Source organism: Gadus morhua, chromosome 19 (genome assembly GCF_902167405.1).
Source record: "Gadus morhua chromosome 19, gadMor3.0, whole genome shotgun sequence".
Classification (NCBI taxonomy): domain Eukaryota; kingdom Metazoa; phylum Chordata; class Actinopteri; order Gadiformes; family Gadidae; genus Gadus; species Gadus morhua.
Window position 1 is genome coordinate 9,723,030 of NC_044066.1, and position 122,500 is coordinate 9,845,529.

Below are 122,500 nucleotides of genomic sequence, written 5' to 3' on the forward strand. Positions count from 1 at the left end.
CCCAGGACCAGATTAAGGCCTAATCTAATGCAACAAGCTGTACGAGGTGAAAGTAACAGCTTGGGCCCCAACGTGGAAGAACGCGGGAACACGTCATCCTAAAGGCAGAGAGACTTAGCGCAGCTCAGCGAGAACAGAACAGAACGATTACCTGACGCTTTTTTACAGCTTTACAGAGAAAACGGCTACGACCAAACATTTATATTCTCAAATCAGTTTTGTCTTTTGTGGTTCAAGGCTGATGATGGTGTTCTGTTGCAGTTGGTTTCTGTCGATGTATTTTTTTGTAGAAAGTCGGTGTGGTTTGAGAGATGCCATATCGAATAGATAACAAACTTTATTGACGATCAGTTTTGCGTTTCCATAACCAAATTTTAGCTTGCTGATTCCTGGTAACTTTTGTTTTCGAGAGGAGAAGTGGCCCATTCATTGTACGATCATAATCCTACACTGTCATCCGAGTTACTGCAGAGCAGTATGACTGAAATAGGGAGAAAGAGAACAACATTGTCCCATAATCCATTAATGGACCAGGCTTAATCTGTGACAGTTGCTGCTTGCTAAAGTGCAGACGTAAATGCTTTTCGCATTTATGCGCCTTTTTTTGTTGTTGTTGGAATGATTTCTGAGGGAGACATATTTAAAAGTATGTAGAATCGACACTGGCAGGTCAAGATCAAACTTTAAAAGTTCAAGGTGTTGTGAAGTTGCAGTGAACTGGTAAAATTATGAAAAGCATAGGTCTAGTATGGCGCAGTTTCTAAGCACGGTTTGGATCTGGGAGTATTGCCATGGCCTTAGTAAGTCCCCGGCATTTTTTTTATTTTTATGTAATGGCGTCACAGAACACCCATTAAAGCCCTTAAGAATATAATCCCTCGCTACCTATAACCTCACAATACTTCAACTTCCCAGGGTTTCAATATCACTTAAATTCCACAATACGAGACCAAAAAATTAAAACAGAGGCTGAAAATGTGGGATGAATGATTTGCCAACATTTAAAATATAATAGAAATTGGTAATTTGTTTTTTATTGTTTTAATAGACTAGAAATACTGTATATACATTCAGACAAAGCTGCTGTAATCTGATGTAATGCTTTGGACAGCTGTCAGCCCTAAGCATGAGGATAGGTCCATGGACCATCATAGATGTATATAGGTTGATAGTTAGATAGATACTACTGTGATAATCCCTAGTGGGTAAATTCTGGTGTTTCAGCAGAAGGAAGTCCGACAGCCAAAATAGTGATAAGAGACAAAACAATGCCAAAAACCTGAAAACAAAAAAGACGAATAGTAAAAATACAATATAGTAATCCAAGATTAACACGCAAGCAACAAACAAGCATTTGGGAAAATGAGTGTAAATAAAGGGTATACATTCAAAAGTGTGTTAGCCTGTAAAAAAGGTGAATATATATATATATATATATATACATATATTTATATTCACACACAACAGTATAGTAATGTACAAGGCTCCTCTTACACATACCCCAAGCGGTGTCTTAAAAACAACAACAACAAAGAGGGGATATCGTATTACCCTCCAAACTGCATCATATCGCTAAATTGCAAAGTAAGGGTGAGACAGCAAATCCCAAAATACCCCACCACCCCTGCCACACCCCCACCCCTCAAAATGCCCCCCCCTCCCATCACCTCCCTTATCCCCTGACCTCATCCCTGCTTTATGTAAGTGCATAATTTATTTGTCATCGTGGCTGTGGACGAACAGGAGGAGGAGAGGTGAGGAGGAGGTGGGGGTGGGGGAGGAGGAGGAGGTTGGGGAGAGGAGGAGGTGTAGGTGAGGGTGAGGAGGAGGAGCTAAGGGGGATGATGTCAACTGAGTTGCCTCTCTGGTGTCTCCGCTCTCCTGCACGGTGACACCAGAGATTCCCTACCTCCTGCAATCACATAATCAGATAGCTCATCCCCCTCCTCCTCCTCCTCCTCCTCCACCCGCTCCACCTGCTCCACCTGATTAAACTCCTTGTTCAGATCAGGTGTTAAATCGCGGGACATCAGCCAGGATGTGATTTAAGCGACTTACAGCTAGATAAACATGTTTTGGCTGGGCGGCATTAATAGACGACAAATATATTGGTGTGGTCTTCTCCGCACGCTGGCACTGGGTTATTTTACACTGATCAACGGGATCTTATTCTGGAGGCTTTCAAGGTTTTACTGGAACGCTTATTTTTATATACTGTAGAAACATATTATTCACCTCGAAAAGCACCAGTGTGTGTGTGTGTGTGTGTGTGTGTGTGTGTGTGTGTGTGTGTGTGTGTGTGTGTGCATGCCTGTGCGTGTGTGTGTGTGCATTGATGTGCATGTGTGTGTGCATGCCTCTGTGTGTGCATGTGCATGCAGGTGAGTCTGAGCATGCACAGGTGTGTGTGTGGAGTGTGTGTGTGTGTGTGTGTGTGCGTGTGTTGATGTGCCAGTGTGTGTGGGTGCGCGCGCGTGTTTGTGGATATGCATACATGTGTTTGTGTTGATGTGCATGCGTGACTCACGTCAGTGCATGCACACCTACAGTATGTGTGTGTGTGTGTGCGTGTGCGTGTGCGTGTGTGTTTGTGTGTGTGTGTGTGTGTGTGTGTGTGTGTGTGTGTGTGTGTGTGTGTGTGTGTGTGTGTGTGTGTGTGTGTGCGTAGCGCTCAGCTATCTGGGCATCACGTCAGTGCGCCCGGCCGCCGCCGTGGCCGGTGTGGTGAACAGGCAGGCTTAATGGCGGGTGCTGGGTTTACCGCGAGCTCCCTGCAGGGACACCATAAACGTGCCCGGGGTGGCACAGGGGAGAGTATGGCACAGTCAGCACACCACCGCAAACCACGCGACCCGTGCCCACGTCCGTCGCACACACACACACACACACACACACACACACACATGCACCCCGTCCATATGGAGCTGGTTAAAGTAAAAGCTCATTAGCCCGGGCCTGCTTGGAATACCATCGCAGTGTGCGCGTCCATAAAGAAATAGAAAACACAACACAAAAGTTAGAAAGCGGTGTCAACCAGGTTCATTCCCTTCACATCCCTGTGTGTGTGTGTGTGTGTGTGTGTGTGTGTGTGTGTGTGTGTGTGTGTGTGTGTGTGTGTGTGTGTGTGTGTGTGTGTGTGTGTGTGTGTGTGTGTGTGTGTGTGTGTGTGTGTGTGTGTGTGTGTGTGTGTGTGTGTTGCATATTTCAGAAGTATGTTTCTAAGACGTGCAGGAAATAGTGTTTTTTTGGAGGGTGATTAGAAAGAACGATCCGATAATGAGTTCTTGATAAAAAAAAAGTTGTCCATGTTATGTTGGTTGTAATAAAGCTGCCTGTATTCATTAAATTAACTGTTTTTATGCATCCAATTAAACAGGAATATAATGCGTCATCTTTATTGGGTATGTAAATTCACTCGAGTCCACACATCTAAAACCTGCTACTGCCTGTAGAAGCTTCTTTAGCTAAGTCAATTCTAAGTCAAATGCTTCTAATCAAATTTCCCAGATAGGCAGGGGTTATAAAAGAAGACATAAAAAAGGAGCACTTTACATTTGTAATGGGTTATTCCTTTAAACCAGTCACTGTCAAATGTAATTTTCTGGCCCAAAAAACAACAAAAGCTGTCTGACGTCATGTTAATGGCAAAGGATCAAACTCTTAACCAACTCTTATCAAAGCGGTAGCGGTAAGTAGAAGAGTGGATACTATGGTAATAGATGTGGATACATTACAATACGTAGTTTGAGTTTCTTCACTGGTAGAATAACCAGACATGCATAATAGATGAGAGACGGACAGAGTCAAAGTATGACATTGGCCGTTTTAAAAGCATGATACAATTCAAGAGATCCTTTGCTGAAGTTTTAATTACCAAAACAAAAATATGTTTATCTGTGTGTGCGTTTCGTCTCTCCGCTGGGATAAAACAAACAAAATCAGACACAAACAACAAAAACGAACATTCATTTGAAGTAAATGGATGATGTCAAAAGGAACAAGCCATGTGTGCGTGTGTGTGTGTGCGAGTGTGTGTGCGTGTGTGTGTTCGTGTTTTTGCTTTCTGTCTTTATTGTATTCTCATGCATGCCCTTGTTTGACTAAACATTGACATCACAGTGTCGGCATGCTTCACCTCCAGATGAAATGGAAATACCCAAAACAAAGTAGAGTAGGAGCTAGTGTCACACACACACACACACACACACACACACACACACACACACACAGCACTGGGTGGGTGTGTGCATGTCCATGTGTGTTTGGGCGTGCGTTTGTGTGTGTTGCTGTGTGTGTTTGTTCAAATTGAAGGGTTGTGTGTGTTTGCGTGTGTGTGTGTGTGTGTGTGTGTGTGTGTGTGTGTGTGTGTGTGTGTGTGTGTGTGTGTGTGTGTGTGTGTGTGTGTGTGTGTGTGTGTGTGTGTGTGTGTGTGTGTGTGTGTGTGTGTGTTTCTGGAATGCAGTGATTTATTCTGCTGTGTTTCTCCTTGTGCAATTTCCTGAATCCAAAACGTCTAACTTCCATGTTTCCTCAACATGTAAGCCCGGAGAGGGGTTAGAATAGCATGTCTGGCGTATCCCCCCAGATCACGTCAAGCACACGCTGTTCTCTGTTGACGCAAAACTGTTATATTACGAAACATGAAGAGGAAGCGTCTGAACGCGGATCGATAAACTTCAAGTTCAACACTCGGGTTCGATATAAAACGACACAATGTGTCCGAGACCGAATGCAGTCGCTCTGGGCAAGCAGGCGGTCAAGTCTTCAATAGGGTCGGAAGAGCGTGAAACATGAGACAATGCACCTTTTGCACTACACCTCTTCCGTCACCTTGGAAGCCTGTAGAATACTAGCAAAGGCCTTTGTGGTCAAACCAAAGGCTGTGTCACCTGCCAGCTCTGTCCGGCTGATGTTATGGATAGGGCAGCTTGCAGAAATCTGCAGCACAAACTATCTTATGGAGGCTGCCGTATTGATTATTCGCCGTTGAACTGTTCTCGGATCAGGTTCACTCAGGCAAGAAACGCATCTGCGAAATGACTTCTGTTTGTTTCTGCCAAGGTCCACCTTTCAGGAAGGTATCGGGCTGCTTCCAACAAATTACACGCCACGTAAAGTTCATCGGCAGCACGCTCACGCGTTACGCAGACACGATAAGCGCCGCGTTAGCCCAAGATGGAGTATTTCTCGCTCGGCCACATAAACAATGGAACCGAAGCGGGGTAAACAACACAAACACACGCACACACGCACACGCACACACACACAGCTTGGTGGCTAGGTCAATAAACCAAGCACATGGTGCTGCTGCTGGTGTGTGTGTGTGTGTGTGTGTGTGTGTGTGTGTGTGTGTGTGTGTGTGTGTGTGTGTGTGTGTGTGTGTGTGTGTGTGTGTGTGTGTGTGTGTGTGTGTGTGTGTGTGTGTGTGTGAGTAAACAATGCACAGAAGAGTAAACAATGGACACGTGCATTCCCAGTCAACAACGCCGGGCCTACCTTAATACGTCTGGGGCGTATTAAAACAGACACACACACGCACACTCCCACACACACACACACACACACACACACACACACACACACACACACACACACACAATGCACAAGCAGATTATGCAAATTGAGGTGATGGAGGGCAAACGCGGGGACGCTAACAATGGCATTGAGTTGATTGAGCGGGGGTGGGGGGGGGAAACCCAACCCCCCGACCCTACGCCCCCCCCACCCCCCCCCCACCACCACCAGACCCTACGCCCGCCCACAGCCCACCCACACAACCCTCTCCCCCTTCCCCTCCCCTGCGCCCGGGTTCCGAAGGCGTGGTTAGAAAGTGTCCGCTGTCAGTCAGCCCTGTACAGGGGTCAGGCATCGGAGGGATCCGTCTGATCGATAACCCTCTCACTGGGGGGTTGCTGATCAATCAGCTCCTCTTTTCATCTGCGCCCGTAAGATACCATCCGCACCCCCCCGTCCGCAGCCCCCGCCCCCCCCCCCGCCACCCAACCCCATCACAACAAAAGAGAACAAGAAGATAAATAAACATGACATGATGTGTGGGGGGGGAGGTATAGAAGGAGAATGTAAACAGAGTTTCTCGTTCGGACCCCCTTAAAGGACTTTCTAATCAACACGGGGCATTATGTCTTACTCTGTCCTTCTTTCTCTCTAATATATTTCTCTATTTATTCCTTACTTTCTCTCTTACATCTCTCTTTCTTTTTCTCTTATATCTCTTTCTTCCTTACTTTCTCTCATATCATTCTCCTCCTCTCCTACATTTCTCTCTCCTCCTCTCCTATATCTCTCTTTCCTCCTCTCCTATATCTCTCTTTCCTCCTCTCCTATATCTCTCTTTCTTTCTTCCTCTCATACATCTCTCTCTCCGCCTCTACGATATCTCTCACTCTTTCCTCCTCCCCTATATCGCTCTCTTTTGTGTGTGTGTGTGTGTGTGTGTGTGTGTGTGTGTGTGTGTGTGTGTGTGTGTGTGTGGTGTGTGTGTGTGTGTGTGTGTGTGTGTGTGAGTCATCACAGGTGCACCTGCCTTGCCCTGGGGGTCCTGGCTCTGTGTTCTGCTCTCCGTGTCCAGAGCCAGGGGGGCCTTTATAAAGGTCTTTAACGATGGACGTACTGGCGGTGATGGGTTCTTCCTGGTGACGTAGTGACGCCACGGCTAGACCTACCAGATCAATCATCCAGATGCTTTGGAATCGGTGGAGAGCACTCTGGTATTACCGTCAGCCGCCTACACGTAATATGAAAGAATGGGGAGAGGGTGGAGTTACTCGCAGAGGGGAAATGTAAACAATGTTCCAATAGAATTTAAACAGTTTAGTCTATCCTATTATCCGTTTGCGACGGCTCTGTTTAACAAATGAAAACCATCCATTAGCCGTGATTATGGAGAGAAACAATTGAATTGAAAATATGGAGAAGAAAAAAAGGGAAAAAAAAAGTCAGCACGATTGGCCGAATAAAAAAATGCCTAGTTTGTATTTTTGTGTTTGTCTAAGTTGAGCCTCTGCCCGACGATGCCAAGAACGAAGTACATCCACCCCCTTAAGATTAACGATAGCCAGCCTGTAGTTACAAATCACTGAAATGAGATGGGCGGAATCCGGACGGAAAAAGTCACTCAATGGTAAATCATTAAAAACGTACTTACTTTACCGTTCTCTAGATCTAGTGCAGTCCCTCGCTCTGACACATAAGTTGGCTACTCTGGTGGTCTGGATGACTGTCATTATTTACAAACTAACTGCAATACTAGAGTTTGGGGGGGTTGGGGGATGGGTGGGGGGGTCTGGGGAGGGGGGGGGGACACAAACGTCAACTGCCACAATGGAAGGAGAAAAGTAAATTGATTTTAATCATCCTCTAAAGGTTTTTAATCCAATTTACTGGTTTTCCAATTACCAAAACAGGAGCAATAATGTAGTCGCGGATGGCGCTTGGCCTGTCTGAGCACTAAACACTCCCAATCATTACGTCATATGGTTAGCCTGGCGAAGTAGGCCGACGTGTTCTATCCAGGCTAACTTTAACCTGAATAGGGCTCAACGGGTTCATACATGATCGATGGATAATGCGGTGTTTTAAAAAACCCGCAAGACTGAAAATAGAAAGGGGATAGAGGAAATTGGTTACATTTCAAAGTAAAAGCTCATTATATTTGAGTTTTGGGTGACGTCTGAAGGACTTTTCCTTTTTATTTATATTTGTACTTACATACGGTACGGTACGTTACCTCAACAGGTGTAGGCTTACAAATCAATCCATGGATGTAACACTATATAGGAATAGCACAAACAAAGAAGGAGACAAAAGATTCCAAATAATCAAAAATAGTGAAATCAGATAGATGCCTCAAAAATAACATTTCAGATTCACTTTTGTTTTTGGTAAGTATTTCCTACCTAGCCCACAATGGACAAAATATTATCATATTTTGTACAGATTATTCAATTATAAATTAAAGATGTCTAGTCAGTCAGTCAGTCAGTCAGTCAGTCAGTCAGTCAGTCAGTCAGTCAGTCAGTCAGTCAGTCAGTGTGTGTGTGTGTGTGGTCAACCATCAAATGTGGTACACAACATGTAAGTTGTACATATTTGTACTGTGTTCAACCTTGACCTCTTCTCCAATTTTTTTTGTCTTCACTCTCCTCAAAGCAAAAAATAAATCTGCGCACCTCTCACATAATCTCACACTTCATAGTCATCTCATAACTCAAATAGGACATGAAATATTAAAAATCCTTTTGGACAGGCCCCCCCAATTTCCCTCCGTCTTGGCTTCAGAGTCATTTGCTCCCCATGACTATGAATGCTTTGTATCCAAGGAGAGAGTACCTCTGTACTGTGCACATATTGCATGCACACGCACGCACACAAAAACTCATACCACACCACACCTGGACACTTTTTTTTAGCAGCAAACCCTGGATCACACCTGCTCTATAAACTACACCTTATGTGTAACCTGTTACCTATACAAAGTATACAATAAGCAAAACTAAATATAGACATGCGTGTGTGTTTCTTTTTTTGGCATGTGTGTGTGTACCTGTGCACAATGTATGCGTGTAATGTGTGCATGCGCTGCGTTTGTGTGCGTGCACAGTGTGTGTGTGTGTGTGCGCTGTATGTGTGATCAGTGTGTGTGCGCGTACATTCGTGCATGTGCAAGTGAGTGTATGCGTGTGCGTATATAGCATGACCGGGGGGTTCATGTGAGGTCATAGGGGTGGTGTTGGTGGGTGGGAGGGGCTAGGTGGAGCGTTACCGGGGGCGACACCTGATGGCCGCGGGGAACGATGCGTCCTGGCAGTTCTGTACGTCGGTGTCACTCCTGATATCACTCAGCCCCTCCTGGAGACCCGGAGGGGTAACCCACGGCGACCAACGCCGCGACCGCCCCCCGTTCTGCACCTTGGGGGGAAAAGGTGGATTTGTTTTATATAAATGCTTTGTTCCTTCCTTCTGAACCTTCTTCGCTCTTTTGTTCCTCCCTTCCTCCTCTCTTCTGTTCTTCCCTTCTGCCCTTGCTTTCATGTCATGCCTTTTCCCTCGCTCCACTTCCTCCCCTCCCTCCCTCCCTCCCTCCCTCCCTCCCCTCCTGTCTGTTTGTTTGTTTGTTCCTGGTGAGGCTCTGGGGAAAGGTGGTTTGAGGAAAAAGCTTTCATCCTCCCTCCCTCCTTACAGGAGCAGGTAGGGGTTAAGACATCTATTCAGGGATGCCTACAGGTTACACTGCGGACATTTGGGGGATGGAACTCTGTTCCTCTTGGTCGGGAGTCAACCACCCGAACCACTGCACTGATGCTGATGAATCATAATGCACAGTGCAGAAGCCCTAGAAGTCAGCAGTCTCCCCTAACCCTATAAGTACTGTATATAAGGAGACCCAGGTGGGGTCTCGAACCCAAGCGAGGTCTCGACCCAAACGTGGTCTCGAACCCAAACGTGGTCTCGAACCCAAACGGGGTCTCGAACCCAAACGGGGTCCTGAACCCAAGTGGGGTCCGGACCAGAATGTTGGGAACCACTGACGCACGGCGTTCGTCAGGCCAGCTTGTCCCCCAAACAATAACGAATGGGTGGGTGGCAGTCTGCAGTTCTTGGCAGGCCCTCAGGTCCAGCAGTGAGGAACTCATTGTTCACTTTCATCTGACCTATGATGTCATTATCTATAAAGAACATCCTAGTACACACACCCACACACACACCCACACCCACACACACACACACACACACACACACACACACACACGCCCAGCCCAGCCCAGCCCAGGTGAAGTGGTGCTGGCAGACACAGGAGCGCCTCAACAGAGGTGGAGCTGAGACAAAGCTAGAGACTGCCATCTTGTGTTTGTATGATGGTACAGATAGGGGAACCCCCACACAAACACACGCACACACACACACACACACACAAACACAGACCCATGCATGGGAACACACAACCACAACCCTACTCACTCACATACACACACTAACAAACACACATGTACAGACCCCTAACCGCAAACACACACACATCCACGCTAACACACACACACACACACACACATCTGTTTACCCTCCAATTTCTTAAGCATCAGTGATAAGAAAAAAGTAACACCAGGACACACACACACACACACACACACACACACACACACACACACACACACACACATAGAATTCCGGAAAAATTCGAACAGCCAAGGCAACCCCCTACCCCCCTTGAACCCCCCCCCCCCTCTCTCTCTCTCTCTCCCTCTCAAAACACACACACAAAAAAATACGAAAAAAGCTGATCTGCAACTTTTTTCCATAAGCCAGCACGCAACGGAAGCAATTGTGCAATGATTATGTTGTTTTTCCCCCCGTTTTGCCGTTCTAATGACTCCAACTCGGGGCAGGCTGTGAGCTCAATGCAACCTCACCATACCACTCTGCGGTAAGCAGACGTGGAAAACCTCACCTTCAGCTGGGAGAGGAGGGGGGGATAGGGGTGTGTGTGTGTGTGTGTGTGTGTGTGTGTGTGTGTGTGTGTGTGTGTGTGTGTGTGTGTGTGTGTGTGTGTGTGTAAGAGGTGGTGGTGTTTGTGGACTAGGAGGTGAGGGGAGAATAAGAGGGGGAGATGGAGAGAGTGAAAGAAAGAGGGGGAGACAGAGAGAGAGAGAGAGAGAGAGAGAGAGAGAGAGAGAGGATGAAGGGGAGTCCGAGAGGGAGAGAGAGAGAGAGAGAGAGAGAGAGAGAGAGAGAGAGAGAGAGAGGATGAAGGGGAGTCCGAGAGGGAGAGCGAAAAAGGGAAAGGGGAGAGTCAGAGGGGGAGAAAGAGGGGGGAGAGGAAGGCCGACGCATGTGCTGCAAATTACACTTTCGCGGGCAGCCCTTGTGGCGGGGGTAACCAAGGCGACAGCGCGCGGGTGTTTTTGCATGGCTGCAGACCGCCGTGGGGGGGTGGGGGTCCCACTGACCCGGGTACGAGTTGTCAGGGGGAGGGAGAAAGACGGCAAAGCGGAGGGCCAGCCCCACTTTCCTTTCTTTTTTTTCTCTCCCTCTCTCTCTCTCCTAATTCGCCCCACTGGCGGCCTCTGCGGACCCCTCGCACGCACCTCCAACCTGCCTCCCCCCCTCCCTCCCCCTCTCTGTCTGCATATGCGAGTCTTCAATCGCTTCACCCTTATACAAGGCCCCTTCTCCCCATCCATATGTCGGGAGGCCCTTAATCTCACACTCCCCCCCCCCCCCCCCCCTGCCACTGTAGTCGGAGCTCAGCTTCCTTTTCACCCTCTCAGGGGGGGTGTCTGTGTGTGTGTGGGGGGGGGGGGGGGGGGGTCCTTCTTCACATGCCATCACTTATAGAGGACCACATTCTTCATTTTTCTCTCTCAAAGCAACAAGGTAACCCCCTCACTGCCCCCCCTTTCCTCCCCCCCCCCACACACACACACACACACACACACACACACACACACACACACACACACACACACACACACACACACACACACACACACACACACACACACACACACACACACAAAAAAAGGGGGGGGTGGGCTTTTGGGGGTTATATACAGTAGGAAGTCTTTTTTTTTTCTTTTATACTTTCGGCTTTGACTGAAAAAGTGAAAAAAGTGAATGGGTCGGCCTTCTAGAAAAAATAAAAAATAAACACAAGGTTGAGCTCATCGACTGCTCTCAACCCAGGGCCTCCGCGGAACTGCCCTCGCTCTCTGTGCCTCTCTCTCGCTCGCTCTATTGACTGTTATACGCACGTACAGTGTTCCAACCCTCTCTCTCTTCAACCGTATACCAACATAGTGTTCATACCCCACACTGTATAAACATACCGGGGAGAGCCATGTCAGTGATTAGGTATTTATTTGGGTTTGTTTGTTCACACGTCACGTATTACAGTTAATGTATTTCAATAAACATTGAACAGCGCTGCCATGTATGATACAGAAAAGACTAAAACTAAAAAAAAAAGAAAAAAAAACTAAAAGAAAGAAATGCATTGAATTCTCACTTGTGTTTTATAAAAATAGTGTTGCTAGAAAAAAAGTAGAAATTAGGCGTTGTACTAATCAAACTCAAATCGGACTACACGACTATACTGAAAGTATAACAAAAAGACAAGAAAAGAAAAAAAGAATAGGGTACATTGCGTTCTTTGTCAAGCAGGGTATAAAAGGAGAACATTTCTGTCAACGAAAGACATACAACAGATGCAACAGTGAACTCTCCACCTGATTTTCTAATGGACTAGATGCTCTAAAACATGACAGATTTCTATGTCAACCATCTTGTACAGATATTTGAATAAATTAAAAACGAAAAAAAAAATCAAATAACGTTACCCAAGTTTAGTTCTATATATCAAAACTTTTTTTTTAAACGCTAGTGTAGAAAAAAGAGGTATGGTGGTATCGGTGCTCCCTATATTTCTGTAATGACGATGCCCCCTGGTGGCAGAAAAACAGCAGTTCACTTTTATTTACGCTCGAATGGTCGCTCAATCCAGATGACGTCACCCCAAATACACCAACCTACGCGATTCGGAATAAGATCACCTATAGCCATACTCGTATAACCATAGTAATAATCAAAAAATTGCTAAGGCTCTTTTTTCAAGCAAACAATAGTCTCGGTTTATTTGTTAAAGGAACAATCCGGCCTATTATTAATAAACTATTATAATAATTATATACAATACATGTTCATGAGAATTTTTTATAGTCTTTGCATGCATATCTCAGATAGAAAACTCTAATCTCACCAACGAAAATGTCATTATTTAAATAGACTTTAGTGCTTCAAAAGTGGCATTTTGTTATCAAAGCATTCCTACTTGGAAATGGAGAGTTGATTTGGCGCGAAAAACAAAGAAAAAAATGATAGAATATATAAATAGTATGGACACAAATGAATTAGCCTTCAAATCGTTTACTAAACAGTCGTCATGTTAAAAAAAATAGATATCTTAAATTCGTAACTGACCAAAATTAAATGTTTACTGCAAACAACACATTTGAATAGTCATGCCTTTGTTGCTCGAAAATAAATGTGAATTCTTCCACTTTTGATTTTATAATACGAAACCAGTTACACCGACTTAAGCTCCTTACAGTTTAGGTTTCATTCAGTGCATGAACTGAATCCCTGAAAAACATGATCACGATTTGATTTGCGTTTTTGATGCTCTGTGTGTGTGTGTGTGTGTGTGTGTGTGTGTGTGTGTGTGTGTGTGTGTGTGTGTGTGTGTGTGTGTGTGTGTGTGTGTGTGTGTGTGTGTGTGTGTGTGTGTGTGTGTGTGTGTGTGTGTGTGTGTGTGTGTGTGTGTGTGTGTCGAAGCAAAGGTTTCCAATTTATCTTAAAACGGGTGGAAATTTCCACCCATTTGTTTTACAGTTTAATTAGGGATGGTTCTGACAACCAGCATGGTTTCAGTTGTAAAACGGTCAAACTGTATTCAATAGTGTGAGATATTCTCTGATCTCATATTTTATATAACTGAATTCAATGGTGTGAGATATTCTCTGATCTTAAATTCAGACTACACTGTAAAGCAATTTCATTTGAGTATTCTTATTGGAGATGGTTAGCAGTAGTCTGTTTAGATCTGTTATAATATATGCACATTTTAGTTTTTAGTTCATGACCACACCACCAAACCAATCGGTGATTACATAAAGAGAAACCAAAGCCATTTTCTTCATATAGTTGCCTGATTTATACATTTAAAATATTTTTTCCTCAGAATGTCAAAATTCTTGAGTCAATTTATTCGCCGAAATTTGTATAATCAATGCACATTGTTAAAAAAGATTGGCTTGAGGCTTTATCAATATATACAATTAAATAACATTTTTAGATAACGTTTTAAAAGTGGTCTCTGAATCAAACTAAAATGGTTCTGACACTGAAAAAGAACCAGCAGAGGTCACTGTTAGGTCCAAAAATAAAATGTAATCAGTACACAGTCAGTCATGAAAGTACACAACAATTCGCATTTTACAAACAATGCAGTCATGAAATAAGATACCTTCTAGTTTCAAGTGACAACAGACTCTAGGCCCGAATCATTTTTTTCAAGCCCCAGGCAAATATGAATTTAAATAGAATCGTGTATCGTGAAATCATAACGTATACCTCGTCTGTAAAGTGACGTTGTTTAACCTACAAAGGATCTGTTTTGGTGCCGCTGAACGGAGCTAACAACACCCAGGGGTTGGACCTTGCCTTGCGTTCATCCATACCCGCTCATTTGGATGACCTTGAGGTGAAGTCGTCATAGTGTCCCTTTATAGCAGAAAAATAAACGTGCTGCTTGGTGGGGCTTTCCTGAGAACAAACTCCATGCATATGTCTAATGCTAAACAATAACGTCATCCACTACAGCAGGAGCTACACAGGAAATGGCATTTTTGCGTTGATAAAAGTGAATTGTGAAATGCGAATCCAACACAATTATGACTTTAATATACTTTTCTGAATCTGTTAAAATCAAATTTTGGTCTAGGGACAACTATATGAGAAGGAAGACGGATTATTTTTTATAGAAATTCCTTTTACCATCCTATGGAAAAGCATTTTCTCACTGTAAAAAAAGAAGAAACAATACAATTGGACTTCAGCAGTTGTGATACAGGTTGCAAAATAATATCGTACCTATAGTCTAACATCGGCTTGGTCGTGAACATATATATTCAATCAATGCACTGAAGTGTATAGGTCAGTGTAAGGTCACTGTAAACCCTGTATTAAAGGTTGTATCAGCGTCAGCGATGTTGGGTGACGTGGCAGTGAACTTCGTAACACACATGCCCGTGTTTCTCCGTTTGAGAGGATCCATTGGATCACCATAGCGATAACCGCTATGGTGACATAATATAGAGTGAAGGATTCATAGATACTGAGGACAAGTAGGGGGTGCAAACAAAAAAATAACTTTAGTTAAACGACTCCAACCCTTTAATCATCGTACTGTCCGTGTCTCTTCTCACCAGATCTAATATTTAACTCACTGTCCAACTGGATTTGTCCAACCGCTACAATACGCCCGTTAAGTCTTTGAGTTCGTCTCGAGTGTACTTCAGAAGCACTCTGCGTCTATACACGTCTAAACCCTCGTTGCGTCACACACACAAACCTCTACGATTATAAATAGTCTTCGGGGATCTCCAGCGAGGAGGTCGTTGGGGTCACTATCCGATCTACACCTATATATATCCTAGCGGCGCGGCTGCACCTCAAAGCGAGTCGGTCCTACCCCATGTTGGAGCGCAGGAAGATGAGCTTGTTCATCTCCTCGGCCGTCACCTGCTGCCGGCGCTTCATGGCCAGGCTCTGCTCGCACAGCGCCACGCACTCGCTGCGGACCCCCACCGCCGGCACCGCCAGCAGCCAGAGCGCCAGGCGCGCCACCCGGGGGAACCTCTCCCCGGCCCCGCCTCCTCCTCCTGAGGCTCCTCCCCCCGCCGCTGCAGAGCTCCAGTACTGGAAGAGGTCCGGCGTGCCCTGCACCGGGGGCTCCGCCAGGTACTGGTAGAGCTCCTTGCGGACGTGCTCGCCGCCCACCCCGTTCCTCGAGGGGGTGGACGGGGTGGTTGAGGAGAGGGGCAGGGCGTTGGCCCCCGTGGGGACGCCGCCGCCGCCGCCGCAGTCGAGACGGCCGCGCTTCGGCGGGGGCGATCCGTCGCTGTTGTGGTCCTCAGCGCCCGAACCTCCCCCTCCACCGCCGCCGCCGCCACCGCCGCCGCCACCGCCGCCGCCTTCCCGGGGCTCGGAGGCCATCTCGCAGGCCCGGGCGATGATCTCGTCGTGCTGATAGGCCGGCACGGGGCGGAGCTTCAGCTGGGGGTCCAGGATCATGGCAACCTGGTGGGCGCGCTCCACCTGGCATGGGAGGAATACTAAATAATTAATACTTTAAACAATGTGGAGTGGACCGTTGAGCAGGGTCGGCTGTCGGGACACAAATACAATGGTGTGAGTTTCAGGGATTCTGGGGTGTGGTCTAGAGGCTGCAGGAGCACGTCGGCGCAGATCGGAGGCTGCGCTGGAAACCAAGAACCGCAAGGGGCGGAGAACCGCAAGGCGCGGTTCTCCGCCCCTTGCGGTTCTTGGTTTCCAGCCCAGGCTCCGATCTGCGCCGATTTGTTCATCCCTTAAATCACAGTTAGTCTCAAAGGACTTCATAGGACACATTTAAAACACCCCCGAACCCTCGCCCCCCAAAAAAGGAAAAGCTCCACTTTGTTATGAAGGAAGAAACCTTGAGATTTTAATGGCGGAGAATAATGTGGTATCTTTTTATTGTGTTCGATGGTGTGATAAAAAAACTAAACATAAAACATTGTTCTTTTGTCAAACAAAGTGTGAGGTTTGATGATGTCTTTATGTCTGTGATGTCCCGCCATGTTTTTATTGATCCCACCCTAGTTCCAGGGAAGAGCAAAAAAAAATACGGCTATAAAAACCATGGGCTCGTTTATCAAAGCCTAAACTCCTCACGCTTCTCCCTTCAAAGCAAAGCACCGGATTGATGCCTTAAACCCTTTAGAGAAAAGATGGAACAATCCCTCCCAGCAGGAACGCCACTGGGAACAACCGGCTCCTCAAACTCCCACTCCAAGACCCCCCGACGAGAGTGCTAAAAACAACAACTCCAGGAAGCGCTATGTGGCTCCCCCCAGCCGCTAGTGCGCTAATCTCGCAGCGACCCGGGTTCAAGGCCGACCTGCGGTTCAAAGCCGACGTCATCGAGTCTCCTTCAAACCATTTTCCTGTCTCTCCTCACTGTGCTGTCCTTAAAAAGGCACAAAAGCCCATCAAGTACGTTTTAAAGTTCAGACTGGTGTCAGAAACCCATCCCCTCCTGAACAACCAGCTCCTTAGGAAACATCTCATCGACTGAACTTGCGACTTGAGCCTTGTTATTTTCGCTTGTAGTCTAGATGGACGTGCTTTGTGGAGCTGCTCTATTCTCGTTTGGGGATTGAGAAAGCACTTCCAATGTTATGTGTGCGCTGCAACGTTTTGCACTGCCACTAATAAAAATGTTTTTCCTAAATCCTAAAAAATCCTACGGCTGCTCTGCATTGTGTCTAGGTATTTATTTAAGAAAATTGCCGCACAGTTTGTCTAGTTATTCCAATTTTCATTATGTACTTTAATTGTCCTCCGCCTCAACTTGTGAGTCGCACTGGATAAAGGCGACTGCTAAATATGTTTCCAAACAGTTTTTGTAGGTACAGCTCAAGCAGAAAGCTACCCCTTTAATCGGCACCAAACCAAAAATGTTTCCCTTTGAACTACTACTAAACTATTAAAGTTTTAGCATCATCATTAATATTCTAGCGGTCTAAGAGGCATCCAGAATGGAAGGAGCTGTGGTGTACACTATTCGTGGTTCGGGACCAAATCAAACAAAAAAGGAATGAGTACCTTGAAGTTTTCTTTCAGCGCCTCCAGGAAGTAGTGGCAGAGCTTGCTGGCCGTGCCCGCGCCGGGCTCCCCGGCCTTGGCCGTGAACAGCTTCTCCAGCCGCAGGTAGACGGGCAGCACCTGCTGCAGGGTGGGCCTCCGCTGGCTGCTGAGCTCCAGCGCCGCCAGCCGCAGCGGGGCCAGCAGGCAGGCCAGCGTGGCCAGCAGGTGCTTGTTCAGGCCCTGCAGCAGCGGCGCCGTGGCCTTGCTGCGGCCGTACGCCTCGCACACCTGCTCAAAGTGCGTGTGCACCTGGAGGAGCGACTCCGCCGTGCGGTCCCAGCACGGGGGCGTGGCCGCCTGGGCCCCGCCCTCCTCGCCTGACGGCGCCGGCCCGGCAGCGGCGGCGGCGGGCTCCTCGCGCAGCGACAGGCGGGTGGACGAGGCGATCTCGCGGCACGCCGCCAGCAGCTCCGCCAGCTCGTGGAGCCCCCGCGCCTGCAGGCTGTGCTTCCCCAGCACCGCCTGCACCACCGCCCCCAGCGAGCACCCGGCGCAGCGCAGGCACACCCGGCCCCGGCCCCAGCCCCCGCCCCCTCCGACTCCCCCGCCCCCGCCCAAAGGAGAGCCCCCGCCCACGCCGCCGGCGCCCGCCATCCGCGGCTCCGACACGTACACCGTGCGCACGTCCGACATGACGAACTCCGACAGCACGTTCTGGATCCACTGCTGCACCTGCTCGGGCCCCTCCCTCAGCTCCGCCTCGCGCACGCCCAGGACGTAGCGCCGCAGCCGCGCGCCCTCCACCTGGTGGGCCGTCAGCACGTAGCAGGCGTCGGGGCCGCGCGCCTGCGAGTGGCACGTCACGCCGAGGCCCAGCGCGGCGTTGGCGCCCAGCGCGCACGTCACCTTCACCTTCACCTGGTTGTACATGCGCGGCAGCTGCCGCAGCGCCAGCGCGCTCATGCTGCCGCCGAGGGCGTCGCGCGTGGAGTAGGCGCCGTGGCGGGCGCCCGTGTCCACCAGCGTCTGCGCCAGCTTCAGGAAGTCCTTGCCGCTGAGCACCGCCAGGGCGCTCAGGTCCGAGCACATGACGCGCAGCAGCCGCTCCGCCACCTGCTGCCGCTCCTTCTCCGGGAGCCCGTTGTCTGCATTCGCCGCCGTGGTGACCGCGGGGAGGGGGGGGGGGGGGGGGGGGGGGGAGGGGGAGGGAGGGAGGGACAAAGGACGGATCAATACGAAGGTCTAGAGTTGCATGAGGCTGACGGGGTGATTTGTCGTATCGCCGCTCGCTGGGTTAGTGAACCGCATTGTAGATTTTGCAGGGCGTATATATTGCGTAACATAATGCAGTTACTGTTGGTGGTTTTTTTTTATGTGCAAATACTAAACAAAAAGGAGAACGGTCAAAACCAACCGTGACCGGGGAACCGGTGCAATGTTCATAAAACATTCTTTGCTGATTTTATACACATAAGTAAATGTCCCCTTTCTCACACACACACACACACACACACACACACGTCACACACACACACACACACACACACACACACACACACACACACACGTCACACACACACACACACACACACTATAATTACACATGCACATTTCATGCAAAACTCTTGATCGATGTTCATTCATGTTTGAAAAAAATTGCGACTATATCGCCTGTAAAGCCTGAAATAAGTAAAGGAGTTGGCCTTGGAAAACCCTGCGTTATTTTTACACAGAGCAAAATCCAATAACGAGACTGCATTATTTTTCTTTGAAATAATGCAGCCCATTAAAATAATGGTCAATAAGCTCAGTAGAGAGCAACAACAATAGATGCGAAGGGTAATCGAAATGTTGGATTGAAATTTAACTGTGCGTATCGGACCAGTCATTGTGGTGTTAAATTTCTAAAGCAAAAATAAATAAAAAATGCACTAACTGAACAGAATATCTTCTCAAACAATCTCAGCAAATGGCAACCGCAAATAGGCTACAAGGGACAATCAAAACCGGGATTGATTTGTTTGTGTGCTACTGCAGTGTTGTTTTTTGAACGACAATGCAGTCTCCAAAGCTAATTATACATTTATACACTCAACAAAAATAAAAACGCAACATTTTTGTTCTCCCTCTCATTTTCCACGAGTTGAAATAAAAGATACATTACTTTTTCAGTGCACACAAAAGGCCTATTTCTCTCAGATTCCGAGCACAAATTGGTTAAAATCGAAGCACGTGCACGTCGTCCTCACAAGGTTCCTGACCCGACTGCGGTTTATTGACCCAACCGTCTAGCATGGCCAAATACTCTCTTCCGATTGGCTGTTTGATGAACTTCTCCTGTTCCTGTTTGATGAAGCGAAAGGCTGTTAGCTTTTGTGCACTCACATACACACTCACAGATTTTGAGCAATGTGTGCAAAAAATATTGAGAGAAATGGCCTTTTGTGTGCATTGAAGAAGTCTTGGAACTTTCATTTCAACATTTAACATTTTTTAGCTATTTTTGATGAGTGTAGTTCAACGCAAAATTGTGATCTATATTGATAAAAGGTTTGGTTTTTTAATCAACAAAAATAAAGTCATCCTAATTCTGCATCTCTTTTTAATACTCCTCACTGTCTTTTCCTCCCAACAGCTCCCTTCTGGGATTCACAAAATCCATCTCATGTACATCTAACCCCCATCTTCAATGAGCTAGTTAACAGAGCGCTGGAGCCCTTCCATGCTGACTCACGGCTGGGGAGCGAGTGGTTCCTCTGAGCCGCTCCGTGGGCCTGGGCCTGGGCCTGGGGGGCTGGGGTCTGGACCGCAGAGATGGTGGTCTGGGCCGCTCCTTGGCCCCTCCACGGTGGCTCCTGGGGGCCTGAGACTGGGGGCGATTTGGGAGAATCCCCCTTGGTGTGGTTCTCGTTGTCGGCTTTAAACACAGACGGAATAACAACAACAACGTTCACCACAACAGTCAAATCGAAAAAAGAGGGTTTGTGAGTTTGTATGTTAGACGCGTGGCATGGGATTAGAACACAATGCAATGGTTATGAGTGGGTTGAAATTAAATGAAGCAACAAAATATAGCAAAAGGAGATAAGAGGAGATGAGAAAAGCAGCAAGCTAACTTTCCCTACAGAGAGAACATACAGACTACTACCGATACCTTTTTTGTAATTTCAGCGTATAAACTAGCAGTTTGACTTGCACCTTATATTTTGTCCCATTAATATTAGTTCAGGCCGATTATTATTATTAATATTATTTCAGAGCGGCTACATTTTAGTGCCAAAATTAAACAAACCCCCCCCCCCCCCCCCCCCTTCTCCATGCATGATGTGCTTGTTGGCATCATGCAGCCGTGCATCCCAGGTGTGAAGGACTCACCTGCGTGGGACTGCATGTGCTCCAGCAGGTTGTTGTAGAACTGGAACTGGATGCCACAGGCGCCACAAGTGTAGGGTTCTAGGAAATCACAAAAAGGGCCAAAAGAAGTTGGACTCCCTCTCTGGGTAGGCCAGTGAGGTTTTGGCATTCGCAAAAACTCAGGACATTAGCGTGATGTTTATTGTTTTTTTTAACTGCCAATCAAGCCATTGAGCGGATGCTTTTATTCAAAGCAACTTAGAGTGAATTATGGGTCATCGAGGAGCCAGGTAGGGTCGGCTTAGCTCAGGAGGTAGAGCAGTAGAGTAGTTGTCTTGTAACTGAAAGGTTGCCAGTTCGATCCCCAGCTCCTCCTAGCTGAGTGTTGTTCTGATGTGACCCTGAGCAAGACACTTGACCCTAACTGCTCCTGACGAGCTGGCTGTCGCCTTGCATGGTTGACCCAGCCGTCAGTGTGTCAATGTGTGTATTAACCGATGTAAGTCGCTTTGGATAAAAGCGTCTGCTAAATGCCCTAATTGTAATTGTAGGGTCTAGGGCTTGTGAGGGTAACTTGCCATCAAGGATGCCCAAAGGTTTGGTGGGGCGACAACCAGTGGATTGAATCCAGTGGCCTTCGGCTGGGAGTCAAACATCCTAGCCACTAGACTATCCTGCCACTGATTGGTCTATTTATTAAAAAAAAAAAAAGAGACCACTTTTCTCTGAGATTTTCTCTTTGGAAAGTCTAAGCCGGAGGCTTTCACAACATAAAAAAGGGGGAAAAAAAGAGACAAATTTAGCTTTTCTTGGTTGTCCTGCAGATTACCCGATTATTGGAGATACACTCATAGAGCGTCCTAAACCTACTTTACAGAAGCTGCACATTTTGTGAATGAAAGATTACTTAAAAACACTAACACCACTCACTCCGTTTTAAACTGCCCCTGCACTTTCATCTGTACTGATTATCTAGAGTGTAAGTTAGCCACGTTTCATCTTGGATTCCAATAATAAAATACTTGGGCAGGAGGGGAGATCGTTTACACCCATGGTTTAGACCAACGGCCAGTTTGTGATTGTTCTTTTTTAATCAAGCCCGAGTCAGCTATCACCAGATTTCGACACCATTATTTTAGTGGCAGTGACAAAAAGTCCCTGATTTCTATATTGAGACTAAGACGTTCAAAACTATTTTGGGTTCACTGGCAAAAAAGGAAAGCAAAAATGAGAAGTACAAAAAGAAAAGCAAAATGTGAAAGGATTAGAGGAGAAAATGGAGAAGATGCCATGAAGACAGGGAATGACTAGCTAAGTGCTCTTGGTGATGGATGGTGTCGGGACATACTTTGAGTTGTAGAGAACGTGCTAGCCACCAGGGGGCTTGTGGTTCCTGGGGAGGAGAAGAGAGGTGGATGAAACAGCGCCCTCTGTAGGCCACAGGCGGTACAACAGCATGCTCATACATCACAGTCTCTGCACTGACTTCAAGAAGAGGGCTTTCTCTTCTGTTCGTTGATGCCAGAAACGGGTTGGAATAAATAAACGCTGCTTTTCTCAAGGCCATTTGGTACAACATACTTGGTCCTCTTTGAGTGGGCTAGAGATGTTGTGTTTTTTTGTATTGGCAAAACATTGTCTTGGTTTGGGTGTTGGTTAGACTACAGTAACAGCTTTGAGATCAAGGCATATAAACAGGCTGAATTGGCATTTCATTTTTCGTATCATCTTATCAGTATTTGGGACCAATTATTTCTCCTTCACTGGTTACTCTAATTGCAGTAGTAAAAATCTAGAATCCAGACCAAATCATACACATATCTCAACTGATTAACTGATTGTAAGAATCAATTAAGCCCACATTAGAAGCAGGCTTGACTCATGTCTCTTTTCATTCAATTCAGTGTTCTGTGCATAATATTGACAAGAGCCTTTTTGATGATACAGTGCTGCGATGCAGGCACGTGCAGAGGGGGGGCTATGGGTGCCCGAGCCCCTGCCCTTTTCCCTCTGAAGGACCAAAGCGCCCTTTTGAGTGGTCATTTAAATTTTCAATGCTTTGTAAAATGACACATGAACAATAAAACATTAACATGTGAATAAATTATTCGAGAATAAAAATGTCTGAAAGTAATAATCGAGAAGTAAAGTTTGTACTTTGTAGCCTCGTTTACCGGCGCTCAGTGCGCAGCTGCCGCTGGGTGACGTCATAGGCTATCAACGTGACTTTTCACCTTTGCCTGCCTGCGCGATGCGCTTGTTGTTTTAAGAGACGGTACAATGCAGGGTAAGATCACTACAGAGTCAGACACAGACAGTTGTTTCCAAAACCATTAAGTTGATAATGCTAAATAAACTGTAACAGTTATCTCGTTTTGTAGCGTCATTTTGAAGTATAGGCCTATGTTTGCCAGCAAAAGCTTTTCAACAAGCATCGTTTTAACTGACTGTGAAAGTGGGTACCACTCGGTTTATTTTCTATAGCCTACCAGCAAACCTATCTGGGAAACCTTTTGAAATTGCAATGGGAAAGCATACATTGTTATATTGAATCTGTATAGGCTACTCTTTAGTAACTACGTGGCCACATGACATGGCCAGTGGCGGTGGGTCAATAGAGGGCGCCAGGGCGCTGTCACACCATATTTGTACCGGGTGCCAAATTTGTACCGGGCACGTCATCCCGGTAAAGACCCCCCACAGTAACAGACCCCAGTCTATTACTGTGCCAAACCAAAAATTTTGATCACCAGCTGCCACTGGACATGACAAATCCGTTTCATGTCTACTCTGTCTCAGTGTCTCTGACAGTAGTGGTTTTTGCATGTGCCCTTTTTTGAATTTGAGCCCCTGCCCCTCAAAGGGTCGCTGCACGGCCCTGCTGCGATGGCTCATTAACAAAGTAATAACAGCAATGTCTATTATTGGATTGCGCTGCCAGACATGTTTTCTCTATGCGCACATGAAGACAGATTTCTACTTAAACACCAGGATTAAATAGATAAGTGAGTTCATAAAACTTCCCATTGCTTACCACTTGAGTTCTTGGAGCTGTTGGTGTCCACCAGACTTGACTGCATTGTGCTTTCCACTTTACGAATTAACAGAGTGTCTTCGAACACAAACATGACAATAAGAGGAAATGTAAACCAGGAAAAACAAAGTGACTATATCTGTATCGAATTACAATGGTTTTCTAAATCAAACAATCCCTAGCACTACATCCAACATGGTCGTAGTAGTGTTAATGTAATGTACAATGCACATTTTCTAACAGTATCAAAAATATGGGCCACATTTTTCATCTTCATTTCCCTTGCTTTGACCCACTTCAAGGAAGTGTGTGTGCGTCACGCTTTAAATAGTTCCTTTAAAGCAGAGCTCCATAGCAGAAGAGGGAGGGGGGGGGGGGGGGGGGTTGATCAGGTGAAAGATACCTCAGCTAAAGACACCCTTTAAGATACTAAAATATATTCTGTAGTCCATCGCTGTAGGATGCGAACAAGTAGGTGTAGCACACGAGGGAATGCTGAGAGAGTGAACGGTTTATTATGTATTTTTAATTTTAGGTCTTACGCCTTCCAATTTAGAATTTTACTTTCCTTTGACTGTTGCGCTTTTATCGCCATGTAATCTGCTTTTCCTCGCCCTTTGTGTTTAAAAACGCTGCTGCATAAATAAAGAGTTGATTTATTATTATACATCATTATCAGACGTGTGATGTATTTATACCCAACATGAATTGAAATGATTCCAATTCCGGCGCTTGAATAAAAATGTTGCAGCGTATTATTATTATTTTTTTTAAATGGCCATCTTATCTCACCATCTTGCCTAACAACATGCTGCAGTGTGAAAAAAGGAAAGAAATGTAAAAGACAAAAAAAAAAAATACATGGTAGAGAGGAAAGACTAGGCTTACTTTTCTCCTTGCTCGGTTGACCAAATTTGTTCAAGTCAATTTTCCCTCGCTGCTGTGTGCACGGGGACTTCATGTCAAAGGAACGACCTGAAACAACAAACCAAGAGTTCTGTCCCACACTCTACTTGGAAAAGTAGTTCACTGTGACTCAAGTTGTTCATACAGACATCGGCAAAGAGTGCAGGATGGGTACACTAAAAACATATTGAATGTCTGTAAAAGTTTGTGCTATACATCCAGTCATTAGCAGTTTAGTTTAGTCACTAAAATTATATATTGGATCATATATTTTCTTTATTACAATGTTTCATAATCTTTTTATATTTATATTCATTAACATAAGCCAAAGAATGTATGGCACGATAGTATTATGATAGTAGATATGCTGAAACCAGGAAAGAAAATGCATAATTCTGTTTCAGTTTGCTTCCTAATAAAATTAAAACAGTATTTTTTCCGAGGAGCTATTTTTGGTAGCCAGACTTGTACATAACTGCAGCAAGGCCTGAGGTCAAAACATATCTAACATAAACATAATTTTAGGACGCTTTTTTATAATTTGGTTTTCTGAGCATGCTAGGACTCGGGCAGAGGCAAACATGCCCGCACCCATCATGCATCTTGTCGAGTGTGATTATCAGCTGCTTCCAATCACCCTGGACCAAACCCTGAGAAAACTAAAAGAGTCCCTCCTCCTTTTTTGGCAAAAGTCTTTCTTATGAGGATCAGATTCAATCCATCCACTTTTTTTTGTGTGTTTCATTTATGTTCAATGACTATGTATGGAATTATATTGGTGGGATTTCAAGAACTCATGCCCTGACCTGAAAGCCATTGGGCAACACAAGGAATTTGTCTCATTCACAGTTGGATTGTGTACGTCTAACAATATGAAATCCAAAAATAAATTGGTTTTAATTTAACTTATACAAAATATCAAATGTTCTGTACATCTGGAATCATAAATAGAAAAATAAGATATCAAAACACGATGGCAGCATAGTTTTACAGTAACAATGTAATTCCCTGCATGCACTCCTGTATTCAAAGCATTTACTGTGTCGCTGCATTCGCAAAAAAAAAAAATTACAGCCAATTAGAATTCCATAAAAAAAAACAGCCAAACAAATTTCAAACAGCCTGTAAAGCATCTTATAGAAATGACATGAATGGTATTTATCAGGGCTATTCAGTCAAATAGCAGACAGATTTAGAATTTGATGTATTCATATTTAGATACAAGCCACTGAGGAGATGTAGGGGGGGGGAACCTTTGCTAAAGGACGGCTACAGGTTGGACTGTAGATATGGGGGATGGAACCCAATTCCTACCAGCTTGGAGACCACACCCCAAGCCACTAAACCGTCCTTACCCCTAATAAAATGGCATATGGTGCAGTGCTGCACGATGTAATGCTATTTCCTTTTTCATTTGACATGCAACTTTTATTTGATAATACAAGCGCAATTAGAAACTCACCCATCGGTGTGTGAAGAGCAACGTGTTCCTGGTAGGGGTTAAAGTACTTGTACTGCTTGCCGCAAACCTCACACACATAGCTCCCCGTTTCTGAAAGGGAAAATCAGATCAAAAAGCGAGGCAAATCAGTAAGCAACTCATTGCTGATCTAATATTTTCTAATGACGTAATCTTACGTAACATTTGTTTTGGTTTTGACTCATGCTGCCTTTACGACTGCCCATTGGGCATACTGAAAACCTAACTTCCCCTGAAACGAGGGATCCCTCGAGTGTGTACTTTCCCATGGTTCCTTCCCTCTGAGTTTTTACATGCCCTTTAGTTGATTTAGGCTTAAGGGGAGTTGATAATGTGTGAGACTAACTGGGATTAAGGCAACATAAACTATAACTCAAGTCACTCAACTGAATGTTTTGTCAAGTGTAAGAAGCTTCTTTTAAAAAAAATAATAATTTGGATTCATTGGTTTGGAGCCGGAGTCCCAAAAAAAAGTGGATGTTTTAAAGCAGAGAGTGGAGTCAACATAAAAATTGGGGTCACGAATCAAACCAGATCCTGCATTATTTAACACAAATAGTATATTTAAAGTGCCTGTAAGTCGTCGTTTTGGGTTACTTTTTTTTGCAGTTTTTGCAGTTAGCACTCCCACCCACAGGCTTTCCCACACAACTGTATATGCGGCTCTTACATGTCTCCTGCCTCTTTTCCCTGACAGATTTCTTTTTTCGTTTTGTTAGCCACTACTGGGAGGTGGCTTTGTGTGTTACCCCATTGTGAATCAAGACTGAAATCCTGCTACCTGACAGTGAACATGCACAGCTAAACTAGAGTCCTCTCTCCTGATTGGACAAATTGGGAACGGGATACCTATGTCCCTGACCAAGTCCCTGACTCAGTGATGCCTGTCGGAATATAGAGCTACCCAAAGTTTATTTCAACAAATAAACTTTGCTTATGTGTATAGAATAGTATGCATATTTTTGTTTTGGATGGGATCCTGTTCTGCACTATGTATTGCCTGGCGTCACAAAGCTGCATCCTTTGAACACATAAACATCCACATGAGGTCTTACTTGGTCCAATCTTCTGATAGGGTTCGACCGGCTCTCCCTCCTTAATGTCTTCCACCGGTAACCCCACCTGCTCGTACGGATCTGAGAGGCCAGAAAGCACAAATGACAAGATAAACATCTTGTCATTTGTACATGGGTCGTGGAATTGCCACAATATTTGTTATTTTCAATTAATTTCTATAACAATTCTTTATAACGGGTTGCTTTTTTCCCCAACAACAAAAAACAATTTGTTTGTTATTTGTTAATGAAAATAAAATGCATCCCTAGATGCCTTGCATGAATTAGTATTGTATTGATGAACACATACATATATATACACACACACACATATATATATATATATATATATATATATATATATATATATATACACACACACACACACACATATATATATATATATATATATATATATATATATATATATATATATATATACACACACACACACACACACACACACACACACACACACACACACACACACACACACACACACACACACACACATATATATATATTTATATATATATACAGTGTGGTAGTCTATTTTATTGTAGTGGGTATACTGTGATGATTCCCTCCCAGCCTCGTACAAACCCGTCCCACCGGTACGTGTACGTGTGTGGCGCTTATGGGGTGTCGCACCACACTCACCAACGCAGGGGTCTACAACCCGCTGATTTAAGAGTATAACGATTATCAACAATCATGGAAAGCTGAGTAGGTTTATCAGTTTTAATAACAGTATGAACAAATGGAACACAAAAATGAAAAGTTGTCCTTTGTATATCTATAGTAGCAATAGCACATGCTATTTGTCCTTTTTAGCACACAATAGCACATGCTATTTGTCCTTTTTAGGATTTTGTCCTAAAAAGGACAAAATCTACTCAAAATAATTTAATGAACTGTTTACAACCATGGCTAACCAGTGCATGAGAAGGAGATGACGACTAATGTTTCACGCTTTCAATTGCTCTAATTTGAGCTCTTACTGTTGCTATCTAACATACCATACAGTAGGCCTAATTGAATTGTGTAAAAGTGTGAAATTACTGCACCTTAAAAATGACCATGAATTAGCTATACTCTCATTTGCATAGTGATTAACATTATGAATTTCAATTGTGCATACCAACTGTATGTTGGCTGACATTTAGCTAATTTTTTTTCCCTCCACTCTAACCAAGGATGCCTGTTTTTAAATTCCCTAGCCTGACACCCAGTCTGAAAGGCTGGCCATGGGGTTTCTCATCTAAAAGTAACAAGAAGATATAAAGTGGGATTAAAACATTGTCTTCTGTTAACTACTTATTATGTGGTTTACACATTAATATGGGAGTACTGGACACACACACGCGCGCGCACGCACACACACGCGAGAAGGAGGGGCCGCTTCGCGCTTCGTAATAACAGAGACAGGGCAGAACGCGAGCCGAGCGCGCAGGGGGAATTTTATGAATGGTGAATGTAGGAGATAACTTCCCCTGCTTAAAGTATTTTATTGCAGTTATACCCAACCGGTATTTATTTATATTTTTATATATATATATATATATATATATTAGAGCTGTCAGTTAAACGCGTTATTAACGGCGTTAACGCAAACCAAATTTAACGGCGTTACAATTTTTTTTTTTTTTTTTTTTCTTTGGCTCAAAACAAAGAAGCAGTAGCCTGACTGCTATGTTCAAATGACATTTGTTCAAAGCAGTCGTTTAATTGCACTATAGGCTCTTTTTTTGTATCGTCCTGTTTTGATCAGTGTATATGCCAATGTTGTTATCAATAAAAAATCATTTGCACAAGGCAAGCCGATGCACTTCACCATGTTCATAAGAGAATTAAAATGAGAAGAATTATGGGACAAAAAAATCAAGGGATATTTAGCATAGAAAAATAATTTGCGATTAATTAGAGTTAACTATGACATTAATGCGATTAAATATTTTAATCGCAGAGAGAGAGAGAGAGAGAGAGAGAGAGAGAGAGAGAGAGAGAGAGAGAGAGAGAGAGAGAGAGAGAGAGAGAGAGAGAGAGAGAGAGAGAGAGAGAGAGAGAGAGAGAGAGAGAGAGAGAGAGAGAGAGAGAGAGAGAGAGAAATTATGAGCATGGTGTTTACCATCGACCGCGTGCAGGTCCCGATGCTCCTGGAAACAGCTGTAGTACTTGTACTTCTTCCCACAGATGTCACACGAGTACCGGAAGTTATCTAGATAGGGAGACAGGACATTCATTTTTGGTTCGCTTTTGATGGTCAACAAAGATTGCATATTTATTGTCCGGTAGCCGGTAGAAGGAATGAAAAGATAAATAGCACATATTTCACCTTGGATTTAATCCAACGGATAGTATGTGAATATTCATATGGCCATTGTTTAACAAATTATTATACAGTCAATCACAAAAGGAGCAGGGTCTTTCAAAATTATTCCAAGTATTTCAGTTGTACCCATTCATTTCCATTTAAAATTTGGCAGGGAGTGCGACTACATCTAGAATACAAATGTCATCAAAGAAAATTGACCAAAGTGAATCACTTCAAAGAACACGGCAAAAGAAGGCATTTGAAAACAAAACAAAAACCCTTCCATAAAGTGCTGTGATTCTGGTTGATGCTTTGAAGAGGGTAAAGGGGAACAGAGGGAGCTAGCTAATTGCTATCTGCTAATTTGCTAGATTACATTATAGTTTAGCTCTGAATGAGGATCCGCACAAAAGAACAGGCCTGTGAATCATTCCTAAACAAGCTATTGTCGAGGCACGTTCGTAAAAGAGCCACGGAGAAGCCAAATCAATCACTGGCAAATCAAATCATAGCTCTGTTGGCAACATCTGACAGAACTTAGCCCCCTGGTAACACTTTAAATCTGCTGTCATTGTTTAATTAATGCTGCCTTCAGAAACTAAAGTGAACAATCGACCCACAAATAGCAGAAACGATCAATGACAAATTTGATACGTTTCAGACAAAGAATGATATAATAATTATCGTCTATAGTTGAACGTCGTGCTTAGCTCGTGGCCTTTGACTGTCGTGTACGGAAAACAAGATGGACCTACGTATTGACGTGGAGGACGATTCAACTTTTAAAACATCTTTGATTCATACTTGTTTCATACTTCAACTCATAACATAAATAAATATGCACCAAGTCACTTTATTTTTTTAGCTCTGCCATCACTTTTGATACAATTATTTGACATTATGAGGACGTTGAAGGTATAAAAATCTAGCGACAACGCCTCAATCAACCCAGGGATGTTTTTATCCCCCCCTCTCCTTCACAAAAAAATCTATTTAGTGTGGGAAGGTTAAAAAAAAAAAAAGGCAAGGAAATCTAATCTTGAACGAAAAAGTGATGGCAACAGTGGAAACGGTAACACAGTGCACGTTTAATTTATTCCTTGCCACATGTCAAATTCAAAAAATGTGCTCCCTTATACAATCCATATGCGAGTAGTATGAATATTTTAATGACGCTGTGGTATTAACAACGGTGAGCTAAATTCCTCATAGTGCTGTTGAGAAAGATTTCCTGGTCTGTTGGGGATAAGGCTATATTTGGCTCTGGGGACTTGGTGAGATATCAAGGCCTTGTAGACCCTTGCTAAAGAAAATCCAAATTTACACAGAGTAGGTCTTTGTAGAGTCTTCCGAAAATAAAGTCTACGTGATCATCTTCAAATTCAGAAAGTTTGTACCGCTATTTTTTAAGCATAGAATCTGTGCTATACTTCACCTATGCAGTTTCCTTATTTTGAAAGTTTTTTACAGAGTATTTCAAAACAATGTGGGTAAAAATCAAATCTGCCAAAAAACTGTCGTGAACCACTGTTTGCACAACTACCACCATTGCAAAAGTTCAAACCCCGCCCCTTTCTTCCCTTTCATTGTCCTTTTCTTGAAGAAAAGATGAGAGTCCATCAGAATATTAACCAAACACTGTTCTGCTAGTCTATGGTTAGTCTATCGCCCCAGTCCCTAGAGGGGGCTTCCTGTATCGTCCACCAGTACTCCTGGTGGGTGTGGGTTGGGGCAGGTTCAGATGGGCAGGGTCAGGTGAGGTCATATCTCTTTTGACTGAACTGTTTTTGTGTGCCCACAACACATTGTGTGCCCCCCCCCCCCCCCCCCCGAACCCATTGATAGCTTGGCTCCCGGTGTGCAAAGCGTCTGGAGCAAATACGTCTGAACATGTTGACAAATCAAGCAGACATTCAAGTTAATTTAGAAGAAGCCGTAAAAATGGATAGTGTAGAGTCTTGTTCAGAAATACCTTGGATACCTCCGAAAAGTAAAATGTATTGTTTTGGAGAAACCAGCAAGAGTAAGCTATATCATGATAGCATCCAACCAAACAATCCCTCCACTCCTGTCACGCCCCCCTTCAAAGCAACTGCCCAAAAAACACACAACTAGTTCACATCAATATTAATGGTTCGCACCAACTCATTATCTTACTGACACTTAATTTTATGACTGTCACATGTTTTATATTTAGGTTTTTACTTTAATGATGCTATTTCGGCAGATCTATGCAAGGTGTCTTTTCAGTACAGAGAAGAGAGTACACAAAGTGAAATGTAGTCAAGTGATTATCATCATTATTCAGAACGGGCCTTTGTTGCTGCGGACTGCAGACGGCGGCCTGTTAAAGGCAGGTCAGTGACGCCGGTAATTAGCCAGCGGAAGCCGCAACTTGCTTTTCTGCTTCTCCTTTTCTTATTGTTGAAGTGTATGTGGGCGGGCAGAAAAACACATTTAAGACAGAAGAGAATCAAGAAGCAGGGGGGCAGGGAGTGCTATTAGTCAGTCCTAAATAGAACACATGCATTTGTGTCATCACTTGAAGTACAATTAAGACACAGAGCATTGAAAAAAGTCCATCCCGAAAAACAACCGATTTTTATCACCTATCATGCCATATCCTTCAAAGAATTACATAAATACACACATACTAACATACATACATACACACACATATTCTTTGAAGGTTACTGGTTAAAGATAATTCTTGGCTTGTAGTTTCTAATTCAAAGTGCAAAAGCTTTTCTTCGTAACATGTCATTTTCAAAAAAATTAAAGCATGCAGACAACCTCAGAGCATCAGAGTGGTGCTCTGCTCCATGTCCGGGAGGATGTGTTGAATGGGACTAAAACATTCATAGTGAAAAGGGATCGCATTTCGGGACGGAGCCAAAAGCAGCCTAAAGAGAGCTTTATGCTGAGACCAAATTAGATCAACAGTCCAATAAAACCGTATATTTAGGTGTGTCCTAGATGAACACCCAGTGGATTTTTGCACTGGATATAGAATTTCTTTAGTGCAAATGTGAACACAGATGTACACCTTTCAAAAGCATCTATCACAGTCGGAATAAATGTATAAAAAAAGAATGAAAGAAAAAGTCTTGATCGTCAGAATGTCACAATTGCTGTGAATACTAAGTAGTTGTAATATTTATCATACTTAAAGCTTGTGCAGTGAATTTAATGTTTTAGCTATTTGTCAAAATTCTATTTATATCCCGACAGCAATCAGTAAAGCAAATACTCTGACAAAAATAGGACAAAGATCTGTTATCTGTTGCTGTCGGAGGCATTGATCATTTCACTCAGCCTGAATGAAACCTCCCTACCTGGCTACAGATCTTCAAACAGGTGTCCGACAGGTTTCCAAAATGCTGGGCAGACCTATTGCTAAAGCTAGCTAGCTAGTCATGTTTTTTTGGGACTAGTTTTGGAGGGAGGCCAGAAGGGATCTTTTGTTGGTTTAGATACTTTAAAAAAAATAAGGCCTACTCTGGCTGGTTTGTCCAAATGGCCTACCCTAGCTTTGAAGAAAATATGAAATAAACTTGAAGAGCACAGCTTACTTTCAAAATATGACCCATTTCCAAGTAAAGAAATAGCTAATTGTGCCAAGATGAGATTTGATTTGATTGTGCCAAAATCAAACTACTTGCCAGCTGTTCCCATTTCTAAATGCAGGAGGTTATGTTAATTACATTTGGATGGTGAATACTACTTACAATACTAATGTTCTTAAGCTTTACAAGCTAGGAGATAGGGCTTCTCGATTCTAATCTTATTTTGGTCAATATTGAAATCATTATTCAAACGATTATTTTTGAGTTTGAAAACATGATAAATATATTCAGCATGTCTCTCCCAAAAAATACTTTGAAACTGAGAACTTCGAAAATTCAAATCGAAAATTTGATTACCGGTATATTCGTTTTGTTCGCGTTAAGGTGCGGCCACACCAGACGCGTATCTCGCGTACTTCGCGTATAAAATCGCCATTTTTTCCATAGGGAACCATTGGTTTACGCGCGTATTACGCGTTTCACGCGTTTCACGCGTATAAGCAACATTTTACGCGCGTATAGCGCGTATGTGGCGCGTATATTTACGCGCTATACGCGCGTATATCGCGTACATTTCAAGAGTTCAAAAAATTGAACTTTTTACACGAAGTACGCGAGATACGCGTCTGACGATTAGCCGCGTTGCCCAATCAGCGTTGAGCTTGACCCGACGTCACTGGCAGAGAGTAGTGAGCTTGGACAGAAGCATACGGCCGACATCTTTCTTTATTCTGTGTGGAAATAGTAACATAGTTACGCCATTAAAATGCTTTTATGGAAACATTTCTAGCGAGAAATGTGCATTTTACTTTCATAATGTTCGCTCGGTGAATGTGAAGGATGTTTGGTTTGATAGTTATGACGAAGAGGGAACGCTCCGTTCACTTGCATGGACAGAGTCTCTGGTTACTAAGCAACCTCAACGTCTTGGCGGACTATATATCTGCTGATCAACACTACGAATGCTGGAAACACACCAGACACACCATGTGAAGTTATTTAACCCGATTATTGTTATTTATATCCGAGATTATTTAATCTAACCCGATCTAAACTCTATCACCCAAACACGGCGGCGTTTGGGTTTCCTACCTCGGACTCCAGCGCAGCCACGGCCGACAACTTTCTTTATTCTGGGTGGAAATAGTAACATAGTTACGCCATTAAATGCGTTTATGGAAACATTTTTAGCGAGAAATGTGCATTTTACTTTCGTAATGTTCGCTCGGTGAATGTGAAGGATGTTTGGTTTGATAGTTATGACGAAGAGGGAACGCTCCGTTCACTTGCATGGACATGGACTCATCTAGGCGAGTGACGTAGGCGCGTATGGCGCGTATTGCGCGTATGTGACCATTTTTGACACAAAATGGTCAAGCAACATTTTACGCGCGTATCTCGCGTAAAAATTACGCGAGATACGCGTCTGGTGTGGCCGCACCTTTAGACGCTAAAATCGAAATCGTGTTCAAATTCGATTAATCGCCCAGCCCTACTAGGAGATCGTGAAAAGTTTTCATTTTTAGTTAAAAAAAGATGAGACCCATAATTTGTGTGAAACACCACCCCGGTGTTTGTTCACTGTACAGAGGATCTATTGAATACGTTTAAATAAGATGCGTCGTCAATCCAACCAATTAGGAAGCCTCAAAGAAATTAATAGTGTGTATAGCGGGCTCGTTAAAGGTTGTATCAGCGATTCTAGGCCGAAACATCAATGATCTTATTCATCCCCATAAGGAGGCCGTCAATAAAACGCGTCTCTGTAGGCAGACTATGCTCCGAGATCGCACACGAAAACAAATGGTACTACCAACCACTCAAAACCAAAAAAAATAGAACCAATCACCGACAAGGGCTGGGTGTTGTGGGGTTTTGTGCTGCGTTCATGATAGTTTTTGCTTGATACAAACGCGGAAGGGAGGGGCGAGCAGGCTCTGCTTGTTTGGGATCTCGCTTTAAATATCAACAGAAGTGACGTCACCAGACATCGCTGAAACAATCTTTGATAAATAGCGTGGTAGTTATATTGCAGTTTTACAGTTTGATACTCACTGCTGGGAGCTGGCGGTAAGGCCTCTCCAACAACTGTATTTGTTTCTGCAATGAGAAAAAGATACACATGTAAGAAATAATTTAAGTCATTGAAAATGGTCTTGCACATATTTTGGACCAGCAATATTATTACACATAGGAATATTGACAAAATATATCAAAACAATCTGCTAATCCAATTAAAGATCAAAATATGGCTATTGAAAGACAAATGTACTAGGCTATCTGTATTCAGATAAATTGGCTACGGGTCATTTGGCCTAGATCTACCAGGTAATGAATTCCAATGACATTCTGTAAAATAACTATGCAAAAGCATCTACTATCCAGCTAGCGTCAGATCCTTTCGGACAATTGTTTTGGACCATCAAGTGAGTGCATTGGGATTAAATTGTGCCATAGCCTTTTCACAAAGATCGATAGAAAGCAGGTGCTTTACCTCTGTGTGCCCTGACATGGGTCTGAAAACAGTTGTAGTACTTGTACTTCTTTCCACATACCCTACACACATAGGAGCCTAAAGGGGATTGAGAGAGAAATAGGTTACATGGACAACTTCTTATGTAAAGAGCATCTACACAAACAAGCACATTTTCTACACACATATCACAATGCAAACATTTTGATACCAAAATAAATCTGATGAGATGTCATTTCATTTCGATCCACATGTTTGTGGATGAAACCCACAATCATGCCACATTTGCAGTTGCACCATTAAAAAAAGGCATATGAATTCTAAGCGTTTCCAATCCGATAGCAAACATTGATTGGCGGAGGCAGCCATGGAATTTGGCCCCAGGCCGCCATATAGCAAGTTGTTTGTTTAAGATACACAAACTGTCTCCGGACATAAGACTGTATTTCAGGGATTGACTGGCTGTATCAAACAAGGGATTTCATTCTTGGCACAGACTGAAGTATATGACTGACAGGCAGTCTGTGCACATTGGACATAGAGTAGCTAAGTCACGCCCATCTGAACGCCAAAGAGTCAAACGCAGCTACATTTGAAAAGCGTCTATTTTAATTTTAGAGTTTGTCTAATTATAATATAAATTACCACATACAGGAATTTGTTGAAAATATGTTATTGGTACAAGACTGCAAACAGCAACGGGAGTAACGTTGAGGACAGTGTTAGAGCAACTCTGTATTTTCTCATAATTTACTATGTATGACTAGCCTAGTAATTGGTATTATTTTAGGTCACCAACATGTTAACATAAAATACACATACACAGTCAGTCGACAGAAACAAATCACTCCTATTTCCATAGAACTGATTACAATGGCTTTCTAAAAATCAATTCGATCTGAAAACACACCGATGTTGTTCAGATATTATTCGTAGTTTGGTGTTAATATTCAGTCAATGAGCCAGAAGAGTAACGACGGCAAGCTCTGCAAGTGTGCTTGAGTTTTCCTCAGCACCCTGCAATCAGTGGGAGAATTCACCGCCTCTTCAAAGGCAACACTATTTTTCCCCCAGATAAGACTCACATTTCAGGGACATTTGCTTATACTTTTATGTGGCCATCTTGCCTCCAACCTTTTGAAATAAATTGCACACTAGATGACAATAACGGCTGTTTTCTATAAAGATGCACATCCAGTATGAAAAGTAAGTCAGCAAATTAGAGGGTACCTGCCGACCATGATAAGTTGGTCTTGACAACACAAGGCGTGTCCATGCTATGTTTTTAGCTTGATAGGGGCATTCAGCCACGTTTTGAGTCTACACTTCTCATTTTCAGCCAAACTTACAAGTCGCTTTAAATAAAAGCCTCTGCTAAATGACAAAAATATACATTTAAAAATAATAGGTATAGAACCACTATAAACCCTGAATAATCTCAGATGTTCCTAGAAGCACTAAATCTGAATTGGATGACTGTCTGTTGGAACCTGCCCTATGCAACTCTTCTTTTCCAATAAGGCCATGGGTTTTGTTCTTTGAAATTCCAATTATTTTATTATGTCTCAAAGAATAAAAACAACCACCCAAGGCTCAATTCCTCTGTAAATCAAGTTGAACGAATACCAGTTTTGACCTAAAGCAATGGGACCATTGAAAAAGTGATATAGTGCAGGCGTACCTACATTTAATACGAAAAAAGTGCTTTAAAAATCTAAAAAAAATCGATCTATCTGACTTCAACATTTCAAGGCCTCCTCTTTTACAATATTGTCACACGGCAGACCCTTTAATTTATAACAACGATCATGTTGAGAAATGGCATTAAGTTCCAGGATAGGGCTTAGGGGCATCTTGCTCGAGGATGCCTACAGGTTGAATGGACAATGAGGATCGAACCCAGGACCTTTGGGCTCTGAGTCACCGACCCTGCAGCCACTACGTCACCCTGCCCCCTCAGCACTGTTCGACTCTACCTGCCCTGATCAGAAAACGGCAAACAGCAGAGATGTCGGGTAATACACATGTAAATATATTCACACACACCTATGCACGAGTCTGTATTCTTCGTTGGAGGAGGGGTACCATGGGTAAACATACCCTGGGTCTGCGCCGCACGAGCTCCGCCCCTCACATCGTTTCCACCAATCACCACGCAGATCTCCGCTGGGTCGGCGTCGTCCCTTTTGCCGTTGGTGGTGCCCGGTTCCGTCTTCACCGTGACTGGCAGCTGGACCGGCGATTTGGTCGACATGCCGACGGTTGCTGGCGCCGATGTAGCAGTGGTCGGGGTCAAGGTAGAGGCAGGGGTACCTTTGGCCCCGCCCCCAGCCGCCTCTGCCAACCCTGCGCCAGGATTGTCCGCCTTTTGGGCACTCATGGCCGATGGGTCGTCTGGGGTGTTGATACTGTAGATGAGAGAGAGGTAGAAAGAGTGGTAGAGAGTGAAGTATAGAGAGAGAGAGAGGGAGAGATGTTTAGAGGAAGAGAGGCACACAGGGAAAGGGAGGTAGATTAGAATTAGAATGTATGACTGCATCAATCACGACGAAACATTTGAAAAGGGAGAAGTGGGAAAAGTCCATACTACAACTAAAGCCAGTTCTTTACCTATAACAGTCCAAACCTCACAGCTCAAATTTAACAGCTGCAGAGTCTAAGTTGCATCTTTACCATCTTATGTATAGTTTCTAGCTGCATTCTATTCCAGAATTGAACACATTGAGGCAATTATGCTAACCTTTTTCTAAATATAACATCAAGGCCTGGTTTTTCAAATACACATAGTATTTGCCATGGTGGAAAAAGTTACCCCAAAAAAATGAAAGGGTACGCTGAAAACTTAAAAGGGTGACTTTGCAAAGGGAATAAAAAGCAGCGATGGTTACTGTATGCAATTAGCTTTGAAGAGAAGCACGGTGCTGGTTTCATATTTTATAGGTGATCTTTAATGTCAAGAAGACCTACGGTTCCTGCAGGCAGAACAGGCGTTCTAGCACAACGAGTGCTCCAATTTCAAAAACATCTAAAATTACTAAACATCTTTCTACTTTAGCGGCCAGCCATTGAATAGTGCATGCGCTCACAATGGAGTGTGCCAAAATGAATGATGTTGTACAAATAAGGTAAATTGGTCTTCTCTTCAGCACAGAAAACAAAGCACGGCAATATAATGTGGGTGTTGTTTTTCATAGCCTGCTGCATACCTTTCCTCAGAAATTCATTACACAAAAACAAAACAAGGTCCTGGCAGCTATGTGTTGAAAGTAATTTCCTCACATTTAATGCATGGGAATCGTAAAAGGTCCAAATGGGGAGAGAACAAACACCTCTTCAAGTGAGCATTTATCTTGCACCGCCAAAAGCTACCTCACATACCAAAATGCACACCTATATTTTTATAATCTAAAAAATAAACGTTGTGTTAGCAATTTTAAAAACATATTGTTTAATAACATTCCCATACAAATGGAATCAATGGTTGAAAATGTTCACACAATGCCTGGATAATATTTACCCATAAATGTGTTGCTCTGTTTCTGCATGTCGTTATATCTTCAGACACCACAGCAGAGAGAACACTGCTCATCATATCATAATTTAGATTGAACAAAACAGACAATTATTAACAAATGAACAAAAGCATCCATTGTCGACCAGAGATACAAAAAAAAGGCTGTTATGATCAGCCACATCCATCCTACCACCCATCTAGGACAGTGTAATACGAAGGTTGTTTGGCTCCCAGCTTAAAGAAAAAGGTACTTGGTTCGACCCCCAATGCATACACAGTAGGCCTAGCAAGATGTTTACACCTGCGTTGAATGTATGTTGCATTAAATATATAACTGACCGTCAAATTGATCTGAATAATGTATTATGCTGACAACTGCTGGCTTCCAGGCAAAAGGGGAAGTGTTTGGCTGTTCATAGCTAGACGAGTCGATAGGTGGGATAATAATAATAATAATAATCTCTACTTTTGGTCGATGGCAACATATTAGCACATAAATTGATGTGTTATCCGTATAGTTCACCTACTTCAAAGCAGAGTAGCAGAAAGATAAATTAAAACATTTAAAACTAGATGCATTATTGACTTTAAGTCAAGCGAGAACAATAAGTGCCAGACCAATTCCACCAAAAAATATTTTGAGCATTAAGTTAAAGCTTGTGTGATGAACCAAGGAGAAAACCAAAATCTTCTGTTGTCAGCAAATAACCAATCACTTTCTCTTTTAAGCTAATGTGAAAGCTGTTGACAACAGCATTTTAACTCTATTTTACCTCCTAGATTAAACTCTAACCCCAAAAGTACCTTTGGGCATTCATTTTAATCTATCAATGTCCATGTTAATAGGGTTTGCGTTTGCTTACATGATTGCATATTGCTTTGAATTTGTTTCCCTATAGTTACTATTTTCAGCACTTCTTTACAAAGAACTGAGACGGCACAGAAGAATAACAAAGTTAAATCAGATTTTGAATAGGCTGGTTGATAGATTTATTCTGTTATGTCCTTCTATCACAAGTTCAAAACATGGACATTCCACCCCAACAATGACCTGTCCATGCATGACTTTATGAAACGGTTCTCTAACAAGATTCTGGGAAACTGTTGTCTCAAAATCCAATGAAACAGTTTTCTAGTGGTATGTCCCCCCCAGGAGAAATGCTGGAGTCAAGACAGGAAATTAAGTTCAAAGCATCGATCACATCCATTGTCGATATTGCCCTTGCAAAAGAACATTATGGAAATTTGAATTGAAATTAAATGTGTAAACACATGAATAGAAATAGACCCCCCCCCCTCTCAAATCTATAAACATCAAATTAGATTAGGTTAACATATGCAAGTTATTCTTCACAAAAATATGTTTGTGGATCCATGCATAATAACCACAATGTGCAAGAAATTGTACCAAACATACTTGGTACATACTATGTAAACGGTTGGTCACAACAGAGACCATTTCTCCTCTATGCTGTTTTTGTGCTACTTAAAATAATTGCCCTATATATGGACGGTATATTTTTACTCCTCGCCGCAAAGGTACGAAGTGTATTCAATTTTTTCAATATTCTTTGCTAATAATTTGACCCATTCCATTTTACCTCATAATCTTGCTATCCTGGGTTCTCATTGGAGTTTCTAATCAGCCTGTAGGTGAATCAAATCTAAAGCAATAAAGTAACCTGACATGATTCATGTCATATGACACATGTCAAAGACTACCGGTTGTGTCACAGTAAGTTTCTTGGTTGTTTTAGGTTCCTTTGAGTTTCCCTGACTGTTTTGTGAGTGAGGTACGTGTGTGTGTGTGTGTGTGTGAACACTGCATATTCAAAATATCCAGTAAAAATATCAACCTCTCTTTTTAATCAAATGCACATTTCATGTCCTATGCAATAAATGTCTCCCCCAAGATGGTGCGTACGAAACATACAACATTTCACAAAGCAATAATGCAGGGAAATGGATGACTCCCTCAATGAATCTCACACACACACACACACACACACATTAAACATTCTGGAGGGAAAAAAACGATGTCAGCTAGTAAAATTCCATTCGCCTACACGTTGAAACCGCCGCCTTTAAAAAAATAAAAAAAAACTTTTCAATCTATATGTTAATGACATGAATTAAAATTTAATAACAAGAGATATTGAAAAGCAGAGACTTGAATTACACCAAAAAAAAAATCCTCAAAGATCAGGGCCCCTAAAATTAGAAATTCAGGGCAGCTTCCTCCGTCTGCAGCTAAGCCCTTGTAGGCTGGCAGATTAAATTTTTGATGAAAATCAAAATTACACTGCAGAGCTGAGGCAGCCGTAGCATACCAGGCCACTATTGTGATTTATGGATTCATTAAACCCCTGGGAGTTTAACCACCTCCCCCTCCCCTTTTCACTCAGAGAAATAAGATTTGCTTTGCTGAAAAATTTGTATTTTTCTGAAACACAAGCAAGGTGGTTCTGCTCAGCCTTTGAAAAAAAAAAAAAAGGAAAACAAGAAACGCTGTCTGTTTCTCTGTACATAACTACCGCGAGTAAACAGCACTAATTTTTTATAGCTGCAGCAATTGAATGTCCCTCTGCATTATTCATGAGAGCAATAAGGTTGATTTTTAAAAAGGGAACGGTAGGCACAATATGTGCAGAATGCACAGATTTCTTTTTTTATGCATCAGCCTCAAAGCCTGAAAAGCCTTTCCCCTGGAGCATATTTTAAGTGATGCCATTTTCTAACACGCCTTGGAGAATACTAAAAAGTATAAGTCCTAACAACAGTTTATGGTTGTGTTGAAATACGTTGCTTCGTTTACAACAAATTACACACACACACACACACACACACACACACACACACACACACACACACACACACACACACACACACACACACACACACACACACACACACACACACACACACACTAATACTTAGCAGTGAGATAGACGTGGCTTTATGTTAGCCAATGTCTTACATTGACAGCGACGGAATACATTTTCTTTAAACGAAACAACGGCCTACAAGTCAACTTAAAAAGCGAAGGATACCATCCCACTATGTTAATCAACATTTGAGAAGAGATGGCTTCACCGTTTGATTGTTGCTGAGGTCATTGTGGTTTCTTAGATAACCAGTGGGCATGAAGATACCAGGATAAACCTAGCCCTCTATTTTCGAGCTCCTTTTTTTAATTGAAGTCAAATGACTGCAGTGACCTTAGGGATTGCATCTTGGGCTTATTTGCAATGGTATGGCAATAGTTTGTGATTTCAAATTGCTGAATACATGGGAGGTATGAGACAGTCTGACAAACCACTACCAAAATCCTGAAATATGAAGGTGTAATCTCTGAACATAGCACATCAGACATTTGCTTTGGCCAAGACTTATGATCCTCTAAGGAACAAAATATTGGTTGACTTGAATAACCTATAACAACCTGTTTAAAGCAGGCTTAATAGTCGCTATGATGTGCGTGGCCAGTCCACGCAAAGCCATGGAATTTGTAGTGGCCATTTAACAGTAACATCGGTGTTCAGTGTACTATGACACGTGATAAACTGCCGTATGAACCCTGCGCAAGGGGTGGGATGATGATGTCCTTTTTGGTGTTGCTGGCTTGCACAGTTTAAATTAGGGATGAATGTCGGCGTGGCTTAGCATCACTATAAAATAAGAGAAGAGGAAAAAAATTTGCCCCTCATGCATCAAGCCTGGACCTTAGAAAACAGAAGAAGTTGCATGGGACTCCCTAGAGCTAAATCAAAAAGCTTTAATTTAGTAAAATATGAAAACATAATCGCCTAAACACTGTCATCAAAGTTACTCCTGCTGCTTTCTGATCCCTCTTTGAGCCATACTTAACTCTAGTTGACTGGCTACACATCTTGTAACCATGACCTCTTTTAAACAAATTACCTATTTCTTGATGTGGAACATTTAATTTAAATTAGACAAACCCTGCCAGGAACGTTACATGGATATCTAGTTCAAAATCTAAAGATATTATAATTGAGCTCCATTGATTCCAGTCAACTTTGTATATTACTGAAGTCCAGACATGACGGTGAAGTGTGTGTGACTTAGCCTCTCTGTGAGTGTCCTGTTCTGTTATTGCTAGCCCACTAACAGAGCCTTACAAAGGCCTTATAAAGTCAATGCAATATTTTAATTGTAAAGGGAAATTTGTATTAAGGAGCTGACCATTAAGGAGCCAGGTTCATCATAACTTTCCCCTCATGCAAGGTCAGTACACTTTATTATGATAGTCCTGTTTATCTTTACTGGTAGAGTGTGGATACAACCCTGGCAGGGTTAGTGGTTGGATTCCCATTGTGGCCCCTTTTGGATAAGTGGCCATGGAAATTCTTCTGTAATTTGCATAAAAACGACCTCTCCATTATTGATATGCCAGTATTTTATTATGGTCTATAATGTAAGTCAAAATTCAAATTTGGGATAGAACCAACAAAATATGAAAATGTCATTTTCATTCTTCACATTCTAACATTCCCTATACATGGCTTCCTCTCACACTGGCCTATTATCGTAAATTACCTCTTACATAATATTGACTTTGCAATTCCTTATTTATAAAGGAAGGTTGCTTTATGCTTTATAAAGCAGGTGAACTAAACCAACAGGACTCATACACAAGTAACAGAACATGCCAAAAATAGTTGTGGACCTAAAAGCGTTAAAACAGTAAATTGTGTCTTTATTTATAGTAATATGGCCTTCCATTATATATATATATATATATATATATATATATATATATATATATAACAAAGATGTTGAAACATGCAAGGTGATTGTTTTCATTAAATTATAAATATGTGCAAAATAAAGACGTTAACGCATGATTATAATGCCTAACAGCAGATTCTGATGAGAGTGTGATACAGAATTGACTCATCATTGCATTTGAAAACAAACTAAGCTAATTACAATTTCTTAATTTTTTCGAAATGACCACCTACAGGTGGCGCTAGAATCGAACCGAACTATATCGCTAAATATATTTTATTTTAATAAAAAAAAGCATTTGCACATTGTAGGTAATGCAACGTTACGCTCTAACCGCTGACAGTCTATAACAACTATGATGGGATATCAAAGAGAGAAATTGTTAATAAATAGTTTATAAAAAGGAACGTTTCATCAAATTTTCAGGAATTTCACAAAAAATGGCTGCAGGAGGTTTTTGTGTTTGAGATTGTTCCACCCCTTCGCGTCCTTCATGTTACCAGTTACCAAAATACAACCAATATAGGCTGCCCCGTATGATTAACACAAGTACAGCAGGCCTACCAATATATCCCAATTGTTGGAGCCTTTTCGTAAACTTTGTTTGTATAAAAGCGGTCAAAAATCAACAGATTGAGAGTATTTGGGGATGTCTTGTAAACCCAGGACCCTTTCGCGCTACATTTTCATCCTCAGTGCAAACCCGGCCAGACTGCACAATAATAAGAGTGATAACACGACCTAATTTAAAAAGAATAGGATGCTTTGAAAATCCAAAGTGCTCCGACTTACCTCCCGAAACGATGAAGATTAAGCGAGGCAGCTCAGCTGCAATCTCCCCTTTTCGACCAGCGGTGGCTGTTGGCTGCACACAAACGCCTCTTCCAAATTTTAAATTAGTTAGTAGAAAATTCCAAATGTTCAAATTCGAAACAACTTAATTTCCGTCCACACCAGCGCCGTTACATTTTCTACAATAGGTCGTGGCGTATGAGGATTGGTTTCCGCGAGGTTTCCATAGTCCGCGCAAGCCTCATTTTCGGACTACCACGGGTTTCTCTTGCAGTATACCTCCTGTGTGGAAATTTTCGTCCGCCATATACAAGGGCAGATTCCGAAATTGCAGCGCCGGGCAGCTATATTAGACAACGTTAAAAAAAATATATAAATAAATATTCGGAGAACATGGGAAACAAGTGGATGGACAACAATAACGTTACACTGGGAAAAGGAAGGTTGCTACAACGCAAGTAATAATGGTTTAAAATAGCCTATTCGCACACAATAACACTACTACAGAGGAATATATCACAGTCAGAGACTCTTAAACAATATTTGTATTCAAAACGTTATGCAAAATAAATGGCTCTTCGTAACATGAACATCAACCTGTACTTTCCCAATCTCCCAGCTGAAATATACCATAATAGATTGCTTCCAACAGTATTAGATGTATTGGGATAATATTGACGTTATCATATTTTTGCCTCAAATCGTTTAGCAACATCATGTTCATATACTTACCATTGAAGAGAATGCAACTTTATTTGACTTTAGAGTGTAACCAAGGGAATTATTTGACTGGCCATCAAGTATTTGAAATAAAAATACAAAAAAGTACAGTCCAATTGTTCTTTTGGTGATTTGTTTGGTTTTTTTATTCTTTTATTTTCCTTCTCATTTAGTTTTTGTGTGTTTTTGTCACGCTCATTATAGTTTTTACCTGTTGTAGGAATCTTAAATGTAAATTTACCCATTTATGAATATGTAAGTAAGGATAGGGTGAAGAATTAACAAATTCAGTTGCATTAAGCTCATGAGGTTTTCCACGAGAGGGGAGGGGAAAGAAAGTTATTTTGCTGCCTAGTTAGCCTAATTGGGTAACTTTAATAGACAAGTGTTTATATGGATGTCTTCAAAATACGTTTTTGTCCCAAGCTTTATATCTTTTATGATCAGCAGCTCTATATTTGAGAGACATGTTCGACACTAACCACAAAAATCAGGGACCATTTTAGTATTCTGAGGTATGTCGCGATGAGATGGTTGATGATGTGATGCCTCATCAGGCCTACATAGACTGATCCGTTGCTTTACCGGTTTTCCCCCCTCACTTCCGTTTCATCTGTGGTTGCAGCCAGCCATTGGTCCACATCCAGTCCACTGACTCGTGTCAAGCAGAGTTTTATAAGTGGCTCTGGTGTCAAGAGCAACCGGCCCAATCACAGCAAGGGCCACCCTTTTGCCCTATTGCCCTATTGGCCAGCCAACATGGTGGGGGTCTTCCTCCAGGTTATCCTGACTTGTACACACAAAAGAGACTGAAAATCGAGGCTAGGCCCACATGTTGGCATGGTCGTTTTTTATATTATCACGTGTAAGGTGGATAGTAAGAGTTAGAACCCTGTTAGCATGTCCTGGCCACATGCTAGGGTGGCCATTGTATGACCTGACCTCTATAAGGGGGGACATAATAACCAACTGGTTAAGTTGTTGTGTAAGGTCTGTCTTGACTCACTTGATGGCTGGCCTATAACCACAAAAAGGAAGTGAATCGAGTCAAATCAAATGTCATTGAACATAGTTTCAGTAATGAAGAATATTGTCACACGTGATTTGCATTTCATTTAGAATTTAAAGTCTAATTAATATTTTGTAGCCTATGATGATATAGATTGTTGTATTTTATATTATTGTAATCGTCATCTATATTCTGGTGTGACACCCTCACCTTTTCCATTTTAAGTACAATTTATCACATCAATCATCACAAAATAATCGAAGGATTCAATTTACCCCAATATAATAAAGATACGTTTACAAAGTAATATATACCTAACAATATGATAAGATTAAAAATGAACATTAATAATCGGATACAGTCTGGAATTGTGTCTTTTTTCCGGGGCTGGTCTAGCACAGGTTGAATGGTGGGTACCCCTAGTGTACAAAGACACATGTGAGTAATGTATCTTAATACATTATTACGATACGGTTTTGTGAATTGTTAGGCCTTCAGGTAGGCAGAATCACTGATAATGCCCCTGGATAATTTGAGGAAGCAGAAGTAGAAGTAGGATCTATGAAAAATTGCGACGGTCAGTGTTTTGTTTTTCTAGCTTACGGCACGTGCCGCAAGCTAGAAAAAGAAAACTCTGACCGACACAATTTTTTCATTCATCATCATATTCATAACATAACTAAACACGTCATCACTTAAGCACAGCAGGAGTCATTCAGAAATTATATATAATAATGTCATTGTAATATAATGGTCAAAACCAGGTTGTAATTTCTGAAATAAAAATACAAAAAAGTACAGTCCAATTGTTCTTTTGGTGATTTGTTTGGTTTTTTATTATTTTATTTTCCTTCTCACTTAGTTTTTTTGTGTTTTTGTCACGCTCATTATAGTTTTTACCTGTTGTAGGAATCTTAAATGCAAATTTACCCATTTATGAATATGTAAGTAAGGATAGGGTGAAAAATTAACAAATTCAGTTGTATTAAGCTCATGAGGTTTTCCACTAGAGGGGAGGGGAAAGAAAGTTATTTTGCTGCCTAGTTAGCCTAATTGGGTAACTTTAATAGACATGTGTTTATATGGATGTCTTCAAAATACGTTTTTGTCCCAAGCTTTATATCTTTTTTGATCAGCATCTCTACATTTGAGATACATTTTCGACACTAACCAAAAAAACCAGGGACCATTTTAGTATTCTGAGGTATTTCACGATTTACCAGATGCTGACGTTGATGTTATTGTTGATGAAATCTGAGGAAGCAGAAGTAGAAGTAGGATCTATGAAAAATTTCGACAGGGTTTTGTTTGTTAGTTTTGTTTTTCTAGCTTACGGCACACATCATATTCATAACATTACTAAACACGTCAACACTTAAGCACAGCAGGAGTCATTCAGAATTTATATATATATATATATATTAATCTATATCTATATAAATGTTCATATATATATAAATCTCTATATATGTATAGATACATCTATATATAGATAAATAATGAATGACTGCTGCTGTGCTTAGTGTGCTTAAACAATGGCTGTAGTAATGTCAGTAATGTTATGAATTTGATGAGCTAGTAAAATAAAACGTTGCACTCTTTTTCATTCACTAGGGAACTAATTCCTCAGTTGAATCTTCAGCCGTATGGAAACCTGAAACGTGGAGCCGTATGGAAACCTGAAAAAATATATGTTATATTTGATTCAATTTCAGGTAACAAAAAACCTAGAGCATCCCTGAGGATAGCACTTGAAAGTGTAGGAAACGTATTTCCAAAAAGTGCCTGAATGTTCAAACACGGACATAAACTCATATTCTTCAAGCCATATGAGGCTCTGTGTTCTTAAGACATAGCCCCATCTTCATCTAGCAATCGTTTTTAATGAGAACTTTTAGCAGTATAGGGAAGGATAGATGTCTAATTCTACTGTGAAATAAGAAATCTAGCCAGACACATGTATTGCTACCACATACCCAAAGAATTGTAGGAATTGTAAGTGTTCCCCTCACGCCTCGGGACAACAGTGTTCTTGGAGACAGCCATCATTTAGCTGATAAAGGGAAGACCTTTTGGTAGCACCCCCTGAATAGAGCATAGCCATTACCGCACCCAACCTACGTATATGCTATTCATGTAGGTGTGGTGGTAAAGTCCCTGTGGGATGTTTTCAGAGCAGCTACTGTATAGGGCCCCTTATTGGGCCTAGCATGCAGCGATGGCAAGCCAGAGGAGAGTTACGGCCGACACTGCGAAGAAGAAGGTGGCCAGGAGCCAGACTTTATCCGATAGGTCGTGTTGGCCTCTCACGGTGCACCACTTATCTGCAGTGTCATCCCCGAGGTCCCCAGGGCCTTTTTCTTTGTTGAGGAAAGCTACACAGCGGCGTAGAAGGCCAACCTGGGTTGGGCCTTTTCCTCCGGTCTCATGCCCTACCTCCTGAGTTTGTTGATGGAATTACCCGCCAGCTTCCTGGTTTGAGATGGGTGGAGTGGCTCCGCCCTTGGTTTCAGGAAGCACCACCAGGCCGTAGCACAAAAAGCGTGATGTAACCCAGACCCATGAATTCATTGACTCCCTGCTGTGGCCATTTTGGAAGAAAGTTTCAGTGGTCCTACGTAACGGACCTCAAAGGCAAGACAGAAGGATAAGTCCTCTCGTTACACACATCAACACCAGGGGGTAAAACTAGTAGCCATGACAACCCGGTTTTGACCATTAATTCGTGAAATTGGATAGTACTGAAAGTAATTGGTTTTGTTTTCAATGTCAAGTTTCAAGTATCGAGGCATCAAGTTTTGCTGAATGCTCTCACACTATACATTCACAGAATGAGTGCGGTTGTCTGAGGTAAGTTTGGAAGGCAGGAGCCAACAGGAAATTCCACTGCTTGGAAAAGCCTCGACCCATTTGGAAATATGTAATGCACACATTTTTATAGTGCACAAACTGCATTCTACATCTTGCTCTCCTCACCTCTCTTTTCCTTCCCTCTTGCTGCCTCTTCATTTGTATGTTTGAGTGTTTAATGTGTATGTGTTTAATTTGTATGAGACTTATTATTGCTACTTTGTTTGTTTTTCACTTGTCTTTGAGTACAGAGAAAATATATATAGGCCTATATGTAAAATGTTACTATTATTGCAAGTTTTAATGTTGTTATTATTGTATGGCATTAATGGTTAACAAGCAGTACTTGAATCCTTGCCAGGGATTTTTCAATAAAAGACTTTATATCTATGACCATGCTTAAAAGGTCCATCTGGCTTTGGGTGAGCAGGACATGGCATCTACAACCAGTGACGGAAAAAAGCATTTTTAGGACAAAAATCTAATAACAATTTTGAAAATTATTATTCAATTGCACTAATGCTTTTTATTTTTTCCCAATTTGAATCATAAAGAAAATTAAGATGAAAAATTCATTTTCATTTTCCAAAAATGCCCTGCTAGTGAACAATATTCAAATGCAGGGAAAGGAAAGGAAAAATCAAATTGTATTTGCATTTTCAAAAAAATGCCCTAGAAATTTGACAATATTTAAGAAGTAGAAGTGGAAAATGAAAATATTATGACAAATTTTATTTGTCATAATTTGAACGGCATTATCTGAGTCATAAATAAACTAAAAACACAATCTTCCAATTTGCATTTTCAAAACATGTCGATTGAAGTGGTTTCCTCCCACGGGAAAGCTGTTTTTTCAGATAGGTTTTGATGAAAGTCTGACCAGAATTCTGTTAGTCAGTTGATGATGCCACAATACAATGTGTTCCAGTGTTCTGATAGCACACCCCTCTGCCAGTCCGGTTCCCTTGAAGCGGGTCAGGCCGGCCATAATCCGTCGGTTTTACTCCCGCTGGCTCTGTCGGGACAGAAACACCAAATATGATTTGTTGTCATAGGCTAAGAGTTACCCTTCAAATCACAAATGATGTTTACTGACTCTGCTTTGAGTGAAGTCGCCACAGCTGTCCATATATGCACACATGATCTGATCTTTGAATAGGTCTTATTCTATTCTACTCAACTGTGAGTTGTTAGATACTTAATCTGTGTGAATTCGTTATAACAATACAATCTCACATGATCTTCAATCACTCACGTTTTCTTTCATGGGTAAGCCTATGAGGCCTCTAAACGTATTTTAAAACACTAGCCAGGGTCTGTGTATTATCTGTCACTCCCCATGTGGGTCCCTTCCACACTTGGTTGTTGGTGAGAGCAGACCAAGTTCCACCTGTTTGTGACCACTAAGTAGTTTTGATAAACAATGTCCAGTAAATGGGCAAATTAGAATTTGCTAATTCAGTTGGTATATAGGTTCCAGACCGGCATCCCAGTGTAGTGTAGAACCAGGTATCCATGAGTTGATGTAGGTTGTACTTCGCGCACCATTTGTTACATATTTGGCTAACATACTTTGAATATACACATAACTTTGAATACATTTTGCACATTTTCCACACAGGCACACACACACACTCACACACACACACACACACACACACACACACACACACACACACACACACACACACACACACACACACACACACACACACACACACACACACACAGGTGTGTGTGTGTGTGTGTGGTTACATATAGTTACATATAGTGGCATGATGAAAAAACAGAACAAATTGTTTGGTTTATTCTGAATGTTTTTGTAGGGCATTACATTGAAATAGTATAACTATATTATGAACATTGTGCTTGATTTGTTTATGTCTTGAATTTATGTAATTAAAACAATATACAAACATAAACTAAATATTGCATTCATACCTATACGCTATATTACCACTAGATGGCAGAATAAAACAAGTTAACTCAGTGTAGCTCCTCTCTCTCTCTCTCTCTCTCTCTCTCTCTCTCTCTCTCTCTCTCTCTCTCTCTCTCTCTCTCTCTCTCTCTCTCTCTCTCTCTCTCTCTCTCTCTCTCTCTCTCTCTCTCTCTCTCTCTCTCTCTCCCTCTCTCTCTTTCTCTCACTCTCTCTCTCTCTCTCTCTCTCTCTCTCTCTCTCTCTGTCTCTCTCTCTCTCTCTCTCTCTCTCTCTCTCTCTCTCTCTCTCTCTCTCTCTCTCTCTCTCTCTCTCTCTCTCTCTCTCTCTCTCTCCCTCTCCCTCTCCCTCTCTCGCTCTCTCTCTCTCTCTCTGGAAATTTACACAATGCATACGAGTAAATGTAAATACTGATTGGTCAATGGTCAACCATGCAAATAGGAAGATGAGGAATTTGGTTAACGTGTATGCTTTCGTTCGTATGGACTAAGCCTGCATAATAGTACTTTGAATAAGACGAGATAGGCCTTATTCTGTGCAGCAATTGCCTACACGAAATATGAACTCACCGTGGCAGTGTATCATTAGATTATCTCTGATAATGTAAGACAATACAACAGCATCACAACGCTCACAGTTATTATTACTATTTCAACCACTAGGGGTATTTTTAGGGATGACACCGTATTTTATGTGTGTACCTTTCTCCCGCTGCGTGAGAAACCAGAGGGAAATGTACATTATGTTGGCAGTGGGAACAAGAGTTGAAATGGTCCATTGTGAATTTCTAAGGAATAAGACTGAGCGATGTCGTGAGACAAAATAGGGAAACGAATCATTTGTCTGAAATGTGTAATGAAGAAAATGTGAATGTGTGTGTGTGTGTGTGTGTGTGTGTGTGTGTGTGTGTGTGTGTGTGTGTGTGTGTGTGTGTGTGTGTGCGCGTGTTTGTTTGTTTGTTTGTTTGTTTGTTTGTTTGTTTGTGGTGTGTGTGTGTGTGTGTGTGTGTGTGTGTGTGTGTGTGTGTGTGTGTGTGTGTGTGTGTGTGTGTGTGTGTGTGTGTGTGTGTGTGTGTGTGTTCATATTAAACATCAAATGAAACGCTGATGGAATGTTGACCTCTCAACATTAACCCACCCTCCAAAGTACAACCAGAGGGAAATGTACATTATGTTGGCAGTGGGAACAAGAGTTGAAATGGTCCATTGTGAATTTCTAAGGAATAAGACTGAGCGATGTCGTGAGACAAAATAGGGAAACGAATCATTTGTCTGAAATGTGTAATGAAGAAAATGTGAATGTGTGTGTGTGTGTGTGTGTGTGTGTGTGTGTGTGTGTGTGTGTGTGTGTGTGTGTGTGTGTGTGTGTGTGTGTGTGTGTGCGTGCGTGTTTGTTTGTTTGTTTGTTTGTGGTGTGTGTGTGTGTGTGTGTGTGTGTGTGTGTGTGTGTGTGTGTGTGTGTGTGTGTGTGTGTGTGTGTGTGTGTGTTCATATTAAACATCAAATGAAACGCTGATGAAATGTTGACCTCTCAGCATAATCGACTGGTGTAGCACTTCACCCCTGAGTTTTCTTTTTTTTTAAAAGCAATGGAAGACTCCCTCTTACGCATGCGTGTCATGACATTCTAGGATTCCAATGATGACCTCACACTGGGAACATTTATCGTACGGACAATGTCAAACTTTGAATGAAATACAATATTGAGGTACTTACGATTATTACGTACAACTATATTGTGTATAAGCAAATATATGTTCAATAAATGTTTTGGCCTATTGTTATTTGAAATGTGTATCTCTTACATTCTGTTTACTGCTGCTGTGACATCCACAATTTGTGGGATCAATAAAATACGTATGATATTATTGTACATCTCATCTGACCTCTAATTTCTAATGAATGAAATAGCAAGTTGAACATGCCTTGGTGGTTAGCTCCGACTCCAATCAAAAGGCATCTTTGTATTCTACACCTGAATGACTGACTGCCAAGTGTGACATCATCAGGCCTGCTCTCCTGGAAAGAGGCTATCATTGGTCTAATCCTACCGTTTAGGTGCAGGCACTTGATTAGGGGAGAAAGGAGCTGAGCAACGGCAATTTGGGTTGGGAAAGTAGCAATTTAGTTTAAACCCGAATAAACCAACCTGTTCTTTCACATCCATACAAGGTCAACAATGAATGACCGTGTGCTAAGAATAAAAAGAGGACCATTGTTCCAAAGTCTCCATAATGACCCAAACACACCTTTTGTTTATACCGGACCGGCCGAGAGCAGGCTATAGTTAGCCTTAATGCCAATGTCTGTTTTTGGCTGATGCGTTCACATTGTGACTTTCTGAAGTTGTTGTATGTCATTAGGAGTTCATTATTATAAGTGTTATGTAGTGTACCTTTAAATCTGGTAATTGCCTGTTGGAAATAGATTTGGTTGAAAGACTCAGAAGACAATAAAAGAAGATAATGTACTTCTAGACTTCTTTATACACCTCTGTTGTACATTTGTCTGGGACTTTTTGGTAAAAAAAATAAATAACTTTCATTATTCCACACTGACTGGAGGGAACAAACATGTCTGGTGCCTGGGTGACCCCAACATTATATTCTATGCTATTATAATAGATATAAAGACAAAATGCACAAAAATAAATGTCTGGCACCTCCAAAAATAGCACAGAGGAACTTTATTACACAACTTCATCTGTGCAATCGTTTACATTACTCTGCTGTAAAACAAGGCATGTAAAGATCAAAAGAACCATTAAAGCAAGCGCACTAGTTGTTTCTATCTCGTGTATCGTGCACACATATAAAGAGGTCGGGACCGGGGAGTGTGTGTGTGTGTGTGTGTGTGTGTGTGTGTGTGTGTGTGTGTGTGTGTGTGTGTGTGTGTGTGTGTGTGTGTGTGTGTGTGTGTGTGTGGATGTGGCAAAACACACCGGAAGATGTTTATAGGATGGTAAGAGGGGAACGAGATGTTAACTCCAGAGGAACAGAATAAAAAGATGGCACTTTGTCAGAATTGTTGAATTAGGACTACTTGGACTCTCAAACTTGGTATGAAGGTATAATGCATGATCTAGGCCTACTCTTAATAATCAGTATGACGTAATGTTCGATTGTGGGATTTTGCGTGGATGAGTATACGTTTGTCGTACCTCCCGGTATCCAGCAGGTGGAAATAGCAAGCTTTTATTGTCAAAGAGGTGATCTCTTAACATTTCATATAATGGAATTACAATAACTCCAATCCTTGAAACCTCTTGACAACTCTATTCACTACAATGCTAAGATGCAAACTCGTACAAAATAAATTATATTTGTGTCCATGCATACATATTTTATCAAGATAATTTAGAATTTAAAGGGGTTAGTCTCTATTCTGACCCAGAATTGACCTACTCTGCAACTCAAATGGCAGTTCATGCTGGCCTGCTTTTATTCAGGTCAAGAGGAACTCCCCATACAGTTAAGGAACTAATATATTGGAAAGCAAATATATCCGGTAAAAAAATTCAACAATTTGAAATGCACTCCACTGGGAGTAAATGATAGAGATACATGTAAGCTTATGTGTTTTGTTATACGTGCCAGTTTGCCGGTGTGTGTGTATACGTGTGCGGGCGTGTGTGTGTGCATTTCTTGTGAATCTGATTGAGTGTGTGTGTGTTAGTGAGATTGACCTGAGCAGTTAAACGTTTTAATGAATGGTCTAAAAGTGGAAGCTCATTAGTAGACAGTAATAATAGACATGGGGCTTCTCAGGGGCTTGGCAGGGTGTGATTCTGCCGGGTATACACTCATATTTATAGAACCCCTCCACAAAATAGTTCTCTGTAGTCTCTGTATATTTAATCAGCATTCCTAATATGCATTTCACACTATTGGTTTTATTGATATACTATAATTACAAATGTTGTGTTTTACATATAATAAAGTGCGTTTATCCTATTTTTCAAAATATAAGTTAGAAGTATTTCAAAGTATAAAATGTATCCTAGAAAACATGTTAAACAATAACACATTTCTCCTTCCCAGCAAAGTAAGCAAAAAATAATGTTTGAATGAATAAAAAAAACAAATTAATCAGTACTGTATGAAGCATATCAAACTGATATTATAAATGATCCGAGTCATTAATGCATTTAGGAATTTCAGGAATACTCTAGATAAGATTTCATTCACCTGCGTTATTTTCCGATTGACCCTTTTCTTTTGCCAGTTCAAACAAGGGGAGAGCCTGCGACAGATTCCTGCAGCTGGCTGAAAACGCCACTGACCCCTCCACCAATCAGCAACCCCCCTCGGCAAGGGGCATGTTCCGAGAGGGGCATTGTGGTTCCATCTTGGTTCCATCTATCTCAAATCATGTGGGTGGCATCCAGAAAAATGATGTGATGGTGTTCAAAGGGACACGCACGCTTCATACAATATAGGCAGTGCAGGCATAAAGCACTGCATGTAGCATTGACGCTATAGCTGGGTTGAGGAATTCTGCATTCCCCTCACCCAGCTAGCGTTTAGAACCAAGATGGCCGCTATAGGTGAATAAGGCCTGGTAAGCTAGGAAGCAAGTATTCAAAACATCCAGAGCAGTGGTCTTTAATATCTCAAGATTACAGCTGTCTGTTCCTGGCTACAGGTACAATACAAAACTATCATGACACCAACGGTAGTGGTGGCAGATATCAGACTGTGTCTTTAATACAAATTATACGATGAATGAATCAATAAATCATTTTCTTCATACATAGGTCATACGTTATGAAGAAGAAAACGTAACAATTGAGTGGATATGCAAATGACAAAGACATCATCATATATATTTACACCAATCCCGTTCACACATTAAAATTCATACAATCATAACCGAAAAGGGAATAGGCTGAAGCCAATGGCATATTTTTGCCCATCCTACTCAATACATACAATAACCCATTATATCAGCAGTACAGAAGCACGAAAAAACGCCTACGATAGGATTTATTGTTACACCAAAAGCATTATATGTATTTAATTCAAAATTGACTGCACTCTTTCATGCCAAACAAAGCGTAGCTTTAGGTACAGGCCCAGGGTCGAATTCATTTATATATCCGGTACCCAACCATTATTGACTATCTAATTCATAGATATTTAATAGCTATTTAATGCATAGCCAGCCAGCTCATTGGCTTGGCAAATTGAACAGTTATGCATGGGTCTACCGCTTGAACTAAATCCTTCAACTTTATGGGGGGAAGGGACCATTATATAATAATTTTATGAAAATAAATATATACCAGCTCCACACATGATTGTCTCTTCCAGTACTATGCCTCCTTTGTTTGGGCTACCGGTTTCAATTCAGACTGCAAGGTCGAACAAAATCATATTTCAGGGAAATTCCATGGGAAACGGGATTCATCCATGTCTGTGCTGATAGTCTCCGCTGTGACCTTCATTGCCCTGCTCTACTCTACTCCTGACCTTCTGTCAGAGATAGTCCCGTTACGTGCTTCTAGTTGCAAATATCAACAAGCACGTTATGGCTAATGTGATCTTTCTAGCTATCAATCAGTCTTTCTCTCTGTCAATCTGTCCGTCTATCTGTCCACTTATCTGTTTGTCCACCTGTCTGTACATCTAAAATGATGCATAAAAGGTTTTTTCTGGACCAAACTGTAACATGTAACAGTCATCCATGCATCATTCCTCCCAGTGTAAAAAAGCAAAGGCACCAGACCTTATGTATTAAGACCCCAGTTTGGCTTTGTGAGGACCTAAAATGCAGGAACATGGGGATGATGATGACACACATGTTTAAGGCTGACAGAGGGGATTATCTCAATGAATATAACACTGTTACGTGTCAAATGTAAAATGAAATGTTATATCCATATATGCATATCTATATATAGGCATATATTTATATATATATATATATTTAGATTGAGATTTTAATCATCTACTAATATTTGTCTTGTTTCTGTGAGTGCCCTTTGTATCTGATCCCATCGTGCTCTTACGGTTAGAACAATATATTCTCACCTGCTCTTTCTTGCCATCCTCTTGAGTCTGTGTTCCTGTGTTATTTTCAACGCCCTCCTTCTCCTCCTCCTCCTCCTCCTCCTCTCAATTCTCTCCTCGTTTTTCCTTTTCTGCACCTTCTCTTAGTCTCTCTCTGTCTCTCCCTCACTTGCTTTCTCTTTTTATCCATGTCTTCTTTCACTCTCTCTCTTTCCCATTGTCTCCCATTCTCTCTCCCTCTTTCCCCATTTTTGTGTCTCTTCCACTCTCTCATTCTCTCATTCTCTCTTTCCTTCCCTGTGTCTCTCTTCCTCTCTCTCCTTCCCTGTGTCTCTCTTCCACTCCCTCCTCCTCTCTTGTCTCTCTTCATCTCTCTCTTTTTCTGCATCTCTCTTCCTTTCTCTTTCTCTCAGTGTCTCGCTCTCCTTCTTTCACTGCCTCTCTTCCTCTTTCTATCCTTATCTCAGTGTCTCTCTGTCTCCGGGAGGTGAAGAAGTGTGAGACATTGGAGTTAGGTTATGAAACACTGCAGCACATTGATATTCATAGTGCCACCTTACTTTCAAAAGCACCTGAACGCACATGCACACACACACACACACACACACACACACACACACACACACACACACACACACACACACACACATACATGCCCACGTACATACATCTACTTGCACGAGCACACGCACACATGCACGTGCCCACGAACACTACTTGCACCGCCACACGCGCGCACGTGCCCACGCACACACATGTACTTGCACACGCACACACACACAGACAAATTTATATTTATATATAATGAACCATATCCAGGTGCACTCTCGGAAAAACTGAATGTTAAAAGCCAGAAAACACAGAAGAAGGCTGTGTCAGTGCATGACTACAGACATCTTTACAAACAAAGATCTCACAATACAATATTGTCTGGATAGTCTAAATCATATTATTATAGTTAAAATGATAAATACTTTATCATTTTAACGATAATATATTGAAAGGTGCAGTTTGCAGAATTGAGTGGCATTAAGAAGAACAGACTTGGCAGAGATTGTCCAGGAAGCTTAGCACTCTCTCGGACGCGCCATCAACATCAACTACTGGCAAGATGGAGTTCCACACGTCCACACACACTGTGGCATTATATACAGGTGTCATAGAAGTTTAACCCTCTCTTGGATGCAGATTGTAATTAGTTAAACTGATTGGTTTGCAGGCTTAAGCAGGAAAAAAATTACCCTGGTACCTTTGTAGAGTCCCATTCAACTCCATAATTTGTAATTATTGAATCGATCTAGGCAGATAATAACAATCGCGTTCAATGACCTACACTATGACCTATAGCTTCACTAAGTACCTAAATATATTTCATGGACTGATCAAGGAACCTGGGCCACCTGGCTCCAGCCCAGCGGCCCAGGTTGCCCGGGGGGGGGGGTGGTCGACGGAGTGTAGTCCGCTCTCCCCTAGCTCTCCCCTAGCTGGCGCCCGTGAGCGCATATGCGCTGCACCCGCTCAGGAACACACAGGGCTTGGTGTGAGTTGTTGTCGGTTTGTTGTTTTTACGCGTTAAGGGGCTGCGCGTCGCGTCTGGCAGAAAGGAGAACGCACCCTTTACCCGAGCCAGCCAATGGGGCCCCACCGTGGGAGCCTGCCTGCACTTACTCCACGGGACTGCGGTCAAGTGAGCCGCCATTCGTTCATCCGTGGTTATATGGAAAGCCAAGAAGGCCACAATCCGGCCCTAGAATGGCACGGTAAAAGTGCAAAACCGCACGGAAACCGTACGGATTCCGTACGGATTTGGCAAGAATCTTGCACTTTTACCGCGCCATTCTAGGGCCGGATTGTGGCCTTCTTGGCTTTCCATACGGTTAAGCCAGCCGTCACACAAAATCTTCGTGCGCCTTTACCGTTTCTCGTCTCCTTTGCCGTCTCTCGTCTCGAGCTTCTCGCTCACAACCAATCACGTTCTTCTGGTCGCTAGTTCTTAATTGATTTCAGCTGCGTCTCCCCCGCCTCTCCTCATAAGGCGCCCCCACCGTGCCGGATGTTAATCGTTTATTTTGCGTTGGATTGCGTGGGCTGAACAATCCGGACATCGTGGCCACCGACGTGGACCCCGCGAACCACGCAGTGAGTAACGCGGGGTACTTCCTTCATGGGCACTGCACATGTTACACTCTCCCCATCTCCTCCTGTCGTCTGTTCTTGCCCCTCTATTGTACATGTTTTACCGCTGGAGGTTAATGTGGATTTGCTGATGGAAGTGGTAGTTTGTGTTGAGTGGTTTATATATGGGATCGACTGACTAACGCTGCGGACCGCTACAGCACCGACCACCACACTGGGAAGCGTCCTCTGCTCACTGTGGAAGCAGTATGGAAGAACTGCAGCAACTCTGATGGAAACTACAGGACCGCCACGCTGTTGAACACAAACTGTTGTAGGCCTACTACAAACAGAGGCGGTCCCACTCGGTTAAAGTTCTTGTGGTCAATGCGGCAGACCGCTGGACCTGGACGTCACCTTCTGCAGATACTTAACTGCCCTCAGGGAATCCACGGATAACTTGAAACATGTCCGACTCCACATGTCCGAAAAATCCAGGATGGAAACTTGTGGAAGGAAGAAAGAGTTCTGTTTTTGCTCAACCCATAACCCCACTGAGCCCTTCTGTGGAAACCTGTCTGACTGACCCTACTGACTGGGGGCCTGTTGTGTGTTTGGTTGGTCTGGTAGAAGGTTTGCTGCTTGTGATCTGCAAGGTGGTCCTGGGTTAGATGCGGTGTCTGACTTGCACACCACTCTCCCAATTCTATTCTTCTCTTTGCTACTTTTCTACTTTCAATACACTTGCTGCTGCTGCTGTTGACCGCTGGTGGTGCAATGTGGTTTTTATTCGCGTATGTTCTGTGGACTTTGCATTTGTATTTTAATGAACACGTTTACTGCCCGTTAGACCTCGGATTGGCAAACCTAAACTCCTTCACTGGCAAAATGTAGATGCAACTTAAATGCCCAAATTAACACTTCAATATTCGTTTTGCGTATTTCACCAATAGCTTCGGAACTAGACGGACCTCGTATATAATTTGCTCTTCAAAGATGCGGTCAGGCGCCCCTCCGTTATATAACGTTTTCTGCTCGGTACGAAATAGACCGACCAATAGCAACCCTTTAGGCCATCTAATGTGAGGTTAGATATACGCAACATGTAGAGGTGTTTCAACAACAAAGATGGAAGTTAGAACTAAAGACTGTATATGCTCACTAAAAGAACGAACGACTACTACTCAAAGATTTTGAGGAATATGTATTTCTGCATCACCCGTTCCAATGCTATGATTAGTCGAGGCCTATCCAATAGCATCGACCCATTTTATATCGCGCCCTTTAGACGCGCCCCTTGGAAATTGAACAACGCATTTCAACGCAGAGGATCCAGAAGGATTTCACAACGAGTCCATTGGAAGATATCGAGGAACATGAACATCACCAATGAAGGAGAGTAACGTTTCCACTTGCTATAGGAATTTAGTGAAGCACTAAATAGTTAATAATAATAAAATGTGGTCACCATTTATTGACTCGTTGGGTAAGACTTGCTTTACTAATATAACCGCGTTAAAACTATTCATTTACTTTTCTTGTGTAGTTTCCCACTATTCATTAAATGTTTTATAGAAGTACTAATGTGTATAGTTCTATTAATTACATTTTTATAACAATTAATCATTATCCAGGATTTGAACATTTTCTACCCAAGCTCATGCGTCCCAAATAATTTATGAACAGTGGTTTGTTTTTGTTCAGGAGCGGCTTGTACTCCCAGAGGCTTCAACAGAGGGTCTGGAGCTGGGAGCTGCAGGTGGATGGTGGCCAGGAGCCGTTCAGTCCTACAGGAACGACGGGTGAGCCGTGGAACTGCACATCCTATAAACTCCTCCATGGCGTCGTCAAACGGTTCAGAATAAAACTGGAATTCAGCCATCACTGGAGTTTATAGGAAATGATACTTCTCAAGAACGCCCAGTATGGGAGAAGATAAGCTACTGACGTCTGAGTGAGCGAGGAGAAAAAATCTCCAGTGTTGAAATAGATTGTATCTTGTTTCAGTAGAGGTGATGGAGGTGCTCGCCATGAGGTCCGTGGCGGTCGTCTGGAGGTGCTCGTCTGGAGGTCCGTGGCGGTCGTCTGGAGGTGCTCACCTGGAGGTCCATGGCGGTCGTCTGGAGGTGCTCGTCTGGAGGTCCGTGGCGGTCGTCTGGAGGTGCTCGCCGTGGCGGTCGTCTGGAGGTGCTCGTCTGGAGGTCCGTGGCGGTCGTCTGGAGGTGCTCGCCGTGAGGGCCGTGGCGGTCGTCTGGAGGCGCTCGCTGCAGGTGGAGGGAAGGCCGAGAGCCGTGCAGCCCAAGGGATGCAGAACGGTGAGACACGCAGCTGCACAGCTGCACATTTTTTCTAGGCTTGGTGAATTGTTTAGAATTAAACCTTTGACATGCAGCCACAGCAACTCTGAGGTGTTCTGAAAAATGTCAGATGCATTCTCAGCCACTAGGACCAGCTCCAGGATGTAGGCTAGGTGTGTGTGTGGCTGGCTGTTGGGTTAAATAATACCTCACTCAAGACTGCACAGTTTGGCATCAGTGAGATCCGTGGGAGCTAAAGCGGAGGAGGAGTTGATTATCTGCATCATGTACGGGGAGAAATGTGCAGTGTGCAAATGGAACGTGTCATTCGCCTTTCAGAAGGACTGAGGCGGAGGCCAGCCTGGAGGCGGAGGCCAGCCTGGAAGTCCTGGATGCGTCCAACCTGGAAGGGGCAGCATGGAGGGGCCAGGTGGCGGCTCCTCATCCAGTAAAGTTAAACTCTTCTTCAGTGCATCATGAAAGGGGAGAAATGTTCCAGTGTGCAACTGGAACTTGTCTCTCACATTACAGAAGGGCCCAGAGGCGGCCAACCTGGAAGGCCTGGAGACGGCGGAGGTCCTGGAGGCGGAGGCCAACCTGGAGGTCCTGGAGGCGGTGGGCCTGGAGGCGGCGGCGGCAGCGGCCATCCTGGAGGCGGACTACCTGGAGGTCCTGGAGGCGGATTGTGGAGACCATCCTGGAGGGCCTGGAGGTGGCGTCCACATGGTGGCGGCCGGCCTGGAGGCGGTGGCCAACCTGGAGGTCCTGGAGGCGGTGGGCCTGGAGGCGGCGGCGGCAGCGGCCATCCTGGAGGCGGACTACCTGGAGGTCCTGGAGGCGGATTGTGGAGACCATCCTGGAGGTCCTGGAGGTGGCGTCCACATGGTGGTGGCCGGCCTGGAGGCGGTGGCCAACCTGGAAGTCCTGGAGGCGGTGGGCCTGGAGGCGGCGGCAGCGGCCATCCTGGAGGCGGACTACCTGGAGGTCCTGGAGGCGGATTGTGGAGACCATCCTGGAGGGCCCGGCGGCGGCGTCCTGGAGGGCCCGGAGGCGGAGGCTCCTCATCCAGTAAAGCTAAACTCTTCTCCAGTGCATCATGAACGGGGAGGAATGTCCGGGGTGCAAATAGAACGCGTGTCTCATTTCAGAAGAAATGAGGCGACGTTGCGGAGGTCCAGGCGGTTGGCCCGGTGGAGGTCCTGGAGGAGACGGCCTGGAGGTGGAGGACGGCTGGGGGATCCGGCGGTGGAGGTCCGAAGGCAGCTCGTGTTTAGACCAACCAGCTCCTCATCCATGGAAGGTAAGCTCCTTCTCCAGGTCAATCTGATCAACGAGAAAATCAAAGAACGGAGCCATGAACTGGTGGTATCGCCATTTGGGGCCTAAACTCTAATGTTTGACTCAAGTAACTGCAGTGTTTCCCCCAGCACTGTATGGTTAAGGCCGTCTTAACAGTAGGGCCCCACCTTGACTACCAATGTAGAAAAATTATATATAAAAAATAATTATGCAATAACAAAGTGCAAAACTCGTAGGGAAAGAGAACATGCTTTCCTCAAGTACAAAAAATATAGATAAATAATTTGTTGGTAATACTGTATACTGTTCAAAACAATAGTCGTGCCATAAAGCATTTTGAATGCAATTAAAAAGGCGGTTGTATGTATTATTGCGAACTGAAACCCTCACCGAAGACCCCCCCCCACCACCTTGACTAAGACATTGTCTGGGGGAAACACTGAACTGGGTTGTATCACTTAGTAGTGAGTACACTAGGGTAGCTGGGTTATCTCCAAATGGTAACTGAGTGTTTGCTCCAGCAGGATTGAAGGAGTCACTGGGGATGAAGATCACTGCTCAGGGGCTGACGACCCCCCCCCCCCCCCTCCTCATCTTTCTGGAGAAGGTGTATAAATCTACAGCTGATGTGATTAAAGTTCTGCAGTTCAGATCCGCTGATAAATGGTCCCATACCGTATCCACAGCGTCCTCATGGTGCAGGCGGTCAAACCTCCACCTCTTTGAAGAGACCAAGCAGCTTGATGACTGACTGGTTCCTTATACTCAGGACCTCGAGCAGAGGATAGACCTAAGGCCTACAGCGCAGCAGACTAGAGACTCCATGTGGAACCGGTAAGATACTGGATTCAACATCTTGAAGACATTTTCATTTATTCAACAGGCTTAGTTTTGTTTGGCGGGTATGTTGCTTTGCTTCTAGGGGCTTCTTCTGTAACAAACTTTCTAGAGAATAAGATCCGACTTCAGCCAATCAGTGGGATGTCCTTGAACAAGAGCCAATGGCTGAAGGTGCTCAAACGCATTCTTTTGACTCGCTCCTCTACTGTTGCTGTAATCAAGCTGGATCGCTATTTTGCTCCTTCTACTGACAAAATCAAGTCTGCCACCTGGTGGCCGATGAGGGCGTAGCAAATCGGGGCACATTGGAAACATGATAAGAGCCTGTTTTTGATGGTTGGATCGTACACCTAAATGTTTTTACATCAAAATATCACCGAACCCCATGTTGGACAATGCTTGTTTTCATCCTTTCTATGTTTAGCTTTGATTTATCCTTACCTTTTCATGTGACCCATTCCCCTTAGGTTCAATTAAGTTGACCTCTCCTTCAGGCGACTTAAAGGGAGACCAGATGTGCGGCAGCTGGGTGTCATGGTGCAGAGACCCAACGCTGGTAAATATTTACTTCCTCCTTGAACAGACCTAACACGTCAAACGGCAATTATATAATCCCTCCTGATCTTTATAAAGGTCTGAAGACCAGTCTTTTCTGTGAACATCTCCACTGATGAGTGTGCTCTTAATTAAATTAAAGTTAATTAAATGCAGTAACTCCAATGCACCTGGAGGCTCGTATTGACATTTTTTGAAACCTGGTTCTCCAGCACTAGGACTGTTGCGGTAAATAAATGTTTTTTTGCTAATTTAAGTCTATGAAATCAAATGCTGATTGAGACCAGATGGGGCTGTTCCTGCATTTATAGACATTTCATTGCCCTTGAAACTGATTCTACTTTTTGCATCAATTTACTTCACAGTACTGAACTACACCAGTGTGTCCTACTCCCCATAAACCCTGAGGATCCCTGGCTACACCAGCACATTAATCCACACCCAACATTAACACACAGTGCACACTCTATAGAGCTTGTAAGTCCGCCCCTTGCGGCGGGACCTCGTGAGATCGTAAAATATGACTGGGTTTCAATGGAGAGAAAGTAAATATTTTCTCCATTATGTTGCACCACATTTTGGGGGAAGAATGTTTGAATCAATCTTTGTCATTTATTTCTGTACTCCATATCTGTAATCCCAGCTGTTGTATTTTAACACGGTAGCTGGGAACCCTCTTTATAGGGAGCGACTAGAGGGACGAGGCTGGAAGCAAACCTGAGCCTGGATCTTAACCTTCTTTCTAAACCTAATGCCGCAATTTAACCTCAAATAAAGTGAGGCCTAAAGTAACTTGACTCTCTTGCCTAAACTCGCTTGCATAAAACCTGAACTTGCTTGGCTAAACTCGCTTGCCTAATACCTGAACTTGCTTGCCTAAACTCGCTTGCCTAATACCTGAACTCGCTTGCCCAATACCTGAACTTGCTTGCGTAAACTCGCTTGCCTAATACCTAAACTCGCTTGCCTAAACTCGCTTGCCTAAACTCGCTTGCCTAAACTCGCTTGCCTAAACTCGCTTGCCTAATACCTGAACTTGCTTGCCTAAACTCGCTTGCCTAATACCTAAACTCGCTTGCCTAAACTCGCTTGCCTAATACCTGAACTTGCTTGCCTAAACTCGCTTGCCTAATACCTGAACTCGCTTGCCTAATACCTGAACTTGCTTGCGTAAACTCGCTTGCCTAATACCTATTACTCGCTTGCCTAATACCTGAACTCGCTTGCCTAAACTCGCTTGCCTAATACCTGAACTTGCTTGCATAAAACCTAACGTGCTTAGCTTGACTCGCTTGCCTGTACTCGCTTGGCTAAACTCGCTTGCCTAATACCTGTAGTCCCTTGCCTAAAACCTAAACTTGCTTGTCCAAACACGTTACACAAAGTTAACCATCCATAATCTTTAACCCAAACCAGACTTGTCCCTGGGTCGCTCCACTTTAATTAAGAAGTTTCTTCTTTTACCTCATCTGCGTTTTGAGTTTCATTCTTTGAGGGCTTGAAGTGCTTTGGAGGATATTTGAACCTTTGTTCGCCAAATGTTCAGTGTCCTTGAATGTAATGTCTATGGTCTGACGATAATCTGACCTCTTCATGAAGCAGAATGTGTGTGAATGTTGTCCCGTGAGCTCCAGGCTCTCTGTGGGCCTGTCAACGTCTCTTTAGCAAAAGGTTGGAGAGTGAAATTCATTTTTGTGCCATTTTCATGTGTTCCTGAGTATTTCAGACCTGTGGTGTTTCACATGAGACCTTAATGGGAACATTTCTTTTTCTGCCTGCATACGTAATGCCTACATTAGTAGGGTGATCACTGTTGATCCCAATATTGTTCATTAACCACCTCATTCTTGTATGATTTTTTTCGATAAGGATTACAAATCATGTAATTTGAGCATATTTGCAAATGGCTCCAAATATCAGATTGTGTAAACGAATGAAATGTAACCTGCTTGATTTAAAGAAAATAAAACATCCAAATATTATAAACCTGTTTTGTGTTGCTCTCTTACATGTGGAAATAAAACGCAGATAGATATGTTTAGCTCTGATTTGCTGCCTCCTTTTGGTGTGGTGCTGGGATTTGTTTAATATACTATTATCATTGCCAGGATAAGTTAATAACCTAGTATAGCCTACCCGGAAAAGAAGGGATATGATGGCCAGGGCAGGCTGTTTCGGTGTCCTGTTAACATATTGTGAGCGGATTTGTGAACATTCTCGGTGAAGGAAATTCAATTGCAAACGTTAATCAACATGCAGGACCATTCAGCGAACACTTCACATATTTCTCACCAACAGAACGGTCACTCTTTGCGCTTCTTGTGATTTTAAAGTCCTGGCGCCCCCTACTGGAGTTCTTTGATAATTCTTGCCCGCGGTGACCTCAGTCACATTTCTTCCTCGACTCAACTTTCTTGGCCAAGAGATCTGTGACATCTGTGTCTCTTTCTCCTTCTCCCTCTGTCTCTCTCCTTCTCTCTGTGTCTCTCTCCTTCTCTGTGTCTCTCTCCTTCGCCCTCTCTCTGTCTCTCTCCTTCTCTCTGTCTCTCTCTGTCGCCCTCTCTCCGTGTGTCTATCTCTCCTTCTCTCTTAGCCCACCACACACCGGCGCCGCGGTGCGCATTTTACGTGCGTCAATTGCCGCCCCTATAGCACCAATGCCCAGCTTGAGCCATTTCGCAACCAAAATCTGGTTACCGCCGATATGTTACTCATATAGATTACTGTTAGATTTAAACAGCAAAGATGGAGACATGTTAGAAGTCAACATAATTTATTGCACCAATTTAAAATTCCAAAAATACATGCAGAGCCGAAATGTACCGGTCAAACGCCACGTCACAAGGCATATAATAGGCTCCAATCAAATGATTCCATTGCTCTTGTGTGACCATCTTGTGTGACCTTGAATTTGACCATCGTGGTTAAAATGTTCTTGTATTGATCAATGACAGACATAGCCTACTCTAGAAAAGTCATGCGGAGACCAGCGGGTGTCGGAGAATTTCTGCAGGCGTTTTTTGTTGCGATTGTTTACCGTAAAGCACTGTAGGCGCTTTGGTGAGGCTGTGAGATGAAGTTCATTGTTTATTGGACCGTGTCTAGTTACAAAAATTCCTAACGGTGCACAATCGGAAAGTTGAGAGCGTGGTTTCTGCAGTGAACGTAGACTGCTGCGGGAAACTGCTGCGATGCGTTCCTGAACGCCTCACTCGTTCCCACCGTCATCGCACTGCCAAAAATAACTGCGGTCAAGTGAGCCGCTATTCGTTCATCCGCGGTTAAGCCAGCCGTCACACAAAATCTTCGTGCGCCTTTACTCTAAACATCCTTTGGTTGGTATCTCGCAACGTTTTCAAAATAAAACCCTTCACCTATGTGCGTAGATATATAGAACACTAGCTGTCTTACACTGCGGTCAAGCCAGCCGACTCGTCAAGATCGGTGGTCAAGCCAGCCGACTCAGTTTTTTGCCGTACCTGTATATACTAGCCATTACGCTAATAGCGTCTTAGAACTAGTTTCAAATAAAAGCATTCGTCGGGTACATACAAAAAGACAGTCAATAAAAGCAAATACTATCAAAGGAAATGTACGGCCGTTGTGGTATTTACTTTCAAAATAAAAGCCCACCAAACATTCCAATATGAGACATATTACATATGGTTTTGGATACGATTTAAAAGAAAATGCCCTGTTATTCCAGGCTAATTTCACTGCAGGGCGATAGTTCAAGACCCCACAGGGTCACCCAAGAAGTTTCAGGACATTCTGATGCGTAGTTTCAAAATAAAAGCCCACCAAATATGAGACGTATTACAAATGATTTTGGATTCGATTTAAAAGAAAATGCCCTGTTATTCCCGACTCATTCCACTTGAGGGTCATAGTTCACAACCCCATAGTGTCACCCAAGAAGTTTCATTCACTTTCAAATTAAAAGCCCACTAGATTTTGAAATATGAGCCATATTAGACATGATTTTGGATTAAATTTAAAAGGAAACGCCCTGTTATTCTTGAACTATAACCCTGAAGTGAAATGAGCCTGAAATAACAGGGCATTTTCTTTTAAATTGAATCCAAAATCATAGGTAATATGTCTCATATTGGAAACTTTGGTTGGCTTTTATTTTTAAACTCCACATCAGAATGTTCTGAAACCTTTTGCGTGACCCCATGGGGTCGTGAACTATAACCGTGAAGTGAAATGAGCCTGAAATAACAGGGCATTTTCTTTTAAATTGAATCCAAAATCATATGTAATATTTTTATCAAATTGGAGATTTTGGTTGGCTTTTACTTTGAAACTCCACATCAGAATGTTCTGAAACTTCTTGTGTGACCTCATGGGGTCTTGAACTATAACCCTGAAATGAAATGAGCCTGAAATAACAGGGCATTTTCTTTTTAAATTGAATCCAAAATCATATGTAATATATCTCATATTGGAAACTTTGGTTGGCTTTTATTTTGAAACTCCACATCAGAATGTTCTGAAACCTTTTGCGTGACCCCATGGGGTCGTGAACTATAACCCTGAAGTGAAATGAGCCTGAAATAACAGGGCATTTTCTTTTAAATTGAATCCAAAATCATATGTAATATGTCTCATATTGGAAACTTTGGTTGGCTTTTATTTTGAAACTCCACGTCAGAATGTTCTGAAACCTTTTGCGTGACCCCATGGGGTCGTGAACTATGCCCCTGAAGTGAAATGAGCCTGAAATAACAGGGCATTTTCTTTTAAATTGAATCCAAAATCATATGTAATATGTCTCATATTGGAAACTTTGGTTGGCTTTTATTTTGAAACTCCACATCAGAATGTTCTGAAACCTTTTTCGTGACCCCATGGGGTCATGAACTATAACCCTGAAGTGAAATGAGCCTGAAATAACAGGGCATTTTCTTTTAAATTGAATCCAAAATCATATGTAATATGTCTCATATTAGAGATTTTGGTTGGCTTTTACTTTGAAACTCCAGATCAGAATGTTCTGAAACTTCTTGGGTGACCCCAGGGGGTCTTGAACTATAACCCTGAAGTGAAATGAGCCTGAAATAACAGGGCATTTTCTTTTAAATTGAATCCAAAATCATATGTAATATGTCTCATATTGGAAACGTTGGTTGGCTTTTATTTTGAAACTCCACGTCAGAATGTTCTGAAACCTTTTTCGTGACCCCATGGGGTCGTGAACTATAACCCTGAAGTGAAATGAGCCTGAAATAACAGGGCATTTTCTTTTAAATTGAATCCAAAATCATATGTAATATGTCTCATATTGGAGATTTTGGTTGGCTTTTACTTTGAAACTCCACATCAGAATGTTCTGAAACTTCTTGGGTGACCCCAGGGGGTCTTGAACTATAACCCTGAAGTGAAATGAGCCTGAAATAACAGGGCATTTTCTTTTAAATTGAATCGAAAATCATATGTAATATGTCTCATATTGGAAACTTTGGTTGGCTTTTATTTTGAAACTCCACGTCAGAATGTTCTGAAACCTTTTGCGTGACCCCATGGGGTCGTGAACTATAATCCTGAAGTGAAATGAGCCTGAAATAACAGGGCATTTTCTTTCAAATTGAATCCAAAATCATATGTAATATTTTTATCATATTGGAGATTTTGGTTGGCTTTTACTTTGAAACTCCACGTCAGAATGTTCTGAAACCTTTTGCGTGACCCCATGGGGTCGTGAACTATAATCCTGAAGTGAAATGAGCCTGAAATAACAGGGCATTTTCTTTTAAATTGAATCCAAAATCATATGTAATATTTTTATCATATTGGAGATTTTGGTTGGCTTTTACTTTGAAACTCCACATCAGAATGTCCTGAAACTTCTTGGGTGACCCTGTGGGGTCTTGAACTATAACCCTTAAATGAAATGAGCCTGAAATAACGGGGCATTTTCTTTTAAATTGAATCCAAAATCATATGTAATATATCTCATATTGGAAACTTTGGTTGGCTTTTATTTTGAAACTCCACATCAGAATGTTCTGAAACCTTTTGCGTGACCCCATGGGGTCGTGAACTATAACCCTGAAGTGAAATGAGCCTGAAATAACAGGGCATTTTCTTTTAAATTGAATCCAAAATCATATGCAATATGTCTCATATTGGAAACTTTGGTTGGCTTTTATTTTGAAACTCCACGTCAGAATGTTCTGAAACCTTTTGCGTGACCCCATGGGGTCGTGAACTATACCCCTGAAGTGAAATGAGCCTGAAATAACAGGGCATTTTCTTTTAAATTGAATCCAAAATCATATGTAATATGTCTCATATTGGAAACTTTGGTTGGCTTTTATTTTGAAACTCCACATCAGAATGTTCTGAAACCTTTTTCGTGACCCCATGGGGTCATGAACTATAACCCTGAAGTGAAATGAGCCTGAAAGAACAGGGCATTTTCTTTTAAATTGAATCCAAAATCATATGTAATATGACTCATATTGGAGATTTTGGTTGGCTTTTACTTTGAAACTCCACATCAGAATGTTCTGAAACTTCTTGTGTGACCCCAGGGGGTCTTCAACTATAACCCTGAAGTGAAATGAGCCTGAAATAACAGGGCATTTTCTTTTAAATTGAATCCAAAGTCATATGTAATATGTCTCATATTGGAAACTTTGGTTGGCTTTTATTTTGAAACTCCACATCAGAATGTTCTGAAACTTTTTGCGTGACCCTATGGGGTCCTGAACTATAACCCTGAAGTGAAATGAGCCTGAAATAACAGGGCATTTTCTTTTAAATTGAATCCAAATTCATATGTAATATGTCTCATATTGGAAACTTTGGTTGGCTTTTATTTTGAAACTCCACGTCAGAATGTTCTGAAACCTTTTGCGTGACCCCATGGGGTCTTGAACTATAATCCTGAAGTGAAATGAGCCTGAAATAACGGGGCATTTTCTTTTAAATTGAATCCAAAATCATATGTAATATGTCTCATATTGGAAACTTTGGTTGGCTTTTATTTTGAAACTCCACATCAGAATGTTCTGAAACTTTTTGCGTGACCCTATGGGGTCTTGAACTATAACCCTGAAGTGAAATGAGCCTGAAATAACAGGGCATTTTCTTTTAAATTGAATCCAAATTCATATGTAATATGTCTCATATTGGAAACTTTGGTTGGCTTTTATTTTGAAACTCCACGTCAGAATGTTCTGAAACCTTTTTCGTGACCCCATGGGGTCGTGAACTATAACCCTGAAGTGAAATGAGCCTGAAATAACAGGGCATTTTCTTTTAAATTGAATCCAAATTCATATGTAATATGTCTCATATTGGAAACTTTGGTTGGCTTTTATTTTGAAACTCCACGTCAGAATGTTCTGAAACCTTTTGCGTGACCCCATGGGGTCTTGAACTATAATCCTGAAGTGAAATGAGCCTGAAATAACGGGGCATTTTCTTTTAAATTGAATCCAAAATCATATGTAATATGTCTCATATTGGAAACTTTGGTTGGCTTTTATTTTGAAACTCCACATCAGAATGTTCTGAAACTTTTTGCGTGACCCTATGGGGTCTTGAACTATAACCCTGAAGTGAAATGAGCCTGAAATAACAGGGCATTTTCTTTTAAATTGAATCCAAATTCATATGTAATATGTCTCATATTGGAAACTTTGGTTGGCTTTTATTTTGAAACTCCACGTCAGAATGTTCTGAAACCTTTTTCGTGACCCCATGGGGTCGTGAACTATAACCCTGAAGTGAAATGAGCCTGAAATAACAGGGCATTTTCTTTTAAATGGAATCCAAAATCATATGTAATATGTCTCATATTGGAGATTTTGGTTGGCTTTTACTTTGAAACTCCACATCAGAATGTTCTGAAACTTCTTGGGTGACCCCAGGGGGTCTTGAACTATGACCCTGAAGTGAAATGAGCCTGAAATAACAGGGCATTTTCTTTTAAATTGAATCCAAAATCATATGTAATATGTCTCATATTGGAAACTTTGGTTGGCTTTTATTTTGAAACTCCACATCAGAATGTTCTGAAACCTTTTGCGTGACCCCATGGGGTCGTGAACTATAACCCTGAAGTGAAATGAGCCTGAAATAACAGGGCATTTTCTTTTAAATCGAATCCAAAATCATATGTAATATGTCTCATATTTGGTGGGCTTTTATTTTGAAACTACGCATCAGAATGTCCTGAAACTTCTTGGGTGACCCTGTGGGGTCTTGAACTATAACCCTTAAATGAAATGAGCCTGAAATAACAGGGCATTTTCTTTTAAATTGAATCCAAATTCATATGTAATATGTCTCATATTGGAAACTTTGGTTGGCTTTTATTTTGAAACTCCACGTCAGAATGTTCTGAAACCTTTTGCGTGACCCCATGGGGTCTTGAACTATAATCCTGAAGTGAAATGAGCCTGAAATAACGGGGCATTTTCTTTTAAATGGAATCCAAAATCATATGTAATATGTCTCATATTGGAGATTTTGGTTGGCTTTTATTTTGAAACTCCACATCAGAATGTTCTGAAACTTCTTGGGTGACCCCAGGGGGTCTTGAACTATGACCCTGAAGTGAAATGAGCCTGAAATAACAGGGCATTTTCTTTTAAATTGAATCCAAAATCATATGTAATATGTCTCATATTGGAAACTTTGGTTGGCTTTTATTTTGAAACTCCACATCAGAATGTTCTGAAACCTTTTGCGTGACCCCATGGGGTCGTGAACTATAACCCTGAAGTGAAATGAGCCTGAAATAACAGGGCATTTTCTTTTAAATCGAATCCAAAATCATATGTAATATGTCTCATATTTGGTGGGCTTTTATTTTGAAACTACGCATCAGAATGTCCTGAAACTTCTTGGGTGACCCTGTGGGGTCTTGAACTATAACCCTGAAGTGAAATGAGCCTGAAATAACAGGGCATTTTCTTTTAAATTGAATCCAAAATCATATGCAATATGTCTCATATTGGAAACTTTGGTTGGCTTTTATTTTGAAACTCCACGTCAGAATGTTCTGAAACCTTTTGCGTGACCCCATGGGGTCGTGAACTATACCCCTGAAGTGAAATGAGCCTGAAATAACAGGGCATTTTCTTTTAAATTGAATCCAAAATCATATGTAATATGTCTCATATTGGAAACTTTGGTTGGCTTTTATTTTGAAACTCCACATCAGAATGTTCTGAAACCTTTTTCGTGACCCCATGGGGTCATGAACTATAACCCTGAAGTGAAATGAGCCTGAAAGAACAGGGCATTTTCTTTTAAATTGAATCCAAAATCATATGTAATATGACTCATATTGGAGATTTTGGTTGGCTTTTACTTTGAAACTCCACATCAGAATGTTCTGAAACTTCTTGTGTGACCCCAGGGGGTCTTCAACTATAACCCTGAAGTGAAATGAGCCTGAAATAACAGGGCATTTTCTTTTAAATTGAATCCAAAATCATATGTAATATGTCTCATATTGGAAACTTTGGTTGGCTTTTATTTTGAAACTCCACATCAGAATGTTCTGAAACTTTTTGCGTGACCCTATGGGGTCTTGAACTATAACCCTGAAGTGAAATGAGCCTGAAATAACAGGGCATTTTCTTTTAAATTGAATCCAAATTCATATGTAGTATGTCTCATATTGGAAACTTTGGTTGGCTTTTATTTTGAAACTCCACGTCAGAATGTTCTGAAACCTTTTGCGTGACCCCATGGGGTCTTGAACTATAATCCTGAAGTGAAATGAGCCTGAAATAACGGGGCATTTTCTTTTAAATTGAATCCAAAATCATATGTAATATGTCTCATATTGGAAACTTTGGTTGGCTTTTATTTTGAAACTCCACATCAGAATGTTCTGAAACTTTTTGCGTGACCCTATGGGGTCTTGAACTATAACCCTGAAGTGAAATGAGCCTGAAATAACAGGGCATTTTCTTTTAAATTGAATCCAAAATCATATGTAATATGTCTCATATTGGAAACTTTGGTTGGCTTTTATTTTGAAACTCCACATCAGAATGTTCTGAAACTTTTTGCGTGACCCTATGGGGTCTTGAACTATAACCCTGAAGTGAAATGAGCCTGAAATAACAGGGCATTTTCTTTTAAATTGAATCCAAATTCATATGTAATATGTCTCATATTGGAAACTTTGGTTGGCTTTTATTTTGAAACTCCACATCAGAATGTTCTGAAACCTTTTGCGTGACCCTATGGGGTCTTGAACTATAACCCTGAAGTGAAATGAGCCTGAAATAACAGGGCATTTTCTTTTAAATTGAATCCAAAATTATATGTAATATGTCTCATATTGAAATGTTTGGTGGGCTTTTATTTTGAAACTCCACGTCAGAATGTTCTTAAACTTCTTTCCTGACCCCATGGGGTCGTGAACTATAACCCTGAAGTGAAATGAGCCTGGAATAACAGGGCATTTTCTTTTAAATCGTATCCAAAATCATATGTAATATGTCTCATATTGGAATGTTTGCTGGGCTTTTATTTTGAAAGTAAATACCACGACGGCCGTACACTTCCTTTGATAGTATTTGCTTTTATTGACTGTCTTTTTGTATGTACCCGACGAATGCTTTTATTTGAAACTAGTTCTGAGACGCTATTACCGTAATGGCTAGTATATACAGGTACGGCAAAAAACTGAGTCGGCTGGCTTGACCACCGATCTTGACGAGTCGGCTGGCTTGACCGCAGTGTAAGACAGCTAGTGTTCTATATATCTACGCATGTAGGTGAAGGGTTTTATTTTGAAAACGTTGCGAGATACCACCCAAAGGCTGTTTAGAGTAAAGGCGCACGGAGATTTTGTGTGACGGCTGGCTTAACCGCTGATGAACGAATGGCGGCTCACTTGACCGCAGTGCCACGGGCCACGTGGCCACGTGGCCGCACGTTCCAGCACCAGCGGGGACTGCTTCATCGGGTAGTAAAGAGGGAGTGGAGTCGTGACCGAGCAGTGGGTGGTGCCCCGCCCCTACGTGAACAAGACTAGGGACAGAATCCTAGACCGCTTTTACTTCCCCAGGGTTTAGAGGGATGTCACCCAGTACTGTCAGGCGTGCCCGGAGTGCCAGCGCAACGCCCCGAAACACTCTTCCCGGCAGCGGCGGCTGTTGTGGGAGTGACAGTGCACTCTCGAGCGACGTCAAGGCATGTACTTTCCCCCCTCGGAGGAGACCGGCGTTGCCGGGAAGGTGACTGGAGGTTACCCCGTTGCCACAGAGCCTATTGGTTTCTGATGGGCACTGCCTGTTCTTCCCTATTAATAAAAGTACCAAAGTCAACGGACCGTTGACTTGTGTTTACTGGGGGAACCTTATTACCGGACATTTGGCTAATCAATGCTTTCATAGACATCATTTTGTAAGTAGCTACTGGCACCCAACACAATACATACCAGGATAGAACAACTTAGTCATTTGATAGCACGGTGGCCACCTACATTTTACGCATCTGAACTTTAAAGCTTACGCCAAAGCTAAGCACACATGCCCACGTACATACATGTACTTGCATGAGCACACGCACACAGAAGAAGGCAGAAGAAGCCAAATATTACAAAAACAACAATTACTGTACAACCAATTCAAATTGTTCCAGGTTTAGGGGTAAGTGTGTTGTAAGTTGGCCACCAAAAAATAATAATTGACCTTTACCCATGCCTCCATGAGGAAACTAAGAGTGCTTCTAGTAAAAAGGTATGGACCGAGACCATTTAATAATTTACTATACAGACATTAATCTTTCACTTGAGGTTGTGAACTTAAGGCATTGTTTTACAGTTTATAATATAGAATATATATTACAGTAAGGAGTTGCAAAAAGTGTACTCAAGGACAGAAAACTGGACTGGTCTGGACTGGTAACCTAATTGGCCAAGTAAGCAAGATGCAACCAGACAGCTGTTAACAGCCACTGCATTCACATGCACTGATTGGTTAAGGCATTCAGTCAATTCTATTGTATTTACTCCCAGACTCCCGATAACTGGATCACGAGGGCTGATAACTTCAGGTTAATGGTCAGTGAATTAGTCTGTATGTGCCGACAGGTCAGAGATGAAGTTTCAGCTAGCACAATAATCACAAGCTGTGTTCCGCATTCAGTTCTACCAAACTAGGGTTTATAACCAAGATAGAACCGAGATAGCTGCTAGACAAATAAGGCCAAGGGCCAGGGAAGGTCTAATGGTTGAAGGATCAGTTGAGGTTTCAGATTAAATAATATATTGTTCAGTGTTGATTCAAGGATGACCAGTTATTCGCATGTGGGGTTGTAAATAGAAATGACTGTTGGGTCAAATCCAATTCAATTGTGTGAGAGGTTTTGGCCTGTTTTCACACAATAAATCCATATTTCTAGATTTCAAGATTGGTTCCCAGCTTTGAGAAACAAATTCTGACCACAAATTGGGGATCTGGTGAACTGTAGGGGTAGACAGACGGAGGAGAATACAAGATGCTAATAAGGCACAAGAACATTCAAATCAAAGAAATGTCAACTTTGTTGTCATTGCACAACGAAATGTGATCTCCGCAGTTAACCCTACACTAGCAGCACTGGGAGCAGTGGGCAGACACAGTGTATTGCCCTGGGAAAAAAATAGCCATACTGCCAAAACCTTGGTCAAGGGTAATGGCAGGAGTATTCAACTAACACACATGTCTTTCTGTGTGTGGGGAAAACCTACATCAAACAGGGAAAAATCGAAACCCAGCAGGGTTTTAACCCATGACCTTCTTGCTATGAGGCAACAGTGATAGCCACGGGCCCATTACTTAGAATAATTATTACAAAGGTAAATTTGAGGTCAACTCTACACCTGCCAGTTAGTTGATATTGTTTACATAGCTTTTTAGACTCACCTTAAGGTACATTGTCTTTAATCGATAAAAGCTGTGAAGGAATTTCTTTTTTGAATCTTTCCAAAAGTTCAGGAATGGATTGTATTGTGAGCATGCTAGCACGAGGTATGATAGAATGAAGAATGATAGCATTTAAGATAGCATGAAGTATAATAGCATGATGTATGCCAGAATTAAGTATGAAAGTATGAAATATATAACATGAAAGCATGATGTATAATAGAATGAAATATGATAGCATGATGTATGATACCATGAGCTACAATAACAAACAACAAACTACAAGAGACAACAGGGTTCCTAAATGTTTAAGGTGTGCTTGGTTAAGCACATGTATGCTGACAAGCCAACAAAACCAAAAAAAAAAGTTGATATGTAACCTCAAATAATGATGTCCAACAGAGCAGTTATTTTCCTCACACACTGTAAAGTTGAACTTTCTTACTTCAAACAGAGTTCGGGTAAACCTTTATCTACCCAGCAGTACCTCATTAAAAAATACAGCATGTAAAAAAATAATACATGGAAATATTAGGATATAAAATTGCTTATTTTGTCTGATAATTATGCTGTTATTGGAATCCTCCGTGACGCATAAATAATTACAAAAAACAACATCTAATCTAAATCAGATTCTAGATTTGAACAGCTATTTAGATAGTTGTACTGGTCTTGTTATGCAACTATGTGATTTTCTGTGACATTGCCTATACCTGTAAGTGAGAGCAGGAGGACTGAAGAAGACAAAATGGTACAGAAAGAAAAATATGTACTGATTGAACTTGAAGGGACATGAAAAATAAATGGAAAGGGATATGGTTAGCGACAATGTAAAAGGGAATTGACATATGGATCAAATAATGAAGGGAAGATATAAAAAGTATATTGAGTTTTTCATCATGGTTATCAATATATTGATCAAGAATCTTTTAGTATTTCATTGCTTTTTTATCTGCCATAATGATAAAGAATAAGAAATCAAGACATGCAAGCATATGAAGAAAATTATTTGCATTCATCACCCATATCTTGTCTCGTGTATCTATGTCTTGGACATATAGGAAAGTCATCGTGCTACATACATATTGAGGAAAAAAAGGTTAAGGTCGTCTCTGAGACAAATGAGCGTGAACGAACAGGGTCAAAAGTTGAGTGTGATTGCATATCTCTGTGACAACGAGCGAGACAGACGGCAAGGTCGCTCCAGACATAAAACACCCTCACACTGAGATCAGTCTTGAAGTCTGTTTGTCCGGTCTAGTATATGGTTAGCTCTGGAACAAACCGCATCTCACAGACGAGGCAGTACCTCAATGTAACAAAGCACCTCTACAAAGACTTTGCTACAGTACCAAAACAAAAAAAAAAAATCAGGTCATAGTCATATTTATAATTGATTTAATGATACTGTCCGTGTTTCTTTGTAATTTTTCTTCCAAAAAGATAGATAATCAAATCAACAGTGACCATGTACAGTGAAACAATCAACATAACTTAAATGCAAATATCTATTTGGTCATATATTTTTGCTTGCGTAATAATATATTGTATGTACAGTATTTTATTAGCAGCAGAAATAGAGACACCATAATGGCATATTAGTGAGTAATCTAAAGAAATATAATGCTATTTCTACAAATATAGACTTAGACATAGAATTGTTTTATTGTCATTCAATGAGCGCACCAGTGCACATATTAAACGAAATTTCGTTACCTTGGCACATGGTGAAGTGGAATATAAAAGAATATAAAAAGATGGCATGAAGTAAAAAAGGTTAAAATGCTATCTTTGTACGCGGGTTGCAGATGTACCATTGTAGATGGTTTATTTATTGGCCGTGGGTGTTGGCCAACAGTCTAATGGCCAGGGGGAAGAAACTGTCACTGAACCTCGGTGTCCTAATGTGGATGCTGCGGAACCCCCCGCCAGAGTTCAGCATGGGAAGCAGTCCGTGGTGAGGGTGGGAGGAGTCAGAGGAGATGGGCTCTGGTCAGGCAGCGCTTCTGCCCAACGTCCCCGATGGAGGGGAGCGGGTACACGGTGATTGTCTCTGCTGTTCTCACCACTCTCTGCAGAGACTTCCAGTCCGAGGCCTCGCAGGCCCCACACCAGACGGAGATGCAGTTGGTCAGCAGACTCTCGACGGCGCCTCAGTAGAAGGTGATCAGGATGGGAGGGGGGAGGGAGACTTTCCTCATCCGGCGCAGGAAGTGCAGGTGTTGCTGTGCCTTCTTCGCCAGGGAGGTGGTGTTGAGGGACCAGGTTAGCTTGTCGGTCAAATATGGTATGATATATATAATGAACTGGATAAGGCAAGCCAAAGACCACTTCCATTTGAATTAAACATTTTCCCCCCATTTTTCCATTCAGACCAAAGATGTTCTTTCATAAAAGCAATTTTGTAATGTACTGCATCCCTGACCTCATTCCTGGGCAAACCTGGGAGGTGATAACGGCCTGAAACAAAGCATCCGATGCACACCATATCAACTTGAGATTGAATAATCACACACACTTGGCCTGGAATTTGAGTGTGCTTTTTTTATTAACCCTTAACCCAAAAGATGAAGTGCATCAGGGAAATCCGATATAAGAGGATGTGGGAGTCCTTTTTAAAAAGGTCTGTAAAAAGGGTAAAAGGGTCACAACTACAATACAATGAGAACTCAAACATATTTGTAAGATTTAATAATATTTAGGCCGATATCGCAAAAGATCGAAACGGACTAATACATTCTGTCATTGTGTGTGATTTTCTGTATGCAGTTTATTGAAGTTTGGACTTTACGGCCCCCCAGACACGTTGTTTTTTGTGTGTCCATGTATTTGTGTGTATATATGTTGTTTTCTAAAATGCACTATAAACCGTACCTCAACAGTGCTGAGTTGGGGATTATGGATGGATTATGGAACACTTGAGTGGCAGTGGCGCCTCCAGAAGATTATTCCAGGGGTGGCCAGTGGGGGCCACAGCAAGTCTTAGGGTGGCATACTAAAAAAGAAAAGAACGTGCGCAGTTACGTCCCGGGCAGCGATTGTTGCCGGGGGGGGGGGGGGGGGGGGGGGGGGGGGGGTGTGTGTGCGTATCGTGGACCTACCGTGGACCTACCGTGGACCTACGGACTTCAGTGAGGGTTTCATCCCGTCTATACGAGCAGGTGTGCGCCTGCAGCCAGAGGGGGCGCCAAAATACCTATTCCCCACACAATGTTATGTCGTACTTCATTGATAACCGCTACGCAGCGCATTGATTGACAGTATTTCTCTTATTTCTTGTGTTGACGAACTTGACCAACTACCTATCACATCTGGGGTGGCCACAAGGGGTGGCCAATGAGCTTTCAGGGGTGGCCCTGGCCACCCCAGGCCACCCCCTACAATCGCCACTGTTGAGTGGGGATGACAACATTTGGCGAAATCACATTCTTCAGATGTAACACTCATTTCTATGTTGTGTCAGTGCCTTGAACCTCATTGGATATCAGTTTGCACACCCACCCACACACACAACCTCACACACACACACTCACCTACGCACGGGTGCATACACACGCACGCACACTCACACACACACGAGAAGAAAATCTGACCTGAAAAATACAGAAACATCCTATTTAACTCGTTTCCACTCGTATTCTTGGAAACTCAATCAAACATCTAATAAGCAGTTTGTATGCAGTGTCCTAAATAAAGAATTCCCAATCCACACGACACTACGTCGACTCTCGCGGATGTCATTCATATCCGAGTGAATGAAGTGGAAGGAGGAAGAAAGCAAACTGGGTCTCTGTGTAATATTCTAGGAAGTATTAAGAAGAAATCCCAGGGGACGAGCTGAAGGAACAGGCATTCAGAAACATCTGCTACCAAGACAAGAGTCCCCAGACTGGAACATGCCTCATCTGTTCAACCAGGACTGTCTTTTTATTTCCATTTTACAAACAATATGGAGTGAAGATAATTATTTGAGATAGATAGTTAAACCAGGAATTGATCTGAGGTAAGTAACAATAAAAAGTAACAAATAAAGAATAAAGGTAAGTAACAATAAAGAGCACAACAAACGTTATACCCCCAAAACACCTCAAAACCACTGCAAAATAAATCCAAACCAAATAGCAAAATACTCACAATTCAAATTATCCTGAAACTGCCTCAATGATTCAATCCAAACTGTCCCACATTCATTTTAACAAAACTAAAAAAGTGTAAACTAAAAGTATTTGTTTTATCGTGTCCTATTTCATCATATAGGCACATATATTGCACCCTATGTATGCAGAGCAGGCAGAATCTCACTCAGAACAGATAACAGAAACGGTGATTAACCGGCCATACTGAAAGAGAATCAGTCCTCTTCAGGGTATTATACTGTCCGCATGAATAGTCCCAACAACAGGACACATGCTTGGATCATTCTATGATGTAACAGCTCTCTAAATTAGACCCAGAAACCAGCATTAACATATTCATACAGACATGAATCTGAGCCCCTTACCTAATCACCAAAAAGCTTTTTATGGACATGATCATGATCTGATGTGCCCAGCAGCAGTGGACCCAGTTGTGTTGCAGACCTTGGCAGACTTGCTGTAAAGAGCTTGTTCGTATTTGTGACCACTTCAAAATGATCTCCATTTTGAATTGAGTGACAATCGCCCCACAGAACACTCCTATCAGAATACCAAATTTGTGTTTGAACAATTGTACCAGCGTGAAAATTACTCCTGAAATGTATATTCTATCTGTTGCTCACAATTCTGAGCCACCTTTTTAATTCATATCTGTACCTGTAGTAAAATCACTGGAGCAGATCTTTAATGTGGCTAGCTAAGCATTTCACAAGACCAACGTTGGCCGCCATCGCTCTGCTTGAGCGCACACACTGAACTCAGAAAACTCCTGCCTGAAGCAGTTTTCAGGAGCAGTCACTCAAAGCTTTCTTCGTTCTGCTTCATATGTGAATTCAATGATTTACATGCAAGTGGTTTATTTTGACTACTTCTACGTGACAAGATGGGTATCTTGTCACGTAGGAATAGAAAGTGTAGAAGAATTAGAGTAGAGCAAGCCATCAAATCAGTCTTCATACGATACAAACAATTTGATGCACTACCTCAATTATGTCTCAGTTTATCACTTGCCATTTTCACACAATCGTATATGATACTCTTAAAGGCAGCTTAAACAAACCATCATCCTCACACACTTGCATACCAGAATCTTTGGAAACTGATTTTGAATCTTTATCATAAGACTTTACAAGTTGTTACACAATTGTGCACATGTTGGCGGAACTGTTTTCTATCAGTACGATAGCTGATTTCAAAATTAGCTACAGCCAAACACTTGTTTTAACTGCAGACATTTGGAAACTAAAATGGAACTTAAATGACAAACTTTGCTGTGGGCACAACCTAATTCTGTGAATCATGCACTCAAGCTTCCTTGATAAAATAAGAAAATACACTGACATAATGACATCATAGACAAACAATTTATTAGATTGCAAAGCACAGCAAACAATCATAATATAGCAAGATATGGTACTCGCAGCAAGTAACACACAAACAACTTTTGAAAACAATGTGAAAGAGATATCAACTCAATGCCTTTATAGTTTCAGTAACACAATAGAAAATATTATTTAAATTCAAGGATGTAACAAGTATTTAGAAAATCAATATATTGCCATGGATTAAAAGATGAAGCAAGGTTTTGTCAAGCTGAAATGCAGGTGTTTTATGTGCATACAATAGTGTCACTTTAAAGACAAAAAAACATGGAATATTTCCAATGAGAGATTATTTGTTTTTGATAGAGCCATTTGATTTCTTCCTGTAGACTATGATCACCGTGGAACAAAGAAGTGTTTAAAATCCATGCCTCTTGCCTCAGCAGAATCAGTCTCATTCACGTCATTCGGGCAGAGTTCTGCAAGGGACACATGAAACATGACCAGTTTAACAACTATAGAGAGTTAGATGAAGAGGTTGTTGGATGTACCAACACACACACACACACACAGGTATTTATTTTCTCACCTTCTCCATAATACTTGAAAGGAGGCGGGGTCACCAGGCGCTTGCAGGAGGCCTGCAGTCTGGTTGGTTTGATGTAATACTCGTGTAAGTCTGGATATAGACCTGCAAACAACAAAGTAGCACAATAAGGTAAACTAACTATGAGCAACCCCCCACATTGTAGTGCTTAGTCTAGAAAACCACCAGTTGGTCAGACAGAAAGAGATAGGGACAGACAAACAGATGAGTACTGCATCACCATAGACAAGCAGGTAGTCCAGAGGGCTATATCCAGGCACATATGCTTTAGCCGTCATGGCCAGACATTCATTGCAGGCCTTGATGAACTGGAACGTCGCTGACGATTTGAACTCTGAAATAGAGACCCAATGCATGGTTTATATTCCTTATATATACCCAAGTTATTATATTATGTATATGACAATTGTTTCTGACGGTTGACAGTTGCTGTTAATTTTCACACAGGGGCAAGAATAAAATGAATTATAAACTGATAACTCGCTTTTAATGCAGTTAATAGATACAGTAGATCATCAAAGTGCAGGTTTACACATTATCAAATATATCATGCGATTATGCATTTGTTTATTGGTTCATTTACTTACCGGGCAGATTGAGTTGAAGTGTGTTGTTGTGTTGCTCAATGCCCGTGAAGTGGTGGTGGACACACCACATTGTCCTGTTTCTGTTACATGAAGAAAGGAATAAAACCTGTTGTTCTGGTTTCAAAGCCGCAGTTACAGCTACTTCAAGCTAATGGACTACAGTACACTTTAACGTAAAAAGATTTGATTCTCCTGACAAGAGGCCATAATGTGCAACCCAATATATAAGGTTTAAACCTACCAAATAATGATCTACACACTGGTCTTCACCCATTAGTGTTGAGTGCTCCTACCTATGAAAGTGGAAGTGAGCGCTACTCACGGCGGGACACTCAGCATGTGGGCCATGTCCAGGTTAATGGTGCCGTCGGGCATCCTGGTGAACTCTGCCCAGGAGCTCTTAGCGTGTGTCAGGGCATACTGATCAAGGGAGTCACTAGAGTACGCCTCCTGCATGATCCACCTCCCAGTGAAGATCTGATCGATAATAGTGAAACAAAAGTTGTTTTTTTACACAAATCCAGCTTCCTCAAAAATCCATAGAGAAATTAATTGTTGAGATGTCCTCCTGTGTGCATTTAAGGGGGGGGCAGTCTAGGGGTAAGGTTGCATTTCCATATGAAAGCTGCTGCGGTTTAACCCCCGATCCCTGCAGTCTACTGGTACATACCCTTGAGCAATATAACCTAACACCTCAGCCTGCTTCTCAGTGACATGCATCTTAAATCACTCTAAATCCCATTTGAAGAAAGTCCCTGCATGGTTAAAAATGAAGTGCATAATAATCATAGATTGATGTCATGCATCTGTCTGTGGGTTTGATTCATACCCGTTTAAGGATGTCGTTAGAAGGGATGGGTGCCAGGAGTAGGGAGCAGTTTGGTGATGATGGCACAGGGTAGTAGGCCTTCACCAACAGCGCCACCAGCATGCCACCGTACAGAACAAAGAGACTAGGGCGCGGTTAAGGTAGATGCATCGACTTTGAGTGGCCACATCACAAATCAGCATTGCAAAAGATACACACTTTTACCCGTCGCACACCCAGTCCTTACTGGACTGGTTTTAACAGATGTGGATACAGTGTCGCAATATGGGTTTTTCTACAACATTGCTTCTTGGTGAATGGTTCCCTTCTGCTGCGCTTCTCTCCATCCTGATTCTCGACATCGTCGCTGATAATGGGGGACTGACTGCCGAAGCCCGGGTCGGTCATTTCCTAAGAGGGCCGTAAAGAGGAAGAAAATCACTAACTTTTTGATAAGACATTACAAAACAATCAGGAACAGTTTAAGGTCACGGCATTGGTTTACGTTTGGATTTGCATCTACATTGTCCTTACGGCTTTTGAAAAATACCTAGGTCAGTTCACTTGTATTTAAATTTAAATGGATTAAAAAATAACAGTTATAGAGATGTATTTATCTATTCTTACTTATTTCTTATATTTGTATTGTATGATTATGGGATTTTTTGTGTGAATTGTTCTAACGCCTTAATTTCCCCTCAGAGGTGAATCTATGATCTATCCCTATCAATCCATTTATGAAGGACTGGCTTCACTCATGAACATATTAATAAACATTTTCAACATCATTATTGTTTTTCAAAAATGATATGGTGTGCGTTAGCCTTTGCATGCCAAAGATGGTCATCAATCATGTCAATGAAACAGTTTTAAAAAAAAATAAGCAACTCACCAGTGAGAACGATTTCTTCCCAATCTGACGTTAATGAGCTGTTGATGTCGTCGGTGTGGTTTTGCATCTCCAAATGCTGCTGGTGTCTATATATACACAAGCCTCACTTCCCTTAAATAGGGTTAATGCTCAACTAGACGCAGGATGTCATGAGTGAAGGTGTGTGACCACATGATATCTTGCAATAACAGTTGTAATGCATGCAACTAAACCACATAATGGTTAATGTTTTTTTGTGTCTTCTGCTATATTTGTACACTTCGGGTTGTGCTTTTTCTGTTTCTTTGTGTTGATTGATTCTCTATTTCCATTACTTTAAAAGTTATTAATTTACCATTTATGTTACACTTACTGATCCATGAAGATATTGTTGTTCTTCATAAAAAAATAAAAAACGTGATTCGATTTTTTATGGCCCTATAAAAATTCCTTCATTGGCCTGATCATTTATTACAAATATGTCTTTACAAATATTTAATTTGGAATGGTATTAGTAAGTTACTATGAACTAACATTTATGAATAGCCTACTTCATAAAATGAGTCCTCATTCTTGTTATTAATCCTATTCGTTTAATTTAATTTATTTTCATATCACAAGCCAATGTCACAACAAAACCAAAGTCACAACAAGAGTGGATGAAGGTGGATTAAACAAACAGTTGAGTTGTATTTCTACAAGAAGACATTATTTTAACAGTTATTTCACCTTCTTGCGGATTAACAGTTTGGACATGGGTAATCTTGGAAACCCAAAGAGGAAGTATGGTTAAGCAGCCGTTAATTTATGTAATCATTTGGAGTTTTGTTCTTAAGGGTTTTCTTTAAAAAGGTATGATTGTATGATTTTCAAATTAAAATATCTAAGAACCTTATCCATTTTGTTGAGTTCTGTAGTATTTGTTCACAACCAATGTTCAAATGTCCATCGTAAAGCCTGTTACAATTGGTCTCAAGTCAATTCTGTCGTATGCCCTTAACCCCCTAACCTCCGTATTCCAGTAGAGACCTTGTTTAGTGATATAATATTTCAATATCGATCTATCTTACTCTATGTGCTGCTTTGACAAGTGGCTCATGCAGCCACCAAGCGAATGCAGTGTTTCCCCACACATAGTAATTAGTTCGACAGCTAATGTTTTTTTTACAATTATTATTTTAAACTATTTTAAAATGGGTAAAAGCTCGAACAATAAATAGCTGACAACAAAGGACAGGAACTGGGTAAATGAGATAACAATGACAGAGGTGTAGATAATCTCTAACACAGGTGATGCTAATCGACCAAAAGCAGGAGACTCATATTTCAGTGTTGCTAAAAATCAATTTACAGGTGACATATTATACTGTGGTGGGAATTCAGGAACCACGTCAATCATAAACTGACCAAACGGGGTAAAATAAAGAGTCATCCGAACTTATAACAAATATGGTCATATATTTGGGTAATAAAAGAATATACAACAAACATTCAAATATCTGAGGTCTTACAAACAATCATCCAAGGCCTATAGACAGGAAATCAACTTGTGTGTCTCCAAAGAGCCGCAAGCTGAAGTCCCATGCATTGGCAAATTTAGGAACTTTTTATGCATGGCTGTGGTCTCAGACATGCTGACAATAGGACTGCTCCCCAAATTACGTGTGATGGGAAAGTCGGTTATCTGGTCATCATTGTTCTACTTGACGGGAAAACAGGAAACTCCTTTAACTGTCCTTTAACCCATTTATGCCTAAAACGCCTGCTAAAAACGCCTGCTAAAATCCTATGCTATTCTAGGAAAAAGAACCTCATTTCCTGAGGTTTTTCTGAGAAAATAGTAAGAATTGTCAACGTCTACATAAACCTTAATATCTAAGCCTCTGGAGCACCTAGAAACATGAAATAAAAAGCATTTTAAAGGTAAGAACTACAGGTTTTATTAAAACATGCTCCCTGAGCACAACCATAACAGCAACATTTTAAACATTTAAACCGGTATGTCCATTAAACCAGTAAGCAGAGGGACTTTAAACCGGTATGTCCAATAAACCAGTAAGCAGAGGGACTTTAAACCGGTATGTCCATTAAACCAGTGAGCAGAGGGACTTTAAACCGGTATGTCCATTAAACCAGTGAGCAGAGGAACATTAAACCAGTAAGCAGAGGGACTTTTGGATTTTTTGGGTTGAAATCAGGATAGAAAAGACCGAGACCCCAGAGTGCTTGTTCAGACATCAGGAGGCTGCTGCTAGAAGACTAATGGACCGACAGTCATGGCCTAGGCAAATGGATGGAGTGTGTGTGTGTGTGTGTGTGTGTGTGTGTGTGTGTGTGTGTGTGTGTGTGTGTGTGTGTGTGTGTGTGTGTGTGTGTGTGTGTGTGTGTGTGTGTGAAAAAGAAAGTGGCGGATAAAAAATGTGTGTGTGCATGTGACCGAGAGAGCAAGAGAGTGTTAGTGCTAGTAGTATAGTAGTATAGAGCGAGAGAGAGAGTGAGAGCGAATGAGTGAGAGGGTGATTGTGCGTGCAATTCGATGTGCATGTGTGTGTGCAGTGGAGCCTGGAGAAGTGGGTATGCTGTTCATTTTTAAAAGCGGCCTGTCCAGTAAAAGATAATGGCCATGAGTTATATGCAGTGACATGTAAGACCACTCTTAGTATTTAGTTTGCCCACAACGGGCCAGTAGTATTTGTACATAGTCACTTAACTTCTGCTGCTTGACTTACTTAAGGGAGTAAGGATCATTGTGAAACGTGAGCCACAGAAGAGGTGTAGACTTTGCAATCAGTACTGGCCCTCAGACTATAGGGTAAGATAACAACATAATTATACATTTTGTATAATTATTCCTTATTCCTTATTCCATCCGCACATGGAAATTGGCCAACTATTCGCCCACCGTGTAAGTAGTCTAAGGGCCAGTAGTTTATTTTGTAAAGTTTCTCTTTGTGTACGTCGGATTATCCCATGGGCCCACTACCTGTGGGAAGATCCGTTGGGGTCGGGTGCGCAGCCACATGGGTGGCAGCGAAGGTCAGGGGTCTCGACGGACCAGACCCGGGCGGCAGAAGCTGGCTCTGGGGACGTGGAACGTCACCTCGCTGTGGGGAAAGGAACCAGAGCTTGTGAGGGAGGTGGAGCGCTATCAGTTAGCCTTAAGTAGGTGTACGTCTTATACCCTGCACTACACCACTGTGTACATGTGCACCTGAAACTATAAAAAGATGGAAATAAGGATGGGCACAATGGTCGATGATGGAGTGGTAAGTAGAGACCATTTAGGTCAACAGTTGGCCCCTAACCCTATCACCGCAGGGATCACATGACTTATAAGCACAGTTATCTCCGTAGCTCATTCTAATCTTCTAGCCCCGTATCCCTCTGACGTGTGTGTTTGTGTGTGTGTATGTGCGTGTTTGCATTTGTACAGAACAAGTAAGATGACTTTCCCTGCCTTTGCAGGCTGCACGTGTTGCATATATGTTGCATCAGTGTGTGTGTTTGTGCGTGTGTATATGTGTGTGTGTGTGTTTGTGATACGAGTGTTTGTTAAGAGAAGGTGTTACAGGGCGTTTGATATCTCCCCCTCAGAGGTCTGCGACATCCTGACCAGGGTGAATGCTCGGAAAGCTGCTGGCCCTGATGCAGTCCCCGGACGTGTGCTGCGAGCCTGCGCTGAGCAGTTGGCCGGTGTCTTCACCGACATATTCAACATGTCACATGTCTTAGGATTCTATCAGACTTCTACCGCTGCACCACTGAGAGCATACTTACAAATTGCCTCTCTGCATGGTACGGCAACTGCAACGCTGCCGACCGCAAGACACTACAAAGAGTAGTCAACTCTGCCCAGAGGACTATTGGCTGTCCACTCCCCCCCATTCACAACATATACCATGACCGCTGCTTAAACAACGCCAAATCCATTGTCAAGGATAACACCCACCCAAACCATGGACTTTTCACCCTTCTCCCATCTGGCAAGCGATACAGGAGCCTGCGCTCCCGCACCAGCAGTTACACTTAGTAAATCTCTGAGGAGTTGACCTTCGCTCTGTTAGGTGGAAGATGGAGACATTGGGCGCATATACATGATTTGATCTTTGTTGTTGTCGTTCATTCAGATTAATTATTTGACAAAATAATTAAAACTTTTGTTTTTATTTTACATAGGCCAGAAAAGTAAAGTAACACAGTAAGTGATTTTACGCTATAGAGATGGACACTCAGAAAAAGATTGATGGACAGACAGAGAACGCATTCAAACAGACGAACAAGGGTCTTGAGGTTAGTATTCCATGATTTGCTGAAGCGAGAGTCTTCATGCATTTCTTTTTTTTTTTCTAATCCACTCTAATCCACACATTTCCTGAGATTTTCCCCATCATAAATAAAATCGCATAAATTCTGCGAAATTCTGCAGGACCATAGTTTCCTTGAAAGAAACTATGCAGGAAACTAAAATAAGAAAAATACAAAAATAAATTAAAGATGTTTTTGTGCTGTGACATGACAGCTCGTTGGTTGGCGCTAAGCGCACGATTTATGACATCTAGGAATAAAGCCATTCATCTGGAAACAAGCCGCTTATTTCCAAAGCATATTTATATTTGCTAAACCTCAGAGGCTTGACTTACTTTGCCAATATGTCACCCGTGTCTGGTGTGTTGTTGTGGGGACTTGCATTTAGCAGTTAATGGTCAACATGCATTGCCAAAGAGACAGTACTGTTCAGTACCAAATGTTCTGCTGCACCTCATCAGGAAGAGACCTTGCATCATTAACCGACAAACTGATTTCGTGCCAGAGTGTGCAATCTCTAAAAAGGAGAAACAAAGAAATAATGGAAATCATAATCCTGATTCAAATACATAAGTGTGCGGGAAAAATGATCAGCGGGTACTTGAACGATATCTTATGTTACATTTTTTCATTGGTGTTTCGTCCTCTAAAGAGGGCCTAGCATGTGGTTCAGGGTGAGCTAGGCTAGCTGTTTACCAGACTTAATACTCTCTGGGCTCCATCGACGCAGGCAGACAGTGAATCTCATGAAGAGTCTCATTATTCATTGAGCGTCTGCAGTCTCTCTAAGTGAGCTATATTTACATGTGAATAGACATCAGGAGTACCGTGTAACTACGGATAACAGGGCGAAGGAATGACTAATGAGGGTTAGAAATAGGACGGTTGCAATATTTATTCAGCTATGTTTGTATGTATGTCGTGTTTACTTGTTGTTTGATGTTAATATATTTGTTAAACATTAACTAAATTCCACCAGGAGGGCGGTAAGCACTTGCTTTTCATCTGTTATTCTGGTATCCCATCCAGTAATATGGTCCTTATTTAGCAGATGCATTTATCCAAAGGGACTCGTTCAATTATTTAAGATACAGGTCAATAAAGGGCAGATAAGGTGTTTGTGTGCGTGTGCGTGCGTGTGTGTGTGTGTACAAAATATGATTTTTTTTGTACAAACTATTGCGGGGCACAGTGCAAGAGGAGAAGCAGCCCAAAATAGAATCTATAAATACTAAGGGCTAGGGAGTAAGGACGAGAAGGTCCCTTAAATATGAAGCAGATATCCAATTAGGCGTTCTTTCTTCTTCAAGAGGCTGAGCACGGGGTCTTGCTGGGCTGAGGTCATGGAAGAGGAGGCAGCTCAACATCTCCACATCTCCATATTGGCTATTTTCATTTCGTTTTTTCATTCAGGTGTAATTAACGAGAATGCCCAAAATAACACGTTTGGCAAAACAGACGACCCGACCTTAACCGAGGTGCACAGAGCAGATAGGCAGCCCACTCTCCGGATTAGTCATCATCAATTCCACATTCTGCTCTGTCGTCTGCCCACGCATTTTGCTTGCGTCGTTTCTTCGTTGTAAACAGAATGTTAAAGGTGACATATTATACCACCAGGTGTGAGAGTGATTAGCCAATTACAAGGCTGGTAGGCTGGTAGACTGATCCATCCAGCAAACATTTAGGTGGACACGCCCACTTGTGATGTCAGAAGAGGCAGATATTCAAAAAGGATTGTAATTGGCTAATCACACTCACACCTGGTGGTATAATATGTCACCTTTGACGGGATTAAAACCGTAAAGATGTACCCCTTGATAATTATTTTAGGGACTGGTTCACATGAGAAGGGTGGGACAGTGTAGTGACTAGCCTTTTGACCCTCGCACTAGGTTCGGGGTTCGATCCCAATTTTGCCAACTCTAGAATGAAACTTATTCAAAACTAGATTCTTTCTTTGTCATGTTCGCTCAATGGCTCTGGCCACAACCACAACCACGTGATCAGGTTCTCTGCATTCCTTTGCATTTTTTTGTACACATTCCTTTTGGTTGGGCAACGTTTTATCGTTATTGTGTGTGAAATGTGTACTCAGTATAAATGCACCATGAGATAAGTGGGGACACATACAATGAAATGGGATATTTGCTGTAATATATCTGGTAAAGCCATTCAATTGCTGTATTTTATTCAGCCTCCTTCAAATCGGGTATAACAGCAAACTTCTTCGTGAAATCGAAGAATCCATCAATAAAAATGAGTTCTGGAGTATGTGGAACAATTTGAGCATAAAAGAACCAAAATAAATACCAATGCAAAACGACAATATTTGGACAGGGCATTTCAAAAAAGCTTTACAGTGAAATGAATTTAACAGAAACAAATCAGAACCAGATTAAAGAAAAAATGCACAATTTAGAACTGATATTTAAAGACAATCAAAATCCACTTGACTTCCCCGTCTCAAGTGAAAAACTGAAAGAAAAACTTAAATCATTAAAGTCCCATAAAGCCTGTGGGCCTGACAGCATCAGAAGTGAGATGCTTAAACATAGCACACCTGCAATGCAGAATGCAATGCTCAAATTATTCAACCTTGTTCTATATTCTATCTGTTTTCCTGACATCTGGAAACAAGGAATTATTACCCCAATTCATAAAAGTGGAAACAAATTGGACCCTAATAATTACAGAGGTATATGTGTAAACAGTAATCTGGGGAAGGTTTTTAATAGCATTTTAAATGGGAGAATTCAAACCTTCCTTAACAAACAGAGTACCCTGTTTAGAAACCAAATCGGCTTTCTTCCAGGCCACCGTACTATAGATCATATTTACACCCTACACACTCTAATCAACAAACATGTAAAAAAATATGATAAATAGAAAAATATTTGCCTGCTTGGTCGACTTTAAAAAAGCATGTGACTCTATTTGGCACACAGGATTATACTACAAACTTGTAAAGAGTGGTGTAGGGGGTAAAGTGTTCGATGTGATGGAGTCAATGTACTCACAAATTGGCACAAAACAAACAGAGTTCTTCGCACAGAACCGGGGGCGAGCAGGGCTGCAGCCTGAGTCTAACGCTTTTCAACATCTACATAAATGAGTTAGCGGTGCAGTTGGAACAGTCTGCAGCTCTTGGACTCAACCTTCACAGCACAGAGGTGTAATTCCTCCTATTTGCAGATGATCTGGTTCTCCTGTCACCCTCTGAACAGGGCCTACAGCAGCGCCTGGACCCGACTATTTGGAACATTGGACAAACCAAACTTCAAATAAAAGTAGAATGAATTCCTATCTGATCCTAAACAGAAATTACCAATGGGCAGACTATCTCCTCTCTGTCAGAGATGTGAAGCAGAGACAAAGCCTGACCAAGTACAGGCTCAGTGACCGGCAGACACAGAAAGACCTGGCTGCCGAGGGAACACAGAATGTGTGGTCACTGCCAGGTAGAGAAGGTTGAGACAGAGGAGCACTTCCTTATTGTTGTTAATAAGGAATAAGGAACTGTTGTTACTGTTGTTATTATTTTTTATTATCTGTTCTTTTATTTATTTTGGTTCTTTTATTATCTGTTATTTGTACAATTATTCTTGTGTGACTTGAATATGCTTTGGCAATACTGTATTCATTACTGTCATGCTAATAAAGCACTTTGAATTTGAGAGAGAGAGAGAGAGAGAGAGAGAGAGAGAGAGAGAGACTAAGAAGGAGAAAGTGGGATGAATAGGCTAAAAGGCAAATCGTTAAGACCCTGGTGTGACTCATGGAAAGAGAAACGACACCAGGTTCTTGCGTCACCAAGCGTCAAGCGAGAGCTGGCAGGTACGACCAAGAGCAAGAACGTCAGGCGTGTCTAGGGGGGGGTTGGCATCATAACCGCTAGCTGAGACAACACCTACATCACATCAGCTCACTCTGTTTGGGTTACTGTTTCCTATGGAGAACAATTGGCAGGTGGTTTTATTCAAAGTGACAGTTGTTGGCAGACTTGCAGGATGGTGAGGTAGGCATGGGCACATTGCTGATCAAACCCAGTACCTCTCAGTCAACTGCTCTCACCACTAGACCCTAGTGGTGAAGGCAGTTGACTGCAAGCTATTACCCAAATCTAACATTAGAGTTAGGTATCAGGACGTATGTGAAAAACATATAGAAATGTATTTCATCATCCTCCTCATATTAATGGTTTATTCTCTTATCAAAAGGGACTGATCATGATCTAGGTAAAGATCCCTGCAGTGATGGCCTAGCAGGAAGGCTGCAGACACAGGTTGACCAAACCCAGTGCCTTTGGGTCCTAGCATCGAAACTGTCCAGCCTCCCGCCAGCAAAATATAGGATAGGTTATAATCCTCTTTATCTAACTGGGGAAACCCGCATTTCAGCACAAAGGCCTCCTCGATCAACAGAATCAGCTGCTGGTGAAGGTGGGATGTATGTGAAAAACACCTCCGGCAGCAGCTTGACCAAACGAGATAAACGTGTAGAAACTGATTCAAATGAGGTAATGTGTGTTCGGTGTCATCGTGTTCGTAGAGAAACTGAGTGAAAGGTTGAAAACGATGATAAAGTTGGAGAACCAGCAGTGAAACACCTAGCTCAGCAGTGTAGGTACTGATTGTGAGAGTATGCCAATGAGACCAGCTTCAGTGCCCTTTAACCCATATTTAGTGTAGTGTAGTGTCATTTTTATTAAGAAGAGGGCTACATACATTAGTGAGTTGATTCACGAATGCTAACAGTCATTTCCGTTTGCCAAATAATAGCTTTTTAAGAAGTCTTTTTCGTTTTTCATAACAAGGCGTAATGCAAAAAATTGTGTAAATTGATCATCAGAAATAACTGACGAAAAAAAATAGATTGATCCATGAGCAAAGACAATCAGAGGGCCCGGTGCAGCACAGCCAGCGTGTTGGTCCTTGGTACAGTCATGCCTCTATGACGCATGCAACTATTCAGAGCCAAAAACTATAATAAACCAAGGTAACTAAGGTAAAGCAATATCAGGAAATCCAATAAAACAAAAATGTAATCAAAGTCAGTGGAGCACACCAAAGGTGGGAGTCTGACATAGTGAAGTCTATTTAAAAGCCAGTGTCAGCATATCCTCAGCCTGTATAGTGGTGTCATATCCTAATGCTGAATCAAACTGTTTTCTTGATTTTTCTACCAGGTGCAGATCCATGAGGCCTTAACCATGTCATGATTTACAACCACCAGTAGAACAGACAGCAGCTCTCAACTCAAAGAACAAACTCCTCTCAGAAGATCCAAGGTGCCAACCCAGTCATCCGTTCCTCGGTTGTCGACAACGACGCAGATTCCCCAGAACCATAGCGGATTCCGATGAAAAGCCTATCGTTGAGTCAATCGGAAACAGTTACCGCATGATTAACCAAATGAGAAAGAAAAAACGCCGGAAAATCTGTGAGGCCTTTGAGGGGTTGGACTTGTAGGAAACATTGAAATACTACAGTGGTTATTAGCTCCAGATGTTCCTGCTGGCACCTGGCACGGCTTTTCTCTCAGGAGAACCTCAAGAGAAAATAAACAAGGCTTTGCTAGGAGGCCCCCATGATGTCACCGCCAGTGCATTGTTATTTTTGTATTTCTTTGCAACCATGGCAACGGAATATTAAAAGTAACACCATACCTGTTTCGCCTGTTTCTCATAAAATATTGAAAATAATAAATAAAAAGCAAAGCGATGTTCGGAGCGACGCATAAATCTGTTGGCCCGCTAATAACTCCTGGCCTCTGAAAGAGCATCGTGCTGGAATTCTAGCCCGCTGATTTTAAAGTCAGATGGAAACACACGTTTTTATACTTTGTTTTGATACTAACTCGAGCTCACTTAGTTCATTTGTATCATCTAGATTAGAGATTTGACACAGAACAACATCTATAATAGCACGGGACATTATATAAAACAAGGATTCCCGTTAAAAGACAAGATAACAATATTGTTTCAGGAAGACTATTATCTTTACGTAAGCCAATGAGCAGAGAAGGTGTTGTGTTGACTCAGCAAACAGGACTGTCATCACGAACAAAAACAAAAGTGAGAGAGTTACGGTAAGGTCAGCCGACACTCATATTTAACCCGGACATAAATAAACACCAAGTTGCTATAGAGAGAAATGGCAGTAAAACAGCCTCTTACCTCAACACCCCTACCCCATTAAAGCTCCCTTAAGCGTCGACATCACAGGAGGTCATGGCCAAAACGTGACTTCAACAAGCGTATACCTATTACACCCTGGACCAGTCGAGGACAGTGGAATGTGTTGCGGTCATCCGGCTGGGAAAAGACCAAGGCCTTGACCTGTTGAGTAATGATGATGTGTGGGGCTTGGTTTGATTGAGGGCTTGATTTCCTATATAAGTCATGTATTAGCCCTCAACTTGAGGACCATCCAATGGCCCTCAACACTGTTATGGAAGGCCCCAGATGTAGCTGCCCACGCCTCGTCTGATGCACTGGCTGAACGGGTGAAAAGTCAAGTGGACTACATCTGAAAATGCTGGCTGTGCGGAGCTGAGTGGACTGAGTGTATTTTCGGAAACAATCACACATAATCGCGATGTGAGACGCACATCATTGGCCAGCTGAAGGAGTTGGACATATGGATTGAAATGGGACATTGACATCATATGAAAATGCTGTTGAAAGCAGACCCGTACTTTTAGCTGCGGTATCGTATACACGGCCTGTAAACCAGTCAATTGCAAATCAAATCAATTGCAAGAGCTCAACGTTTCCCTCCACCGAAAACCAGAGGAAAAACAATGCATTGAGTTGATGTTAATGATCGTGGCATTTAAGGGTTGGGTAGCTGTGAAGGACAGATGAGATTAACCAAGCAGCAAAAGAAAAAACCAGCGACTGAGAAATAGTTTTTATGCACATTCTGTGGACTTAAAGGCCCCTAGTCTTAGATACAAGTTAAGACCAAAATCTATTCCTTTGTGACATCCAAAGTGGGGATGGCCATGTATAATTGATGCATCAAATCTATTCTACCAAGAGCTATTGTTGGGAGTGTCCACCAAGTATGATTGATGAATTAATTCGGTCCCATCTGTTGGTACGGTCAAACTGGGAGTTCAGCATACACAAAGGTCGGACCCTCCCATTTGTGTTTTCACAAATTGACAGTACTTCAAACAGCTTGCAATGGCGATTTTATCTGGTGATAAAATTCTGACCCTTTTTTTTTTTACCAAGTTAAAAGACAGACCTGTGATATGCTTCTGTCCCACTGTCAACAATGTTAGTTGACATAATTAATGGGATTAGCACTTGTGGTTTAAAGGTTCACAAGTTTCAGATTATTTTAGGTTCCTTTGTAAGTAAAAATAGATTTCCAGCCATAAAAAAAAACACTGATGGAGTCCGTCTAGTGGAAGGGATGATACTCTGAGATTTGAAGAACAAATTTATTGAAAATCATGTTGGAAATTTATGGGGATTTGATCCCCCTTTTACGAGCGTTTCAGGACACACTGTCCACATGGCCAGGCTGCAGACACAGCTGATTAAAATGCCGTGTGGTTACACCGTATCGCGTTGCACTGTTAGCTGTTTCAGCAAAGTAGGTCAGCGACCCACAGTTCGTAGGGAACATCAAAAATGCCAAATGTCAGAAATGTCAGATTTCATGTTATTTCTTCTGCTTTGTTTTCAAAGATAAAATCTATGCAAGAAAGTTGTTTTACCTCACTCCACTTGTATCTTGCATAAAAATAACCCATGAAAGTGCCCGCGCAAACACACACACACACAGACACACAAACACACACAATCCCCTTTTCCAAACGCACACAACCCTTCTCACACACATACACACCAACTCCCTCACACACACACCAGCCCCCCACTTTCTACACACACACAACCCCCCCCCCATTTACACCCACACACACAGACACACACACACACACAATCCCCCCTCCCAAACGCACACACTCCTTCACACACATACATCAGCCCCCCCACTCACACACAAGCCCCCCCCCCCTTTCCACACACACACACACACACACACACACACACACACACACACCTGCCAAGCTGGAAACTATTTAAAGCACCCTGAGCTCAGCCAAAACCATCACTCACCACATTCTTAGTAATGGAAGATAAACTTTATACAATTGAATAAAGATAAATTCCTGCTGGCACTCTTCTCCCAAATATTTCTCTTTCTGTGCAAGTTTTTGTTTCTGCACCAGCAGGAGGGGGGGGGGGCCCTCAGGGGGCCCTGAGGGTCTGGACGTTCTCCTTATCCCCCACCGCATCTTTGAGCCAACAACTTTAGCTCCTTTTCTTCCCTTCCAGCTGCACTTGTGTAAATTAAGATTTTTTCTAAGATTAAATGTTATTTGTGTGGGTGTGTGGGGGAGGGTTGATGACGATTAAGAAGCAACATTCTATTTTTAATGCTTTTATTTATGTGTCTTACACATCATCTGGATATGATTCAATTATATCAGCCCACACCAGATGGCTGTGATCCATCTCGACCCGGCCGGACTCATAACGTCAGCTAACCACCGCCATTGTACTCCCAGTCAGTCCATCCACCACGGACTCTTTTGTAATCCTCCTGTTTCGTATTTGTTCGGGCCCCGACACTGAGCACACAGACCTACGCTAACGATCCTAATCCAAATCGAAACTCGGGAGTGAAGTATCAGCCAAATAAGTCTTTACTGTCGCCCCCCGGAGAGGGATTTCAGTTTCAGAGGTTGTTGGACAGCCCCACAGTTCGCGGCCACCCTGAGGAGCAACTGCGGGTCAAACGCCAGTGCCTTGCTCGAGTGCACGGGGCAGGGGGGTTGTCTATCTAACTGAGCCGACGTGCGTGTCTTTTGGCGAGTAAACCGGAGCCTCTGGGTGTAGGGGTGCCACATGACCACGGGGAGAACGGACAAACCACTCTCAAAGAGGAGCACCTATGTGTCCAAACCCAGAGTTGGCTCTCAAAAACACACCGCTCTTTCTCTGGTTCGTTCAAATAACTTAACGCATGGCAAATAAAATAAAAGTTTCTTGGAGTTCTTTAAAGGGATATTTTTAAACTTGAATAAGTCAAACAAAGTCGGGCTTAAGATATGTATTTCTATGGAGCAAAAAGCCTTGATGTTGGAGCAGGTTTAAACCCTGTCCGTCAGTGTGCGCGCACACACACACACACACACACACACACACACACACACACACACACACACACACACACACACACACACACACACACACACACACACACACACACACACACACACACACACACACACACACACACACACACACACACACACACACACACCTGCACCACATCTCTCTCCCCGGCCCAGAGGAAGCTGCTGTAGACACTGAGAGGTTTTCCACATTAAATTCATCTTTCTTATAAACAAGTGGGATTCACATGGATTACAACCTGCACATTTCTCTCCACAAAGAAGAACTAATACTGACTTCTGAAAGCAGCTTCAAGGACGGTTTGGAACTGGGCTTCAAGATAAAAGAGTTAAATTCAATTAAAAAACAACACAATGAAACTGGGGAGTGACGAATAGACAAACTGCTACAAAGTTTGTAGCGGTGTTTGTCCCCAATAACGGAAGCTTTGTGGTGGATATAGCCATGGGGGCTGTTGTATCAAACGTTAAGGATACATCCACTGCTTCTTGGCTCCCAGCCTTCGGTGGGTCCCAGGCTGGCGGATGTAAACACCCACTCTAGACTTTGCAGAGAACAGCGAAACGGAACTCAATGTGACCAAGCCCGCTATGTGGGTCAAAGAAGGCTGTTTATAAGGAGGAGGTCCGTCCCAGCCAAACAGCCAACGTGTCGGCCGCATAGCAGCTGGCTACACCAGGGTGTCAGGGAGCACCAGGTCACACACCGTTTCCCGGACACACATGTCAAACGCTCACGCGAACGGCTTAAGGCACACACCTGCTCTGAGGCGAGGAGCAGGATACACTCAGTCAGGGCGCATGAGAGCACCGTGCTCGTGCTGTGCACGTTATCCTCAGAGAAATACCAGTTCCCATTAAATCGATTCAAAATAAACCGAATAACATTGAAGGAATATGGATTTCCTTTAGTGTTTTTCGGTTTATTTTAACATTGACACATTTATTCATTGTTCATGCATTTATTTTTAATAACGTCCCTTTCGGGCCTCCATAGAGTGCCGCTCGCTATATATATATGTATATATATCCATCCTCCCACGCGGCTCCTTCATTGATTGGAGCAGGACTTGGTGTATGTGTTATGTAATAGCCATACCCACTGCTTCTTTCACATGTTATGCCGCCTTTTACATGTGAAATAATGGAGCCGTGTTCGAAAGAAAATCCTCATTTCATAAAACATCATAAAGGTACTATTAATGTTTATACTGGTCAAATTACATTTTCCTCCAATTCATCCAATTCACCTAATTTATTTAATTACGAAAATGTAAAAGTGCAAAATGCCACAAGTGTGATGTGCCACACTTCTTATGCCACAAGTGTGATGTTTCTGACTAATACGACAAAGAAAAGAATGGTGCAAGAAAATAATATATGCAAAAGAAATACATAAATCGCACACACACACGCACACATTTTCTTTACATCTGTACTCAGATGGGTGACATAACAATCATAAAGAGCAGCCATGCAAAGCATAAATTACAAAGAGTATTTGCATCTCTTCAATTATCCCGTCGCAGGAGACACTCAATCCAGTCCTGCACAGAATACTAGTGTATGTGTAAGGAGAGAGAGAGAGAGAGAGAGAGAGAGAGAGAGAGAGAGAGAGAGAGAGAGAGAGAGAGAGAGAGAGAGAGAGAGAGAGAGAGAGAGAGAGAGAGAGAGAGAGAGAGAGAGAGAGAGAAAAAAAAGTGTGACAGAGGATATTCTTTTGTTGAGCAGCATAAGTGGTTCACAGACAGAGGCTAGTGTGTGTGTGTGTGTGTGTGTGTGTGTGATTCAACCGGGATGATTCCCAGCACCTGGACTAGAGTGCCCAGACCTCATGTGTGAACATGCTTTGTGCGGTTGCATGTGGTGTCTTGTGTGCACGTGTGCACATGTACATACATGCATGCCCGCCCGCGCGCGTGTCTGTGTGAGCGTGTGCATGTGCGTGTGGGTGTATGTCCTGTGTCACTGAGAAAAGTGCAGCATGGATCACACGTGTCTGTGTACTGGCGACATGAGGTGCTGGCCCCATTTTGTTCATCGCCGTTGGCGTTGAAACTGAACTTAGTCATTCAAAGAAACTGTCAACGGGAGATTGTAGAGTGACAAAACATGGCATGTATAAACTAACGAACAAAACTGTTTCTGAGTCCATTTTTGTAACGACAAAATAGGTCATCTTTGAATGAGAAATGTTCATAGATGTTTGTGCATTCATACTTTTTTATAGAATCAAATTAGGAAATCGTTTTTTCCTTTTTCTAAAAGGGTAGATGAATATTTCCAGTCACAACTCCCATTGAAACTAAATTGCTTAATCTGCTGATCATCATCATAGAGAAATTCTCTAAAGCTTGTCATAGTTTTAGTGGTGGGAAAGATTGAAGATCTGCTATTTGGGTGTAATCGGTGAGAAATACTAGCCATCCTTTAGCTTTTAGTGAGATCCTCGGTGAGAATATCTGTTCTGGTTGACCGGGCTGGCCACTATGTGATACCATTTCGATTTAGACAGCTCCTGGCCCATTTCTGACCCTGATTCTCTCAGGCATCTCTACCCTTATAGTTCAGGGAATCCACCTTGCCTGTGACTCACAGGTGCGGGAATACAACATTCTCATGGCGGAGAAACGTAGAGAGAGCAGAGGTAATGTTTTGTGTCGTTTACATTTGGAAAATGTTGATTTCTTCTGTCTGTCCGTCCGTCCGTCGGCCCCTATCTAACCCTCTCTCCCCCTCCCTCCTTCCCTCCAGCACCTTGGGCTACATCAGCTTCAGTATGAGAGTGATACACCCCACAGCTGGTGTGAGTGAGAGCTTCTGTATCCGACTGCATTGTTTCCACTCTAATCTGCTCCTCTGTGACCTCATACATCGCAAGATGTCTCGTTACTCATCTTCGAGCGGTTAAGTCTGCAGAAAAAATTGGTTGTTTGGTCATTTTACAATAAACTTCCTCAGAATTTCGTCGCGTTGACTTTTCATAAGAATTATTTCATAAGAAACTTGACTTTTCATAAGAATTATTTCACATAAGCTTTCCGTATCAGAATGGCAGCAGGCCCAGACAACAGCTGGCTATTAGCATGGCTATGGCAGGAGCCCATCAGGTCCTAAGGGATGGTGATGATTCCCTATCCTCTCATGGCATTTAGCCGTTTTCCTGGGAAACTGGTCCCAGTTGGGAAGAGGGACACGCACCAGCATGCCATGGCAAATCCTGTCTTCGTCCCCTCTGACGTTACCTGCTTTTTATTTTTAAAGTGTGATTGAATCCTGATGACATATCAAAGCATCTATAAGAGCTTCTGCTGTAAAGGAGAAAGGAGCTAACCGGACGCGTGGGACGGATGCGTTTCCAAGTGTTATAAGCATGGTGTCTGTCTGTCTGTCTGTCTGTCTGTCTGTCTGTCTGTCTGTCTGTGTGAGTGTGGTTATTTGTGCATGTGTTTGTGTGTACGTGTCTAAAAGCACATTTGCACACACGCACACACACACACACACACACACACACACACACACACACACACACACACACACACACACACACACACACACACACACACACACACACACACACCTCATCTGAACTGCCTGTTTACCTCTTTGCTCCAGATAAGTAAATATATTCTCAATATGTTGGATTCCATCTCCTAACACCATCTTGCTCCAGTTGGAAGATCAAACATCCTCATGACTTTTGCCGCTATATTAGTATTGACCCTTCCTCACTCTCCCCCTTTCTCCCTCCATCCTTCACTTCCCCCCACTCCCCCGGCAGCAAACAAAAAACGAGTTCAAATCAAGAAATCCAAAATTAGATCCAACATGGAGGTTCACCCTTTCATTCTGTGCCCTGCCGTTCGTCCTCTCAGCACATCCTCCCCATGATGTCTGCAACCAGATTTTCCATGGGGAGATTACAGTGTAGGAACCTGCTACACATCATTGTGTCAGATCGCTGCTAATAAACAGACCTGCTCTCACTGTTTTCTGGCACGCCACGCGCGCTCTATTTCAAACCGACCCACCAAAACCCTGTGCAGTGAATTATTAATGAAACCACATGGCCAAGACTTTCCATTAGAAGCCTTCACATTCACTTTCAGCGTGCACACACGCGAGCGTGCGTGCGTGCGTGAGTGCGCGCCCGTGTGTGTGTGTATGTGTGTGTATGAGTGTGTATGCAAGTGTCCATGCAGGTATCTGTGTACATGTAAATCTGTGAATATGTGCATGTACATACATCTCATGTGTATTTGCATGTGTGTGTCTGCTGCCACTGGTGTCAAGTCCAGGTGAGTATCAGTATCATGTATTCAGGATGGGACCTGGGTCTGTTTGAGGTCACCACAGCTGGGTCATTCTGTGTGTGGATGACTGTGAGGTACAAAGGCCTGGCTCTTTAAATAGCGCTACAAAATCCCTTTAATAATAACTTCTCTATCAATGCAGACAAGGGAGAAAGAGTATCACACGGGCAAACGGCTGAACCCTGGGGAAAATGTTGGACAGTGACGTAAACAGGGCCGGATGGGTTATTAAGATAAAGGTTTTATTAAGCAATGACTAGTTTGTGACACCGACGAAAAAATAACATTGAAAAAGCACTTAGCCACTTATTAAAGTAAAATCACCAAAACGGGAAGGTTAAAAAAACGTTTTATTCCAGGGGTCTGTATTGTGTTACGGGACGAAAAGAAAAATACAAAAAGGGCAGGAAAGGTTGTAAATGTATTTTGATTGGATCCCTCCCACCGGAGCTTCTCTGCTGGGGCAATGCTCTGTCACGGCCCCAGATATAGTGATGCGTTGTGCCGCGTGATCCATCCGTGGAATAAGTTCAAACATAAACCACAGCCAGAGGAGCTAGACGGACGCGTGGGACGGACGTGTTTAGCTGTGAAACGGAACAGGATGACATCATACCAGGCGGTAAACTCGGAGCTGGTCCAGTCACCCGCCCTGGTGTGATGTCTCACGGGACCCACACCGTAGGCACAGACTTCAGCCCACTTTGGCTCCGACGCTGGTCACAGCTTTCTGCTGTTTGGAAGGAGACTCACTGATGTGCAACGACTTTTATGAGTTGCATGTTTTTCTTTTAAACAGAGTTGGCTGGCTGCCTGGAGACGTGTGTACGTGACGTGTTAGGCCTTATGGTTGTACTCCTAAACAAGAGACGATGACCTCATGGGGTGGAGTGTGCTCCATGTAAAGGTTTTGTTTGAAATGTGTAAGTAGGTGAACCCATCTGTTGATGGTTTTCTGGGGCTGAGGCCAACAGCGTCCAGCCCATACCAGTACAATCCAGTTCTATTCTCTTTTTGGTAAATGTTAATTGGGCTACATTTATATAGCACTTTTTTGTAACCAGTGGCCACCGAAAGTGCTTCAGAGTGAGATTTTGTTGGGGGGGGTATATTAACATGTGACTGCGTACAAATGTGTCCACAGACATGTTGACTAATGTATGATAGTAAGCATTATTGGCCCTTAACACTAATATTCAGAAACAACACTGCCTCAAAAGGCTATTGGCTTAAGCAACACCAGTAGAGGCATATCCTTAACCCTGAACTTTTAAACGTTGCAAACGTGCAAAAACATTATCATATATTCATGTGGCATTCAGTTCAATGCTTAAAATATATCTGTGGCATTCAGTAGTCCATGGCTTTGGTAAAGTGTGCAAAGTATGACAAAGTGTTTCTTTCTGTTCAATAGATAGAACTTTATCAGTCCCCTGTAGGAGAAATTTGTTAATGTTTGTCCCAATAAAACAATAATGGTAAAAAAAAAAAAATACAAAACATGACGGTAACTAAGTAAGTCAAACCGTCCAATCTGAAGGCTCTACTTAACCACTCCCCCTACTCACTTCCACCAATGCAAAGTCAACAGAACTGAGTAGGGTAGGGTCGTAGCCTAACTAGTTTGTGAACGACCCAGAGAAACGCAACGCAAATTCAATGTGAACATCTATGAGAGGGCATGCCCGGGCAAAAGAGGACGTCTGGTTACCCTACGTACGGGAAACCCATTTGATTCACACCTGTTCCACTGTTAAATAGCGGCGCAAGTTGGTGGGCGCTATCCTGGTAATTTCTCTGCGTGAGAAATACGAAGTCTGGCGTGTGACCATGTGCATGGGTTGAATTGCGTGTGTCTCACGCCGAATGCGTGAGGCTTGAGAGCCCTGCATTCATACACACATTCACGGCGGCGTCAGCCATGGAAGGCGACAGCCAGCTCGTCGGGCGCAGTTAGGGATAGGTGCCTTGCTCAGGGACACCTCGACAACCCGGGGATCGAACTAGCAACCTTGCGGTTACCAGCCAACCCGCTCTACCTCCTGAGCCGCTGCCACCTTTTTGAATATATTCGATTACAGTACAAAGACAAGTGTGATTAAGTAAGCTCGTATAGTAATAACCAAGTACTCAGGCCTTTAGTGAGTACATAAACTACAGATGAAACGGTAAAGCAGCAAAAACGACTGCATACACACTAAAAAAATCAAAGGCACAACGCACCAAACGAGTTGCCCATAAACCGCACGTTGATGTGTGTGTGTTTCACGGAGGCCATATGCTAACTTGTGCCGTTTCATCTGAGGCTAAATCCGTCCTCTTGACCACCGGGGCTGGATATAGTTACCTTTGTGTGTGTGTGTGTGTGTGTGTGTGTGTGTGTGTGTGTGTGTGTGTGGGACTACTTTCTTCCCTGCCGTCCTTTTTTGTAAAGTCATGGGAGCCGGTGTGTGGAAACAAAACAGTTAATTATATCTCATGGCAGCGTCTTACCGCTCCAATAAAAACATGCCCTTCTCACGGCGTCTATACCTACACACACACACACACACACGCGTGTGCCTGGCCGCCCACTCACTGTGAGGTAACTTCCAGAAACCTGTTGGCATCCGAGCTTGGAATGTAATTATCTCAAGAGTGGATGGGAAGGATACAGGAAGTGAGTCTACACCGGGAGGGACTGGGGGGTGAGGGTGGGGGGTGGGGGGTGGGGTGTCTTGAAGGGCCTACAACATTGTGATCATGCAGTGTTTTTAAGTCTGTTGCGTCTACACACCCACAGACGAGAGACAGATAGACAGACAGAGACAAAGAGGGAGGGAGAGATAGACAGACTGACAGACACTGAGACAGAGACAGAGAGAGAGAGACAAAGAGGGAGGGAGAGACACAGACAGAGACAGAGAAATAGAAAGATAGAGAGACAGGGAGACAGACAGAGAGACAGAGAGAGAGACAGAGAGAGAGAGAGACAGAGACAGAGTCAAAGACAGAGACAGAAACAGAGAGAGAGAGAGACAGAGACAGAAACAGAGGGACTAACTGAACATTCACACCAAAAGCGAGAGAGAGAGACCGGTCAGGCCAGATGAGGTTATGTGCGGACAGTGTGTTTACATGTATGTTTACGGGGACGCAGGATGTTTTCCTTCGAGTCCCCTGGGTCGATGAGGGCCGCTTGAGGCCCTTTGATGGTCCCCACGTGTCGGAGCCGTATAGCGAGGGGGGGGCGGGGCCTAGCGAGACGTGAGAACGACGCTGACCGCAGTGACGTGCAAGGCCTGTCAGACTGAGGACATTTACCGACACTAGGTGGAACAGCATTCCTTCATGGCCTTTTTTCATTTATCTTTGTTGATGTATTGCTCACACATTCGACTTATCATTCCAAGCACCAATATCAACTCAGGAAAGATTGCTTTGAACCCTTATGCTCCTGACAGATGGGATTAACTTCAGACTAAAACTGGAGCGATTGGTCTCAATTGAGAAGTTCAAGGGGATTAAATCGCATTGAATGAGGATTGCTTGTGTTTTTAATGTTATCCCATTGTATTGTATTATTTGTGTATTTATGGAGGTAGATTTGTGTCTTTATTATGCAATCAAAAATAATAGGTTTGAGAGCAAAACTTTCCACACTGCAATCAAAAAATAGGTTTGAGAGCAAAACTTTCCACACTGCAATCAAAAAATAGATTTGAGAGCAACACTATCGACACTGCAATCAAAAAATGTTTTATTGCAAGATAAATGAATGTGATAAAAAAAATATTAATGGGCATCCAAAAGTTTTGTTTGCAAACCCAAAAGTTTTGTTTGCGAATCCAAAAGTTTTGTTTGCGAATCAAAAAGCTTTGCTTGCGAATCCTAAAGTTTTGCTTGCGAATCCAAAAGCTTTGCTTGCTGTTGAGCTGAATCTCGTGGGCGGGACCTACGCCAAAAGATGTAAGACACGTCTCTATTGGCCAGTCTCGATCGGAGTGACAGTTTGGCAACATCCACAGTTAGTAACGAGAGAGGGAGTTCTATTTCATGTAGGCTACGCCGTCTAGGCTTCGCCTTATGTGCTTGTCCCGTGCGCGCGCTTGCGTGCCCTGAAAATCCCGTAGGCCTCCCTGTCAGCCGACAAGGAGACCATGGCAGAGGAGAGCAGGGCGATGTTGTAGACCACCGCCGCGGATTGAGAGGCACAAACGAACAGGCCGACAATCTGCTTCTGGAGGCGGTCGGGGGGCAGCGGCTTTTCGGATGTTGCCAAGCTGTCACTCCGATCGAGACTGGCCAATAGAGACGTGGCTTACATCTTTCGGCGTAGGTCCCGCCCACGAGATTCAGCTCAACAGCAAGCAAAGCTTTTGGATTCGCAAGCAAAACTTTAGGATTCGCAAACAAAGCTTTTGGATTCGCAAACAAAACTTTTGGATTCGCAAACAAAACTTTTGGATTTGCAAACAAAACTTTTGGGTTTGCAAACAAAACTTTTGGATTCCCATTAATATTTATTTTATCACATTAATTTATCTTGCAATAAAACATTTTTTGATTGCAGTGTCGATAGTTTTGCTCTCAAATCTATTTTTTGATTGCAGTGTGGAAAGTTTTGCTCTCAAACCTATTATTTTTGATTGCATAATAAAGACACAAATCTACCTCCATATGTATTGCAGGGTTGTTCTGGTTGTTCGACCGACTGATCTTATCTGTTGTGCGTTTTTATATGTTGGAATCAGGGCATCAGTGGATAAGAGCGCCTGGCCTTTTCCTGAATAAATAAACGTAAAAAAATACATATATCCATGCAAGAATGGATTGGGATAGAAGAAGGGTGGATTGGGTAAACTATCCGCTCCTTTTAAAACACTCAGTACCAAATAGGAATGGTTTTTTTAAAGAGCTTCTTAAGTTCACCTCGTGGTTCCTCAAAGAAGTTTCAAGCAACGTTTACATGAATGATGAAATTCTGTAGCTTCTGTATTGGTTATAGATGGAAGTTATTTACGACAAAAGCGAATGATTACTCCTTGAGGTCTTACGTTGTCTGCATTCATTGGAACGACAAAGTATACCAAGATTCAGGACGTAGCATCCCTTCATCAGGATTCTGATAAACGGCTCTTCTATATAGAATAATATTTGGGGAACCATTGTGTTTATGTGGATTTGCTTTTACGCGATGGATTCAGACACAGAGCGGCTGGGAGGCCACAGCTGTTGTCTGCCGGACCGGAGAGCATCCCACACACACACACACACATATCTCCAAACATCATGAACCTGTGGGCCATGTTTGTGTTATGTGTGTGTGACATACCAAATGTGCTTGTAGACACGTACACACACATGCGCAAACGACCACACACACACACACACACACACACACACACACACACACACACACACACACACACACTCTGAATTCCCAACAAAAGCCACAAGTCAGAGTGGAATTCAAGAGTAAACAGTGGTGAATTCAAGATGACGGCCCCCCCACAGCTGTGAGGCCCCTCAGACAACATCAGCCCAGTGCAGACAGGGACTCTGTCCGTCTGCAACATTAGTCTTGTCATATACCAACATATATCAGATTTTATATACCTCCTCTAAGTTCCATCTTATATTAACCTTGCCAAGCATTGTACATAGTGATATACTCCTTAGCATGGGTGGCCTCGAACCTCTAGCCCTGTCTAATGTGTTAATGCCCGGCTCTACCCTCTGAGCTGGACAGAAAGAAACATTTGTGGTAGAATATTGCTCTGGTCATATTGTAACGTTGTTACTTTATGTGTTAGTTTCGTTATATATTAGTCTTGTTACACATGGTGTCCTGTTTTATATTTATCATTGCTCAAATTTAACAGTCAATGTTAAAAAATTGGGATAGATAAGATGACCACCACCACCATCACCACCACCTACACCAACACCCAGTCAAGCTCCGAGTTGGAATTTGGCGCATTAACAGAAGGAAGAGACAAAGAGTTTAATGTCATCATTTTCACCTTTTCAAGGCTCTGTTCCATTTCGAACAGAACTTATTAATCTCTAGGCTAGCTGTGAGACACCACGCACTTTGTTTCATAGTTTTACAACAATATTCGCAAAAGCAATGTTTTATTATTCAAATAAACAAGGCATTTCCAAAGCAAAGACACACTCGTTCCCATCACTTGTGAGCTTGTTGTTTTCCAAAGGAGCCGTGGCAATGTCTGAACATCAAGGATGTTTACGGGTAGAAACTGATTAGTAGAACACTCATAAAATATGAGGCCAAACAGAGAGGTGAGAGGAACATATGAAAATAGGCAGGTGTGTGTGTGTGTGTGTCCGTCCTTGTATGCCCATTTATCATCACGTAGTTAATGACACGCTTACCTCATGCCAACTCATAAAATGTTATCGTACAAAATGTGCACACACACACACACACACACACACACACACACACACACTATAAGCGAGTGAGAGCTCTGTTAACACCTATGGTATCAGAATCAGAATCCAATAACGATGTTTATGTTCAATGTCTTACACCACACTTGGAGGCACCAGTACTGGCCACAAACACACACGCACACACCAACTCTGCTGAAAAAACTGAGTCCCCTTGATTCGCTCTCTGCTCCCACTAGTTAAACTATTCAGGCAGAGAGAGTCTTCCTGCTGTGTGCGGTCCTTCAAGCCTCAAGGATGAGAGATAACACATGAAGGTTTGCATGACACACACACACACACACACACACACACACACACACACACACACACACACACACACACACACACACACACACACACACACACACACACACACACACACACACACACACACAAATAGGTCATTGGAGAGCCACAGACCACCATGAGTGCGGCATAGTCCAAAAAAGGTTTGTTAGATTTGGAAAATACATTCAGGTATCAAAGAATAGCAAATCCTTAAGTCTCACAAATCAGACTTTAGATTAAGATTCAAAGTCTGAGGCCAAACAAGCTCAATTCTGGTAGACGGGGGATTTCACTTAATATAGTATTGAATATTATATTTGTTACCTCCAATCGTGTTGCAGGTGGCGAGGATTTTTAGGCGAGCAATTGACAGACACAAACTCGGCCATGAGCCTTAAAGAGTAACAAAATGTTCTCAGAGGCTTCAAATCAACACTGTGTAGAACGGACAATTCTATAAATATACCTCATCTATCGAAATATCGAAATCCCCTTCAGACTGCTTCATCCAATCACGTGAATGAGAATCTCTTCGCTAGATTACCTCTATAATGAAAGACCTATGTCCCTTGCAGTGTGGCCTCCCCACAGAAGGTCTGCTGTGACACAGTAGGGTCACTGGTCCGAGATTAAGAGGGGTTATTTGTCTCTTCTGACATCACAAGTAGGCGTGTCCACCTAGATGTTTGCTGGATAGATCAGTTTAGCAGCCTTACCAGTGGACTTTGTCAAACGTTGCTCATCCATCCGTCATACATCTAGGTGGACACGCCAACTAGTGATGTCAGAAGAGACCGATTTTCAAAACGGCTTCTAACGGCTTATCACACTCACATCTGGTGGTGTAATTAATCCTGGGACCTTTAGTCGACCGTCCATGTACTTCGATTTGGAAAACAACAGGTAGATTGAGGTGGCTGTGGATTTGCATCCCTTACCTTAGCGTCATAAGTTCGCTGCGCAGCCATTGGCTGATCCGTTGTAGGCAAATGTTCCTGGGTTGTGGTGAAGGAAGAGAACGCCATCACAGGGGACCAAACAGAGGTATGGAAATGTACTAGTGGTAAAACACACACACACACACACACACACACACACACACACACACACATAAACAAACAATAAGGATGGAGCGTGTGGGTTGGACACCTGAGACCCTGAACAAGAGCCCAGGTAAACATAATCAGTATCAACACACAGGTGTTCGGAATTTCACAAACGAGGACAGACAGGGAAAGGAGGAGAGGCTGCCAGTCGGGGCGGGGTTGTGTCCAGCTAGCGTTTGACTAAACATACAGAATGAAGGTACACAGAGGGTTACTTCTCACCCTTGTCACCGTTTTATGTTTTTACAACACTTTGGGTCATTAAAAAATGACGGCCATCGGTCCATCTGGGAGGCCTCAGAATGGCCCTTTGGTGAACTATGAGCCGGGCCCCCAGGCAATAGGACCCCCCCTAAACGGATGGCTCCATTGAGCCGATAGCAGCTTGGGGCGGCTCTTCTGCTGCCCGCAGAGAACTGTCGACGTGAGCTAAGAGGGTCATTAAGAAGTAATCAGGACTGGCCCCCCACTGATCTGGGGAGTGTGTGTGTGTGTGTGTGTGTGTGTGTGTGTGTGTGTGTGTGTGTGTGTGTGTGTGTGTGTGTGTGTGTGTGTGTGTGTGTGTGTGTGTGTGTGTGTGTGTGTGTGTGTGTGTGTGGGTGCAACAGACTCTGTTTTTTTGTTGTTGCATTATTAAGAGGTCAAAGGAACAAATGTTAACAATGTTTTAGATTAAATACAAATGAAGTAACATATAAGTTAATATATATTTTAAATGTTAAACTTTTAAATAAAAGAACTTGGTGGTTTATTTCAAAGCAACTTCATAAGGTTGAAGTTTTCCTGAAGTACGGCCTACAACTGAAATGTTCACAACAGTGATCAACGCAAACACAACACAATGAGCGGAAACATGGCCTTCCTTTGGCCTCTTCTGATCTGTCACTCACTGCCCTCCAGTCCCAAAGGTCTCCTATCAGAAGGAAACTACGCAAACCGTGGATGGCACCAGGAAATGGATATCTTTTTCCTCGTCAAGGAGCAAAAACCGATAGAAGACGTTTTCCAGTTGTAATTTTGCGGAACACAGAGACGGACTGATTGACATGGCAGCAGCGAGGTCTGCCCGTAAGACATAAAGGAATGGGAGACTTTAAACAACGGGATGAGGGAAAAGAGGGATCCTTCAGAAGGAGAAGGAGGAGGAGAAGGAGTAACAGAGGGTTAAACAAAAGGAGAGTGAAGAAATAAGAGAGGGAAGGGAGGGGGGGACAGAGGCAAGGGAAGCCAGCCTAGGACAGAGTCCTGGAGGGCAATTCCTCTTGAGACTGAGTGTATGTGTCAGTCTCAAGAGGAATTGCCCACATAAACACCTCCTCTTGCCCCTCCCTCATCAATATAAAACTCCTCCAACTTGTTATTTTCCTCCCCCTCCCCCTGACCTATTCAGCCCACCACACAAACACACACAAACACACACACACACACACACACACACACACACACACACACACACACACACACACACACACACACACACACACACACACACACACACACACACACACAAATGCATACACTCACTCTTCGTCTTTCAGTCACTGCCTTAAAACAAAAGAGGTCCACTTTAGGAGCTTATCTAATCTCGGGGTAAATCTTCATGGTTTGCAGAAAAGGCTTTGCCCACATGGAAGCCCCCCCCCCCCTCATACCACACACACACACACACATATATAATCAACCACACTAACACTGACGCTCATACAGTATGCACAGTACAGGCAACCACACACACACACACACACACACACACACACCACACACACACCATACACTTATCCATACAATATACCCATGCAAATAAAGAAACACACTACCTCAAATGACTGTTAATGTCTTATTGGCCTGGATGGGGTGAGGCACTGAACTCATCATAGTGTAACTTCAAATAGTTCATGGTTCAAAAGAAAGTCTACAGACACAGGGCAGATGACTTCATCAGTTGGTAGTTTTTATTGTTCATTAGCAATGACACCAAATGTACTCTATTTCAACTTTGCTTGCTACCTTAGGAGACACGTCTTCCATTGTAAACAGTGAAAATGATGAAACTGTAGTCCATATAACTCCTTACAAGCTGTGTTTTTGACCGTGGCCGCACCAACGTACCAGCCACCTTGTGTTGTTGTCATGGTTATTCATGACAACATCCTGTTATCTTATCGTATTTCAGCCAGGCCCCACGCTCACGACATGTCAAGACCTATTGTTTTGTTTTTTTGTCGATTTCTTTTTTTAAAACAAACTTTTTCTCTCGTCCGTTTTCTTAAAGAATTATATTTACATCGGTAACGTCCCCGGCTGCCTGCTGCCAGAGATCACACACGCACAGTTAATAATAATAATGCAGTAAAACTCAAAACTACTTCACACTCCTTTTTACGTTTTAAGTCCTTATGGTCAACCTTATAGCTCTAAGTTATGTGTCTTTTTCTCTTAACAAATAGTTGTATTTATATAGAGCTTAAGCTGTTTTATATCCCCCCCCCCCCCCGCCCTCGTAAAAATAAAAACAAAAAGAACGCACCAAAGAAATATATAAATATTGCACTTAAAGTTCGGGTCTGCACGTGACCTGTTTCGTAGTTTGTGGTTTTAAAGAGGAAGAGAACGCGCTCTGAGCTGAAGGAAGTGATATCGGGAGATAGAGAAAGCAGTTCTGCAACGTTATCTAAATAAATAGGCAAACTTTATGCAAACTTTATACAATAAACACAAATTTGTTACTTCTTCCTTTAACCGTGTCTATGACAAATAAATGAGCAAGATCTACTTAGTGCCCGGTATACTTATGGAGTGCAGATATTATACCTAACGCAGATATAAAAAAAATAAGAGGAAAAAATATACACGTAAAAAAACAAACAGAAGAAAACGGCAGAAGACATTTCCAAACAAGTTTAAACAGAGCGGTGAACATCAAACGTGGAGCGCTTTAATGTCCTGAGAAGGCTTCCTCGAGGAGCCCTGGAGCAGCTACAGTGGAAGAACAAACGCCTTGTGTGTTTTTGGCTCGTGCGAACATTTTGCAAGCGTTTGCTTCCGTTCTTTTCGTCTCGTCGTCCGCTGCGAACAGTCTTTGAAGACGGGCAGAAAGTCTCTTTTAGCCCGTTTCTTTTTTTTCTCGTCTGTTTGTTGTGATCTACGCAACGGACACGCACAGCCGCGTTGGGTGCCAGGCGCGTGTTTGTGCGTTCCTGGTTACGCTTGTGTTGTTGCTGTTTTTTTTGTTCCTCCCTCGCGGTGGCGTCACTTGGCATAATGTTGTTTGTGATGAATTCAAACCAAGCAGGAACTCTTTTTCTCTTTTTTGTACACAGAGAGGCCTGGGGTCGCCACCTTCCGTCAGGCGCGAATGTGTGATTGTTTCTCGTTTGGGTTCTTGCGTTGTCGTGCACTGCGGCGCTACAGCGTGCGGAATATCGAACCGAAGTTCTAGTTAGTCCGACACGTCGACTGTCATGAGCCCACTCTCCCCCATGCCCCCCCCCCCCTACACCCACCCACCCACCCACCCATGTCTTAGACAGCGTTGACGTTCAAACAGGGAAAAAGAAACAAAACACAGGATCGTACCAAAAACAAAACAGCTTCACACTGGCTTCCCCGAGGAGGAGGTGGAGGAGTTCGGAAAAAAACGGGGAAAAGAACAGGAGGGTGGGGGTGGGGGTGTGACCGGACAGTACCGGACTGTCTTCATGTCAGCAAGGGGGCTTGTGTCCATACCCCCTCCGCCTCCTTTGTCCAACCGGAACAACAACTTAAATACACAGAAATAACATTAAAGTCTGGACTGTGAAACCAAAAACAGTACAGCGATCAGAGAAGAATCCAGCTCCTGTTTTGGCCCCCTCATTGGCCACAATATCTTTTTTTTTTTACTATCCATCCGCCCACACGTCCTAACCACCCATTCATCCATCCATCCATCCATCCATCCATCCATCCATCCATCCGTCCACACATCCATCCATCCACGCGGCTTCGTTGAGTAAACATCGTTTCTTTGCAGTGCCATAGCTTGGTCATCTCTCTCTCTCTCTCTCTCACCGTAACCACCAAAAAAACCAAAATCAAAAAAACACACATCACGGTGGCCGGGTGGTGTGGCTACCGCGACACCAAAACAAAAAGCCCCAAAAACAAAAAAGGCAAATAAGGAGACGTAAACCGAAACCCACTCAAAGTGTCTGTGTTTCTCTCTTCCTCTTCCTCTCTCTCTCTCTCTGAGCATCTGCCCCCTCCACCCTCCTCCGCTCTCATCGTCCGTGGCTCCTTTTAGTTTCTCCGCCCGCCCCCTTCTTCTCCTACGAGGACGAGGACGTGGAGGTGCCGCTGGATTTCTTCTGGTTGACCAAGTCCAGGTAGAGCTCGGAGCGCAGGAAGCGGGGGTACGAGTCCTTCTCCATCAGGCCGTATATCCGGCGCTGGGCCAGGTCGAAGCAGGAGCGCGCCACACTCTGGAGGTTGTCCTTGGTGTGTTCCCGTGTGTACGAGTCCAAGTTCACCTGGGAGGGAGAGAGGGAGAGAGGGAGAGAGAGGGGGGGGGAGAGAGGTTATTATGGAGGCAGGGACAGTGGGAGGGCTAACGATTCAACCATTCATATTTAGTAAGTCCAAGTATTCATATCTATTGCTTCAAGTATTCATAGTTAGTCAGTAGAAGTATTCAGAGCTATTGGTTCAACGATAAATATTTAGTCTGGCAAAGTATTCATATGTAACGGTTCAATGATTCATATTTAGAATATATTTTTGGCTAAATGTGATGTTGGCGGAGTCATGTTGAAAAAGTGTGGGTGAAACAAAAAGCGCCTATTAAACTCCTTGGCCCCATCCTGCACTATATTTAGGAGGTGATGTGACATCCTCTCCACCCCATTCATTCCATGGTCGGCCCAAGGAGCCATAATGACAGCACCACATTCGATGACATCAGCGCTCAAAGGCTGTGGCTTTTCTATTCAATGACAGCAGGGACTGCTTTGTCAACCATATTAGCTCCCTTCAAAGGGAATTATTTTACTTTTTTTCCGCTCTCTCTTCCTCTTTACATGACTGAGTCCTGAGTTAATAGAGGGGAATGTCTTTTAGCTGGCTTTCCTCACTCCATGAGTCAGTAGCATGCAGTCGACCGCGTTTTCGTAGACGTTGTGTGTTAGCCATAATCCGATGTTATGTAGACGCATAACATGTGAGGTAAGGTAAGCTAAGTGGAGCCTTTGTCTCTGTCCTTTAAAGGGGACATATTATACCACCAGGGGTGAGTGTGATTAGCCGTTACAAGCCGTTTTGAAAATCGGCCTCTTCTAACATCACAAGTGGGCGTGTCCACCTAGATGTATGACGGATTGTAATGGCTAATCACACTCACGCCCGGTGGTATAATATGTCACCTTCAGTGGTTTTAAATTAGCATATTTTCTCTTTCCTTCTTCCTACTATAATCAATCTCCTACTGTGTCCCATATCTTCTCCCATCTCTTCCGTGTATCCACTGAACAGCACGTTCCCTTGGGTCCACTCACCTCTTTACATGACTGGATGGCGATGTACTCGGCGAAGATCTTCTTGGCCTTGGACGCCATCTTGGACTGGGACTTGACCTTCTTGTAGTCCTCGCAGGCCAACCAGAACTCCAGGTTCTCCTCGCTGAACTCGGTGCGCAGGAACGCTCGGAAAGCTGCCAGGCCATCTGAGAGGAGAGGAGGAGGAGGAAACGGGAGACTGTCAGACTACCAGAACACCATGGCAACGGCACAGCGAAAGCTTTTGTTTTGGAGGTGTGGGGGGGGGGGGGGGGGGGGGCAGAGCAGCCTCAAAATTGCACTGGCGAAAATGTGAGTCATGCAGTTGGAATAGAAGGCAGAGAAGGCACAACATCGAAGTGTGTGTGTCTGTGTGTTCCTAATGCACCATGTGTGTGTTCTTAATGTGCACCATGTGTGTGTTCCTACTGCACAATGTGTGTGTTCTTAATGCACAATGTGTGTGTTCTTAATGCACCATGTGTGTGTGTGTGTGTGTGTGTGTGTGTGTGTGTGTGTGTGTGTGTGTTCCTAGTGAAGCTTGTGTGTACTCCTAATACACTGGGTGTGTGTGTGTGTGTTCCTGCTGAAGCATGTGCGTTCCTAATTCACCGTGTGTGTGTGTGTGTGTGTGTGTGTGTGTGTGTGTGTGTGGGTGTGTTTCGACTGAAGCATGCGTGTGTTCCGACAGCACCAGGGGCTGAAGCCCAGCGAATCACCCTGGCATGTCCAAAAAGGATGCCTAGCCACCCGCCTCCAGCCCTCCTCTCCTACTCACTGCCCCCCTCCCTCCTCCATGACAACATCGACCACTTCCTGTATTCTAGCACCATGGGTGAACAAAGGGGATGACTGTCCCTCTCTCTGCGGCTGTAATGGTTAACATGGTGGGGGGTCACGGTGGTGGGGGCGCTGGAGGCTAGCGTGGGTCTGATTCATGGCAGAAACAGCCAGCCAGAGGCACGTGATTGGTCGGATTTAGAGGATCCGCTAATGGCTGGCGGAGGAAGGAGGAGAAGAAAAGGCGTCCTGAGGTATGAATGGCAGGAAGCCGCTTCCCACCCACCCCTTCTGGCCCACACCTTTCCGTTCCCACACGCTTGCACGGCCCCACGTGCACACACACACACACACACACACACACACACACACACACACACACACACACACAAGGGCCCGAGAGGCCAACGCAGACACTTTAAGAGGCTAAAGAGAAGAGAGGACAATGCCAGACGTGGATGAGGGGAAAACCTGCAATGTGAAAGTAATGGAGTATTGTTGGCTCTACTGTAGTCGTTTCCTCTCAGACCCCTCGAGCCCCCTAGCTTTAGCCTAACTCTTAGCATTGACAGACACATGCCATTGCTTTAGGCTGTTGTAGTCTCCTATTTGCAATAGCAAAAGGTAGAATGCAAGTCCAGCAAAATAAATATAATCAACTCGCTTGATAAGAGCTTGCCCGTTGGTTTATCCCTCCTCCTCTGTGTGTGTGTGTGTGTGTGTGTCTCTGTCTTAGGCCTACGCTTCTATTTTTATGTCGGCGATTACTGCAAAGAGAGCATGGTTGCATACACACCGTCCGTTCATCAGTCAGACTTCATACACAAACACCCCCAGCTTACACTAAACCCTCCATGACAAAACAAGAGCATGCGTGCATGCATCCCGATTCTCCCCGGGCCAAGAGCTTATGGGTTATACTGTACGGTCGCCCGGCTCGCACTGGGGAGGGCTGGCCCTGCGCAGCCAAAACCCCTTCACAATTTCCCTTAATCCACACCATATGGCAGTCACTTAATCCCAAACCAAACAGCGTGGATTTTTTTTTTGTCGTTTCATGTGTTCCAAGACATGCATGCATGCAAAGGTGAGGGATGAGGAAAGGCTGGAGGGGGGGGAAACAGTGTAAATGATCCTAAAAGAGGGGAACTTACATTTGTGCACCAGCAGCTTGTCCAGCGACTCGCCCCACTTCAGTGCCTCCTCTGGCGTGGGCCTGCAGATGAAAGCGGAGCGATTCTTTAGCAAGCCCATCTCAGCAAGGTTCCTCATTGTGTGACCCATCCGAAAGATCCTGCTCACTGTGGCGCCGCAGACTACAGTCGGACAGGACGGGGCTTCGGCTAAAGTGTGAGACGGATGGACCCTCAGGGCTGCGCTGAAACTGCGGCAGATATATAATCGTGTGTTCTTTGCTAAAGTCTTCAAAGTAGTCCACTGTTTGGCTTGTGTCCTTGGCTTGGCTCCTCTCTCCTTCTCGCTGGCTGTCTCTCTCTGCCCCGTGTGCCTCTGAGCGTGTGTCTCAGTGAGGCGGCTGTGTTGCTCTAGGCGCGTGCACGTCACCGGAGGCAGCGAGAGTGCGTGTATGACTCAAGAGGAGGTGGTGGACAGCTTTTATACTCCCCCCCTTGCTCACTGCACCTAGTGGAGGGGCGGGGAGAGGGGGAGGGCCGGAGGAGCTGACCAATGGCAGCGTGTTGGCACACATACGCTCCACCTCCCTATTTGACTCCGCCCCCCTCCCCCCTCCCCCCTCCTCCCCCCTCCTCTCCAACTCCATGCCATTGTGATTCTCTGCCCGTTCTATTGAGTGGTGAGCCTTTTTCTAAATGCAATCCACGTTGCAGGCCTCGGTGCAATACACATCTGGAGGGCTCATACACATCTGGAGGGCTCGTTCACGCCACCAGATCATTGTTTGGGTTTTTTCCATTTTCTCCTTTGACAATTCTTTCCTCTCTGTTGATCCTGCATGCGCTATTTTTAGCCCCCCCCGCACCGCGCTGAAAAAGTATGTAAAGGTGACCGACACGCACACCAGCCAGAAGCAAACAGTGTGTTTTTGACTCTTGACATATATTCTTGCTCACTCGGTCAAGGTCAACATATACCTAAAAGATATTTACTAACAATGCACCGACTCAAATATTCTTGCGTTTGCACGCTAAAAGGGATAGATTTACGGAAAATGTTAAGACAATTACGTATTATGTTAATTACTCAGATGTCCTTAACCAAATGCATGCACCATTGAACCGATTAATCTTCATGAAGCGTTTTCTACCAAAGTCCTAGTTAAAGCGTTACTTTTTCCACTACCTCTAACACCTTTAGGGTATCGTGAAGTATAATGGCGGCAATAGTGGCTCTCCTGTCCCTGCAGGCCCAGCAGATCACAATCAACATTGCCACCATCCCCCCCCGTCCCTGTCCCCCTACCCCCCCCCCTCCTCAACCTTTGCTTGAACCTCATTTGAATTCCCCTAATCCCTTGTATTCTTCCTGGCCTTCCTTCCCCGCTCCCGTTCCGTGAACTCAATCCCAGCCTTTTACGAGCCTCCTCCTCTCACCTCCCTTCCACCGCTGCCCACTCTGTCTGTCTGGGGCACACCGCAGCCCCAGAGTCCACACACGCCCGCACACCAGCGCGCCAGCCCTCGCCACAGAAAGGCATGCAGCGCCGTGTGAGTGAGTGTCCAGCCTGGCACAGCCCAGCACAGCGTGGCTCGTACAACAGGGCAGGGGGGGGCGGCGGCAGCGGCGGGGCGGGGTCACGGAGCGGTTCCGGTGGTTTCAGGAGTCCCGGCCAACAGAGGTGCACTGAGGTGGGTCCCGCCCCCGTGTCTGCGGTCTAACCTGGAGGCGTCTTTGAGGCGGGACGACCCCCTAAACATGGACCTGCCTGCTTGTTCAGCACGGCGGTGTCTCCGAGTTGACATTTAGACTTTTCCGGTGTACATGGTCTCTGTAGTTTAGTTATTATACGATTTAATAATAGACTATCGGTTTTTATTTGTAAGCATTAAAGTTTGTGTGAATCCGTTTTCATGCTGCTACTTCTTGACGTGACACCCTAATTAGATTTTCCGTCTGGCACGGATAAAGTGCATCACCGTGCATTGCTCGGGATTAAAGCGTCTGCTAAGTGACTACATTGTTATGAGTACTTCAAATAATGGAGGTAATAGTGTAGTTATTGAAGTAAAAGCAATGCAATTGTTAAAGTAATAGTAGAAAACGTAATAATTTCAGTAGTAGTAACAGTAATTGAAGTAATAGCAATGTCATTGTCATAGTAAAGTAGATCAAGTTAAATAAATTGGAGTTACAGCAATAGTCATAGTTATAGTAGATAAAGTAATAATTATCGGAGTTAAAGTTATAGTCATAGAAAGTGAAGAAATAGTAATAGTAATTGAAGCAATAGCAATTGAAGTAATAGTAATATCAACAGTAAAAGCTATAGCAATAGTGATAACATTGGCGGAGGTAAGAGTAAAGACTTACTTGACTGACTTCATGGTCTTGTCCAGCTTGCTAGCAGGGCTGCTTCCTGGAGACTCATTCCTTCTCCGCAGGAACGCCAGGCGGTTCTTCATATCTTTGGCCCTGAGAGACAAAGCGATAGACAGAAAGAGAGCGAGACAGAAAGGAGGGGAGACAGGGGGAGGAGATAAAGAAAATGGGGAGAAAGATGGGAGAGGCAAAGAGAGAAGGATGGAGAGAGAGAGACAGATGGATTAGACATGGGAACAGGATGATTGTTTGGTAAAGAGCACATGAATTGAATCAACACATGGTTGAGTGATGGAGAGAAGAGGAGAAGGAAACACAACAGAGAAAAGGTAGGAGAAGGGGAAAGAGAGAGACAGAGGAGGGGAACGGGACGATTTGAGACCGATTCATCATTGATGAATAAAGACATGATTGAGAGAAACGGACAGAATAGGGAGAAAAGGAATAGAGAAACGCAGATGAGTTTCCGATCCATAACCCAATGAAACCAGTCCAGCGGCGACGGAAGACACCGTGAAAAGGTTGTCCACAGCGCCGAATACAATCCACAAGAAACGGAACCAAAAAAACAACAACAACACAGGCCAACAGGGCCAGGGGCCCTGAAAAAACAACACTATTTATCATACATTTTTTGAGTCTTCAAATTGTGACGATATACTGGACGTCCCGCTTCCCAAAGAGCTGCAACTCTGTCGCCACCGCTCCGAGCGCTTTGCTCGTGTGTCACCGCTACTCTGTCAATCTAAATCGCGCTCTATCACTCACTCTCTCCCCTCATTCAGGGACCTGTCTCTGGCACTAAGGGACAGAGAGAGAGAGAGAGAGAGAGAGAGAGAGAGAGAGAGAGAGAGAGAGAGAGAGAGAGAGAGAGAGAGAGAGAGAGAGAGAGAGAGAGAGAGAGAGAGAGAGAGAGAGAGAGAGAGAGAGAGAGAGAGAGAGAGAGAGTGAGTCCTCCTGAGAGCTCCCTCCTCTGTTTCTCCTCCCTCCATCCTCCAGGGTGGGGGCGGGTGGGTAGGTGGAGCTCTAGGGTGGGATCCTGGTTAGGAAGCCGTGTGACTTGGGAGCGCCCTCACCCCCAAATGCTACCCCCCTAAAGGAAAACCAGTGCCATCCGCCCGCTCTCACCTTGCTCACCTCGGCCTCCCCTGACCTCCGCGAACACGAGCAGCCACCCATCTCCCTTCCATGGCCGCTCCTACCCTAATTTGATTCACCGCCCCCCCCCCCCGTCTGCTCCGTCCCATGCGGCCCGTTCGGAACGCCGCCTTCCACTTTCCACAATTCCCCGGGGTTCTGTCCTGGCTTCCTCCTGACCCCGCGGAGCGCGCGCGTGTCTGCCGCTCAGGGACGTGACCTCGCTCGGCTTCCCGCTTCGTCATTTCCTGCCTCCTTCCTTCCTTCCTTTGACTCCTCTCGTTCTGGCCCTGCGTCTTCCTCCTCTTGATTTCCACTGTGGGTTGGCTCCGCTTGCTAATAGCGCCGCCGTGCGCG

At 43.0% G+C, this 122,500-nt stretch overlaps 4 protein-coding genes and 2 long non-coding RNA genes across 23 annotated transcripts in view; 3 read left to right on the plus strand and 3 right to left on the minus strand.

Moving 5' to 3' along the window:
* Positions 1 to 11,857: 11,857 nt before the first annotated feature.
* Positions 11,858 to 45,023, minus strand: znf618 (zinc finger protein 618). Of its 7 annotated transcripts, none has more exons than XM_030341556.1 (14): positions 44,665 to 45,022; positions 37,707 to 38,014; positions 35,628 to 35,705; positions 35,189 to 35,233; positions 29,382 to 29,471; positions 27,254 to 27,334; positions 26,181 to 26,270; positions 24,701 to 24,787; positions 23,813 to 23,890; positions 22,127 to 22,171; positions 20,800 to 20,877; positions 20,159 to 20,341; positions 17,443 to 18,569; positions 11,858 to 15,891 (listed from the first exon to the last, which is right to left on the minus strand). In XM_030341556.1, the coding sequence occupies exons 2-14, from the start codon at positions 37,984 to 37,986 to the stop codon at positions 15,262 to 15,264; spliced, it is 2,892 nt and encodes a 963-aa protein (XP_030197416.1). In that variant the 5' UTR covers positions 37,987 to 38,014; positions 44,665 to 45,022; the 3' UTR covers positions 11,858 to 15,261. The 7 variants fall into 7 exon arrangements, with proteins under 7 accessions (XP_030197416.1, XP_030197415.1, XP_030197414.1 ...); XM_030341555.1 differs by having other exon boundaries at positions 27,254 to 27,343; XM_030341554.1 differs by having other exon boundaries at positions 37,653 to 38,014.
* A 14,008-nt stretch (positions 45,024 to 59,031) lies between these two features.
* On the plus strand, positions 59,032 to 61,363 carry LOC115531844 (uncharacterized). Of its 2 annotated transcripts, none has more exons than XR_003973955.1 (3): positions 59,032 to 59,328; positions 59,526 to 61,106; positions 61,312 to 61,363. It is a non-coding gene; the product is annotated as an uncharacterized LOC115531844 (long non-coding RNA). The 2 variants fall into 2 exon arrangements; XR_003973954.1 differs by having other exon boundaries at positions 61,009 to 61,106.
* A 361-nt stretch (positions 61,364 to 61,724) lies between these two features.
* LOC115532639 (uncharacterized) lies at positions 61,725 to 62,883 on the plus strand. The gene is made up of 4 exons (XM_030342512.1): positions 61,725 to 61,765; positions 61,941 to 62,049; positions 62,133 to 62,669; positions 62,750 to 62,883. The coding sequence occupies exons 1-4, from the start codon at positions 61,725 to 61,727 to the stop codon at positions 62,756 to 62,758; spliced, it is 696 nt and encodes a 231-aa protein (XP_030198372.1). The 3' UTR covers positions 62,759 to 62,883.
* Positions 62,884 to 63,807: 924 nt separating this feature from the next.
* On the plus strand, positions 63,808 to 65,155 carry LOC115532561 (uncharacterized). Its single transcript, XR_003974070.1, has 3 exons — positions 63,808 to 63,911; positions 64,208 to 64,296; positions 64,661 to 65,155. It is a non-coding gene; the product is annotated as an uncharacterized LOC115532561 (long non-coding RNA).
* A 17,507-nt stretch (positions 65,156 to 82,662) lies between these two features.
* LOC115532327 (uncharacterized) lies at positions 82,663 to 85,662 on the minus strand. 2 transcript variants are annotated; one of them, XM_030342046.1, is made up of 8 exons: positions 85,535 to 85,662; positions 84,917 to 85,053; positions 84,664 to 84,787; positions 84,157 to 84,311; positions 83,835 to 83,914; positions 83,468 to 83,581; positions 83,230 to 83,331; positions 82,663 to 83,119 (listed from the first exon to the last, which is right to left on the minus strand). In XM_030342046.1, exons 2-8 carry the CDS (start codon positions 85,048 to 85,050, stop codon positions 83,037 to 83,039), a joined length of 792 nt encoding a protein of 263 aa, XP_030197906.1. In that variant the 5' UTR covers positions 85,051 to 85,053; positions 85,535 to 85,662; the 3' UTR covers positions 82,663 to 83,036. The 2 variants fall into 2 exon arrangements, with proteins under 2 accessions (XP_030197906.1, XP_030197907.1); XM_030342047.1 differs by lacking the exon at positions 85,535 to 85,662 and having other exon boundaries at positions 84,917 to 85,077.
* Positions 85,663 to 113,112: 27,450 nt separating this feature from the next.
* The window catches only part of rgs3a (regulator of G protein signaling 3a), a 111,660-nt gene continuing 102,272 nt past the window's right edge, over positions 113,113 to 122,500 (minus strand). For 7 of the 10 annotated variants that reach the window (XM_030341366.1, XM_030341365.1, XM_030341363.1 and 4 more), the window contains 4 exons: positions 120,998 to 121,099; positions 118,645 to 118,706; positions 116,711 to 116,877; positions 113,113 to 115,690 (listed from right to left, as the gene is read on the minus strand). In XM_030341366.1, coding sequence (XP_030197226.1) covers positions 115,490 to 115,690; positions 116,711 to 116,877; positions 118,645 to 118,706; positions 120,998 to 121,099 — 532 coding nt within the window. In that variant the 3' untranslated portion in view covers positions 113,113 to 115,489. The remainder of the gene's footprint in view (positions 115,691 to 116,710; positions 116,878 to 118,644; positions 118,707 to 120,997; positions 121,100 to 122,500) is intronic. The other 3 variants (XM_030341373.1, XM_030341364.1, XM_030341372.1) reach the window with 1 other exon arrangement.

Bases quoted from the DNA above. Each gene is read 5' to 3' on its own strand.
- LOC115532639 (XM_030342512.1), top strand. From the start codon at position 61,725: ATGTCAGATGCATTCTCAGCCACTAGGACCAGCTCCAGGAT. The intron at 61,766-61,940 runs GTAGGCTAGGTG...TTCGCCTTTCAG, and splicing joins ACTAGGACCAGCTCCAGGAT to AAGGACTGAGGCGGAGGCCA. The intron at 62,050-62,132 runs GTAAAGTTAAAC...CTCACATTACAG, and splicing joins AGGTGGCGGCTCCTCATCCA to AAGGGCCCAGAGGCGGCCAA.
- LOC115532327 (XM_030342046.1), bottom strand. From the start codon at position 85,050: ATGACCGACCCGGGCTTCGGCAGTCAGTCCCCCATTATCAGCGACGAT. The intron at 83,915-84,156 runs GTGAGTAGCGCT...TTCATGTAACAG, and splicing joins CACATGCTGAGTGTCCCGCC to AAACAGGACAATGTGGTGTG. The intron at 83,332-83,467 runs GTGATGCAGTAC...TGTTGTTTGCAG, and splicing joins GGACTACCTGCTTGTCTATG to GTCTATATCCAGACTTACAC.
- znf618 (XM_030341553.1), bottom strand. From the start codon at position 37,986: ATGAGTGCCCAAAAGGCGGACAATCCTGGCGCAGGGTTGGCAGAGGCG. The intron at 26,271-27,253 runs GTAAGACCTCAT...TTTCCCTTTCAG, and splicing joins CTATCAGAAGATTGGACCAA to AAACGGGGAGCTATGTGTGT. The intron at 20,342-20,799 runs GTGAGTCCTTCA...CTGTGTTTAAAG, and splicing joins GCACATGCAGTCCCACGCAG to CCGACAACGAGAACCACACC.